At 41.5% G+C, this 129603-nt stretch overlaps 3 protein-coding genes across 13 annotated transcripts; 2 read left to right on the top strand and 1 right to left on the bottom strand.

Moving 5' to 3' along the window:
• Positions 1-8626: 8626 nt before the first annotated feature.
• Positions 8627-19394, top strand: LTV1 (LTV1 ribosome biogenesis factor). The gene is made up of 11 exons (XM_037034781.1): positions 8627-8779; positions 9730-9861; positions 10684-10857; positions 13237-13324; positions 15110-15251; positions 15611-15869; positions 16787-16914; positions 17854-17993; positions 18463-18515; positions 18707-18907; positions 19034-19394. The coding sequence occupies exons 1-11, from the start codon at positions 8777-8779 to the stop codon at positions 19142-19144; spliced, it is 1431 nt and encodes a 476-aa protein (XP_036890676.1). The 5' UTR covers positions 8627-8776; the 3' UTR covers positions 19145-19394.
• Positions 19395-20090: 696 nt separating this feature from the next.
• Positions 20091-54251, top strand: ZC2HC1B (zinc finger C2HC-type containing 1B). Its single transcript, XM_037034805.1, has 8 exons — positions 20091-20118; positions 29584-29645; positions 32050-32169; positions 32704-32842; positions 43533-43672; positions 46925-47033; positions 53360-53444; positions 53917-54251. Exons 1-7 carry the CDS (start codon positions 20091-20093, stop codon positions 53428-53430), a joined length of 669 nt encoding a protein of 222 aa, XP_036890700.1. The 3' UTR covers positions 53431-53444; positions 53917-54251.
• A 1659-nt stretch (positions 54252-55910) lies between these two features.
• PLAGL1 (PLAG1 like zinc finger 1) lies at positions 55911-111810 on the bottom strand. Of its 11 annotated transcripts, XM_037034733.1 has the most exons (9): positions 111485-111810; positions 107101-107175; positions 95682-95725; positions 83843-83914; positions 79794-79825; positions 78398-78516; positions 75435-75508; positions 62843-63318; positions 55911-58247 (listed from the first exon to the last, which is right to left on the bottom strand). In XM_037034733.1, exons 8-9 carry the CDS (start codon positions 62992-62994, stop codon positions 57008-57010), a joined length of 1392 nt encoding a protein of 463 aa, XP_036890628.1. In that variant the 5' UTR covers positions 62995-63318; positions 75435-75508; positions 78398-78516; positions 79794-79825; positions 83843-83914; positions 95682-95725; positions 107101-107175; positions 111485-111810; the 3' UTR covers positions 55911-57007. The 11 variants fall into 11 exon arrangements, with proteins under 11 accessions (XP_036890628.1, XP_036890629.1, XP_036890627.1 ...); XM_037034734.1 differs by lacking the exon at positions 95682-95725 and having other exon boundaries at positions 78394-78516; XM_037034732.1 differs by lacking the exon at positions 95682-95725 and having other exon boundaries at positions 75435-75522.
• Positions 111811-129603: the final 17793 nt, after the last annotated feature.

The following is a 129603-nucleotide window of genomic DNA, read 5'->3' as shown; positions in this document are numbered from 1 at the left end:
GAAGAACTATATCCTAAACAATTCTTCTGTCTGATACATAGAAGGAAGTCTGTGCTCCTGCCCTGCAGTTCACACTCTCCAACACTCTTACTGGCCTGCTTGAAATTTTGCATTTTCTAAAATATTCTCTCTCGCTCTGATTTGACACAACTCGTTTAAATGGCATCCAGTTACATTTGTGTCTGTTCTGTACCACCGTCTAGTCTTCTTAGTCCCTGAGGCCAGAACTCTCCAGTTACACTGAGGACGGTACAATTAAGTAGGAAAAATGAGCTGAAAGTGACAGCTAAAAAGAGAGAAAGCTAAAGAGTTGAACAAGGGTTAAGACTTGAAGGTCTGCGTGAAACTTAAAGGAGTTTAGAATTTATCCTTAAAAAAGAGGGGTCAGTTGAAGTCTTTTAAACTTAGATACCACCCCCAGATTTGCCCTCATTATTCTGGCCACAATGTAGAGACTGGATTGGAGAAGCACTATTGGAAGCATGGAGACCATTGCTATTCTCTTTCTTTTGTGTGTGTGTGTATTTTGTGTGTGTGTATTTCTTTTGTGTATATTTTTCATTAACAGTTGGCATTCAGTATTATATTTGTTTCAGGTATAGAACTTGTGAAGTGGTCCTTCCTGATAAGTCTAGTACCCGCCTGTCACCATAGGGTAGACCATTACTGTTGCTCTGATTTTGCTGGGAGGTGATGGTGGCCTCAAACAATACTACTGAAATGCAGAGACCGAATAACTCAAGGGACACTTGAAGTGATCGCTGCATATGGGAAATGAGTAAAGATTATACCCATGTGTCTGGGTTGGGCAACTAAGTGGAGAGTGGTAATGCCCTTGCTAAAAGAGAAAATAGCGAATTGTCAGATGGAAGTCGGGGGCAGGGAGAGGGGTGGGAGAGGGACGGGGGAGGGTGCGGAGAGGTGAAGTGGGCATATTCAGCTGTGGGCGTAACATCCAATGTGTTTGAATTGCCTGCCTGGTGGGACATCCACGAGCAAATAGTCCATTGACCATGAGTCTGAAGGTCAAAAGAAATCCTCTTGGCTACAGAGAGGAAGTTGAGAATCATCAGCAGTTCTAACGGAAACTGTGGAAATGGACAAAACGCCTTAATAATGTAGCTTAAGACTGTGAAGAAATTAGTACAATGAGAATTTAATGAGCTATATTTTTGTTACTTGAGTTTGTCTCTAAATCGTAAAACTCATTTACACATCATCTGAGAGCCTCAGATGATACAGATATTTTTAGCTTAACTGGGTTTCACCAATTAGCTTCATTTTAAATAAAATGGGGTAACACCTTATGGAGGGATTAAGTTGCAAAGGAAAACTTATATTTGAAAATACCTCACATTGCTCCAAATACAACATACAGACATACTATCTCNTAATGAGCTATATTTTTGTTACTTGAGTTTGTCTCTAAATCGTAAAACTCATTTACACATCATCTGAGAGCCTCAGATGATACAGATATTTTTAGCTTAACTGGGTTTCACCAATTAGCTTCATTTTAAATAAAATGGGGTAGCACCTTATGGAGGGATTAAGTTGTAAAGGAAAACTTATATTTGAAAATACCTCACATTGCTCCAAATACAACATACAGACATACTATCTCAGTAAGTCCAATATAGCCTTTTTTTTTTTTTTTACTTTATCATTGGAATGTTTGGCTGGTTCTTTAACTAAGCCACAGATTAAGAAGTTAGTTTACATTTAGGTGCTTTATTGTGCTTTCTTAAAAAAACAGAGCCTTACCTTAAGCATCAGAATTACACACCACACGCCCAGGAAGAGCGTGATGCAGGAAAAGGAGGTAACCGTCTCAGCTCACCCTCAGTCCGAGCACGTGCTCGTGGACAGGCAGAATCCCTCAATAGCAATGTAACCCTTCAATGGTAATGATGGTGCTCTCTCCTTTTCTGAAAGCACAGAGTTAAGTTTATAATTATGTGCATGCATGATCTAACTACCCCATATTTGTAAAAAGTTTCCATCTGTTTCTTTGTCACTCAAGAGAAAGGGGACCGATAATGATTTCTGAGCTTTTTATAGCCTAAAGCGAGAATGAGTGCAACCGCAACATACCCAAGAATACTTAAAATACATTTTATAATTTAAAACTCATGGGAAAGAAAATTAATTTGAATTAATATTTCCAAAGAGTATTCACCCACGCAACACATACATTTGACTCTGGGAACAGGCGTCAGTAAATAGGCAACCAATATCAACAGTTTGTGTAGTCAAAAGAACATACAATTACTAGGGCCTAGAAGCAAAGAAAAGAAAAAAATGTAAGCACGCAATATAATGGCCCCGGAAGACACCAGACATTGAGGAGAAACAAATGGATTGGGACCCAGGAAGCTGACGAGTGGGGTCAATATGCATGCAAACAGATGCCCACAATGAGAACCTGACTGGAGGCAAAGCATGTGTTTCCTGACAAGTCGCAGATGCTGGAGGAGGCCCAGGGCTCAGGAATGGGCCATCCTGGGGCAACAGTGAAGTCAGGTGAGTAACTACCCGTAGCTGGGAAGAGGATAATTGCTCACTTCCACTGAGCCCTGACCACCAACCAGAAACAGGGCCAAGCATTTAACACACAATTTCTCACTTCATTCCACAAAGCCCTGTGAGATGAGTATTGTCATCTCCATTTTACATTGGAGGTGTAACATTGTCATCTCCATTTTACATTGAGGTGATTGATGGGAGACCCCTTGCCCCAGGTTATACAGTGAGTGAAACAAGCACCAGCAACTAAAGTGAAACAAACACCAGAAACTAACTCTGCTTAGCATACCAAGCATAGTACTGTTCTTATTGAACATTATAGGGGAAAATCTATGTGAAAAATGAACTACTTTTTAGATAAACGCTCCGGATTCTAGCTTTACATGGGCTTGGCACCTTTCCTTGCCTTTGAGCTATCTTACAATTTTATAATTTGTAGAAAGCTAATAGTAATGAAAATAAATCTTGTCTCTAGACATGTATGTAAATTCTGTCTAGTAGAGGTTCAACTGTCTTCCATAGATCACTGTGGAAGAAGCCAGTTTTATGTCTGTTTGCACACTCTTTTCAATACTCCTGCTCTATAAATGTTCCTATTCTTTGGATTGTCTTCTGAAGTAATTGAAACATCTTACCAGTTCCCTCCTAATGATGTTTTAAAATCATATATATATATATATATATATATAATATACTATATATATCATGTACTCTATACACACACACATATATATATATATCATGATCTTACCATTTAAAAATATCCCTTAACAATATTTATTAAAGCAGATTATATAAGTATCTAACCTGTCCCTGTTTGGTTTTTGTATTTAAGTATTTTCACTTTTTTATATACAAATGTAATAATTCAAATTGTCACTGCAAACTTACAAACAATGAAGAAATATCTCAAACAGAAATTGAAAGTTTCCTGCAATTTCAGCTCCTTGTGGATAATTATTGTGGGCAGTTTTATAAATAGTCAGTCAATCAGATATTTTTCTATGCTCGCACTATGATTATTTCTACATAAAATGCTTTTCTATTTATAATTTTTTAATGAAAAAATGCCACCTACTATGATGTTCTGCAAACTGCTTTTTGCAGCTTAGTAAGTGGCTATTCACATTGATCTGCCTCTTCCTTAACAACTCAACAATATACCACAGTACAACTGTTTTTTGTTTTTTTCAATAATCCTTTACTGATAGAATTTCAGGTTTTTTCCTCTATTACAAAGAGCGCTACAGTGACCATCCTGGTATACCCATCTTTATGCATCTTGCCTTTTTGTAATTAATTACATCTATAAGCTCTATAAATATTGTCAAGCATGTAATTTATAATTCCTAAAGTCACTGCTTCCAGGTCTAGCAATTTTTTTCCTCTTTGGGGTTCATTGGTTTCCTGATGTTTTGGGATCCTTAAATGATGCTGGTGGAGACCCCCCACTGAATGTGATGTAATTGAGGCTAAGATGACAAGCATAATTTCAATAGGCAAGCTGATTTCATATGGAAAAGAATAAGAAAAGTTTCAAAGCCCAAACTAAGCTAGAAATTCTGTGTAATCATTTTGATATAGATGCCATTAATTAGAGCACACTAATGAGAGTAGAAGTATAGTTTAGATTTATTATTGTCATAACATTTCAGTTCTAGATGATGTTAATGGTAGAAAGTGACATTTTTTAATGGTAGAAAGTGACATTTGAATGGTAGGAGATAACCTTGTGTTATGACAAGCCAGAGTTTTGTATATAACCATTATTACAAATGCATTGCGCTAGATATTGCATTCAACAAACAGTAAATGAGCTAACACATATATAGCGACCTAGGACAGTCTCTGACACCCATAATCTCACTGTGAGTGTTGGCTTTTTGAAATGGGGTCTATTGTAACAGTAAAGGGTGGGATTCTCCAGGTACAGCTGAGAATCCACATTTGGCTTCATGGCCTGGGGCAAAAGTCACTTGATTGTCTGTTCTTCAATCTCTAATCTGTAAACTAAAAGGATAATAATAGTGTATCTCCTAAAGTCCTTCTCTAGGAATTTCATGAGTAAATGTATGTGAAGTGCTTTGAACAGTGTAATTGTTGTTGAGCCCTCTGTCCTGGGGAAGTAAAGTTGGCAAGATAAAAATCCTTGCCTTCAAGCAGATTACTACAGTCTAATTCTAAAACTTTTCAACTTAGTGTAATTGAGTAGAAGAGTGTAATCACATGATGCACTGAAAACATTTGAGATGAGCCCTAGTTTTGAAGACTACAGGCATACCTCACTTTATTGCACTTTGTTTTATTGTGCTTCACACATGTTGTGTTTTTCACAAAGCAAAGGCAAGACACTCTGCCAGCAAAAAGATTACAACTCCCTTTATGGTGATACTCACTTTACTAAAGTGGTCTGAAACGAACCCACAGTGTCTGCAATGTGTGCCTGTGTAAGTTTCCTAGTGGCAGAAATAGCTAAGCTAATTTTAAAAGAAAGAGCCTTTTATATGGACATGAGAAATCCAATCTCTTTTAGGTACATTTGAGAACTGCAAACAGGTTGATAGACTGGGTCACAGAGTGATAGTGTAACCAAGTAAGCAGGAGTCCATCCACATGTTGCCTTGATGCATGACCCAACGATTAGTGTTGAAGGAAACAACTTTTTGTTTACAGGACTCCAACATTGGGGGCACTGAGAGCACTCCTGCTCAGAGCCCTGTGCTCCCACGAGACCCAGCACTCCCCTTGCTCCCCACCAGGCTGTAAGCCAAAACCATGCCCCAAAGTTCCCCATATTCTAATCTGTGCTTAAGTCAGCTGTGCAAACAGTTCTTCCTCCCCTCTGGAAGGTACATTCGTGTCGGAATTGCCATCCTCTCCCAGCAGCTCTCTCCTTCAGGATCGGGGGTATGTTGTCCTCAGCCTCCACGTAGTCGTCCAGGAAACATGTGCTACGTTCCCCTGCATCATGGAGGAATCCAGAGAGGCGCATGTCCCAGGAGAGTGGCTTCTCTGTGCATCCTTCAGAGAAGCAGCACTCTGCATCCCTGGTCACAGTTCAGTTCCAAAGCACCGCCCGCAAATGGGGGCTTCCATAGGCAGGTTCCCGCACAGCTCCAGCAGCTCTCCCCTTACACCCTTTCCTCAGCCCCCATGGCTGCCGTCCTCACCACCCCAGGCCGAACGGGCAGAATTCTGACTCCCAGCCAGCATGGCTTCTACCCTACACACCAGCCCTCATGGCAGACCACTTCACTACAAACTGCACAGCTGCTTGTTGCTTCCTCGCTCAGACCTCACGGCTGAATGCCCCCTGCTTTATGGTTCCTTCCTCAGGGCTACCTCCCCTCTCAGCCAGCCTCCTTTTAGAATGCTTGGGTCTTCCTATGTGACTTCCTATCTGGCTCCGCCTACAATGAGCCATTTTTTGCCAGTTCCATATTTTTTATCTTCTTTTGGCTGCCGCCTTTAGTCAGGGTAACAGCTCCTGGTGACACAGAGACATCCAGAGAGGGCATTCACGCCCCCTGGCTGTGTCACAAGCCACTGTACACTCTCAGAGCCATGAACTCCTTTTGCCTCCGGCAGCAGTCCACTTTCCTTCAGGATGGACATGGCTGTCAACTCGTTGTTGTTATGAAAAGTATCTTGCCCTGGCTGGTATAGCTCAGTGGATTGAGCGTGGGCCTGCGAACCACACAATCGTGGTTCGATTCCCAGTCAGGGCACGTGCCTGGGTTGCAGGCCAGTTCCCAGCAGGGGACTCACGAGAGGCAACCATACATTGATATTTCTCTCCCTCTCTCCTTCCCTTCCCCTCTGAAGATAAATAAATAAAATCTTAAAAAAAAAAGAAAGAAAAGTATCTTATCCGCTGAATCATCCACTCCCCATCCTACCAACCATAGGCTGTGGGGAATTTCTCCTATATTCTGGGGACCACCGCTTGGCACCCTGTTACAGTGCATGGGGGCATAGGGGACAAGATGCCTAATTGATGGGTTGAGATCAGCTGATACAGTCTTGGCTGCTATGGAAAGAGTTTGGACTTGATCATTAGGCCAGAGGATGGACGTTGAAAATTTTATACAGAGAAATTGCACGACTGGATTCAGACTGTTGAAAGTGATAAATTTGATTTAAAAGGTAATAAAGTGATACATTCAGATACTTAGAAGGCAGAATGGACAGAAGCTGCTGGCTTACCGCCTTAGCAAGGCAGTGTAGCATATGGTGAAGGGTGTGGCCCTGCTGCAGCTGACTGATGGGCTGCACATCTAGGCTCTCCCACTTTCTTTGTGGCCTTAGGCAAGTCACCCAGATCTCTGAACCTCAGACTCTGCTTCTGTAAGACAAGTTCAGTGCTATCTAACTGTAGTTCACAGGTTTGTCGAAGGAATTGAATGGCATCATGAGTAGAAAGCACACAGCGCAATGTGCTCAGTATTAGACTTACACATATATGTATCAACATATATAAAGTAATAGAATATTATTTGAAAAAAGCAAGCAATGTGGTTAAGTGGTCAGTCTCTAGACTTGAGTTTAAATCCCTGCTCTGCCATATGACTGGCTGAGTGATCTTGAAAAAGTTACTTAACATTTTTATGCCTGAGTTTTAATATTAGGAAAATAATGAAGATAATGGCACCTCTCTCATACTGTTGTAGCAAGGAAGGCATAGAATTATTCAGATAAAGTACCAGAACGATAATTCATTTAAACAAATAGCACTTTTTGAGTATATGTGCCAAGCACAATTCTAGGCCTTCAGGATAGACAGAAGTAGTAAATAAAAACAAATAAAAGTAAAATTAAATCTGCCCTCATAAAACTTAATTATAATCAATGTCTCGTACATAAAAGTGTGTTATATATTATTTCTGTCACAAAGCACTTTCTCAAGACAAGTTCAGTGGTCCTAATCTAAATTGTTTCTATAATTTTATTGTAATACAAGAGTAGTAGTTCATAAATATTCATAATGGTAATAGGTATAAAGATGCAATCCAAGATAACTGAGATATTGGAAAGGCTTTAGATATTGGGAAGGGGAAACACAAATTTGAGACACAGTCTGCTGATAAAACTTTGACTGCCTAACACCCTCTTTTGCCCAGGGGAAGCACGGAGAGTGCTCCAGCGCCTGCCTGACATCCTGGGTGGGGGGGGGGAGGGCTTCTAGCCCAGGGGTGTCAAACTCATTTTCACGGGGGTCCACATCAGCCTCCCGGTTGCCTTCAAAGGGCTGAGTGTAATTTTGGGACTGTATAGATGTAACTACTCCTTAACAGTTAAGCGAGAAGTGGGCCCTGCCTCGGGGTAGAAACAAGCAGGAGGGCCAGAACTGGCCCGTGGGCCTTGTGTTTGCCACCTGTGCTCCAGCCTATTGCTCAAAACATTTGAGGAAAGACTTGGAAGAGAACAAACTTTTCATTTTATAAGATAGGGTGTACAAATACCCAAGAGATTCTGAACATATTTCATTAATTCAAATGCCTCTACTGTCAACAGTCTCGGGCCTTTGATTAACTGAACATTTAATGCAGTTCACTAACGGTGTAAAATACCCGAAGACCTGATTAAGCCTGGGGCAGCCTAGAATAGCAAGGCCCTGGGAATAATGAATATTCACTATTGTCTGGTTTTCCCCTGCAAACGCAACAGGCTCCGCGCCAGCACAAAAGAGGGGGAACCTGAAAACTCGGGTACCGGGGAAGGTGCCCACCTTCTGTGTACACGGTTTTTTTGTTTTGTTTTGTTTTGTTTTTTACGGTCATAAATGCCCAGGGAATACAACTGTCAAAGGAAGTGCTGGATGCGTGGCCTCTGTTCTCGATAGAGGGCGCTACAAAAGCCAAGTTCTCGCCAAAACAGAAACCCCCTTTCGCGCCCCAGCGCAAAGGGGGAACCTGCGATTCCATTCCCCCGAGGACTGACTTCTGGGCCGAAGAAGCCCCGCCTCCTGGGGGGTGGGAACAGCCTACCTCCCAGGAGCTTCTCGCGATCTCTGGGACGGAGGGAGCCATACGTAACTACCGGCCACGACCCTTTAGCTCTTCGGCGATTGGCTCATTTCCCCCCTGCTGCGTGACTTCCCGTCCGGTTGCCGGGTTTGCACGTGTGTTTGGGCCCGGGGACTCCCGTGCGAGCTGGCCTTTGACAGCGGGTCCGAGGTAGCCTGTCACCAGCCCCGGGACTCAGAGAGTGTAGCCACCGCTCTTTGGTGTGAGCGCCGTGCGGTTGCAACATGGTGAGCGTGCCCGGCTTCCAGGGGGGCGGAGCACTTTGGGTGCGGGGTGTTAATGGCCCAAAGGTGCGAGGAGGAGGTTCGCGGCTCAGGGCCCTGGTATGGGTCATCCTCACCAGCTCGGTCATACTTTGTCGTTTAGAGTGTGTCTTCCATGGTCAAGAGCCTCCCTGAGAACGGGCATAAGAGAATTGCCCCCCGCCCTTTACCCAGAAGGGCCAGAGAACCTGTGGGGTATAAAACACAAACGTACCACCCTGTGTTCACGGGGTCGAGAGAAGAGGGTGGCGTCTGCCTGTCAGTTTGCTCTGGGGAGGGGAACTTGCGGGAGACTCTGAGGTTCGGCCCAAAGGAAGGCATCTTACTCCACTGGGATGATGCTTTCTCCGTTTGGAAAAGCAAGGTTGGGTAGCGAAATGAAACTATACAAAGGAATGATGAATCTTATTAAACTTCAGCTGTTGTATCGCCGTCTCACATAAAAGTTGATACATGAAGTGTGTACCCTGCTTCCTACTAACTGCCTTTCCCAGATTTTCTCGTGGCAGGCTCATTGTCATTCTGCTCCAACCTGTCAGGGACCTTCTCAAAGCACCCAATTTAAATAACTCAAGTCATTTGCACATCATCATATTTTTGCTTTCTTTACATGAAATCATTTTTCTTGATGACTTGCTAGAGAAGAATAGGGGCTTGTCCAGCTTTCCAATTGCTGGGTCACCAGCACCCAGAACAAAGGCTTCTGACAGAGTAGATGTCAACAAATGTTTATTGGAGGAAGGTAAGTATAGATTTTAGAGAACATAGTTGCTGTTGCCTACCCTAGGAGTGGAAATTTCAAAAATATGTTGATTCTTCACATAATTTACTGAAGTTGCCTATGTGGACTATGATACTATTCACGGGTGTTTTGGTTCTGTTTTAACGGCTTGTTCTGATTCTGTCCTTTGAAGCCTCACAGGAAGAAAAAGCCTTTTATAGAAAAGAAGAAAGCTGTGTCTTTTCACCTGGTCCATCGGAGCCAGCGAGATCCTTTAGCAGCAGATGAGACTGCACCCCAGAGAGTTCTGTTGCCTGCACAGAAAGTAGGTGCTGATCTTTAGCCAGTAAGTTTGTAGTTGGGCTTTTGGCAATTTTTTAAGCTAGCTGCTATTCTCAGATAACTGATTTTCAGGGAAACAAAATTTGTGACTTAATTTTCAGCAAGTGTGCTGATGTTTACATTGTGCATATTAATTTTGATTGAAAGAATAAAGCATCTTTATTTGAGATGTTTCAATGAGCAAATCCTATAGAGTAATGGTAAATATTTCATAAGCCATCAGCTCTAGTACTGCATGATATTATTTAGGGCGCAACCAAAATATTCAGTCTCTGCTTTCCCTGAGGTTGTTTCATTTCATAACCACAAACTGCATTTTGCCTTCTGATCTCACGAAATGTAAAACATTGAAACTCGTAAGTTAGCTTTGGAAAATACCAGGAGCCTTCACAAGGTCGGTTGGGGAACATTGGGCCCAAAGTTTATGATGTACCTTGAGAAGTTTCTTGGCATATAAATATAAGAAATTGTACTTAATCTTGCGGGAACTCCTAGTCTTTTTTCTGATCTTCTAAGTACATGATAAAACAAATTGCTGCGTGTGTGTTTCTTGGCTTGAATTGTTGCACAGAAATGTCTAGTGAAAGGAGGAATGATTTGTTAACATTTCCAATTTTATGTGGCACAGTGGTTTACAAGCTCTGGGCTTCCTGAATTTGTCAAAATGTCACTCTCTCATTGCTGTCAGCCAGGATGTCCGTGTGCTGTGTGCCATCTGCCTCTTACTCTGAAAGCTTTACCCTTTGCAAGGTTCCTGTGCCTTAATCTGGAAGAGGTACTAGCTCCATTTTGCTAATTATCCTAGATAAATGATGACGAGAGGCGAGCAGAGCAGAGGAAGTACGGAGTGTTCTTTGACGACGACTATGACTACCTGCAGCACTTGAAGGAACCGTCTGGGCCCTCGGAGCTTATTCCCACTAGTACCGTCAGCATACTCAACAGGAGAAATGAAAACGAAGACCCTTCAGTGATTTTAGTAAGGTTTTTCAGCAGTTTATGTGCGAGAGAGAGTGAGGGGCTGGCAAGTGGAGGGATGGGGAAGCACCATTTTAAAATCACTAATTGTTCGGGGCAAGAAACAGCATCAATCCGAAGGATACAAAGACAGACCATGCCCTCACGGAAAGTGCTGGGTGTGTGTGCGTGCGGGTATAGTACAGGAGGCCCCCTCTTCTCTGGTGGCAGTTGTTACAAGTGACAGCTTTTGACAAGGTTGGAACTTTGGATGGATGCAGAGATATTTGGTAGCTCTTTAATAATTCATCTTTTAAGTGCAAGTGAGAGCACATACTTATATGAAATTAGTGCTACCAACATGAGTTCTTTTTTTCCTGTTTACATTAATGTAAACAGTTCTTCCTGTTTACATTAAGGACACCCACACTGTGAGGTTTTGTTAGCTTGTTTTTGTTCCATCTTAGCATACATTTCTCTGTGACACTTTTCTGTCACCTGGCACTTCCTTTATTGGGTTACTGACAAAAATGAGGAGATTGTCAAAGAGGGGGAGGGCACCAAATTTTCCTGCTTCTCATTCTTTAATCTGTTATGGTCTGGGCATTTTTTTCCTCAGGGAAGATATGGTCATATCTCCTTCAGTCTATAGCTTCTTGCGTAAAGGGAGTTCAAACGATTAGATTTCAGGGTATTGTCCCACAGAAAGAGGTGGTAACTGCAGCTGTTCATTCACTCACTGGGTCATAGCTATCTTGTGAGGCTGCACACCCCACTGCCACATCTGTGAGCCAGCTCACCTTCTCCTTCTTCCCCAGGGCTGTTGGAGACATAATAGGGTACTTATCTTAGTGACTTCCTTCTATAAACCATTGGGGGGGCGTCCAGTAGTGGCTCAAGTTCTTTATCTTATGGAGAAAAATTCTAACATTCTTCTGGCTGACTGTAGTGACCACTACAAGATTAGCTTTTATTTCCTAATTCATGTTGTTTGAAAGTAATCACTGTCTGGTTGGCTTTTTAATAGCTTTAGGCTCTTAAATGGACCCTTCAGTGATGTTTACCAGGAAAAGCGCATGTTTAAAGGCAAAATTGCCATCGGATTTCTGCAGCACAATCCAAGAACGTAAATGAGTCCCATGTGCTTTTTTTACCTTAAAGGAATTTGTAATAAGCCGTCAAAATTGAGTAAAGCAGAAATCTTGAATAAGCCCTAACAGCAGAAAGTAAGGCATTGCATAAAGCCAGTACAGAAATGAGTGCGAGCAGCCCCTGATTTCCACGTGAGGGAAGGCAGAGGCTGCTGCGCTAGAAAGCAGCTGGGCAGACTCCGTGTGCGGGGCTGGGCCAAGGTACGTTTACAGCTTTGCGTACGTGAAACAGTTTCTTCTTAAGTATCATTTATTCTTGTAGCATTGGCCTTACTATTCTGTGTCCTTGTGGTTTATCTTTTAGATGGTGACGGCTGGTAATTTAACCTAATCTTGCCCACCCCTGTAATAGGAACTGCTGCAGCCAGTAAGGAGGGTTCCACTCTTCTTTCTAGTCACTGTCTAAACTCTAATTGTGTAGGTGATTCTTTGACTGTTTCTCAAGGTTTGGGAACAATCTGCAAGGTGAATTCACAAAAATAAAGTGATCCTTTTTTCAACCTTTGAATTTCAAGGATTAGTAATCACAACGAATATATTTTTAAAAGACCACATCTATTTTACCACAGTTTTAAAAAAGTGATCATGTAACATACCAAAACCATTAAATTGTGCGCTCTAAATGGGTGAATTGTGTGTATGGGAATTATATCTGGTCAGTCTGTTTTTTACAAAAGTCCTCTGCAGTGGAAGACCAGGCCTGTGCCACAGAGAGACTCCCTTTGGGAGCCAGAGCAGCTCGCCGGGCGTGTGCCGCTGTGCGTAGCCTGCGCTCGGTGCTCTGCTGGGGCTGCCAGTGCAGGCTGCCGACCAGTGGCGGTGTGCTCCCCGCTCCGTGCCTGCTGCTCGGCTGAGGACCGAGTACATGGCGAGGTGCCTGGAGACAGATAATGTGACCCTCCCGTTACTAGCTTTTTGGTTGAAAAGATGAAGTGAAGGCATAAGGACTGGTCAGAAACTGCTGGCATCACGCTAGTCACCTCCATCTTCCCCTGGGATCCTGCCCTGTGTGTCTCTTTGTTCACGTGGCCTTCTTGTAAGAACAGGCCAGTGGTTGGGTTTGGGCCGCCACACTCCATTACCACCTCACCCCAGCTAATTACATCTGCAGGGATTCCATTTCTAAGTAAGGTCACATTCCGAGCTTCTGGGTGAGCATGGATTTGGGGGTAACACATTTTTTAACCCTGTATAGTGGTTCAGAAGTACTGCCAACGAAACCTAACCGTTTGTGTCATTTCTTTTTCAAGAGTGCTGGAATTAAGTTGCCTTCATCGGTGTTTGCATCAGAGTTTGAGGAAGATGTTGGATTGTTAAATAAAGCAGCTCCCGTGTCAGGTGTGTTTAATTTGTTTACCCTTTCCAGTGGACGGAGCTATGTTTTACACAGCTGAGCAAAAGTAGGTTTATAGTTGTGAGTACATGAAACAGTTATTCTTGTATTATTATTTACCAATTATTGGATTATTTATTTGTATTGCAACTGTAAACCTACTTTTGCTGACCCCTGATGAAGTGTTGAAACAATTGCGATGTGTTCAGATTCAGATCAGAGATTAGGAAGGGATGCATGTGATCAGCGTTCTTTTAATTTGTTAGCTTTTAGAAGTTCTCCCTAGAGTATAGAAGTCCCATTTCTCCATCTGTTCCAGACACACTGAAAAATTATGTTTCTTGGTTGGTTGGTTTGTAGTACCAATATTATATTTTAGAACATGCGTGGAAGTCCACAGACGTGTTTGGTATTTTACTCTAAATTGCCTTGGTTTTTTTTAAATGATTAATATTTTTATTGAGATATAATTGACAGATAGTATTATATTAGTTTCAGGTGTACAACATTACTCAGTATTTGTACATATTGTGAAATGATCACCACAGTGAGTCTACATCACCACCACACAGGACAGAGTTTTTTTTCTTGTGATGAGAACTTTTTTGACTTTACTTTTTTATTTTCCAGTTACACTTGACATACAATACTATATCAGTTCCGGGTGTTTAATCCAGTGATTGGGCATTATATAATTTACTAAGTGACCACACTGGCATTATATAATTTACTAAGTGACCACACTTTCTAGTTACCTGTCTGACACCATAAATAGTTATTACAATATTACTATATTCTCTGTGCTTCACTTGACGCACCCCTGACTATTCTGTAACTGCCAGTTTGTACTTCCCAATCCCTTCCCCCTTTTCACCCCCTGACCTCACCCCCATCTTTCAGTCCCCAAACTTGCCATGTCGCACTAACTATTATTCCACTCTACGGATTTCTGAGTTGCCACTCTTGGGCAGGGTCTTGGGTTAAACCAATATAAAGCGTAATCCCTGACCACGAGGAGTTGGCCATCAGTGGGAGAGATGAGGATAGATGGGAAATACGGTTACAGGACAAATGACTGAATGGTGAAACACCAAACAAGCCTTGGGGTGCTGAGCAAGGCACCCTAGAGGAAGTCATTCTAAGTCAGTTTCTTAGGTATAAGTTCAGCAGGTCGGTGAAGAAGGGTGGGGTGGTGAGGAGAGGGTATTCTGGACGGGGGAAACCGCGTGCAAAAGCAAAGCAACATGAGTATAGATAACGCATGCATTTAGCGTGCCTGACGTGAAGGGGAAGGATTACCGTGAAAGGAGACTGGCCAAGCAGTAGCCACATTGTGAAGGGGTTTTGGAAGCCAAGTTTACAAGTTTACAAGTTTGAACTTGAAACTTTCTCTTGAACTCTACTATTTATTTAAAAAAACATAGCTGAAGAAACAGGTTGTGTTTTACTGAAATCTCAGTCTCAAAAGACAAAGTTTAATAAGCTACAAATTATTGAGTGACTTTTAACCGGTGAATTTAAAGTCCAGTTTCTTGCTGCAGTCAAAGCTTTGAATCTTGCCTAATAGACTATTTAAATATGTACCTCTGTAGTGGAAGGGGTTTTCCCTTTTTTATTTTCTTGCAGTCATGCATCTCTATTTCCCTCTCTAGACTGAATTTCTTAAGAGTTCTTCATTGTTTTGTGCTTTGGCCTATTAAATGTAATAGGTACTCACATTGTGTTAAGTTAAAGGAATGATGAATGATGATTTCTTGGGAATCACTACTCAATTTTTGTTCTCTATGTAGGACCTCGGCTGGATTTTGATCCTGACATTGTTGCGGCTCTTGATGATGATTTTGATTTTGATAATCCAGATAATCTGCTTGAAGATGATTTTATTCTTCAGGCTAATAAGCCAAGAGAAGAGGAAGCGGGAATGGATATACAGTATGTGTGGTTTATTTCAAAGCAGGGATAACCCGATTGCTGCTTCTTTAATAGGATAGTAATCATAGAATGTTACCGCTGAAAAAGACTTTCCAAGACTTGGGTCTGAAAATTCTGTATTTCAGAGCAGACAGTGTGAGACTGGAATTCTTTACAAACCATCAGTAGGTGGGGCTAAAGGCCAGGACGCCTGATTGCTAGTTCATTACTTTCCAGTCGTGCCAGACTGGCCAACGGCACAGCTGTTCTGCCTAAACAAGAATCCTCCCTGAAACATCCTCGAATTTTATTTGTGTAAAGTCACTTGGTTCTGTTGTTTTTCGAGTTGTTTTGGCAGTTAATTGATGATCTGACTTTAGGAAATTGGAGGCTGAAGATGGCCGTGAGTGGGAAGATGCTGGTGATGGGAAGGAGCAAGGCAGCGATGACAATGACTTTGACTCTGCGGGCTCGTTATCGGACGAGGCTGTGTCAGCCCCAGGGACACCTCTTAGGGCCCTAGAAAGTCACTTGTTCTGGGAAGAGGAAACAAAAAGTCGCTTTACTGACTATTCTATGACATCCTCAGTCATGAGGAGAAATGAGCAACTGACCCTACATGATGAAAGATTTGAGAAGGTAAGGTCCCCAATTAGGGGCCCCTTAATGCTTTTAATACACAGTACTGGAGCTAGGACTTTCAACTTTAGAAACAGCCTATAACTTTTATTAAAGCAAACCACCTTTAATTCTGGGAAGAATGCATATAAGTCAAAAGAGGCCTATCAAAGCTCCTGACTTTCCTCTTAGAATGCTGACATTTTGATTCCAAACCTCTTCCGTTACAATCCCCAAGATTATGCTACTTCCTCAAGTATTAGCTGGAGCATAAACAAAATTCATTTCTTTCCATTTTGCGTATGTGTGTGTATTTTTGCTCACCAGTATATCCCGAGGCCTCAAGTATTATCTGGCATGTGTTAGGAGTTTAAACTTTGAGCTGTTCAGTAAATGATTGATGGCGGAATGTCTAGTGGCTTCCTAAGATAAAGATTCTAACTTTGCTGCATTTCGCTTAGTACCAGTTTCCACTCTTCCGCAGCAAAATCAGCAAACTGTTACTGCGATAACCCCCTTCAGGGGTTACATCACCCCTGCTTATTGCTCTTTCACAAAGCCTGACAGTGTGGACAGCATTTGAAATAAACATCATCTAAAGGAAAAAAAGTGAAATCTGTACATTAGTTTGCACACTTAATGTATTTGAAAGCGTCTGTGAAGTGTTCTTAGGTAAAGACTTCAGCCTGGTGTTTTGCTCTCCGGGCTAAATAGAAGGCTGCCTCTGTTGTCACGTCCCAAGGCAGCCTGTCTGCAGTCTTAAGTGCTGGTGGCGTGTCTCCCACACAGTACTGCTGTGGTGCCGAGTCCCTCGTAATGTTTTACTGGTAGTGGTGATCCCATGGGAGGAGTAAAATTAATGTAAAAAAATAACATTAAATGCTGTATTCTTACTGAACACATTCATTTTCTTGGTGTCTTTTCTCTTTGTATTCAAGTTTTATGAGCAGTATGATGATGATGAAATTGGAGCTCTGGATAATGCTGAACTGGAAGGTTCCATTCAAGTTGACAGCAGTCGCTTAGAGGACGTTTTGAATGACTACTATAAAGAGAAGGCAGAGAAGTACGGTGACTTGTCCTGGCTTACCTCTGTTTTTTTGTGTTCAGATAAAGTAATTGTACACATGAATCGAAAATCACCCAGTCAGAATCCATCTTAAGATGATGGAACGTTTTCCATAGCCTTGGGCTCACATTTTGATATTACGAGTTCTAAAAGTGAACATAACAATGGTCAGGAACATATAGAGAACCACTGTCTCTGAGAGTAAAGATGGAATAACTGAGGGTTAGAGTGGGAAGTTCAAGGTCACATTCCACTTGAGAATGAGATGCTGCTTCTAGCTTCTCTGGCAGAAGAATTCCTTGACTTCTAAGTCTAAGTGTATGTACTCTTAATCTTCCAGATATGCCAGGCGTTCTGAGAAGTACATATTTATGGCTTGTAGAAAGATAAGAGTTTATCTCTCCAGCTGGATTAGTAGAAATTTCTAGCCAAGTATTTGGTGAATCAGCATGCACATTAGGTGATTTCTCTGAGGAGCTAATGAGGTGTTTACATCTGCTAGGAAGGTCTGATGTCCTGTGACCACTGGCATATGCTGACCCTGCAGCAGGGTAAGAGCTGCATTCTTGGGGTGAATTATTTGAATACTTTGAAGAGACAGATGGGCCAGTGCTTTTCACAGCTTTAAAAAAGATTATGTTTTAGGGAAGCAGATATTTTGTTTAATGTGTTATATCCTTGCAAAGATGCAGATAGATTTTTCCTTCCTGTCAGCGGACTGACTGTCCAGGACCTGCTGGAAGGGAGAGGCAGGGCTAGAGAAAGCTGATTGTGACAGGAAATGACAAACAGGACACTGGAGATGGTGGGTTTTTAAAAACGCTTTTGTTTCCATAGTTTTTGGGAACTGTGCACATAGTGCAGGTTGGGTAACTACAGCATGATGCTTTGTGCTTTGGTCCCTCTTGTCTTCCTCTCTGAAAACGTCACCAAAAGCTGCGTGAGACTGAGCACCCTTGAACCCTTCGAGGATCAGGACCTACCCACGAATGAACTGGATGGGTCTGAGGAGGAAGAGATTGTCACCTTAGTTCTTGAAGAAGGCAAAGAGAAGTGGGACTGTGAATCCATTTGTAGTGAGTATCTTAGGGTCCGTTCTGCTGCTGAAAGTTGGACAGTGATTTTAAAGTATTAACAAGTACATCGACTTGTTGAAAGGATACATATTTTCTGAAAATTTGAAAAAATATTTCTAAGTTATAAACAATATAAAATCATTTATAACAGATACTTCAGTGTTAATTTGGACTGTGAAAACACTAAAACTGCCCTGGCTGGTGTGGCTTAGTGGATTGAGTGCCGACCTGTGAACCAAAGGGCCACTGGTTCGATTCCTAGTTAGGGCACATGCCTGGGTTGCCGGCCACGTTGGGAGGCACACAAGAGGCAACCACACATTGATGTTGCTCTCCCTCTTTCTCCCTCCTTTCCCCTCTCTCTGAAAATAAATAAAATCTTTAAAAAAATACTAAAGCTGGGAATATAGTAGGAACTTTTTTGCTGAACTAAAAGTGTTCTTACTTGATACATGATTTTTTTTTTTAGGTACATACTCAAATTTATATAACCATCCACAACTTATCAAGTATGAACCAAAGGTAAGCTGACATCCTGAGCTGTTCAGAATATGCAGTGCGAGCAGGGAAAGGCACAGATTATTTTCTCAGAAGTGGCTTTACCTCTAGTGACTACCAGCACCACTAGGAAAAGCAACAATAAAGTGTCACAGGTGAGCTGTTTTTTAATAGGAACGCAGAGTAAGCCTAATGCCATTTTATCTTTATTTCAGCCCAAGCAAATCCAAATATCTTCTAAAACAGGAATACCTCTCAACATCTTACCTAAGAAAGGATTCACAGCAAAGCAAGTTGAACGAATGCAGATGATTAATGACAGTGATCTGCCCAAGGTGTCGACGCAGCCGCGCTCTAGAAATGAAAGCAGAGAAGATAAAAGAGCAAGAAAGCACGCGATAAAAGAAGAGCGGAAGGTAAAGTGCCTCTCAGATGTGAGATTTGCAAAGAGCTGGTGGCAGGGAGGTCATGGGAATTTAATTTTATAAAAGTAGTCTGCGTCAGTTTGAAGATGTGCATAACATGAACATATTCTCGTACAGGAACGGAGGGTAGAGAAGAAAGCTAACAAATTAGCCTTCAAACTGGAGAAGAGAAGGCAGGAAAAGGAGCTGCTGAACCTGAAGAAGAATGTTGAGGGTCTGAAGCTCTGACAGGGGCACTTTCAGGGCAGGCGCATTGCCCTTCAGGCCCCTCGTCCTGTTCAGGGTGAATGGGGGTCTTCAGAGACGAGGCTGATCTGCCAGTTTTACTGGCACACACCGAAAAGAAACCAGTACAGGATTTGTATTTATTCCAGCAAGTTTGTAAATATTGTAATATTTTAAAATTTAATATGATAAGCTGATATTTGCCCTGAAATAAACGACTTTATGAATGTGAAATATGTGGGTAAATTAACTAAAAATGTCTTCATAATTTAAGTGGAATTGTGTTCTTCATTTATGTGTATGGTTGTCCCAGTTGCCTTTTGCAGATGTTCTCAACTATTTCTTTGAAATCACTCCTTTTCAGTAGTTAAGTGGTTTAATTTGCAATACATAGAAAAGTGGCCCATTTAAGCTAATTTTGAAATGCTGATTGAGAAGAGTTTTTCTGAGAAGTTTCCACTGGTAGGAAGCTGGTGCAAAGGTTATTTCAAAAGGATGGTAAAACTTAGTAGGTTGTTAGGGCCTAATTGCTGGGTGACTTGCTTTTGGAATTTAGGGACAGCAAAGTCAGGAAACAAAAGAAATAATCAAGAAAACTTCCTTGGCTGCAGAAGAAGTACCTGGCTCATAATCAGAAATATTTATTTCAGTTTAAACTAGAAAGTTTGTCCTTTAAACATTTAGTGCTTGGAACCATTTCTACTTGGTTAAAATACCTCATTGAAAACTCCCAACTTTTTTGATGAGTTGGGTTTTTTTTTTTTTCTTGACACATTTTCAAGGCTCAGGCATCGACACCATCACAATTGTTAATTATTTGGTAAACTGTGACTTCCTTGAAATAGACAAGTTGTTAGTGACCCTCATTCATGTGTCCATGACTAATATGTTATCTGGACTATTCTAGAAGAGAAACCTGTGGACACTGTTGGTCTGAGTTGGGAACAGAATGGCCAGGCCAGAACCATTTTTATCAGGTGAGCGGTCTTCATCTGATTCATTTGATGATGGCTTTTCCAAAGCTGGGGTTATCTTCTCTGTGTTACCAATTTTAAGTCTAAGTGATTACTGTAGGAGATTTAGAAGTTGTGAAAAGCAGTAGCAGTATATGCTCTACCAACACTGATACAAAAAACCTGGCTGAGGAGCTTGTCACTACAGATGCTGTAGGTACACACACCAGCGTAGCTGAGTGCCGAACCTGGGGAAGCAAAGGTTCAGATGATGGTCGATGATACCTGGGAATGCACTAAATCCTAAAAGAACAGACTGTTATTCTGGTAGTTAACTGAAAGTTCTCAAAACTAGCAAGAATCCTATAGATGTGGAATGTGACCTTGACTTGGGGCTATTTGAATTTCATCTCAGGAGCTTATAATTTCACTGTACCTTACCCAAAGGGTTCAGGTCAGCACATCACGTTTTTGCAGTTTAGAGAATGTGACTATAAGCCGCCAGTCTTGGTGAAACATAGTGTGGCTTAGGTTGATTATCCTCCAGATTTAAAGATCTTAACTTTATGCTGGGGAACAAATTCTTACACAATATTGTGATTTATTTCACAACATTCTGGAATATTTATGATTTGAGTCATCTATAAACAGTGATTGGGAACTTCACATAAGCTCTATGCTAAACGTTGGAAGTCCAAAGTGATAACGGGGGATTTGCCTTCAAGGACTGTGTCATCTGTGAGGAGGCAGGGCGTGTGCGGCGAAACGCAGCCACCAGTGCCAAGTGGCTGATACAGTAATCGCTGGGAAGGAGGATCTGGACGCCTGCTGCTCCCCCCAGAGTGCTCTTCCTGCCAATGAGCCCCTCGAGGCTGTGCTCAGTTTCCGCCTGCCCGTGAACTTCTCCCTGACCATGTGTTTAAAATGCAGTACACACACCCCTGCCTCTATTCTTCATGCTCCTTCCTGCTGTATGTTCTTCCCAGCACCTAGTGGCATCTGAGAGTTTCCGTCCTTCCTGAAACTGAGGGCAGGAAACTTGGGTTTAGCACTTCATCTCCGGGGCTAGAGCAGCGCCTGGCTTTGGGTAAATGGTCATTAAGCAGTATGTACATGAATGGGTAGTTGGGAGAGACTTAAAGTGACTTCAACTTAGAGGAAACAATGGGAAATAGTCCTGATATTAGCAAGGAGAATGAAGGCCTGTCATCCCAGGTAGGGGGCAAAGTGAATTTTCCTGTTTTAAGGACTGTCCGTGAGTGGTATGAAATCACTTTTTCATATATTTTAGAACTATTTTACAAATCAAGTGTCCAAAACAAATTACCATTTCTGTGTAAAATCTGGGATGTGTTGTTTCCACACCTCCATTGTGATGTCATCAAATCACCTCCGGTGAAGGACAGGACTCTTATCTAGCATCTTGTAACTTGACTGTTACAGTACCCATACTTAAGTACTTTCGTTGCTTCTTCCATGTGTTGACATGACCAGGTTTTGTCCAGCTTGTATGTTCCCATTAACACAGGAGAAGATGAAAACTCTAATGGCCTCCTGTTTTAGTTGTGAAACTTACCGGAGAATTTATAATGAACTCCTACTATTCAAGTAGGAAATACAACATGCAAGTCCCACATGGGCCCATCCTCAAATTCATTCCACTCTCCTTTTTTGTACTATATAGACTACATCACCTGTACCATATCCCTAAACACAGTCTTGTTTCGTTTTGAACAACTAAGTGTAAATCTAGCTCTATGAAGGCAGTATTTGCCACCTTTGAAGAAGGCATTCTTGAAAAAATGGGCTTAATAGCCTCTGAGACCAATTACAGCTTCAAGAGTTTACAACAGCCCCATGTGGAGGTGTCAGCAAGGTGACAAGTGCGTCCTAAGGAACGTAAGTCACCACATGTGGAGTGGAGAGCAGGCATTTCACTCGACTTTGCTCAAACAAGTCCAGCGTGGAACAATGGGACCCAGATAGACAGGGACCTGACTGTTCTCCGATTACAAAGGCAGCGAATATCTTGGTCGTGACAGTCGTCATCATGGGTGTCCTTAGTCCCACACCTCCATCCTGGGCTGGCAGCTCACTAGTTACGGTGTCTGGCTGTTACCCCGGGGAGTTCCCTTCTCCCTCCCGTCTTGAATTGCCTATTTGCTCACCTTGGGAAACACATCCTCTAGTAATTCATGAGGTAGGTTACACAGGATGTGCAACTTTTTGAAACCTTGGCATGTCTGGAAATTATTTTGCCTCCATACTTGATGACGGTGTGGCTAGGGGTAACATTCTGGGTTGTAGATTATTTTCCTTCAGGAGTTTAAGGGGTTTGTCGCATTTCCATGTTCACTATTTGGAGCCTGAAGCCGTTCTGATCCCTGATGCTTTCTTTGTACATTACTTTTCTTCCTCTAAGTTGGTAGAATGTCTAGTCTCCAGTGTTCTAAGATTTTATGACAATGTTTATTGTTGCACATCTATTTTCACTCTTTCAACCAGGGGGCTCATGTCCTTTCACTTCTAGAAATGGTTAAAAATTCTTTTATTTCCTTCCTTATGTTTTCTCACTGTCTCTCTTGAATCCCTATTATTTGGAGTAGAACCTTCTGGACAGGTGCTCTAACCTGCTTATCCTGTGCTCCCATCTCTGCTGTCATCTTACTTTGCTTTCTGGGAGAGGTCCCTAATTTTAGTTCCCAACCTTCTACTGAGGTTTCAACATCTCCTATAAGTCTTTAATTTCCAAGAGGTTTAATTTTCCTTTAAATTGCTGTTCGTTTGTTTGTTTGTTTGTGTGTTTGTTTGGGGGAGGCTTATGTGCTAGGTACTTTCCTCAGATCTTTGGAAATTCATTTCTGTCCATGATTAAGATTGGATGAAGAAAACACTGGGAACTCTAAATGGGTGAATAGCGTTTGATGATCTTGAGCTTTATTAGGGTGGTCTGGGTGAGCTGTTTGGGCATCTTCCCAGTGTCAGCATCTTTGCCCTGTCCTTGTGGGAGAGTTACATACTCCCAAAGACCTTATTCAGCCTCGGGAGTAAGGGACTAGCCGGCAGGGTCCTGTGAGTTGAGCAGAGGCAGAGAGAGGTGGGCCGTGTTCTCTGCTTTCAGCATCATTGTTCATGAGATTAATCACTAGATTGTATGCATACATGTATGTGGGTATGCACATACAACTATACATACAGTTAATTCTCCTTAATCATGGGGTCCCTATTTGCAAGTATGCTGATGGCAGTTCCTTGATCATTCACAGACATGCAGTTAAAAGTTGAGCGTCCTGACGTGCACATTCCCAGCTAAGGCAGAAAGAACAAGGTGATGCTGTGCTTTCTAGTTTCAGCTCATGCTGTAAACGAGTGTCCTTTTCACAGTCTCCTGGGAGGCAGGCACACTTTTCTTGTGTTTGCACTTTTCTCTTGGTGATTTCACTTCTTAAAATGGCCCCCAAACACACTGTTGAAATCACCTAGTGTTTCTCAGCCCAGGAAGCCCGTGACATGCTTTATGGAGAAAACAGGTCTGTTAGATTAGCTTCATTCAGGCACCAGTTACAGGGTTGGCCATGAGTTCAGTGTTAGTGAATCAACAATCGTACTTAAATACGGTGTATTTAAACAGCAATACGTACAATGAAGTATGCATGGGTAGATTGATAACAATTTGTGACCAGAGGCTGTGTGTTATCCTTTGGAGTCAATTTTAAGTCCAGTGTCTTCTCACTTAGTGAACCAGAGACTTTCCGGACTGTAACCACCAGAGATGCTAAGAATCACCCACAGTTGCCACAGTTGTAGGTATTCGTACAACTCCCTCCCCAGAGCTGGGCCTCGTGTTCACTCCTGCACAGACCTCCTCTTACCCCCTTCCGGGGAGCAGACTTACGCTGGAGTAGGGAAGGGCCATCCGCCAGCAGGCGTGCAGTGAGTGAGGCCATCTGGGAATCCTCTTTTGAGGAGATTGCACCCTGCTCCTCCATGAGTTAGTAGTGTCTTCTTCCCTGTCACTGACCCTGTCTCAGTCCCACAGGCGCGTGCTGCACCCGGGGCCTGTGCCTTTGCAGGGCTCTGCAGTTCAAACCCGGACGGTTCTCAGTTCTTCCTCCTGTCTGCCTGGGAAGTGGGTTTCCCTCCACATTGGTTACCATGTCCATCAGCTTTGCAGATTCCAATTTTTTTTTTAATTGTTGTCTTTCGTCCCTGTCCTTAGGTTTCTCTATGTCCTTCTGTCTGTTTACTTTGGTATTCTGGGGCTGTGGGAGCAAGCAAATATTGATGGGGTGTTCACCATGCTAACTCGTTCCTTTTCGTGTGTCATAACTCATGTTCCTGAGATAAGTTAATAAGTTGAGATCAGTACACCACCCTCTTTGCCATATGGCCTTGGAAGATGTCGAAATTGCTAATGTTTGCATGATCTGGATTGTAAAGGATTTAAGAGTTCTTTGACTTGCTAACAAGGGAATGAGAAAACATCTTCCTTTTTCCTTCTCTCCCATGCCTTTATAAGGAAATGTGAATTAGTAGGTGTTTTTACAAAGCATTCTTCCAGCTCAGAAAGAGAATGTCTTGTCAGAAGTAGAAAATTTTTCCAATTTCATTACAGCCATAATCCTCTCCAGGCTTCTTATAAAGTTTTTGAACTGAGATCCCAAATGCTTATTTTTCACTGTTAGCGTGCTAAACAAAACTGTTGATCACTTCCAGATCACTTTCTTTTCCTCATTTTAAAACTTTCCAAGATTATAAACCAATGTAGCAAAGTAATGGCTGCTTTAAAAATCTACCAAGACTCCAATTAAAGACGGTAAAGATACAAATGGCTAAACTGATACACTTTGTTTTAGAATCTCTTCTACCAACAGGGCTTTTTTTTTTTTCAGAGTTCAGCTTTTTATTGAACATGTTACAAAAGTCAAAAACACCGGAGCCCATGTGATCAGCAGACTCCTGACACTTCTCTCTTTGCTGGGGCAGCAGTCACGCAGGGGGCCCTACCTTGTGGATGAGGCCCCCGATGTTGACATTGGCCAGAGCCTTTGCAAACAAGCCTGGGCAGAAAGGTTCAACATTTACACCAGCTGCTTTAATGAGGGTATTGATCTTAGCCTCCGTCACAGTCACCTCATTGTCCTGCAGGACGGGGATGGAGTCTGTGCACATGAACTCCCGGCCAGAGGCCAGGCTGTGGGTGAGTGCTCGTCTCCTGATGAAGTGAGGGCCTCACCCCGGCGCAGCCCTGGCTTCCTTGGAAGGCCTGACCACCTAACAGGCAGCTGGGGAAAGGGGCTCAATTTGTTTTTTTAATCTTTTATTCTGATTTTTAAAAGAGTAATGTATCTTTGCAGAGAAGTTGAAAATGTAGGAAAAAGAAATACCACGTTTATTCTTACAACTCATAGGTGATTGCTGCATATATATCTATATATAGTATATATGTAGCTATATAGAGAGATCTGTGTAGTCTTTATTTTTAAACATAATGTATCATTAACATTTTCCATGCTCTTCTTCCAAGATCATTTTTAATTACTACATTCTAATTTACTGGTTGGTGACCTTTTTTCATAAAGGCCAAGAAGTATAATTTTGACTTTGGAAGCCATATGGTCTCTGTTACAACTCCTCAACTGTGCTATTGTAGTGTGAAAGCAGCAGTATATTCTATATAAACAAACAAATGGGCATGACTCTTTACCCATAAATATTTATTTACAAAAACATGCAGCCTCAGATATGGACCATGGGCCACAATTTTTCAACCCCTAGACATTTTTAAAAACCTTTAATTTTGACATAATTACAGTTTACAAAGTTTCAAGGTCATACAAGAGATCCTATGTACCCTTTACCCAGTTGCCCCCAAGTTACAGCTTCGATAACTACAGTACACCATCAAAACCAAGAAATACATGTGTGTTTATACACCCATAGCATTGTATAAGCATGTGACCATTCCATCACCTGAAGGCCTTTGTCATCCTACCATGTACAGTCACAGCCACCTCCCCCTGCCATCATCCCTCCTCTTGGCGATCACTCCATAATTTTGTCATTTTGAGAATGTTATACAGGCAGTACGTCACCTTTAGAGGCTGGCTTCTTCTACTCAGCATTGAGAATCATCTAGGCTGTCGCATGTATCAACAGTTTTTCTTTCTACGGACGAGTAATATTCCAGGGTATGCACACAACAGCTTATTTGTCCTTTGAAGGGTGTTTTGGTTATTTCAAAGAATTCTTTTAGGGTTCTGGTGGTCATCCATTCCTTGCGAGTTGGCGTTCTGTAACAAACATGGAGACCTCCTTAGTCCCCATGTTTGGTCCAACTGCCTTAGGCAGGTTTTCCCTTCTTATAATCAAGCTTCCAATGGAATGTCATTCAGCATGTGGTGGTCCCTGTATTTTAGTTGTTCAGTTGAATCCTGTGGTATCTGTCATTATTTTAAATTCACTGAACTCTTGAAAACTCGCTGATTTAAGGCAAAGGCTATTGTTTCTCCAGGGGCTGCCCATTTGCTTTGCTGGTTGGCAGTGGCATATACGGGGTCCAGCACTAATAATGCTCCTTTCATATTACAAAATCCTGAGCATGTCATTCTGTAACATAATATCACACTGGAGCACGCCACATGACATTTTAGGTGACATGGTCAAATTAAAACTATAAATTATCACACCCATGCTATCATCCTGCCAAACACACTCAAGCAGGTGTTACTTCTGCTAGACCCTGTATCTATGGTGACAGTTGAATAAATAGTCTTAATACTCGTATCATGTTCAAGGGTCAGTGTTACCACTTATTACCTGTGGTCTCGGACAAGTCACCTAACCTCGAACCTGTTTTCTTATCTAATAATAATTATTATTACTAAATACCAACCCTCTCTCCTAGGATTAGCAGTCATTAGCAAATGAGATTACACAGGAAAACCATTTGGGGAACAGGAAAACAGTACAAAATGTTAAAGTGATATTTATACAAGTAAACCTTCATTTATAGCTGGAATGAGTAGTTTTCATTAACAAGTATGTATGTGGAGGAGTGGGATACCTTTGCTCAAAAAAGGATAAAATAAGATAAGACCCTGTTTCACAGAGCTGGAAGGCCAGGTGAACAGAGAGGATGAGTGTGTTTCTGTGTGCTGTAATGGGTAACCTGTGTTGCAAACACAATACCATCTGGCAGATGTGAGAAGAAATCATTTAAATCAACAACGTGTGTAATGAGCTACCATCTGATTCCTGTTAATCAGGCCTTCCTTTTTCAAACGGTCTCCCCTCGGTTTCCATGACCCTGTTCCCTCCTGTTTCTCCTTCTGGCTTATCATCATCCTCTTCTTGGCCCTAACACACGGAGTCCCCTCGGGATCATCCCTCTACTTCTCTTTCCATGACCTCTTCTCTGGCAGCATCACGCCTTTACATCACTCTCCAAACAAAGCCCCCATCTGTGTCTCCAGCCCTGACCTCCCTCCTCTCCATCCTGCTGGCTGCCTGACTCTCTTTCAAACTCAGTATTTCCAAAGCTGAGGTCATGTTTCTAACTAAGATGGCCCTATTTTTCAAATGCTCCCTTTCTATCTATAGCCCTACCATCTTCTCGGTCTCAGGGTGTTCTCTCTCTGCCACCACCCAGCTCCCCCCAAATCTGCCGTGCCATCGATTCTTTGACCTCAGTAACTTCCGTTTCCTCTTTCTTTTCCGTTTCAGGCTGACATCTTTAGCTTTCTAACTAAAATCCTATGTCTCCTTTCCCAAGAACCATCCATTGCTTCTCCCTTCTGTCACATAAATCTTCTAGCGTTCACATTCTTCCCACTCAGTGGTTTTTTTTTCAGTCCTCACCTAAGCATAAGATTATTGATTTTAGAGAGAGAGAAATTGGTTAACCTCGCTTATAGGCCCCAGCTGGGGATTGAACCCACAACCTAAGCATGTGTCCTGACCAGGAATCAAGCCCGCAGCCTTTTGGTGTACGGGACAATACTCCAACCAACTGAGCCACTTTCTCCCCTTGTTTGCAGAAAAAAAAGCCCAGATTTTAATTCTAGTACAAAATCTTCTCCATGATCAAACTGCTTTTTAAATCCTTGTTTACTCAACTCCAGATGAGCAGAAAGGAAGTAATACGAAGCGAAACTCTTTTTTTCTTTCAGAATTCCATAATGTTTTCCTTTTCTCGTGACACTTTTCTAACTTCACTTAATTTATGTGCATACTTTCCTTTTCCGTGCCGGACCCACGTATGGTTTCTCTCACTATTCCCACAAAGCTGCATGTAGCATATACTTACTGGATGAACAATTGGTCCTGTGGTAGAAATGCAACTCTTCCTTGGCCCATGCGTTCGGCAAATATTTACTGAGCACTTTACTACGGGTCAGGTACTCTGAGGCCCTGGAGCATCGTGGGCATGGTCTCAGCCTTTTTTTCCTTTTGCATTGAGCTTGTTCCTCATTTAACTTTTAAAATTCTTCTATGGTTAAATATTAAAATAAAAACAGTAGCTAGAAGTAATCATCCATATTATTATTATAAGCCTTTGCTCATTGACCACTGCATATAAAATACCAGTAGTAAATATTATTCACTGCCCCCATCAGGAGGGCAGACCCCAAACCTGACCCCCGGGGTGATGTCCGTCATTCTCATATGCTTCTTCATGGTAACGGGCCCTCTTCCCTGACTCCAATGGAAATCTACTGGTCCTGCTCTGCAGCGGTGTGACTCAGTTGGTTGGGGTATTGACCTGCACACCAAAGATTGTGGGTTTGATTCCCAGTCAGTGCACATACCCAGACTGAGGGTTCAATCCCTGGTCAGGGTACGTATGTGAGGCAACCAATCAATGTTTCTCTCTCTCTCTCATCAATAAAAACATATCCTCAGGTGATGATTGAAAAAGAAAGTCCACCAGTTCTACTTGGTCCATTTCATCTGTCCTACTTCCTTTTTTACAAGTAGGAGTTTTTTTCCATCAAAGAGAGTTTATTGGGAGAGAGAAAGCCATTCCCAGGAAAGGTGACCTTGAATTTCACGAGTAGGCAACCTTTTCATGTGATCTCTGATAAATGGGCATGCCCTTCATTTAGCACACACACACAGCCTTCCGTTCTAGTAGCAACACCCAGGACACCACACCACCGGGTTATTCATGACTTCACACTAAGCTATTGACTTTGTACTTAGGTCTAAAGCAAAGCTACCAGGCACTTTGTTTGAGACTATATTACATGTTAAACAATTTTAACTATATACTGGTGGCCTGCAGGATATGGAATTTACCTGTTTAGTGAAGTGAGAGAAAAACACAGGTGAGTTTACAGAGGATCTTTCTGAGAGAAGGAAGGAGTTGGTGGGGAGGGGGGAAAAAAAGAGTGAGAATATCAAGCTATCGAGGTCTCCAGTTAGTTTTTTCTTCTCAGGCAGGCAATTCCATGAAACTAACATAATGTGCTCTTGGATCTTATACAGATGGCAATCAGGAATTATTTCCCTGTGAAGTCTGTGGAAGACGCTTTGCAGCAGATGTTCTGGTAAACATAAAGACATTTTGTAGATGTGTTTCATTGGAGTTAAATGAACTGTCAAGTCAGTGAGGAGGCCGCAGTGGCAAAGATGAGAGACAGATGTGGAAGGAAAGCCAGGGAAGAGCTGTGCATGACCTACGACTGGCAGGCCAGGAGGACACCAAGGCTGTTCCATGCCGCCCTGTGCGAAGAGGAGCTCCTTAACCTGGTCCTCAAACTGAAAGGATGCCAGATGAAAGCCTCTTGGCACGGCTGACTGTCTCTTGAGAGCTTTTGGCTCTTTCGCCTTTTCTATAAGCATCAGAAATCCAAATTTTGAGGCCAAAGCACCAGGGAAATTAGCTAGTCAAGAGGAATGAACATTGAACTTGGAGCATCTGGAAACTTGGCTTTTAGCCTCCAATTTGTCACTAATTCTGACAAGTCCTTTAACCTCCCTCTGTTTCCTGCTTTGCCACGTATGCAGACAAAACCCTCCAGTTTCAGGAGGTTTGTGTAATCAGAACAAAATGGATGTGAGGCCTTTTCCAAGATTTAATTGTTAAACTAATTTTAAGCTAACTGCATATCATGTTTCCTGATTGATGCCTATGAAATTTGATTTATCTCAAAGTCAGGGAATCAAACAGGTATTAGACCCTCTGCCCATGTACCAACTGAAAGAAAGAGGATTTAGAGTAGAAGGCAGAGATGCCAGTATAATCTCATGGGGTGTAGTAATGGACTTCGTAAACTTGGTACATGGGCAGAGGCTCCAATTGGTACCCCCAGATTATAAAAATATTCCCAAGAACAAATGGTTTTAACAGTTATGACAATGCAGTTGTTAGTTGGGACATTTTAGATCAAGGAGACTTGCATGGAACTATAAGGATTTGGGTACAGACATGACTACATTTGAGGCAAAAGACTACAAAAATGAGGTTGTAGGTTTAATTTCTCTGGGGCATTCCCCAAACAAAATGTCTGTTCTCTTTAGTTGACTGCAGCTAGAGCTTCTTGAATCTAGAAGGGAAGCTCTCAGGGCCTTGTGACCTGGCGTCCCCCAGGGTGCTTGCTGCCTTTGTCTGCACCAGCCCGGGCCTCGCCCCGGGGAGGGGAAAAGGTTGGAGGAGTGCTTGGTACCCTTTGAAGAGGGATCACTAAATGTCAAGTACATCTGGGGTCCTCTTGAGTTTTATTTTCTAGGCCTGTCTCTGGGCTACAGAGAACATCTGATCAATTGATCTGATATCTCTCTTTTCTTTAGTTTATAGACAGGGATGGTGATTGTCACAGAGATTGTATTGTATTGCATCTGGACAAAGCAACTGTGTAAGTGATAACTACTGTGAGAGACACATCCACCAGGAAAGAGGATTTAGAGTAGAAGGCAGAGATGCCAGTATAATCTCACGGGGTGCAGTAATGGGCTTCGTAAAGTTGGTGCATGGGCAGAGGCTCTGAGTGTCGGTTCCCTGGCTTTGCACCGGAAATGCTCAGGACTTCTATTTGGAACACAGAATGCTTTCTCTGCCGAACGTCTTGCAAGTACTGTCATATTTTTTAATTGAATATGATAAGCTTAGATTTGTTCTGAAATAAATGACTCCACTAATCATGTGGAGTGTTTGGGTAAATTCAAGGAAAACGTCTTTATACCTTAAGTGGGATCGGCGTGGCATGAATAAATCTTGCTTTATTTTATGGTGGTTCCAGTTGTCTCTTACAGATGTTCTCAACTATTTCTTTGAAACTGCCTCGCTCCTATTCATGAGTTGATCAGTTTAATTTGCTGTATGTAGAAAATTGGCCCATTTAAACTGATTTTGGAATGCCGAGTGGTAAGAAGTGTTTTTGTGAGAAGGTTGTATTGATAGGAAGCTGCGTTTCCCTTTGCTGTGTGCAAAGGGCTATTTCAAGAGAATGGCAAAAATTTGGGGGACTCAGATGTCCTGGTATATTACTGGATGACTTGCTTGTGAAAGTATTAGTGAAGGCAGGAAACAGAATAGAAGAAGTAGTCAACAAAACTGGGTTGGTTTCAGTGAGTAACTGGAAACAGCTCAATTATCAGAAATATTTATTTCAGTTTCAACTACAAAGTTTGTCTTTTCAACATTATTTAATGCTTAGGACCATCCATACAGCCCAAGTGGTAGAGTTAAATGTATAAAACCAAATTTGAAGTAAGTCTCTCTAGCTCTAGAGACCTTTTATTGACCTTGACCAAACATTGTATCTAGTTATGTGTAACATGGGTGAGGGGAGCCAGATGGATTTGCTCTGCTGTGATTTGAGAGTTGGAGAATGAACTTGGCTCTGGAGGTGCAACTCAGTCACTCCAGTGGGAGCTGCCTGAATACACTGCAGGATTACAAACTCTGTGATTGCACATTTTAAAAAAATTAATCACTGCTTTCTTTTCTAGGAAAGGCATGGACCAATATGTAAAAAACTCTTCAACAAAAAGCGTAAACCTTTCAATTCCTTGAAACAAAGATTGCAGGGTACTGACATTTTCACTGTGAGGACAACTCCTCAATCCAAGGTATTATCAGTATCTTCCTTATTGTTCTTGATTACGTCTGTAAGTACATTAAAGCCTTTTGCTGGCTCTCTGGTTTCATTTTTGCTTGATAGAGCAGTGTAATGTCATGTAAGTGTAATCCACCTTTACTGTTTTCTTTTTAATCATGCTCACTAAGATTTCCAAATGTATTTCAGATACTTTCCAGATGTGGCCAAAAAGCATCTTGTTTATACTTTCGTTAGCGTAGCATTAAATCTAGCAATTAACTTGGAAGAGAGTCACATTTAATCTTACATTTAAATCTTCCTTTAAATTTTGTAGTTTTTTTCTTTTCTGATTATTATTTTGCGTTTTCCTTCACTACTGTGATAGTGATTTTTATTACTGTGTGTTCCAAACCTCTTTTAGTACTTTTGAAAAACAAATTCTACTTTCCAAATTTTCACAGTCCTGTTTCCTGTACATTCAAATCCCAGCTGAAAAAAAAAATTACAATGGACAGATATAGAATATAGTTCAGTGTATGTTGGTTTTATTTTATGTTTTTAATAGCCTCACCCTGTGAGGAAAGCTAACTGGAGACAACAACATGAAGATTTCATTAATGCGATTCGATCGGCAAAGAAGTGCTCCCTAGCCATTAAAGAAGGCCGGCCCCTCCCGCCTCCTCCACCTCCATCCATCAACCCAGGTGTGTGGCCCGTTCCGTTTGCTTTGGACCTTCTCAACCAATTGAGGCTGTGCTTGAATTTTGGCCAAACTATCACTGCTCCTTTGCACTCTAAAATTAACAATAGCAATTAAATTACACAAAAGTAATTGTATCGTACAATTGATATGATCCTATTTACTTCAGTTCTGCCTAAAGATTCCATGGTTCCTTGTAACTCTGTCTCAATGTGAGAACAACACTGTACCCAGTGTCATGGACCCAGTGTCATGGACCCTGTGTCAGAGGAGCGCAGGGCATGCCACTCACTCCACCTTCTGTGGGACCGGAGCCGCGCAGCGCGACGGAAGCAGTTCTGTGACAGCTCCCCGGTGTCAGGCACCCACAGCTCCTTTTATGTTCATTTTTTCAGATAAAATTCCCACAATGTAAACTTTACCATTTTAACCACGTTCAGTTGTATAATTTAGTGGCCCACAGCTTTTTTACCCTAAACTTATTAGTTAATAGTAAGTTTCAAAGTTTATAACACATTAAGTATTTCAGAATGCATTTATGAAATTTAAGTACATTTTCCTGCATAACCACAATACTATTGATGCACTTAACATATAGATTCATATTTTCCCAATTATCTGAAGAATGTCTTTAAAAGCTCTCTCCTCTTCCCCAGCCACAATCCAAGATCAATCAAGGTTTATGCATTGTCTTTTGTTGTTTAGCCTCTTTTAATCCTGTACACCACCCCTACCAGGCCAATTATGTTTTAGAATTTCTCATATTTTAGATTTGTCTGTTTTTTGTCATATTAGTGTTTAACTTGTTCTATTTCCCATCTTTTTATAAATTGGAAATTTATAGAAATTTATTGAAATTTCCAATTTAGAGGAAATTAGAGGCCTGATTATGTTAATATTAATATTAATATGTAGAAAAAATGGATTAATATTAATATTAATTCCTTACCAGGTACAGAATTTTTCAATATTTTCTCCCTTTTGGTAAACTGTCTTTTCACTCTCTTGATGATATCTTTTGGTACCATCCTTTCCCCCATGTTGTCTTCTAACAGTTTTAAAATTTTAGCTCTTACACTTAGGTCTTTGATCAGGTTGAGTTAATTTTTGTATGTGGTGTAAAGTAAGAGCCAAACTTCCTTGAAAGTTGGATATCTAGTATTACATGTGATTATTTAGGGTTTTTTTTAACACTACTTGTTGAAAAGACTATTCTTTCCTCATTGAATGATCTTGGCACCTTTATCAAAAGTCAAGTGATCGTATATGAGAAAGCTCACTTCTGGGCTGTCTATGCTATTCCATTGGTCTGTACACCTGCCTCTCCTATGGTAGTACCACACTGCTTTCATTAGTATAGCTTCGTAGTAAATTTTAAAAGCAGGAAGTGTGAGTTCCCCAAGCTTGTTTTGGCTATTTGGGGAACTTTGAGATTTCATATGAATTTTTAGAATTTTTTTTTAATGTCTAAAAATGCCATCGGAGTTTCAATAAGGCTTACATTGTTTAGGTACTGTTGTCATCTTAACAGTAATGTCATCCAATCCGTGCACATGATGTGTCTTTCCATTTATTTATGTTTTCTTTAATTTTAGCGACTTCAGTGCATGAGTCTTTCACACCCTTGGTTAAATTTATTGCTAAGTGTTTTATTCTTTTTGATGTTATTGTAAGTGGAATTGTTAACTTTCTTTTCAGATTGTTCATTGCTAATGTATAGAAATGCAACTGTCTTTTTTAAACATATTCTTTTTAAAAAGACTTTATTTATTTATCTTTAGAGAGGAAGTGAAGGAGAGAAGGAGAGAAATATCAATGTATTGTTGTCTCTCGTGAGTCCCCTGCTGGGAACTGGCCTGCAACCCAGGCATGTGCCCTGACTGAGAATCGAACCGCGATCGTGTGGTTTGTAGGCCCGAGCTCAATCCACTGAGCTACACCAGCCAGGGCTGCAACTGACTTTTATGTTGATCTTGTATACTGCAACTTTGCTGAATTTTGCTTATTAGCTCCAACAGTTGTTTTTTTTTTTTTTTTTTTTTGCTGTGGGATCTTTAAGGTTTTCTACATATAAGAGTATGTCATATGTGAACAGAGATAATTTTACTTCTTTCTCTCCAGTTTGTATAGCTTTTATTTCTTGTGTCTAAGACTACTGACTACTGTAGTGAAGTCATCATTGTTCACACATGCACATTCCAGTTCACTCTCCTGGGCTGCCAGGTTACATCGATGTCACACAAACCATTCTCATTGTATTAAAAATGGCTGTACTTTTCCCAGACAGACCTTGTATATTGTTGAAAGGTTCACATTATACATGGCATTACTTGAAGGTAGAGCATTATATTGTAAAGATGCTTATTATAAACTCTAAATACCCCCAAATATTGAGCTAATAAGACAATATATGGAGTCAAGATAAAATGAAAAAATCATTCATAAAAGAAGAGAGGAAAATAGGGAAAAAGTGACAGAGAACAGGTGGGATAAAGTGAGATGGTAGACTTAAATCTAATTATATGGACAGTTACACAGAAATGACCTAAAACTTCAGATGAAAGGCCGAGATTGTCCAACTGAATAATGAAGCAAGGTCCAACTATATGCTTCTACAAGAAACACACTTTAAATGTAGACACAAACAAGTGGGCTGCACAAGTGACAGAATGAATTGGTGGCCCCGTGGGCCAGGAGAGGCACTGCCCTGGCTGTGGGACAGCTGGTCGGAAACTCAATATTCTAGCATCTTCAAGTTTGAATCTCAGGTTAGAAGTCGGATGGTGGTGTTCTTGAAGAAGTGGGGAGGACCAGAAAGGGACACATGGGGGAGTGTTAGGGACATTCTATCTTGATCAGTTAGGATGGGTGTGTGCAGTTTGTGAATATTTCACAGAGTCATACACTTGTTGACATGTGCCTCTCCTTTTAGATAAAAAGAAAAAAGAGAAATAAGCACCTACAATGGCAGAACAACTGTGGACTGGCATGTTTAAAGCATGAAAAAAGATATCCATCAAATAATAATCATAAAACTGCCATGGCTAATATTAATATCAGGTGAAGTAAACTTCAGGGCAATTATTATTAGCAGAGATAGTGACTAAAAGATATATTCCTCAAGAAGACCATCAGTCCTAAATGTTTATGTACCTGGGAATAGAGCTTCAAAGAACATGAAACAAAACCGGCAAAACCAGAAGGAGAAGCAGAAAAATGTACAATGATAGAGTTTATCATTGATCTCTTAGCAACTGATGAAATAAGGAGCAGGAAAATCTAGGGATGTAAAAAACTTGAACAACAGTATCAACCACTTTGATCTCATTGACATCTATAACTATAACGTGACACACAGCAAGAGCAGAATATAATTTTCCTCAAGTACGTAGGCAACATTCCCCTATAGACCACGTGCAGAACCACAAAGTGGGCCTACCAGGAGTAAAAGAAACTGACAGACACCAGGGGGGCAGGGACAGTGATAATGGGGGAAAGGAGGGCAAGGACCTAGCTAGAAAATATGTATAAAGTACCCATGGGCCTGGACTCCAGGGTAGGGGTTGACTGAGGGAGTGGGGGTAGGGGGTGGGACAGGGGAGATGAATGGGGGGAAATTAAGATAACTGTAACTGAACAATAAAAAATAGAAAATATAAATGAACTAAATCTAAAAGGCTAAAATCATACAGACTGTGTTATTTGACCACAACTGGTGGGCATGGGCGACAGTGTGGTGGCTGTGGGGGTGGTGAGGGTGTGAGTGGAAGAGGAAGAGGGCGGGAGAGGGATAAATCGTAGTGGAAAGAATACAATAAAAATAAAGAAAAGAAAAAAATTAATGAGGAAAATGTATCTAGAAAATTCCAGAATATCTGGAAATTAACAACTCATTTCTAAATAACCCACGGATCTAAGAAGAAATCACTGGAGTAATCAGAAAATATTTTGAACTGAATGGTAATAAAACCATATCAAAATCTGTGGAGTTTGGATAAAGCAGTGACTAGAAGGAATTTTATAACTTTAAGTGCTTACATTAGAAAAGTAAAAAGGTTTAAATCGATTACCTTAAATTTTTCTCTTTAAAGAGGTAAAAGGGAGAAAAAGGAGAACAATTTACACCTAAATTAACTAGAAGAAAGAATATAGTTTTAAGTAGAGGAAAAAAGTAGTTTCTATTGGCAAAGATGTCAGACAAGGGTGCATTTTATCTCCCTATATGTTTACTCTGTACACAGGGCATATATAAAAAATTGGGCTAGGCTCAGGAAGGAGTGGAAAGTGGTGGAAGATATAGATATCAATACCTTAAAATACACAGACGACATGCTCTTACTGGCAGAAAGTAGCCACGACTTGGAACAACCGCTGATGAAAGTAAAAGAAGTGCCAGAGCAGGATTGCATTTCAACATCAAGAAGACAAAAATTAGGACCCCAGAAAAAATACCCAGCTCTAACGAACACATCAAACAGATAATGAAATAAAGATCTTGCTTACCTTGATTCAGTCATCAGTTCAAGTGGAGACGGCAGCCAGGAAATTCAGAGAAGGCAGACTCAGAAGGGCAGTAATAGAAGAATTAGGAGAGATCAGCCAGAGCAAAGACGTTATTAGAGACCAAGGCTAAAATCATCCGCACCTTGGTATTCCCAATTACTACGTACAAATGCGAAAGTTGTATGGTGGAGAGGCGGACAGGATGGAAATGGATTCCTTTGAAACTGGGTGTTGGAGGAGAGCTGAAGGGATACCCTGGGCCATGGGAAAGATGAGCAATGGGTCCTAGAGCAAGTCAAGCCTGAGGTACCAGTGGAGGTAAAGGTAACAAAACTGAGGTTGTCCTACTTCAAGCACATTGTGAAAAGGCTCTTTGGGAAAGCCAATAAATAGTGCTGGCGAAAAAGAGAAGGCAGCAGGAAGAGAGAAAGACCAAACGTGAGATGGACTGACTCCATAAAAGAATTCACAGGCACGAGCCTGTCTGAGCTGAGCGGGGCTACCGGGGACAGGATGTTACGGACGTCACTCATCAGAGGTCCAAACAGACTCAACAGCACATGAGAAAATAGTAAATGTAATTCATGATATTAATTTTGTAAGAATTTGTTAAAATATTTTAAAATATTTTTACTTTTAAAAACACATGATCATCTCAATAGATAGAGGCAAAGCCTGTAGCAAAATGGAATACCCATACATGTTTTAGAAAATGCTTAGCTGGAAACAGGAGGACACTTCCTTGATAAAAGGCATCTCTGAAAATGTGTAGCTAACATCACATTTAATGGTGAAAGCTGAACAGTTTCTTACTGAGAAATAGAAAAAAAATAAGAATTTCGTTTTGAACACTTCTATTCAACACTGTACTGGAAGTAGTACCCAGTGTAATAAGAAAATAATTATATATGTAATTCATATATATGTGCTATAGATAAATGATATATACATAGATCATTTAAAGATTGAAGAGGAAGAAGAAAAATGATCTTTATTCACAGATCATATATTCATAAATAGGCAAATGTAGAAAACCTTTGGAAAACACAAAAGCTACTGGAAAACACATAAAAGCTACTGAAATTAAAGTGAATTAATAGGATTTCAGAATATAGGGTCAATGTACACAAGTGAATTGTATTTCCATGTACTGGCCACACACAATAAAAAAATAAAATTAAAAATGCCACTTATAATAATGTCAAAACACTGAATATTTAGGTATATATTTTTAAAAATAAGTTAGAATGTAAAATGAAAACCTTATAACATTACTTAGAAAACTTAAGGAGGAACAAAATATGTGGAGAAATTTCCCATTTTTGTGGTTTGGAAGACTCAGTATTGTGCTATGATGTCAATTCTCTCCAACTTGATCTGTGGCCTAGAGGTAATTCCAATACCGATTGCTGCAAGTTTTCTTTGCCAGGTAGGAATTGACCAGCTGATTCTAAAATTGTATGGAAATCCAAAGGATCTGAAGAGACAAGATAATTTTTGAAAAAGAACACAATTGCAGAACTTAGACTACCTTATATCAAGATACACTGTGATGTTACCGTGATCATTACAATTTGGCATTAGTGTATCAATTGAACAGAAAAGAGAACCTAGATACAAACTCCTCCTCTTCCACCTATAGGCAATAGACTTTCGACAAATGAAATTCAACGTGGTAAATGATAGTCTTAGTAACAAATGCTGCTGGGAAAGCTGGACATCAACACGGGAAAAATGAACCTTGATGCTTATACCATATACAAAAATTAACTCAAGATGGATCATTGACCTAACATAAAAGTCTAACAACTATAAACTTGCTAGAAAAAAATCTTTGACCTAAGGGTTGGTACAATTGTTCATTGCACTAACAATTTTTTAAAAGAAAATTCATAAATTGGGTTTCACCAAAGTTAAAAATTTTATTTTTGAGAGTTTCCATTAAGAGAATGCAAAGGAAGCCATAGTCTGGAAGCTAATATTTATAATACATCTATCTGGCAAAGGACTTACACTAAGAATATATAAAAAACTCTTACAACTCATTAATAAGACAAACCAAGAGGGAAAAGGCAAGAGATACATTTGAACCAATGCATCAAAAAATAATGAACAAAACCACATAAACAGATATCCTATATTACTTTTATCAGGGAAGTATAAGTTAAACCACAGTGAGCTACCACTACATACCCCCTCGAATGGCTAAAATGAAAGACCAACGATACCACGGACGGCTAGATGTGGAATAATGGGACGTCTCATAAACTGCTGGTAGGAATATAAAGCAGTGCAGCCCCTCTGCACTGATATTTTCTTAAATGTAGACTTCAGTATACAGCAACTCCAATCCTAGGTATTTATGCAAAAAACCAAAAACATGTCCTAATAACATTAATGTTCATCACAACGTTAAATAGTATAAACTGTAAACATCTGGAAGTGTTCGTTAACAAGTGAATGGATAAACACATTGTGAAATACTTACAAAGTGGAACACAATTCAACAGAGAGAAGAAACTGCTACTACACACGGAGCATCGTGGTTGTTACATGGAATTACAACGTCTTTAGTGACAGGAGAATACATCTTTGGCTGCTTGAGACTGGCTTTGGGGGAATATTGGCTGAGCGCATCATGAGGGAACTTCTTTGGGTGCTGGAATTACTCTGTTTAATCGGGGTGGCCACACAAAAGTATAAATTTGTCAGAAGTCATTGAATCAGACATTTAAAGTAGGTGCCTTTATTGCATATAAATTATTTCTCAGAGCTTATTTTTGAATATAAGAAAACAACAATAAAACAAAAAAAAAACCTACCGTGTAATTATGGAATAAAAATTGTCTGAAAAATAAGTCATCTGATCTTTTTTACCAGGTAATAATTTTAGGAAGCACTTCACTTCTGCTGGGTGTTAATGAAAATGTCGTTAAAATAATGCATCATCTCAAGATGCTTAATTGAAAGAGCTATGATTATGGTTTTGATAATACTTGGACAACAAGCTTCACATAACAAAAACATCTTTTATTAGAAATACTCTCTTTTAATAGCAGAAAACGCAGAATTGAACGGCCACCTGGTGATTCTTTAGCTGACTAAGTGAAACCATGTCAGATGAGTGAATTTCTATTATTTTCATGTTTCTATTACTTACAATGTGGGGATTGTTGTTTTTTTAAATAAATAATTCTCTTTGTAAGACCTCCTCAAACATGAAATTTGTTTCTCTGCTCTTGACAGCTTCATGCTAAAATATAGTTTCACAATTACATTCTTTTCTGGGCTCTCATTGTAATTTTATGCACCAAACAAAATGATTACATACAATAGCCCAGTTTAATTACTATAAAATTACTTTGATTGATGGGAAATTTATAGTAGCCCAGATCTTCTCAGGCTTAAATAGTAGAAACTACAGAGCTGTAACTAGAGTTACATAGAATATTGCCTCACATACGTGAGTTTGCAAGCGATTTTCTTTTTTTTTTTCAGCCTGGTTCCCTATTTCATAACTCAGTTTTTGTGACATGTATATATTTATTCTAATTCTTACTGAGTTAAGCAAGCCTGCCAATCATCCAACTTTCCAGGATGTTGTGGGACTTCACAGGGACAATGACATTGGATGTTTATCACCAGAACTTTCCAAGAGGCCCGACACATTTGTTCCCCATTTCACAGGGCTTCATGGGCGTGGGTACCCCACCAAACGTTTGCACTTCTGAATGATGCTTGCTTTTCTGCCTTTATTTTTTTAAGGAGATCTCACCACGCTCCCCAGAGTCCTCATAGGAATCCATTTTTTCCCTGGCGGGTGTGACTTGGTCAGAGATGGTCCTGAAACAAAGGCCGTGGGTTCGATCCTGGGCCCAGTCTGTGAGATTCCCGGTCTGGGCGCCTGCAGAAAGCAGCCAATCCGTGCTCCTCTCTCACATCGACGCTTCTCTCTCTAAAAGCTCTGAATAAAATGCCTTTCAGTGAGGATGTTTAAAAATCCATTTGTAGCCAGGCTTCTAAAACCATCATCTATTGAAATAAATCGTCTGCAGTGACTTTTGTGCCATTGGGATCAATAAAGAGGCTACTTGGATTGAGACGGGAGTGGAGCACGTGGCTCGGTCACCCTGTGTCCAGACAGTAGTACTGAGACACGCTTGTTCCACTCTCCGAGGATTTGAGGTTCCCTCCTCTGCCCCGAAGTCAGGGCTTCTTGTTCCGCCTCACGCTCCCTGAGGACACAACGCCGCCTCCTCCCGCAGGGAATGGTGACTGTCTGCTCCTTTGCCTAGTCCTCCAGTCCCCTCTGAGCTTTCCTTGGCAGGAAAATACACTTGAACTTGATTGTCTCCATGGTGGCGTCTAATGCCAAACATACAGAAGGGCAGCGATGAATGAATGAACGAGTGGGATTAAGCAAACGACGCAGTCGTTGCTGTAATCGTGGCCTGTGCCTGAGCCCGCTCAGTCCAAGGCGGCAGCCTTTCTGCCACGAGCCTTGACTTCACAGCTGGTAAAAATGAAGAGATGCACACCCAGACAAAGGCCAAGTTCTAGGTGGTTTTCTACACCCTTGTGAGTTCTGTGTGATAATGGCACTTCATACTTTACTTTTTCTAAGCAGTTTTGCTCTTGTTTGGTGGCTGGGAGACCAACCTTGCTGGGCCAGTTTCCTTACAGGAATAGCATGTGCAGCCCCGCCCACGGTGCCAAGCCCTGGTGGGGATCATTTTAGCAAACTTTCACAACGACCCGATGAAGTGGGTGATACCCAGTCGCTGCAGAAATCGAAGCCTAAGGAGGTTGAGTAACTTGCCCATGTTCACACACAGAGCGAGTGAGTTGCTGGGGCCCAAACCAGTCTGGCAGGCTGCGGAGCCCTGGGCATTTCCCAATACTGCCCTCTTTTATTTTTCTCAAGGAATTTATCTCTGTGGGAAAATTTTGCTTCTGTATTGGAATGCCTAGTCCTTGATTACAGAGACTTTGTATCACCAAGTATAAAACCACACCTGGCACGGAATAGGTGTTCAATATGTATTGAATTAATAATTAGGTACTGACTTCCAGAGTGCAAAATGAAGGGTTAGGAGAAGCGCTCATCTTTTATTCTCTTCGTCTTTCTTCCAATTGTTACATTTTAAGAGTGCTCACTTTAGGAAGTGATTTGCTAAAATAGAAAACTCCCCGGCATGCTTTAAAAGTCGCCTTCAAAAGACTATTGACTTTGAAGACATCATTGCCTTAAATACTCATCCATGCATGTGGGAATTTTGGCCAACCCAAACTTCTATGCAGGGGTTCAGTTGATGCTGTCTCAGATCCTTTCCGGGGCGGGGGCGGGGGGGGGGCAGGGGAGTTATTCTCCTATGTTGCTCACATGCACTTTGTCATCCCTCAAGGAGAGGTACCTAAAAACAAAACAAAACCCCACATCTCTCTCTCCCTCTGCTTGCTTTAGCGAGAGGTAGGCTCCGCCTGTCTTTGCTATGAGCATCTCCTCGTTCTAACACCCGGGGTCTTCCTCACCTCTCATGTCTCTCATTGTCTGGCACTTGCAAACCAGAGCCAAGTTGAGATGAGTGGGTGTTCCCCACAGACCCACGGACAACCTCCTGCCCACAGAGCTGCCCGGGACATTGGTCGCCTCGCCTCCGTGTTTGTTGAAAAGAATCTCGTGCTGCAGAAACAATGTCTTTCTGCCAGTGACAGTGGCTTCAAATGCCACCCCAAGACCCACATTCTGAAACATCTCATCTTCCTGAGCAGCCCCTAACTTCTGTGTGTCTCTCTGTCCCAGTCGGTGCCGGGACCTGGGCTCTTGAATCTTCAGTGCCCTGCCGAGTCATCAATACTAACACTCTGTGGTTTCAGGACTGCTTTTTACATGAAGTTCCACTCACTAATTCATTTAGTCGCGAAGTTCCTAAGTCGAATTTGTGTAAACACTTTAAGGGCACAGTCTTCATTGAAGTAAGTGCACAGTATAACAGTCTCCCCTCCCGTGTCCTCTATTTGAGTCTTTGCAGGCCTCCCCTCCAGAACAGGCTATCTCAAGCCAGCACTGGGCACCTTGTTCTTTCGTGTTAGAGCACCGTTTGTATCCTATTTATTTCATTTCCCATAGTCCTCTTCAGAGATTATTTTTCACAATGCTAATTGCCTTTTGTTGTTATCTTTACATTCAGATTATATTCAGTGTCCATATTGTATGAGGAGGTTTAATGAAAATGCAGCCAGTCGCCATATTAACTTCTGCAAGGATCAGTCTTCTCGCCGAGTCTTTGATCCAGCCCAGACAGCAGCCAAATTGGCATCCAGAGCACAGGTAATATCTCTCCCTAGGTGCTGCCTCTTGTGCCCTTGCATGCCTAGGGCAAGCAGGTCAACTCCGGTGGGGAACCTAAGTTACTCAGCCTGGGAAAGGTAAGGATCCGCATCACCGATCACTGTTCCTCATCCCTGTGGGAGGGAGCTCCTTTTGAGTTTCCAGCTTATACGGCCTTTGGGTGTTATAGAACAACTATTTCTGTAGTGTTTGCAGCTTCTCAGGATGAAGACTTGAATCTATAAGTAGTATTTCTGTAGTATTAGGTAAAACTCTGTCTCTCCAGTGGTGGTCATCAGCCTTGACTGTGCAGGAAAGGTTTGTGACCTGCAGTGACATGGGCCTGGATGAGGTAAGCAGTCGAAGGAGGCCCCCCCTGCAGGCCAGGTATTCTGCCCCAGAGAGGAAGGTATTCGGCTTTTTTTAAAAGCCACAGAACCAGTAAGTTGAAGGGAAGAAATGGAAGTGACTGTTATAGATAGATACAAATAAGTACAATGACAACTTGCCCAGAAAAATTATAGATTTATGAAAAACAGAACCGGAGCCAGTGAACAGCTTCTCACGGATTGCAGGTCCCAGGGACATAACTGACTGGACAGCATGAAAACTATTACTCTTATAAACATGGCTCAGACACCAAGAAAAGATTAAATTGGCACAAACACTTAAAAGCATGAAATAATGTTTAGAAAGATTTCCACGAAATCCATTACCTAATCGGGATGGGACCTTCTCCAATAAGAACATATCCCACGGCCATGGGCTCGAGCTCCGTCTCTGCCACGTCAGGCAGGTGGGGAGCTCCTCCTCTGTGCCTGGCACCGTGCTCGGTGCTGGCCGATCAGGGCTCATCACTCGGAGGAGGTGGGCACTTGGAAAGGGCGCGGTAGCAAGGTGTGGTGGTTGCCTTGTACCAGAGCACACGGGGAGGAAGGGGCCACCAGCATTCACGGATGGCTCCGAAGAGGAGCAGATGTTTCCCCCTCAACGATCAAATGGGTTCAGCAGTGTAGAGTTGGCGCTCGGGAGGCCCGTCTTCACAAACATCCAGCTTACAGCCCAGAGAGCCCAGCTCATGAGGTTAAAACACAGGTGCCTGTGGGAGGGTGAGTGGATGGGGCGGACTGGGCCTGTGTCCGACAGAGAAGGGCGTTAAGTCGAGCTGGTTCAGAAAGGAGGAAAAGGGGAACTAAGTGGATAGGTGCCCTGAGTCCGAGGCCAGCCAGTCCGAGGGGCTGGAAGCAGGAGTGACAAAGTTCCCAGGTTCCTGGGAAGTGCTCTCTTCCATCTCGTCGTCTCACCTGTTCCTACTGTGCTTCGGCCTCCTCTTCTCTCTGACTTTGGCTTTTCTCTCTGTCTATTATTAGCCATTTTATAGGCAATGTTGACTGGTTGACATATAGACTGGAGGGATGCGGAACTGGCTTTTTGGAAAGATCAGCCTTGCAATTCGCATTCAAGATGGATTGTCAGGAGACCAGCTAAAAGCCACACAACTGGAAAGAATCGTAGGCTGGAATAGGAAGACTAATGGGGGTGGGGGCATGGAGAGAGAGTGTAAGAACTAATTGATGAGACTGAGAAGGTCGTTGGAGATAGGGTAAAGGAGGATCAGGGTAAACAAGGAGGTTTTTAGCTCTGGAGCCTTGGCAGTTAATAATACTGTACGTCTAGATAAAGGAACACAGGAGGGAGGAGACAGGTGTGTTGGTGGAGCAGGCAAGGTGGTTATGATAAATGCAGTTGTAGAGATTCAATCTTTACCCCTGAAATAGTATGGGAGGCAGCGCAATGTGGAAAGAGCCTGGATTCTGCAATCCATAGTCAGGGTTTGACTTGCAATCCCATCATTCACTATCTGTAGGGACACTTGGACAAGTGACTTCAAATCTTGGAGACTCACTTCCGCCCTTACCTTGCTGAGTTGTTGGGAAGATCATAGATAATAGAAGTGAAGCACCTTCACATAGGGGGTCCCCCAGCCTTCCTCCTTCCCCCTCTCCCCACCCTCCTTCCCCTCTCTGGGAGTCCTTTCCTCTGGGTGGGAAAGACACCCTGATTTAGTGGGGATATGACTGCTTTGGGCTCGCATTCAACTTCGCCTTGGAAAGGTTTTTCTCAGTATAACCCTGCCTCCACTTTCTAAAGCAGTACAGGGTGCGGCGCATTTCTTCGAATGGTTCTTCTGGCCAGTTCACGAAGTGAGTCGGGGTTTAGTGGGGCCAAAGGGAGCACTGGGAAGCAGCTACGGAAGTGCTTTTCACTCCTGAAGGAGGCCAGCTGGCCGCCCTGACTGTAACCAGCAACTTGGCCCCGTTCCTCGCCTTGTTTTGCAGAGCTAAGTGGTGACTGGGAACACAGAAGAAAAATGGCTCGCTCTCTGAGGAAACTCACTGTCGAGTGTGTCTGAACAGCAGTGCTTGTTTTCCCCATGCCAGCCTCACCACGCCGGGGCTGGTCTCATAGTGAGGCTTATTCAGAAGTGGCACAGAAAGGGAGGGCCAGTTTCAGCTGGGGAGGACTGTTAACAGCACAGCTGAAGTGTGTTTCTATTTTAAAGAAAATCAACTTTAAAAAAGTGCTCTACTCTCTGAAAATAGCTCTGTTTGTTTGGCTGGGGATGAACTGCCTGCTATAATCTCACAGCTAGCCTTGCCCAAGTGAGAATTCTCACTTGGAGTAACAGGTTATCTTTATGTAGTTTCCATGGAGATGTCGGTGGGCTCAGCAGCGGGGTGAAAAGGAGCTAGCAAGGAACCTTTGGATACTCACGCTGCATTAATGTAACCATTCTGCTCCTGCTGCTCAGTGGGGGGGTGTGTGGCGCGGGGATGTTGGAATTCCATGTTTAAAACGGTTGCTGCCTGCCAATGTCTGTTTTTCTTCTCTGTTCATGTATTTAAAAACAAAGGCATCTTCAAGTGTAATAAAAAACCCAGAATGTGCCATAACTATCTTTTTTGACACGGAGTGATTTCTTATATTTGTATATATAGCTAATTTCTCAGGATTAACATACTGCAATTCCTCCAAAGGCCTGATTATAGAATGAAAGCTCCTAACCCTTAACATGGCCTCGAGCACCAGCAGGGAGGTTGGGAACCTGGCTAACCGAGGGGCAGGGTGTGCATGCCCCTTTCGCCCGAGCGTGGTAGGTCTCTGAAAATGGTTCTTGGTTAAGTGGGAGATGGGGAACGTTGTCTGTGTGTGCTGCCTGAGGCTAGAGGCCTGTTCTCCCTCTCTCTCTAGGGTCGGGCTCAGATGAGTTCCAAAAAAGAACCAACTGTTACCAGTGCCGTGGGCACTCTGCTACAGAACAGGGCCCTGGAGGCCACAAGATTGGCCCCAACCAGGCCAGGTAAGTCAGCGTACGCATGTCAACTCTCAATGGACAGGGTCCGAGGTGACCACTTTTGGCTTGGGGATTTGCGGGCAGCCTGAAAAAGCTGGGTTACCCAGTGTTGCTCTTGGATATGAAGATACGCGGGTCTGTTTAACGTTCAAGCTGATTTGCCGAGAGGGGAACATTTCCTAATGTATCTGGTTTAGAGAACTCTGACAAAATACAAAGTCGGGGTCTGGAACCGTCACGCTCTGACTAGTAAAACTGAAAACCGATAAAGAATGGGAGACAACAGCTGCTCAGAGGTGTTGAGAACAAGGGGAGACAATGACACCACTATCTCGGAGAGATATCTGTACTCCCGTGTTGATTCCAGCATTTTTCAAGTAGCCAAGATACAGAACCAACCCTAAGTGTCCACTGACCAATGAATGGGTAAGGGTAGGGTGTACATAACATATACCACGCAATCCTTGTCAGTCATGTAAAAGAAGGAAGTCCTGCCATCTCTGACAATGTGTCTGGGCATCAAGGGCATTATGCTAAGGCACATTCATGAGAACAGAATAGAATGGTGGTGGTCACAGCAGGGGTTGGGTGGGGAAAAGGGGGAGGCGTGGGTCAAGGGCACACTCCTAATTACGCGATGGATGAGTTCTGGGGTCTAGTGCACAGCATGGTGACTACAGTTAGCACTCTGCATCTCATACTTGAAAGTTTCCACCCTGGCTGGTGTGGCTCAGTGGTTTGAGTGCCGGCTTGAGAACCAAAGGGTTGCAGGTTCGATTCCCAGTCAGGACACATGCCTGGGTTGTGGGCCAGGTCCCCAGCGTGTGTGTGTCGGGGGGAGGGGGGGCAGCGAGGAGAAGCAACCACACATTGATGTTTCTCTCTCTCTCTTTCTCTTTCCCTTGCCCTCTCTTCAAAAATAAAACAAATAAAATCTTTTTTTTAAAAAAAGGAAAGTCCCTAAGAGAGCAAATCTCACATGTTCTCACAACCACAGGCACAAAAGTTACCTGTGTGAGCTGATGGGTGTTAACTAAGTTCATTGTTGGTAATCATTTCACAGTATATTCATGTAGCCAGTCATCACCCTGTACATCTTAAATTCATACAATATCATATTCAATTATATTTCAATAACGCTGGAAAAAAGAGAAAAAGGGAAGATTTTCTTTTCTGGAACCCAAGAATTTCTTCAAAGTAACAGAAAGACATAACCGCCATGATGGTGCTCAGCTGTGCACCCGGCCCGTTTCTGTAATCCTCACAGTCGTCCTCCAGATGTTTTCCTCTGCTGCAAGGGGAACTGAGGCTCAGAGGAGTGGTTGTTGGTTCCGAGCGCACAGTGGCGAACAGCGGAGCTGGATGAAGTTCCTGCTGTGCTCCCCTCGTCTTTGAGCCACACCAGCGAACGAGCCGTTCCTCTTCATGGCCGGCGTGCACCATGAAGGCAGCACAGAGTGATTTGTGACCATACGGCACCTCCGATCACGGGTCTTGTTTGGAAGGATTATCAGTACCAGAGTGAGAACTGCCAGTCCCGTGATTCATAAACAGCACAGGGAAGTTTATTATTAGTCTTTAAATTCCTCATGAGTTGCTTATCATGGGCTAAAAATTGAGTTAATATTTTTAAATTTCCCCATAGCCCAGTAAAACCAAGTCATTAGATTTTTCCTGATCTGCAAAAACTTAATGACGAGGTAGATTTTAGTTTTCACGCACACTTCAAATTTTATATGTATATATATACTTGTTTGGTAAAACTTCACTAACAAGCTTTTATTTAAAAAAGTATGATTAATGTCCTTCAGAAAAGATAGTTTCTTTATATTATGGTTGCTTCTCTTATTTTTTTTCAAAGAATATGTTATAATGCTTCCTTTCCAGTAAAAAGCACTCCCTTGAGTTTGAGGTCAAAACTTATTTGCCAAGAGGGAATATTTCTTAATTCATCAGGATTAGAGAACTCTGACAATGTGCAAAGTCAAGTCCAAGTACAGCAACAGAGCCTGGGACCTTCGTTCTCCAGTCCAGTAAACTTGGAAAGTGACTGGGATTGGAGAGGACAGCGTGCCAGGTGTGGTGTTGAAAATGAGAGAAGAGTTTCCTTCCCTGAACTAAGTCATTTTTTAAAATCAGGAGCAAGGCCCAAGTGAAGACTCAGATGTCCGGTGTCTCAGAACATTAAGCAGAACATTATTAAGATACCATTTGGATACATTAGAAAATAGATTAGTAGGCCATGAGATCTAGGCAAAGCTGCACTACACTTACTTTTGACTAGGTAACAGTGGCTTAGAACCACTGTCATGTTGCCAAGTGAAAGGCAACGTTTTCACCGTGGCGCACAGTGGGTTCTGCACCTTCGCCTGACCGCACCTCTGCCTGCTTCCTCTCGGTCCAGCCCCTGAGGCTTCTGTGCTGTCCGGGAGAAGCACCAGCCTGCCCACCCCTGGTCCAGGGCCTGAGCGTGGGCTGCTCCCTGCTGAGGACCACAGCACACCCCCACGAATCTGCGCTGCTCACCCCTCTCCCTCCAGTTCTCTGCTGAGTGTCATCTGCACAGTGAGGCCCCCACCTCTGTGTTTACAATTAATCAATCCCTCCACAATTCCCTCTGTTGAAAATAGTGTCTATCATCATCTAATATTCAATGTATATGTATTTGTCCCCCCACAAAAGAAGGAATGTCAGTTTTAAGAAGGCATGGATCTATTTTGTCTGTTTTTTTATTGCACTATTACGTCTCTACCTGTTAGAATTATCCATGGAACATGTGTGGTGCTCAGTAAATACTTTCTGAATGACACATATGGGGAAAAGCACTTATCCTGACTCTATAACTTCTCACTTCAGTTATTGGCCTATGCACAGAATTGTTATGTTAATTCACCTTAAGAGAGAGCATTTGGATTTATTATATTTATATACTACAGCAATTTAAGATGCATTTCCCCAAGATTTTGACAATTTTTTTCTGACACAAAAACCTGAGGAACATGCATGAGAATGGTGGGACCAGGGTGACTTCATCGGTGTGGGCGCGCTGACCAGAGATTGTGGGCACATCGTTTGGGCTCGAACGGCTGGCAATGGTTCGAACAGTTTACAATGATGGTTGATGGTCCCACCTGTGCAGGAGACGGGCAGGCCTAAGATGCATTTTCAGTTTAATTTCTTATTCTTTCCTGTGGCCTTACCTGCTTAATTTAACACAAAAATCACTGCAATTAGTATGCCTTTAAACTAGTCACGTGTCATTCAGACCCGTTCTGGGAAGGAAGCAGGAGTGTATTCAGGAGTTGGGGGATGGATTCTAGAAAATGTCTGAGGCTTGGAGACAAGCACTGAGTGCTTTTCACTCGTGTAAACAGGCGAGTGTGCGAATCGGATTCGAATCACTCTCCATTGTTTATTTCGGTCAGTGTTAATCTGTTTGTAATAGGATGGTCTCTTGAAAACTGTGGTTGAGCCTTGCCACATCTAGGTTGATAATCGGCGGTTTAGGCCACTCGGTGTCCCTTGTCCTCCCCAAAAATCCTATTATTGCCTTTTCCTCTGGCTGCTAGTGAACCCCCTACAACTCTGGCTTTCATTCTCCAACTTCCTCGAGGAAAATATGCATTTAGCATCTCCCACTTAGAACATTCTGTTCTAAATTCACGGTCAGGACAGATACTTGTGTGTAAGTCACACTCCTTATCCATCCCAGAGTCTTATGAGAAAAAAAATGCATGTGCAGGAGAATCTGATACAAGAGAACATGTGATGGTACATGAACTTGGTACCCAGCTGCCATGGATGTTTAAGAAAATTCATTCAACACATAATTATTGTGCATGGTTGTTTCTTATGCTTATGGATTCTTAAAAGTCTAGGGGGATAGCAGTCAATATTTAACAGTGGGATGCAAACTAATATTTAACTGTGGGATGTAAAGCTCCTAAGGGAATACAAGGAAGAGATCAGTTTGCCCAAGAGGCTTTACAGAGGAGGTGATGGTCTAAGAGAGGAAGCTCTGAGGAGGTGGAGGCATTTAAGATGAACTTTCGGGATGAACTTGGTTTTGACCAGTGGAGAAAAGCTGCAGAAAGAATGAACAAAGAAATGGGAATGAGAATGCAGAGGACAAGCCATGGAAACAAATGGCTCATTTGGCCAAAGCATAGAGAAGACGTGGGGTGTGAATAGAAATCGAAATTAGGGTGGGAGGCTGGCCCCCCGGCACAGAGGGGTCTGTGTCATGAAGGCTGACTCCATACACGTTAGGCCGTGGTGATGGCCTGGGGACTTGGCGTTTCTGGCCACCTTATATTACCCTAGCAGAATTTGTATTGAGAAAGAGCTTTTCAAAATTATCATGTCAGATATTAAGGGTTACTGTAAAAAATATGAGAAAATGGGGGAAAAATAAAGAAAATATCATAATTCCACACCTGGACACGACCACTGTTAACATTGCTATTTTTCAATGTTTTCCCTATTTATTATCCTCCTTTTTTCTGCTTTTTTAAAGATTTTATTCATTTATTTTTAGAGAGTGGGGAAGAAAGGGAGAAAGAGAGGGAGAGAAACATCAGTGTGTGGTTGCCTCTAGAACACCCCCAACTGGGGACCTGGCCCACAACCCAGGCATGTGCCCTGACTGGGAATTGAACTGGTGACCCTTTGCTTCGCAGTCCAGCGCTCAATCCATTGAGCCACACCAGCCAGGGCTGTTGTTATTGTTTTTTTTTAAATCAAAGTTAGGATCATAGTGCATGTATACATTCTGATTTTTTTTTACTAGCAATCTCAAACATTCCCCTATGGCAAAGGGTTTCCTTAAAAACATAGTATTATATGACAAGAATATATATAATTTATTTAGCTGTTTTCTTGGTGTGGAACAGGTAAATTGTGCCTACTTTTTTAAAGAATAGATTTTATTTATTTATTTTTAAAGAGAGAGGGGAAGGGAGGGAGAAAGAGAGGGAGAGAAACATCAATGTGTGGTTGCCTCTCCTGGGTCTGCCACTGGGGACCTGGCCTACAACCCAGGCATATGCCCCAACTGGGAATCCAACCTGCAACCCTTTGGTTCTCAGGCCGGCACTCAATCCACTGAGCACACCAGCCAGGGCAAATTATGCCTACTTTTTTACTATACTAAATAACTCCCTTCTTCATAGACAATAGTCCGTACTTAATTGTACACTCTTCTAAGCACTTCACATATTATTCTTCATTTCCTCACAAGGGAGTAAATGACTATTCATATCCCTCGTTGATAAATGAGAGAAGCACAGATAGGTAAAGCAACTTGCACAAGTAATTTAATGGGAAATGGTAGAACCAACCCAATCTTTGTCTGCTTGGGGAAAACTGGGTCAAAAAATGCAGGCAGTAAGGAGATCTATAGTTCAGATTGGAAGTGAGTTTACAGCCTCATCAGCAAATCTCTGCTGGTGGCTGTTTTCTCAAGGGTTTTGACATAAGAGTGATTGATTTGCTGGGAAGGTGCCTCTGAGAATCAGCTTCTCCACCTCCTTGACACGGAGAGACTAAGATCAGTGGGAAAACGTTGGGTTCTGGAGCTCAGCGGCTCCACGTATTTAGTGAATTGCATTTATAACTTTGTTGGGTGGGCTCAGCATTGGGAGCCAGACGTGCATGTTGAGTGCTTCCCTATGCCAGCATCCCCTCCTTACCTCGCTTCGTTGTTTAACAAATGTAATGAGTATCTGAGGGCCGGTTGCTGATCCTTCCAAAGAAATAAAACTTGTAGATCTTTGGATAAAAGGAACACTAAAGCTCTTTCTATCCCTATGCCCTGTGATACTTTGATCCCCAGTTTTCTTGGGTTATTTGGTTACTCCCCCTTCATAAAACACAGGAGGCCTCTAGGACAGAGGGGGCATATTCCTTTTTTAAAAAAATTATTTCTGAGAATTCTGCCCCATACTGGGTGGTCTAAAACAGACTATGGTGTGCCTGTGTCCATAAACTCCGACCTCTCCATACCTAAGAGAGCTTCTGGACACCAAGGAAAAGAGCCCTGTTAGTGAAGCGAGTCCATTGCTGTGTAACAGCTTGCAGTGAGGGTGTGTGTGGGGAGGCATCTCCTGCTAAGTGGAGGGCTAGGGGCCGGGAGAGAGAATCCTGAGATAGTCCCTGGCTTTCTTTACTATTTGGCCCAGGATAGAAACTGAGTATTTGTCTATAGCTACAGAACAAAACAAAATGGAACACAGACTTTGATCCAATGTGAGGATTTCACAATCCTTCCTTTTTTTTTCTTTCTTGCTAATGTTTGCTTTTACATAATAACAAATCTGTTTATGTCTGTAAAGGATTAGCAGTGGACCCTGCTTCTGGAGCAAAACTCAAACAAGGATTTACTAAATCTTCTAAAAAAGATTAACTCCTAGCGGCCAGGTAAGAAAAAAAGGTTTAAACTCTAATCCAGGTGTCTCTGATCATCTAATCTGCAAGATACAGTTAATGAGCCTTTAGGGGAACAAGTCCATGGCAGGCAACCCAATGAGAAATATAGGCAAGCCCTGAGTTAGGTTAATACAGTGTATGCTCCTGAAACTTACTCTTTTGTTAGACCTACAGTTCGAAAATGATGTTCGGTCTGATGCTTGACCTAACAGGGGAAAGGAACAAGTTCTTCATTTTGACCTGCAAGGCCAGGGCCTGGTCCCATATTTTTCCAAACACGTTGCCCGCCAAAGACAGTTCCTGAGGTTGACCCGGGATAGGATTGGCGTGAAGTCGGAGACCTTTTTCACATTGTGAATCGTTTGTTAAAAACCCTTAACAATGTAAGGAAGCTTACATTGTCTGGCATTCTCAGTGTGGAGACAACGGAGTTCTAGTAAATATCTTCTCTTTTTGCTTTCAGACCGGCTTCCTAAAACTCGAGTATAGCAGTGCCCAGAAATGCCACCCGAAGGAAGGCGCACTAGATGTGTTTCAATGCCTATGATTCCTCTCAAAACATCGTGTAGAAGAAGTAAAAAACTGTAGCTTTTCCAATTTTCTTATTTGCTCCCTTCAAAATAGTCCAAACAAACTCATTAAACACCACATTAACCTGTACAATGCTTGATTTAAAGATTCGCTTGAAGCATTTTTTAAACTGGACATTTAATGGGCTTTTTAAAGGATGTTGCTTTGATAGTAGGAAATTTTTAGTGCAACAGTTTTTGGAGTACTAGCGTTATTTACTGACTAGGAAGGTCTTTTTTGACCCAGCTTCCTTCTACAGCTGTGAATTCCCAGCTTTGCTATTTGCTTCTAACAAGCATTACACTGTGATTAGTAACAACTCCTATTTTAAATGTCCGTCTGTATACCATGCAGAATTGTCTCTCACACCCAAGCACACAGAGTTGTTTGGTGGGGAAACACTGCAGTGGGGGGGGACCCTGGGACAATGACCTCCCCACCAGGAGGGAAAGATGCTCTAAGCGGCCTGAAGCCGTTTATCTGGGCCACATCAGGGGGCAAGTCTCCATCTTGTCATTGGTTTATAGAGCTCTGTGGGAAGGCGTCGGTAGCTCAACTATTTTTTTGTTGTTACCTTAAGGGCTAATAAACTGTTTTTGTAGAGTCATTTATACTAAACTCCTGTTTTCTAATCCAATAATTTTAATTGTTTGCTTTTAATTGATTTTAATTCTCGCCCAAGGAAATGTCTATTGATGTGGGAGGCGTCGGGGATGGGAGAGAAAAATCGATCCGTTGTCTCCCATAGTTGCGGTGATTGAGATCCAACCTGCAACCTCTTGGTGTGCGAGATGATGCTCCACCCAACTGAGCCACCCAGCTGGGGCTACTAATCTTTATTTTTCCTAAACACCGGGAATTTTAATTAGGAATTAAAAGCCACTTTTCCTGCCTAAACTTAAGTAGGAAAACCCGATCTACTCCCACTTGTAGGGTGGCCAGCACACCACCTGCAGACCCTTCTGATCTGTATTGGGGGATCAAATACTTTGTTTTGTGCTGAGGAAAGTCAGGTGTAAGTCCTGGAACCCACTGAAGACTGCCAGGCCATGGGAAAGCATTTGTGGAAGCCTCTGTAAAAGGGCCTTGGGAGGATTTAGCCGAGGTGGGCCGCTCTCTCTCCCCTGTGGGAAACTGCCTTCCCTCTTGGAGGTAAGGGGCGAAGGGCGCCGACTCGGACACCCCAGAACAGTGGGTTCATACTGATGGGGTAACCGATGTCCCTCTGTCTTATTGCCTCCCTCCAGGTCACACTGTAGTTTAAGAATCTCCCGAGTTGGCTGCACAGTGCCAGCCCCACCCCAGGTCGCCTCTCCTGCAATCGGCACCGCTGGTAAGGGCTGTGAGCCAAGGTTTCTCACATTTGGGCGAATGAACGCAAGGCTTCCTTTTCTCTACCCACCCCCACCCTATGTAGAGGTAAAACAGCAAAAATAGACAGGCTCGACGGATTGGGGGGTGGGTAGGGAATAGTTTGTGAAGAAGCCCCAGGAAGGAGTAATTAATTTCTAATTCCCACTAGAAATGAATGGCGAACGCCACTGTAAAACTGGCCAAGGGCAGACTAAACCGCAGTAGCTAGTATTCTGCCCTAGACAACAGAAATGAATTCATAATATAGAAAGACCCAGAATTTCATACAGTAATGTTAAGAAATAAGCTCTTGGTTCTGTGAATTTGACGGAAGCACATAAGCTTCTGCCTTAAATCATAATGTTACTAAAAAAAAAAAAGTTTGTCTCTAGTTGATGCTGCATAGAGACTGGACAAGTAGTTTCTGCAGGGGAAGTAATGACCAGGAGGGGGCATGAGGGAGCTGGGGATGTTGTGTGTCCCGATTCGGGTGGTCCGGCGGTGGAGCTGTATAAAAAACGAAGCAAGCCACAGTCAGGATATGCAGAGTTTATTATATGTTCGATACATCTTCATATAGAAAGCCTCTAAACACAAAAGATAATGGAGCCTTAACAAAAAGGTTAGGTTTTATAGTTTTAAAACTCATTAGATACGAAGTTCAAGAGAGAGATTAACATTGCAAAATGTTATTATGTTTGAATAAAACTAACATTGACTTAAATGATAAATTTCAAAATGCATTTATATATTGATGATTAAAAATATACTTAAGCAGAGTAGTATTTTAAGCCAGAGCAAAGAAAATGCTTGTTTAATATATATATATTTAAATTCCAGTAATATTTCTTAAATTCCTGTTAAAAATATAATCAATATTAAAGTCAGCGAAATGCTTCTTTGACTGACACATGGGTTGTTTTACCACTGAGCCTGGTTACACAGTGATTTTCTCCGTCAGATACAACTGACACAACCAGTTTAGTCTTTAAGATAAATGAAGTGATAACTCACATTGTAGCATCTTGTGGTAAATATTCAAACTACCTTTAAAATGCTTGTTTAAAATGAAGACATCTATTATTCCACAAGAAACTGTTTCTGTAAAACTACAGGTTGGCTATGGCAATAGTAACTAAACTACACCCAACCCTGAAGGTAGAAAAGTCCCTGAAAAGAAATACAAAGCCTAGGTACAATAAGCAGTATAAAGGTTATTTCTGTATTCAGCAAATGCTCCCCTTTTGGAGAAACTCAAAGCTTCCCACAGTTCCCTTACTAGGCAGCACCACACACAGTTACTCAGTCGACATCACAACGATCATGGCTTCCGACTGAATGTGGTTTGACAGACACTTAGGGGCAGCAGCCCTCGTCCGGACATTGGCTAAGACAATAGTTGCGGTTCCATTACAGAATACTTGCGTATTACATTTGGTACAAAGCATGAACACTCAGGACAGATTGGCACGATACATGCAGTTCAAGAACTCTCTTATCTCAAGCCAGTCATGACTGAATAAGCCATACTCTCAGCCCCGCTTTCCAAATATTTCCATGTAGTATAACTGACGTTTACAATGCGGCTTAAAACATCTTCCAGAATGAGAAAAGTATGCTTTAAAAATCATTTATCTGAATGCATGATGGAAATGAGGCAGGATGGCAGAGCTGGTGCCTGCCGGGAAAACATGGGGAATGGGTGGGAGCGGGAGCTGGCCCAGGCTCATGGTGCTCATGGCAAGTGAGGGATCCTGCTGCTGCTGCCCCAGACAGCCTAGCCTGTGGGGCAGAGCATCCCCAGGCCCCAGGGCGAGGGGGCCATTCCCAAAGGCATTTTGGGTGGCAGGAGGGGGCAGCTGCCAGAAGCCCAAAAGGGGGGAAATCTCCAGAGAGGCAGGTATTGTTATGTTCACAGCATCTGCCGGCAGCTCCTTGGGCAGGTTTACTTTACCACCACTGCCCTTAGCCAGATCAAAACCTGGGTTGAGCCTGTGAGGTGACTGAGGCTCTTGCAGAGGCAGGTCCTCAAGCAAATTGATGTTGCAAAACCCTTTAGTATCTGCTTTGAGAGACAGGTTTGCAAGTTGGGAGTATGAGGTAGAACCAGTGTACTTGTGGTTCTGGAGGGGCGGAGGGGGAGAGCTGGGAGGCGCTATGGGATGCAGGGGAACAAGGCCCTCTGGCAGAGGCTGCATAGGAGGGCAGGCCTGCTCTGGGGGGCTGTGGGCATGGCCATGCATCTCATGGGGCAAGCCGCCGGCAAGCCCATTCTGAGTAGGAGCTCCTATCGGGTAAGGAGACAGTGGGGCAGCCTTCAGTTGAAACTGGGGAGAGATGGAGTGAAAGGTGTTCAGAAAGTCTCCAGCCTGAAGACTCTCTTTCATCAGCTCCTGTGAGTGTGTCTTCTTGGTGTGGCGTGTGAGGTGGTCTTTGCGCCCAAATCTCTGGGCACAAAACTGGCACAGGAAGTCCTTGCAGCCTGTGTGGACCACCAGGTGGCGCCGCACATCTTTCCGGGTGTAGAAGCATCTCTCGCAGTGGTCGCACTGGTGCTTCTTTTCCTTGGTTCCAGTCGCGGGCTTCTCTTCGGCGGCGTGGGCTTTGAGATGATCCAGCAGCACCTCTGTGCTCCCTAGCTCCAAGGCGCAGACCCCGCAGGTGAGGTCGCCGCTGCTGGCTGCGTGCAGGGCCAGGTGCCTCTTGTAGCCCAGCATGGTGTGGTACTTCTTCCCACACTCCTCACACCCAAAGGCCATTTTGTTGGGGTCGTGGGTTTGGAGGTGGTTCTTCAGGTGGTCTTTCCGGTTGAACGTCTTCTCACAGTGAGCGCACTGGTGAGACTTCTGGGGCGAGTGGGTAGCCATGTGTCTAGGGGCAGAAGGGAAAATTCCACAACTGACTCACTTTTTTAAGAGCCCATGAAAGGCAGAGAAACAGTAGTAAGGTGGAATAGTTTTCTCTAAGTGGAGGTGTAAGAAACTGTCTTCAGTTTTAATACACTTTTCTATATTTTCCGGATTCTACATTTACATAAAACTTTGTGGTAAAAAAACCAAACAGGTGCTACTAAAAACATAATGCAATTTTCACACCTGTGAGGAATGTAGTTTGAGTACATATTTTCCTAATGTGCACAAAGACAGCGAATTGTATACAAGTATTTACAAAGATGTGACCATAAAATTTTTTCAGGAAGGGGTTAAATGGGTATACTCTGAAAATTCCTGGATTCCTAAAAGGGACTCAATCTGCCTTGCATATGGTACCCCATAACCCTCCAGTTTGAGGCTACTGTTTCTAATACAACTCCTGCCTGGTTTGTGTTGGTTGAGACAAAAAGTTCAGGCCATGGACAAAACAATAAGAAGTCACCCTTAACCTCAGAGAGAGTGTCTACTTGGACCCCCAAGTGCCAACCTTACCACCTGTGCTCTGAACCTGTGCCTCCCATGAGATCTTTGCACTTACCTCCGGGCTTCCTCCGTTTAACACTTTCCTATCAGCTGACACCCCAGAAGCCTGCAGTCCCTATCTCCATTTCCTCAAAATCCCTGGTAGGGCCCTCAGCCCACTTCCTGAAGGTCCCTCGTAATTTCCTTGGCAGAACTCAAAAGGACTTTTCCTAGGACCATGCTGCTGCTAGCAGAAGTTATGTCTTTCTCTAACTGAGCTTTAGGGACAAGCCATAGTCACGCTAGTCCACCTGGAATTTCAAAGTAGCTATTTCATAGTTGTATCTGTAGAGCACAAATTAGTTATGGAGAACCACCACAATTCCATTCTATCATAGTTCCACTGAATTCCTAAAATCTGAACTCGTGGTTTTTAAAAACTCCATGATACAAAGGAATCCTGAGTTTGTCTTTACAACTTTAAAAAGGGTCATTTTAGTAACTGTGTCATATAAAACACCAAGTCCTGTATGTTAGTGTTTCTTACATAACAGCACCCTTAAACAACTTGTGGCTTGCAAATGCAGCATAGGTTGCTTCACGTCCCTTTTGACAGTTAACTCTCTTAGGTATTCTGTCTTTAGGAGTTAAAGCTTGTCCTACTGACAATTTCAAGGCAATTGAGCTTATTGACTTTGTACAAAAGAATCTCTAACAACGTATTCTATGCAAAAAGACAGACTTTCTTTAAAATACAGTATGCTTAAGCCACAAATGCACCCAACCTTCTACCCTGTACTGTCCATTCGTGATCCTGTTCTAGATGTAGAATTAGCAAGAGGTCTGCAGCCACAGCTGTTTAGAAAACAGTGGTGGTCCCTACCAGGAGGAAGACTGGAAGCCAGTCCAAAAAAGCTAATCTGGGTCTAATTGTCATTTTCTTGAATATAAAAAAGCAAAAACCTCACATCATCTTCCTTTCTCCCTTAAAAAAAAGTAGCCTGCTCTGTGCAGGGGATTGACAGAAAAGTAAGTTCCCCCTTCCCTCCAGGACACCAGAGCTCAGCCAGCAAAGGGATGCAGATGAGAAAGACAGGCGTAAACAATGCTCAGGAACAGGAGTCAGTGCGAGAGGTGTTTGAGACTGCGGTGACACTGCTGTCTACGAGGCCCAGGGGTGCTCAAACATGCTCGCGGTCCCAGAGGGTTGAGTCTCTTACTTCTCAACAAATAACCGCGTTCTTATTTAAGGTATCCGTAGATGCACGAATTGTCAGGAACAGATGACAGGGGACCCGTTTACAAACTTGGCATTTCAACCACTTTGTATTTGGTCCAATACTAGGCACTAGGACCTTGAAGCTCTAACTGGGTCTTCTAGGCTTGCCTCTGGCAGCTTTTTCCTTTGTAGAGGACTTTTTGTCTGATTAGATTTCCTTTACCACCAGGGGCATATCAGTGCCCCAGTAACTATGGGTCTTTCCTGCCTAGGGCTGCACCACCTATGAGAAAGGAACAACTACTAGCCCCTGAGCAGTAATACTACTTTTCACAGTCACCAGCTCCCATCCTCTGAATTTTTTTTTGCTTTTTCTCCACCTGGCATCCTGTCATCCCCTTTCAATTCATCCCTTCCTTACACATGCGACAGTCCCAACCTACGACATAGTCATCTTAGACCCAAAGTTACTTCAACAACTTGTTTCCTTCCTTCAGCCTCTCTTCTCACCTCCCAACCCATGGAACCACACCGTGTCTGCCCTGTAGTCAGAATCAAATACCACCATTGGGGCCGTCACCTGGACCACGTCAACAATCTTAGACTTCTTCCAAATTAGAATCATACTGGATTTTGAACTGGGGGTTCTAACCAGGGGCTTCCATCTGCCCAGTCTCTGGTCTTTGCCATCACCATCGAACTGCCACACGGGGATGTGTGTTCTCTAGTTAAGCAAGTCAGTTATTTTCTCCCTCAACCTCTGCTTATAAAATGGAGTGTATGTTGCAACCGAGGGAAATGGGATGGAATGCTGCCCTAAAAGAGAGAGAGAAAGCAAACCCGACAGCGTCCTGCCATCTCACCACTCTCCCAGCCCTTTCTTAGATCACCGCGTCAGGCCGGAGAGGCAAGACGTGTGGGTGGCTGTGGCTGGTCAGGCGGTTCTTGCACAAAGGACACTGCTTCCCTTTTTTGACCTCGCTTCACACTCTTAACCGAACAAGTCGTTTCCCTCGTTCAGAACGACCACCTCCTAAACATTGCTTAAGACATCTTCAGTGCGGTTCACCACAGCAATGCCACCTAATTCCTGTCATTCCAATAATCTGTTAGCAACTCTGTCCTTTCCAAAGGTTCGTCTTTGCTCCTCGTTTTGGTCTTCACCTATAGTTACAATACCCATGCCGCAGCCTAACCAAGCAAGCACTGCTCTCTGTGACCAAGCGAGGGTCACTGCTGCGTTACACATGAGAAGCCTGTTGCAAAAGAGGAAGCCTTTGCAACAAAATCGGTGCACACAGTAGGCACTCAATACTTACATGTATGGCAACTAGAGTGGCCCATGTAGACAACACATTTGAATTTTTAAAAACCTGTGCATTTATAATCTCATTTTGAAAATCAGCTTATTATATTACTTGTAACAGTAGTATTCTTAAGGTCCAGGAATATAATTTATATATTTTTTTAACTGTTCCAAGTGCCTCGCTCCAGATGCAATCCAACATTTAATAATAACGTGGCTCATGTTTATATCACTCAGATGTCAATCCTTTCTTGCTGAATTTTCCAATCACCTATGTACTGACACATGAGTAATCTGAAAGTTAAAGCTTTAAAGTTCATTTTGTGAAGATTAAAGGCAAATGATGCAAGTCCCTTAACCAGGTGTCAGAAGTGTACACCTGTGGGAGGCCTGCATGTGTCGTTCTGAGGAGCCACGTGCAGAGCACTGCATCAGCAGTCACTGTTACCTGATAACGTGCAACTTAGACCAATTTCGTGTCTATTCTGTCTCTTCTACAATATAGGAGTCCTTTGGAGGCAGAAGTTACATCTCACATATCCACTTCCCCTATGGAAGTCCCTAATAGGCAGCCAAGAAATGATTTAGATTAAACATAACTATATTGTTTTGAAAAACAGTTGCTAAAACAGAGGTTTTTATCCTCTGCTGTAGCATGGATGCCTCTGAAAATCCAACTAAGTGTGCACATTCAGCATCTGTGTACCCCCAGATTTCTACTTGAGAGGTGGCTCTCAGACCCAAGTTGAGAAACCGCTCCAAAGCTTTATACTTGGAGGTGTCCCTCCTCTCCAACCTCGCTGTCAGGACCTGGACATCTCTCCCTAGATTTCATACCAGGACTGTGACGGCAGATTTCCAACCAGCCTACTTGCCTCTTCTCTGCTTTCCAAATGACCACCACAGCCATCATTCGAATGTCCTAATCAAATCATACTCTTCACTACTTAAACTCATCAGAGTAAAACAAATCCTCTACAACAGTGGAGAGGGCCTGATGGGAGCTGCTCACTTCTTTCCTACATTGCAGCCTCACCCTGCCCCTCCTCCAACACTACCCTCTGCCCATGTGTACTCAAGGCCAAGGCTTAGAACTTTCCCAGAACCTCCTTGCTGTCCACTTCCTAGTCATTCTTCACGCCACAGCTTAAGACTGTACCTTGCTGGGAAACCTTTCTGAGAAGCCTTCCCGGAGCTCACCAAGCAGGGGACCACGTGCTGCCCCTCCGCAGCTCCGTCCAAGCACTCAGACTGAATTTGAATTTCAAGGAGTCTGTGCTGACACGACAATCTCCCCTGCCCTGGGCCTTTCCCCTCTTTCCACTCTGAGACCTGGCAAACTGTAGGGGCACGTTATTGTGGAAAGTATGAACAGACAGAACACAGCAAAACTGTCACATGAAACTCCAGTCACCACTGGAGATACAGCTTTAAAGGCTAAAGTGCACCACACTCTGTGTCCCCTTTCCTTGCAACGTTTTGTCTGAGGGCGAGCAAAGCCATTTAGAGGCATATGTTTTTACATACCTTTTCTAAAGCCTCTCACCTCATTAATTTATATCTGGAAATGAAAGCTTTGCCACATTCTGGCTGCAAGCACTTGTAAGGTCGCTCCCTGGAGTGAGAATAATTGTGGATAGTGAACTTCTCCAGGGTGAGGAACATCTTGCCACATAACTGGCAGGGGTAGGTGGCCATGGGCTTTGCTTCTCACACCTTCCTTTTCAGAGGCGCTGACCAAACGCTGTGCCATTTAAGCACAGATAGAAGGATGGTGCTGAGCACATGCGCCGAACCCCCACGGCTGAACTCCAGCCCAGGGGAAAGGCAGCGTCCTGGGCCTGGTTCTACCCAGACATGGGCCTCTCGGGGACCACTAGCTCTGCTTCCTGCTGGCCCACATCCTAGTGTATGTGCAGTCTCAAGCTGGGAGGAGAAAGGCTGAGGCACAGATGAGATTCCAGGAGTAGAAAGGTAATCTGCATCACTAGAGCCAGGGCTAGTCCTGGAACACCAGACTGTCTGTGGAGAGAAGAGAAACCGTTTTCTTGCATTAGCTATTTGAAAACAATGCTTTTCCTCCCCCACCAGTTCAGAATCAGCTACCCAGAATCAACGTGTTCCTTTCAGTGGCTCTAATGCAGCACAGTCCTCCATCCTCCCCGTGTGCTTTAAGAGGTCCTTCTGCACAGACATCCACCTGTCTGCTTTCCCTGAGTGGCGAGGAGTCAAGCACACAGCGTTTTGATGGTGGGTGAAACACACTTTCCTTTGTGATAGAGATGCCTATCTCCACAGACTCAGTCTAATCTACTTCAAACCACAATCTCAGGTCAGTGTGAGGCTCAGCTGACCAATTTTAAAAATCGGTGTGCAAGTGTTTTCCTGGTACAGAAACAAAACTCATCCCTGGCTATTCAAACCACAGGCTGTTCCTCTCTACTCACTGTCGGCACAACACGTGATGCCTACCACACCTGTTTAAACTACTAGGGGGGAGATGAAATAATTTGTATACATCTAAATTCATTTGCTTATAAGGTTACCATGAAGAAGAACTCAATGAGGTAAACAAAATGATGTGAATAAAGCTAGTTGAATTCACTGATGTGCCTCCGGAGGGCACGCAGAGTATTCCTAGGGGAACAAAACTGATGGTGTAAGGGAAGGCTCAGGCTGCACTGAAAACGTGGAGGCACCATCCTGCAGTAAACTGTTTTTACAGATCTCTTCCCCTTGTGCTTATGGGGGCTTTTCCTCGTTCCCCAGTCCCGCCCGGAGGGCCAAGACACTTGTTGGTAGGCCACTTCTAGGAGGTGGGTGGGCCTGCTGACTCTCCAATCTCAATGGCCTCAGATCCAAATTAACACCACCCTCCAACCCAGCAAAGTCGCCCAAAACAAGGCTCTTCTTTTTCTACTAGCGGACCAGCATTTGAGGAGCTTTAAGAGCCCAAGGCAGTGTCAAGAACAACACAGTACGACTCTGGCTACCAAGAGTCCTGTGCCATTCCAGACCTAGTGATTCTCAGGTGGGCTGATGCTAACTCTTCAAGTGCCAGTTAGAGTCCTATCCACTTACACTGCACAATGTGGAGTCGCTCTGTAAAGAGGCCAGGCCTTCCTGTGCTTTGTCAGGCAAGCGCACACTCAGGGCCAACTGACCAATCATAGCGGGTCTTCAAGGAGTCTGTTCCCTGCATTCATTTACTGCCAAATCTTCAGCATTGCTCAGTATGAAAAGCTCATCTTTACTTAACTTTCAGATTGGAAAGCTACTTTCTGATCAGTATAGCTACTTTCAGATCGGAAAGCTGGAGTCTAGCTAGAGGAAATTTTATTATAATAGGTCAAGCATCTTTCACTATACCAGCCCACAGCACAAGCATACATGCAAACATAGGTTCCTCTTCTAGTGGGCAAAGCCTGCAGCAAACTTCCGTGCTCCTCACCAACTCAGCCATTCAGTGTCTGAGGAGCCAGCATCAGGCACACACCCCTCCCCGTCCTGCCCCACCTGCTCGGAACCTTCAGGGCTGACGTGTACACTCTGGCCCGAAGCTTCGGCGCTGATCCAAAGCCAGAGACGCGCCTTCTCAGCCAGCATCTTGGCACCGAACTTTCATTCTGAGGGCTGCTCTCACATACCTTGCTCCACTGAGACTAAGTGTGATCACTTGAACTGAACCCCTGTCCCGACTCTGTCCAAATGCCTCTCCCCACCTCCTTGTTCCCTCAGAGTAACCCAGTTCCTGCCTGAGGCTCTGCTCTGAGGCGTCCCCAACAACCTTGGCCACAGAATAATTCCTTCCAGGAATCTCTCCTGTGTGGCCGAGTTTCTGCTGCCAGGTCTCATGACGTGACCTACTCCTCTGGCCCAAGTCTGGCTAAGACCGGCCCAGCTATAAAAGGCGTGGAGCTGGTCATCACCTTTAAATACACTCATCTCATTCACTCAAACTACTCTCTGTTCTTCCCAGGTTGGTCAGACAAGATTAAACTGTATATACAACATGAAGTGCAACATTCATCTTTTCCTCGTTGTCTTCATAGCTGAACTCTAAGTGGCACTAATCACTAAGAGTGACTTTCTGTGATGATGAAAATGTCATACATATGAAGACTACGGAACTCAAAATGTGACACTGAGAAACTGAAACTTTGAGTTAATGTAGGTTGCCACATGTGGCTAATGGCTGACAGACAGCACAGGCAGGCTCCTAGTCTCACTGTCAGAAAAGACAAGCTACGCTTGCCTCTAGAGACACTGTGTGCTGAGTCACCCTCAGGGGTTTCCCTGAAGCTGGGGGGAATCTATGTGGATCCAGTCACTGGTTCTAGAGTACAGTGGAAAGACTCCCCAGTTCAAACTCCAGCTTACCCACGGTCAGCCATATGAATGGGCTGTTGGGGACAGCCGAGTCAGCCAAGATGGATCTGCAAGCACGCCGTAATCTAGAAATACACTGTACTAGTGCACGAGATTTATGAAACACTGGCATGAAAAGTAGAAACCATCAGCTGACACATGGTCCTAACTGCTCAGCTATGAATACAAAGGAAAAAAGACATATCCCCTCCCTACGTAAAACTCATCACTTACTGCCCAGCCAGCAGTCTGGGCAACACTCATGCTCACACACGCAGGAGGGGCACTTGGAGGTGCGAGGAAAAACTAGCCTTAATTCTTTCTCAAAAGATATCAACTTTGACTGACTGCTTACCAATACATCAAGAGTGTAAAAGAAAAATGAGATTTGATTTTTTAGAAAGTGCCTTCTCTTCAGCATTAATAGAGTTTCCCCAGATCCTATCTCCAGCCACTTCCCTAGATTCAGAAGTCCGACAATTGCAGACATCATTACCTACGTTTCTTGTGGGCCTTCAAAGATGGGAGGTTCAGACACGGCCATGTTTTATTTAAATGTGAGGCACATTTCCTCCAATTCTTTATCCCAAAAAAGCAACAAAAAGTTAAGTCATTTAAATATTTTAATACTTATTTAACTTATTTTATAAATGTCTTTTACCAAGACTTTATCTTTCCGAGTTTCGGATCTCTGTGTTAAATACACCTACCCCACTGCTAAGTCCAAAGTTGGTCCTCAGATGTTGAACTGAATTAATTTTAAGATAGTAAACATTCTTTGAATTCTTCAGGAAGTCTTTTATAATGAGGAATTCAAATTCACAAATAGTTATTCCCTTCACCATAATTCTGTATTTCATTAATATGGATGTTCAAATATAAATATTTGCATGGCTTTCATGATAGAATCACAAACTTCTATTAAAATAATCTTTCCCAACAGACTATAAATTCACTGTGGCCAAGGATCAAAGCTCAGCCACTTTTTAAAAATAAACCGTGAGGATAATACAACATCTCCCATCCCCACGTACTTGACCGGTGCTGGCTGGCTGTTGCTGATTCCAATCTTTGGTTGAAACCTGATGCGCTTTGTGGCCACATCCTTCAAACAGACTTGTGATTAACTTTCTATTATCTGGCAAACCACCAACAATCCCAACAGAGAACTGACAAAGCAATGGTCCTGATGATAATCAGTCTATTCTGTGACTTGACACACGGATTGCATTCAAGTCTTAAATACGGTAATATTTCAACACCTGTCACCCTAGGAAGGTAGTCAGTCTTCCCCCAAAACATCTCGGGACATAATTTTCAATCCCCTTGATTCTAAAAATACTGAGTGAGTGATACAGATCTGCCAGTATGCCAAAGAAGGCTGTGCCATCTGCTTCGTTCTGTTCATGCTGATTATTTTAGGGATGAGAGAGGATCAGAATGGAATAAGAACATATATATATGGCAACAGCCAGGAAGGACTGCATTCCCCGAGGGCTGAGGGTATACGATGGCGGAGGGAGAGGTCAGAGCACAACTGTAGTTCCAGGGCCTCCCCAGTGCTGCGTAACCCAATCGTCTGAGGGGGACAAATGTTTTACAATAATCTCAAAATAAACTATGACTTCTGGCTTCTGTTTCCATTGTCCCCAGTGACACAATACAGACCCATTTCCGAGAGGACATGGAATTGCCATTTTCAGTCTTTCAACTTGGATACTCTGAGTTTTTTTTTTCTTTTCTTTTCTTTTTTGACTCCATTCAGCACCAATCCTTGCAGATAAGAAAGTTCTACTCCATATGTTTTTCTTTCATACTCCCCAAACCTGGAATTGTTTTTATGTAAATGTGTTAAGGCCAATTTAACAAGGGGCTCTAATAAGCTCCTGTTTCTCCTTACACTCACAAAAATAAGAAACTCTGACTCAGATGAAAAAAGAGACCATTCCTCTGGACACTATCAATTCAGTCTGACTCTTCACAAAGTCACTGATACTATTTCCTAATTCACGGGCCACATATTTTGTGCCTGAATCACTGCATTTTATCAGTTTTTTTAAAGTTTCTATACTAATGCTCCTCTGACATTCAGGCAGTGAGCCACCTGTACAACGCCATCTCAAATGTGGGCAGAGACCATCTAACAGATCCCACCGTGTAACACGGGCCTACCTTTTGATTAGCTAGCGGGCAGGCTCCCCTCAAAATCATAGGGGTTCGTCTGTCAGCATCTTTCGATAGAGAACCAAGCGCAATCACTAACATCCACTGACACCTGGGCTGACACATCATTTGGCAGAAGGTGCCCAGCTGGCTGCAGACCTCTCCCCCACAGTGGCCCAAAGGCCGCAGATGAATCCACCTGCCATTTCCCTAATGTTCCCTATTCTCTCACACTTCAGTGTCCACGCTCTGCCCTATCCTGGCATGCTCTGCTCCTCCTGTCTCCTCGGCGAACTCCTACTTTTCCCAGTCACTCCCAGGCAGAGCAATGAGCTCCTTTCCCATGTGGTGAGGGGGTACAACGGGGAGACCCTTAAGGAAGCCATGGTAACAGTCCAGGTGAGACCCCAGCAGTTGTGGTGGAGATGAGAGGGGATGACTGGAAACCATGGCTGAGGTGGAAGGAGAAAAATGTGCTTGCTGCCTCCCCAAAAGGTTCTCTGTGTTCCCTCCTGAAATATTCATTCAACAGCCTGGTAGACATCGCCCACTCATGAGGTCGAAACAACTGGCTGACATTTGTGCTCGTTGGTGGCAAACACTGACTGAGTCTGCCCCTCTATTTTGCTCTGGGGAACCTGCCCCACGCTTCGAGACCTGTGTCCCCCCCACAGACTGCTGAACAGGCAGGTGTGCTGCCCACTGACTCTTTCAACTGTGACCGTGAACGATCTCATTTGTTAACCGATGCAATGACTGTACTCTTATTTTCTCAGAAAGTAAGGCTTGAAATAAGCAAGAAAGCCAAAGGGAATTATTTATCTAATATTCAGAGAGAAAATTAATAAGGATGTCATCTCACTGATTACGGTTTTGAAACATCAAATGTAGGCACTAAACTCAGAAAACCGAAGAAGCACAGAGTGCTTTCTGTTTACCAATAGTGTGAGTAATATCTGCGAGTTAAAGATGGCAAATTGAATACAAGTCTGTAACTCCAGCCTTTCCTGAAGCTCTTAAAACAGTATCAATGAGATTTTAAAAAAAACAGCCTAAGGTAGCAGGAAAGGAGGTACCTGCAACAAAATTCTGGGTGCTGGAGAGCAGGTAATGGAGCAGTACTTTGATTTAGCAGTGCCAAGAAGGCTGGATTCTAAGCAGGAAACGAAAAGCTATGCAGCAACTGGATTTACCCTAGAGAACCCATCAAAAGTCTCAGAAGTTGGGGCACTGGGTGCCTCTGGAGGTGGGGGCAGGGGAAAGCATGAAAGCAGAGGGGCGAGAGTCTGGGGGTGAAGCAGTCGGCTCTCAGACCCCTCCCAGGGGAGGCCCAAGGTGGGGCACGATGCTCACACAGGAGGTTCGCATGCTTCCCCCATTTGTCTGCCAAAACTGTGCCTTCCAAGGCAGGAGACTAAAGGGTCTTTTCTGGGGAAGCTGATTAGCCCAAGAGAAAAGAGCTAATGCTCAGGACCAGTGGCAGTCCCCAGGGTCTACCTGCATGACCCTATGACACAGCCCTTGTTGACAGGCCCTGTCTGAGTACACAAAGCTTAAATCGGCTTTTTCACGGCTCCACTCTCATAAATCAGTAGGCAGCCAGGGATCACCAGAAATCAGAAGAAAAACTGACACAGAACAAATACAAAAAAGCAACTAGGATAAAGGAGAAAATAAAAAAGACTCTATGGAGAACAAAACTTCAAAAACAACTATCATTAACATCCCAGAGAGAGACAGATTTCTTGGTCCATCATTAAAATCACAGCCCTTGTACTTTCTAGTCTGTGGCCTTCCCCCTTCATTGTACTTGGCTGGCAGAACTCCAATCCTCATTAGCCTCTTCAATCCCAGACCAACCCCACTCCCACCCTTGGCACTCCTCACACCCTCTTTCCCTGTTTTTTTTTTTTTCTTTTTGTCATGCACTTACTACACTGACATTTTGTGTTTTATTTCTCAATAGCCACCCCCCCACACCTCCCAAACAAACACACTACAATAAAATTCAATTTTTAAACCAGATAGGCAAAAATAGAAACTTAGGCAAAACCAACTAAGGGAAAGAGGCCATTCCTAAGACTGGAGTCATGGACAGAATGTACGCCTTCAAAGATGCTCTTCCTTAGGAATTTGCAGGCAGGGTTCAATTAAATTGCTCCGTAAAGATATATGCATGAAAAAGGGTAAAAATAATGATTAACTCTTAGGATGGGTAAGGAATACAGTTAGTTGTGTAAGAGGTGACCACCTCTTGCTTGAGACACAGAGGTTTCAAGGAGAAACCAAAGTTAAAGCTGAGCCCACAAGTTCACCCGGCATCTAAGGGATAAGCGGTTCATTTCAGGCCAAGGGAGGAAATCAGCACAGGGCACTTGACAATCTGTAGTTCGGTAGGACTGGAACAGGATTCAAATACGGGGGCATCGTGGGCAAGCAGGCTGGAGAGAGGGGCAAAAACCAATCATGAAGGGTCAGGGCAGGTGGTTCCATCCCACTGGGAGAAGGTGGGCTTTTCTGTTGTAATCATTCAGTAGGTGACTAACCTACTTAATCAAGGCCAGCCACTAATTTGGGGTTTATGTGGAGGTGGAATGAGGCAGGTGAGGAGAGAAGATGTAGGACCGGGTGGAGAATGCCAACAAAAGCCTGTGTCAAGGGAATGAGAAGCAGTGGGAAAGGTGAAAGCTCCGAAATACAAGCCTCAGAGAACCACAGAAGACTGAGAGGAGCCAAATCACAAGGGGCAAGGACAACCCCAGTCAGAGGACCAGGGAGCCAGGCAGCAGGAACCCATTACAAGCAACAGACTTGTCCAATTATACTTCTGACCGATAATTACAGCAGGGATGTGGAAGATGCACTGGAGAGGGGAGTGAGACCATTTCGGCTTCTGCCCTTTTTCAGAAGAGAGTAACAGTTGCCTGAAAAGGAAGAGAGGGCAGGCTGAAATGACAGTTAACAGAGTAGTTAGATTAGAACTTAGGCTAGGTTAGAGAAAAGAGGTGACGGGATAGCGGACAGGGAAAGGAAGGATGAGCACCCAAAGACAAACGGAGCGAAGGACTGGAGTTCCGAGCTCTGTCTTGGATGTGCTGAGTTTACCGATCCCTAAGGGTGTTCAGCAAGGGGACTGACAGCATGAGAGAGGGGCTGAGGCACCCCTCGAGCCAAACAGAGCAAACCATACTTAGGCTGTTTGGCTTCAGGGAAGTAGATGCCATTACGAATCTTGCTTCTACAAGTGACTTTATAAATTACTGAGCTCTACATGGGTGGCCTCCAAGCCTGTTGGGAAGCTCACACCATCAACCCAGAGTGGCATGGTAAAGGGGCTTGTCCTGGGGGGGAGGAGGAATTTGTTTTTTTTCATGGCAGGCGGCAGGCTGCAGCTAGTAGGAGCTTCTCTTAGGATTTCTATTCTGCCCTGTGGAACAGGGCGGAACCACAGGGCGGAAGCAGGCTCACGGGGACATGCCGTTCTCACGGGTGCCAAGGACAGAAGAAGCCTTCTGTCCCTGAATTCTCCTAGTTCCTCTTAGGTAAGACAGTGTCATGAGAAGTCAAAGGTGATTTTAAAAAATAAGCAAAATGAGAATTAAGTTTGCACTAAAAAAAGTGGTAAGATGTTACAAAATAATTTCTGAGTGGTGATTGTATAAATGAGACCCTAGCAGCTCAAAGTCCCTGCTTGGTTGCCCACTCTGTTAAAAGAAGGTAGGCTCTTTGCAGGTGGGAGCCTTTCCTTGCTACAGTATGTTCAGTGAATTGAAGGTAGTACCTAACCTTTTTAATAGCTGAGGCTAGCCACTCCAGTCTACACGGAGCAGAGGTGAGGAAGGTGTGGGGAGACGACGTAGAAGCAGGTAGAGAATGCCCATAGCACTACTTCAGTCGGGAGGGGTGGGGCTGGGGGGGGAAGCATGAAGAAGCAATGGAACAGGCAGAGGCCCAGGAATGTGAGCCTCACAGAGTCACAGAAGGCTAGGAAAAGCTACACTCCCAAAGGGAAAGGACGACTGAGCCAGGATCTGTCCCCACGAGGGTGCTTTCCCTTAAAGATGTCTGTAAGCACCCAGGTCCCTGCCCTGGCCTGCATTTAGTGGGAGTGGGGGCTGTGCACCACTGGGCAGTCTCCTGGCAGGGCCGAAGCACTGCGGGATGGGTCGGTCCATGTGAACAGCCATCCAGCAGAAAGGAGGGCGGAAACACCCTCACAGAGTCTTAAATCTTCTGCAGGCCTCCTCTCCCCATCACATACACCGTATTTTTCAATATAAACATTTAGGAAGAAATATCAAATGTCTACAAACAAGCAAAATAGGTATGTGCACCCAGTGAGGCATGTGTGAGGTCCAGGATGGGTTCTGCTGAGGAAATGGAGCGGACCTTGCTATAAGGAGACTATTAATGAACTCTAGGTAGCACAGTGGGGGTGAGGGGCAGAGAGCCGTCCTGAAATCCAGACAAGAGCCTTTGGTATTAAGAGAAGATTTTCTAGTCATTAAAGTCAGTGATGGGGACTATTCCTTTGTGACGGCTGAAAATAGATCCCCCTCCTCCCTCCCAACAAACCCTTTAGGTTCTTTTTAGGGTGGGCTTCTATAGCTGACAGCCCTGATCTCTTTTCCTGGGACTTCAAGAGTCGGGCACGGAGGAACCAAAACTACCTAATTAGCGGCAGGGCCTATTGTCCTAATACGGTTACCATTCCAGGGAAAAGAAAGGCCTGGGTCCTTCCCAGGAAGTGTGTGAGGGTAAAGGCTCAACTGAGAAAAGAACCAAGAAAAGCGGGCTAGTCACACTGGTGACAGGAAGCCAGATTCATGAGTCAAACATCTCTTGACGGAAACTTAAAAATTATATGAGATCTGGAAAGGATGCTCAAGACTTGGGTAAACTGTGTAATTCTAAAACAACAGTATCTCTAAATAAACAGAAAAAGACAACGTGCAGATAACAATGCTGTCAACAAAGTATCTCTGGGGGGGATGTGTGAAATTAGAAATAACTTTTCTTTGTTTTTTCTTTTTGAATATCTGTACTTTCTAAATTTTGTAACGAGTCCCTAGGCTGAATCTAGGAGTGTACCAGGTGGACCAAAGGAAGGCAGTGTATTTTCTGTAGACAGAAGAACATAAAAAAGCTCAGAGGCAGGAAGCAGCAGAGGGCAGCAGGGACAGGGGTTCCATCTGGTCGAAATGCAGGTGTGAGTACAGGGGACCTGGAGAGGGGGCAGTGCCCTGAGCACAAAGGGTCCCACACACCAGGAGAGGATCTGGGGTTATCCTATATGGACCTAGGAGGCAGTGAAAGTGAGGATATTTCATCAACAGATTGCTTTACACAAGAAAGCAGTTCCAAGTAATCACTTATCCATCCCCCACGGATAGCTTCATTACCCCAGGGCACAGCCGACTTAAAAGTACTGTTCTGAAACACTAAATGGTCTTTTTGACACAAGATGAGCCTGAGACCAAATCTGATTACCCAAATGGACACAAATGTAATTGGCAGTTTTAAATGACAACTTAGCACTATTGTTTTTCAAGCTTTTGCAATGGATGAACATCCAGAACTCACTTTACTAGAAACTGTGCACAGTTAAGAAAGAAAAGTGGAATTGCCGCCCAGGTCCCAGGCTCAGTCCCCTCCTGCAGAAGCCCAGCTCAGAGGCCATGTGCCTTGTTTAGTAGACACCGTACTACAGGACGCTTCAGTGCAAACTTTCTCTCTGCCTTCCCCCGTCACACCGTAAGTTTAATTGATGCAAAGCAAATCGTTCATCCAGAAATACTTAATTTGAAGTATACAAAGAGTTATACCCAAGATATAAATATAAATATTTATCACTTAGGATGACCCCAGGATTTCTTTTTTTTTCTTTTGAAGATGATAAACATTTCATCAGGTTTCCATCTCAAAAGGAAATGACACGAGAGAGACAAGGCACCTTTTTCAAGCCCCTGCACTGGCTTCTCTGAAAGGGAGAAAGGAATGTCAAGGAAATGGGGGAGAAGGCTTAAAAGGAGTGGAACATTAGCAAGCAGGGCCGCCTCTCCTTTTCACCTTAAGTCTTTTCTCTCCCCCATTCACAGCTTTGGGTCCTTTGTTTGTTTAACAAACCATTGCAATTATACCCCGTTCAATGGGGAGGAATGCGCACTCTCTAAGTAGCTGTCCTCGCAATCCACATGTGTGGTCCATACCACAGCCCATCCGCAGGCGGCTTCAATGTGCTGGTCTGTGCTCCAGTCACCCCAGAGGCCGGCACCTTTGCTTACAATAAGCCCCAATTTCCCGCTGCCGCATGCTTGCTGCTCCTTCCCAGTAGCCTATAGCGATGTCTCAAGCTGAGCTTCCTTTCCTGCTCACCTAGCGACTGGACTGGCCCTCCTGCCTCGGCTTGTCCACTCTGCTCCTGTGTCTACTGCCTAGTGTGTCAGCCAGCCCCTACCTGCCTTCAGCCCAGGGACTCACCACCCACTACTGGGCAGACGCAGTTCAGGATCCTGCTTCTAACGTCACTCACGCGGTAAACGGAAGATACAAGGAGTGGCGAGATCACCCTGCTTCACCTAAGTAAGCGCTGCGAGTGCCTTTCTCGGGTGCAGTAGATACGCTAGCAGATTGGATGGATTTCAATCTCTTAGCCAATAAGTCAAGATATCATTTAGTAAGAACACTATATTTGAAAGGGATTCAAAATAATATCTAGTAAAACAATAATATGTTTCCTTTGAACTCATAAAAGCCCTTTCATGCTATTTTGTCTACTAATTTCCATCTGCCAGCCCTCTAAACGCAGAAAAGCATTTTCATTTCCCTCTAACAGATGAGGAAACTGAGGTTCGGACTTAAGTGCGCTACTCACAGGCGCTGATGAATACGATACTGAGAATAATGAACTGTACTAAGCGAAGCATCTGGTACACAGTGAGTGCCCCTAAGTGTTCACTTCCATTATCATTACTGATGACCACGATAGTGACCAGAGGCCAAACCCAGGTGTTCTGAGCTAACCTTCCCTCTTTCCACTTGCATGTGGCCACCCTCAACTAAGATGTCTGAACGGACAGCAGACTTCAGTAATAGCTTTCACTCTAGTGTTTCCAAATAAAGCCTCAGTAGCTGGATTCTCTAGTGCCACTGGTACGTGACCAGCATCTTCTTCAGGCTTATCAGTCAACATCTTTCACAAAGGGGGGAGGGTAACCTTTCCATGTCCTCTTACATACACAGTTAGGAGTGGAGTCAAGGCAACATGAAAGCTTCTGAACTGACAGGACTGTGACAGAAAATTCCATAGATTGGCAGATACTATGAGGACTGTGGAGGGGGAAGAGCAGAGGATGTGAAAAGTTGCTAATCGCATGCCCTGAGTCCCTGAGAAATGCAGAGTGTAGGAATGCTTTTTTAAAGAGGAAAAGATTAAAAATTCTATTGTAAGCTATTTTTGCAGTGTGAGGGGGAAATGCACTTTTATTCTCTACTAGAACCTTTTTGAAGTACTTTGAACCTCCTGCACATCCTTGACTTATTTTACTGTGTGTCCAAGCAGTTATCGTGCCAGAAATAATTTCAAACAGCGACCACCACTTGCATACCTACTGGGTGACGGGAAACGTCAGTGTTCAGACAGTCACGGGGTCCTCGCAGGCGGCTGGCTGAGGATTCAGACCTGTAAGGAGAGATCTCGCACGTCTTCAGTGAATGAAGCGGCAAAACATCCCCCCTCTGCCGAAACTGGAGCTGCACTTCCAGAGCCTCCACCCAACTGACATCGTGCAGAGAGACTTTCTACTGCTCTTCGGTTCATTTTACTGAGCGGAAGATCAGTTTTAAACTTCAAAACCTCAATAGGCCTACCACCCTTAATTTTAAAATATCTCAGAAATACCAAACGGCAGAAGTCCTGAAACATGTGGATCCTCTGCTATATTTAAAAGGTGTCACAAAGGTCACAATGTTGTAACTTAGAAGATTTTCAGTATTTCATATAATCTTGCCCAAGACAACCGTTAAGTATTTCTATTATATCCTTTGTCCTACTTGCAACTAGATTTAAAAAACCCTGAAAATTTTCCCCATTTTCTGCAAGTAGAAAGAAAAAAAAACCCATGCAATTGCTTACATAAACTATTCAAAATAGCAGTCAGAGGAAACGGTATTTTTAAAAAATCAACAGTATTAGAATACCATAAAACAGGTATGCAAATCCAGGCAATAACAAACCTGAAACAAATTATGAATTGAAAACGTCAGTAAAACTGGTAGGCATTCATATTCAACAACAGCTTTGTATAAATGTACAGATTTAGCAAATGTGCAGGGTGGAAAGGCTGAAGGCTCCAAGTTGAATAGACAATCCAGTGGTTTACCAAACCTAGCCATGCATTAGAATGCCAGGGAAATCTTTGGCACAGGCTGACATGGCATCACTAGGGCCCTGAGATTTATGTTTTTACCAAGGCTTCAGGGCCAAGTCTGCAGCTGGCTTTGCACTACAGATCCCTGGTGAGCATTCGGAAACCAGTGTCTCTGTTCACCAATTAATTATAAAGCTTGGCTTCTTCCAACTAAGACTATTCCAACCAGTTGATCCTCTTAGGTGAAAAGCTTTTCAAGGTTTTCTTAGCCAGTACAAAGATAAATATATTAAGAAATAAAGCCAATTATAGCTCACCTAAGTAATTTTTTCACTTGGTTGCCTCTTTTCTTAATTTGATCAAAAAAGACTATATCTGTTTAGTTTGGATAAGAACATCACTTTAAGCTAAAAATTTAAAAAATGAAAGCCATTTTAGACAACTAAATCTTTAAAAATAACCTGCCACAAATTCAGGAAAAGACTGGAGTGGGTTCTTTGTCTGAATCATCCAGAGAATTTGTTTTAAATGTATTCCTCACTTTGCATGTATAAACACTTCACAAATCATCTTCATGGTCCATCTCTCTTCTCAAAATACTCAACATTTATCATGGTCTCCAAAGGCCTGGATTAATTTCTTTTTAAAGGCTTTAAAAAACATTAAAGCAAGGGAGTGAAACTCTTCTGGATGATTCTTCCTTCGCTCCCACCCATCTCACCAACAGACAATACCACCTCGGGAATTCCGAGACGGAGGCTCTCTCCCGCCCCACTAGAAAGCACGCACATGACATGCAGTACGCAAACCAGGCAGTGGAGTAGCTTAGCTCCATTGTCAAAATATTCAAATTATCACTAAAAGAAAGAGATTCCTTTCTGAATTCAACAATGCTCCTTGGCCTCCGAGGGCTCACACAGGAGCTTATTCTTAAGCTGTTCAATGTAAGCAGCACTAGTGAAAGAGGAGAACCCTGGCCGGGAGGAGATCAAGTCCCTGGCCTTTCCCACCTGCCATCTCTGCACCAGCCGAATGCTTAAATAGTTAACAATGCAACAGAGAACCTGAAAGCACGCATGGCCCTGGGGGATAATCCTGTGCAGTATAGGACAATTTAATACAGCAAAGAAGAGACAGTTCAGAAAAATAACACATCTAAGGTTGACAGGATGCTACTTGCAGACTGCATTTCAGGTCTGAACTTAGATTTCAAAACCACAGGGAAAGATTTTAATATGTCAATTACATAAAAAAGTACATGGCCAAAAAATGGCCCTATAACATCCAACATTCCTAAATACAGATGTTTCTGAGCTCCAGAGTAGCAAGAAAAATGCCTTTTTTCTAGGAATGGGGACTGGCACATGGCAGACAGATTAATTCCAGTTATTTGTTACAAATACATGGGAGAATTTGGGGGGTAAATGATAGGTGCCTCCGTAGGTGACAAAGACTAAAGTTTCGTGAATCTAGAGCCTGTCATTTCTAGAACGCACTTTCTGGTAGTCACAACATACTCTTCTAGGCACTTGCTTCTCAGAGCAGCATTTACGAACATGTCTTCTTTTCTGCTGATGAGCTGGTTTAGCTGCCTGCTGAGCGTTCACTGACACCGAACTGAACAAGGGGATTTCCCTCCAGTTTCAGCTCACTCACTTCTAGCTGCCCTTGGTTTTGCTCAGTAAATTCTTCAGACTGACTTTTTTATTTCTAATGGTTTGAGTGGGAAGGAACTGGGCAGTCCCAAACACTGGGAATTCTGCCTTGGTTTTCAGTGAAAGACTCCTCTAGGCTGAAGGTGTACAAGGTTTGTTTTTGAAAAGCCTCTCAACTAAGGTTTTTAATTTTATTTCCTCAAGTCTGTAATTCCAAATGGGAAGGAGCCCATCCGATACGGTAGATCACGGACAACGAAACCTTATTTCATGGAGGTGGACCACAGTGAACGATTAGATTTCACCTCTGCAGTGAAGACCCTAAGTGGGATCCTCCTACTCACACAACACAGAGGAGCACACTGCAAAGGGTCACTGGAAATTTGAATGATTTGTGACCCTGGCACCTGGCCCTCTACCTTTTCTCACAATCCCTGGGGGACTTTGTTCATAACCCAATGTCAACTACTCCCTGAGATCACAGGCCTCCCAAATATTTACCTTTAATCCTAAACTTTAAAATTCCAGACAAATCCACCTACCTACCTCTTGCCTTGGTGTCTCGCAGCACTCCCTGAAGGGCCTGTTCTAAAGCAGGCCATCCACACAGCTCAGTCCGAACTCCGGGCTCCTCTTATGAATTAGAGTTTAGCCACTGACACCGACTACATAATAACAGCTGACACTTACTGGATGCTCACAGAGTGATGGCCATCGCTTTAATCACTTTACTCAATGCCCTCAACACCATCTGAGTAGGAGGTGTTAAGCTCATTTTACTTGGGGGGAAACTGAGGCTTAGAAGTTACACTAATCTGCCCATGCTCATACCAGCTGCACCGGATTTTACATCCAGGGTGTGTGACTTGTGAGTCCATGTTAGTAACAGATCAGTCTCTTCACCTCTTCCTAACCTCCCCAAAGCCAGAACGTCTGGGGTCATGCTAGATTCTTCTCTCTGACTAAGCTAAGCTGTAAGATCTGCAAGCTTATAGTCTCTCAAATCTCTTTCCTTCTCCTAATGTCTACAGTTAGCATTGTTTGGGTGATGTTTTGTCTTTATGTCAGCCTCCAGAACAGTATAGAAGGACAACTCTGGAACTTTACTTTGTCCTTCCAACGGTTTTCTTCCCTAGCTCATTTAAAACAGGCTGCAGGATGATGGGAGAAGCAGTCTGTCTTGAACATCTAAACCCAATGAGGAGACTCTGCCCAACTTCTAGGGTGGGAGAAGGAGAGCGTGGGGTAGCGGGTGAGAAAAAGACACTTTCCCCTCCGTCCCGCCCCTGGTGCGGAAAGGAAAAAGAGACCTGTCGGCCCCCAGAAAGGGGCCCTTGCACAGCTCTGGTTCCCGAGGCAGCACAGAGGCCTCAGGAGGGCCTGCATGGAGTGCCTTCCGGGAGGCCAGGCCTGGGCAAGGGATTCCCAGCCTCCACTGGTGGCCCTGAGGCTTCGAGAAACCACAACCGGGAAAATGCCAAGGGCCAAGACAAGTCCCTCATATACCAGGTACTGTGGAAATCTCCAGGTTTCAGGACATAACCCAGGAGGGAGGGGAAGACACCTAAAAATGACTGCAATGAAATTCCCCTCAAGGTTGGCCAAATGGGGCTAGGGTGTGAATCAAGGTAGTTATGGGGAATAAAAAAGAGGATACTTCCTGCATACTTGAAGTTGTGGAGTGAGATGCAGACTCGCTGGTGCCTTGAACAGATGCTAAGACTCTTAGACTAGTACACACCTGTGCTATAGACTAGGTGCAGCCACCATAACTGGAGCCAGACTGCGTTTCAAAGAAGCACCCCCACCCCAGTCCACCACCAGCCCTGCAGCAGAGACGCTGGTGCTGGGCCCCTGCTTCAGAGCCCTGGAGGGTGTGGGGTAGGGGGAGTGGCGCAGATAGAGAAGGAAGGGAAAGAGCAGATGTTAAGTGTTTACTCACAAGATTAACTCCTCTGACTCCTATGCAAATACCTAGAAAGGGAGAGGCAAAGAAAGTTATCTTAAACTCTGAATTGCTCAAAAACCAAAGGGGAAAAGGGGGGGGGGGCGTCGGACAGAGGAAGTCAACCAGGAAGAGGAAAGAGAGGCTGGTGCTGCTAGTGTGGAGTCACAGGGCAGGCCCCTGCTTCCCGAGCTTAGATGTGCCTGCCAGAGTGACATGCTGGGATGGGCAGTGGGGCTGTGGATTTTTCCACAAGGTGGAAATGCTAGCAAGGAGGTCTGGGGAAAGGTTATAAACCCTTAATGTGATGGATGTGGTGATTCGCAGACGTTACAGTAATGGCAGGTACTTGTGCACCTAACGAAACGTTTGAGGGACCCAGACTTCGAGGCCTGTCATGTCCTCTGAGCAAACCCCACTCCAGCTCTGCCACAGAACATCTGAGGCTTTGGGATGAGGACTAGCAAGGCCCTCCTGAAAACTGGAGAGCACGCAAGATCTGGCAGCTATTATTCAGAAATCAGAACTTTGGAATAGAGAGCTGGGGCAGGAAGGACTTCAGATGCCCAAGAATCAGCAACCAGGGAGCCCCAGTTTCCTGTGGCACCTGCTAAGTCTGCCCTGGCACGTGGGTACACGTCCAGAGGGAATACAGACCTGGGCGAAGAGGGCCTGCCTGGGACCAAGGGCCTGTGGCCACATGTGCCAGGACGTGCCCTCTCAGTTTTGGTATTAGGAAGCTGAGTAGCTGGTATTAAATTGTACCCAAGAAGGGCACTCTCAAGCCAGGAACACGGACGTGAGTATGTGTTCAGCAGGCAAGCAGAGGTTTGGAAAACCAGAGCCACCACAGCAACCCCAGACCCTGGGGCCCTCTGGTCTCCCTGGGGTCTGGCCTCTGTTGATGCTCGCTCCCCTTCTCACACCAGACAGTGGAGCTCAGAGGGGAAGATGGAGAAGGAGGCCGTTAATGAACACGCACACGGCCCGTCTTCAACTCCTACCACCTAACACGTGCAACCACGGACGGGACATTACTTTCTAATCTGTGGTACCTCAAAGCTTGGTGGGGTGGGGGATGGTAAGGAGGTAAGCTGGAGAGTGGAGGACCAACCCACTCTCTTGGCCAAAACTCAATTTTCACGAGCTTCCTTTAAACCTACTACCTACCAGCCTAGTGAGTAAAGAGCTGGGAGTCCAGTTAGAGCAATGAAAAGGGACATTTCTACACACTGAAGACTAAGATCCAGACTAGCTCCTCAGTCTGTTTGGACTGGCGCCCGTCCATCTTACACAACCTACTGTCAGAGTGATTTTTCTAACAGGCAAATATGCTCCTGTTGGCGCGTTAGAAGGTTCCAAATACGGCTGTTTGAAATTCTTCAGTGGTCCCATTAGTGTCTGTCAAATGTGACCAAGAGTCCCGCACACTCAGAACGGCTGAGAGGTTTTAAGTGGGAGAGCAGTATGCGCAGGCTTGTGATAGAAAGAGCCCTTAGACAGGACATGCACAGATTGTGTGCCTAGATTTATCCATTTTGTACCTTAAAATCAGGAAATGGTCATTTCCTTGTGGGGCGGACACAAAAAGCAAAAGAAGAAAAAAGTGAACAAAAATGCAATAACTGAACACTGGAGTTTATAAAATTAACTGTCCGTAGAGAGTTTTAAAGCTTCCCTCATTCAGAAAGAACAATACTCTTACACCCTTTGAGTTGAATATACAGGGCAAATGAGAAATATTTCAGGGAAAGAACATAAAACGATGATGATCACCTTAATGTGGTTCTAGTTCACATGTTGTTGTATGTGTCTGCTTTATGGGTCACTTCTAATTCCTACGCTCAAAGAGGCAAACTTTATCTTGGGAAATGACACATCACAGATCGATTAAATTATTCCCCCATTAAAGTACGTTCGCTCCAGTGTAAACATGCACACATACCTCCTACCATTGTTCTAAACACACTGAGACATGTGCTTCATTACTACCTTTTATGATAACATTGAACACTCTCTTATATTACGGCCCCTAACTCTCCTGCCCCTGCAGCTGCCTTCATTTCAACTTGTTTGTTCAGAGAGTCGGGAAGTAAATAAATGTTCATGATATTTCTTAGTAACTTTCCTTACCTAAAAGTGGTAAGATACCACATTTTATTTTCCATTATGTGAGAAGCACGCTCTCCTGTAGAGTAGGCTGCGTTCCTACCACTGGTTCTAAACTGTTAACCAAATGATAGCCTTCTATGAGGCTGACCTGGGAGACCCTGAGGGTTAGGCTCTAGACCACAACAGGGCAGGTATCACAATAAAGTGAGTTGTAATCTTTGTGCTGGTGGAGGGTCTGGCTTTCAATTTGCAAAAAAAAAAACCCGCAACGCCCGTGAAGCACCACAAAACAAGGAGCACCTGCCTGTGCCATCTAAGAGGACGGGGGGCACAGAAGGGGGCCTGCTGGCTTTAGGATTGGGTGGCTCTAGGTGGCAATGCTGGCTCTGCTGTGCAACCCTGGGAAGTGTCCTAACTCCTCTTCCTGGTGACATCTCTCTGCCTCGCAGAGCTGTTAAACGATTATACATTACATATGTACAAACAGAAGCACAGTGACTGGTACAGAGTCTAAAGTATATGTACAAAGTAGATGTGGTCTGTTAATAAGTATCAAGAATGATTTTACAAACTGGGTTAAGTTCACAAGTAGAAAACACTAAATAAGCTATTTCAGAAGATAATATAACAGAAAGAGGATACATTTTTGATTTACGTCAATAATCTTTCATTTGGATCATCATAATACAATTCCACTTCCTAACATGTCCTTGTAAAATAAATTTCTAATTTCTAGCATGCTTCAAGTTTTATATGTGATATATCTGAAAGATTTGTAAATTAGTATTAGCTGTGCTTTTAATGACAACATCATACTTAACTAAAGAAAACAATTAAAAATGGGCCTGGGATGAATGGGTCTTACTGTTATTATAAAGTTACCTGAACGACTGATACACAGAAGTGATTCTGGCATTTCTGAATAGTGCTAGAATCTCCCTTTTGAATGTGTTGTTGGTGGGAAAGTGGACTAGCTTCCATTAGAATTATTTGGAGAACAGGAATTTGAACACACACACACATTTAATATCCTCTTCACTTTGGCCTTCCAACTAGAGCAACTGTAGATAACTTTTCTAGAAGTCAACCCCAAGAGAAAAATAAGTTTGGAAGCAGTTTATCTAGTGAGAGGCTTAGGGGAAAAAAATCAAGTGTAAGATGAAATATAAGAAATCTTACAAAGAACACTGAAACTAAAAAAAAAATATGGCATATTACAGTCAAGGACATTTTGTAAAAAAAAAAAATGTTTGGCGAGAAGCCAAGAGTTATGGTTAAGCAACACTGTTAGCACTGAAGCTGCAAAACAGGGGAGGGTTGCACAGAGAACACACTGCTCATTGCGGGGGGAGAGCAACCAAAATGCTGAGTATGGAATTTAAGGCAGTAATTACTGTTTTGAAATAGGTGTTTCATACAAATCATAATCTCCAGATGTATGGAGAATGATAAGAGATAAAAACTGCAACTCCTGCCAACCACGAGTTCCCTCAAATAAACACTGGATTTGGGGCACTTATTCCCTAACACGTATTTCACAATGTTAGGGAGTTTGGACAGAACACATGCAACTGAGAATCACCTCATATTGCGATTTTTAGGCGCATGATTTAGAGACTTTGAATTGCAATACATGCAACATACTAAATGTGACTCTAGGAATACCCCTAATTTTTTCCTGGTATGTATTTGTTTGCTTTTGTAAGATAAAACAATATTAAAATGTCTTTTTAAAATGTCAGGGAGGGAACATCGCCAAGTTTCTAGTAAGCAAGTCATGATAAACAAAAACCAACTGTACAAAAACCCCTTCCAGGGGAAAGGCAGGCGGCTCTGGACTGTGCTCTAACTCAGAGCAAACGAGAACAGACTCACCACTGACCACGGTGAGCCGACTGGGCAGGAGTCGGCCGGTCTCGCAGAGACACACTTACCTTTCTAAGTCTGAGGTACAGAGGAGTTTTAGATGTGATGTGAAACAGGCCACACCAGACGTGAGAGCAATCCTACAGGGGGAAAACATTCAAAGGTTAAAAATAAAGGCATTGAGAAAAACCACACTGGTACTGTGTAAGTAGACATTTATATACGGAGTATGAGTTCAGGAATGCTGGGATCAAAAATTTCTCTCTGTCAACATGCCATAGTGGCATTTTCCAGCATTCCAGGGGCACGCCTTTAAGTTCTTCAAGGACTTTGAGTTTCAGAGAGGGAATACAGTGATGCGGCCAAGAGCGGGGGCCATGGCGCCAGCATGCGGCCACTCCTGCGGGGGTGCCACCTGGGGCCACTAAGCAACCTCGCCCAATCTCTTTAGTGCCCCCCGTCTCAGCCTCCTCACCTGCAGAGCAGAAACAAGAATCCTACCTACGGCACATTTAGTCCCCCTTTTGGGGGACTAAATGAGTTAATCTGAGTAAAGAGCTTAACCCAGTGGTAAGCAAGGAGCACCCATGTACTTGCAGCCATTTTCCAGAGACTTCAATTCCAGTGAAAATACCTCATAGCCTTGGGCAGAAAAATCAGGTAATTGTCAAGCCTTTAACAATAAGTGTCAAGTGAGAACAGGATCCTTTGGGAAGAGGAAATAAGTACCTGGGCAGGGCTGAGGGTGAAGTGAAAATGAAGGGAGGATTCTAAGGAGCAAGGGAGGACTACTTAAGAAGCAAAACAAAAACAAAACACAACAAGCAAAACCAAACAGACAACCCAAAACTCCAAAGCAGAAAACAGTTCTGCTTAATTCCATTTTTTTTTTTCAAAAACAAGGCTACTACTAAAAGGAGAAGCCTACAGGGCAGAACTTGTTGACAGTAAGCATACCCAATATAGTTAATTTTTAATAATTCGGTATTTCAGAATAGTCTTTCTTGCAATTCAATCTAATCAGTAAGGAGATGTCTCCCTTCCAATGACTAGATAAGAGTTTATTGGGGCTGTTTTATTGGGTCTGTCTGGATGGACGGGAAGCCACCTAAGAGGGAAGCAGGTAGTGGTGTCTTTCTACTAAGAAGTTTGTTTATGGAAATGCGCACACACACAAACACAGAGGCCTAATATATGTTGATCCCCAAACCCATTCTGAGGGCTTGATTCTTATTATTTCTTGGATATTACAACAGTCTTCAGGCCGAAGAAGAAAGTCTCTCTGATGGAGGACCATGTAGTTGAAGTTCTCTGACTCTAAAAACACAGTTTTTAGTCGCAGCCACTTCCTTGGCCTGTGTGTAATCCTTTGTAGTCCTTTCTGTCAATGCAGACAAGGATATGCCTCACCTCTAAAAACCGAAACATCAAATGGTAAAGTGTGGCTGGATTTCCTACTTCTCCTTCCACCCTCTGCTCCTCCCAACTTCGGCCTGATGTCACATAAGATTGCTTCCAGAAACCGGGAGGCCCAAAGAGCCAAGTTATAAACCCTAAGTGCTATGCTTACTGCTTTCTCGTCTACAAGTTAATGCTTATGAGGGCAAGAGTCGATCAACGACCAAGGCCATCGTAATTTTCCCATTTCGTGAGAAATCCAAAATCTCCACGAAACTGCAGCTGAATCTACCACCAGTGCAAGAGCCGTGCAACTGTCCATGCCTCCCTTAAGGTTGCTACCACAACCTACAGATTTGTAAACCTGTGTTTTAAATGTCATCCCTATCTTTAATCAAAACAGAAAACCAAGTAGATGTCTTTAAAAATAATCATGGTGGTAAAACAAAACAAAAATAACATGGAGAGTAAAATATTAGCAAGTTCCTGTACTTGTGTGCTTACTTACCTACACCCCACCAACATTTTCTAAAAATTTCCATGATTTTATGATGTTATTTTTCCCAAAGAATGTTGACAACTAGTTCCCACTTAAAGCTCTGGTTTAAAAGGAACCAGGTTTTGATTCCCAGGCTAAAACCTGTTTCTCTGGGCTTATTCTGGGGTCCTGTGAAATCATTTTCTATAACCCTTCAGAACCAAAATTTCCCTCACACTCGTCACTGAGAGTTCAAGTGCTTGCCTCCCCTGACAGGGGGCCCATCACACATGGCGGTGGTAAATCTGGCCAAAGATACTGTCAAAGGATGCCTTATTTTGAATTATTTTACATTATATCACAGAACTAAATCATGCAAAATGAAAGTTTTATCCATCTTGATCACTAAATCTGGTTAAGTGAAAGTCTATAAAACTCTGAATTATAAGCTTCTTCATCTTCTTACTGAAAACGTCTAAACGCTGTGTTGAGGTTTGTTTTTAGGAAAGAATGTTAGAGAAGAGACCTTGGCTTTGAAAAGGACAATTCCATGCACTTTTTATGCCTCCTGCTCAGAAGCTGATGGACTTCCCAGCAAACTTGCCAAATACTTAAAAAAAAAAAAAAACCTGTTTAATAATCCTCTACAGAGGAAAGATTTTAAAAGGCTATAGCGCCAATCAGGTAACAATAGATCAATCAGGTTTTCTTAAAATGTAGTATTTGCAGTTGAAGCCTGGATAAGTAATTACATTCAAAGTAACGTACAGGGAGCTATCAATCCCCATTCATCCCACAGGCATTCACTGAACCAAGAGCTTTGCGAGGCTTGGAGATATAAAAATGAATACGACACAGCTGCTTTACTTCCAACGAAAAGAATACACCTAAACAAAGATCTACAGGGCAATGTGTTAAGTGCTATAATAGAGGTGTGCACAAAGGGCCGGAGGCCAAAGGAAGGAGCCATAAATTCTTCCTTGGGAAACCGAGCAAGTGAGGGGAGATGTAACAGAAGGTATGTTGATGTTTCCTTGTGAGAAATTCAAGACTTTTTCCTTACTCTGTTCGCAAAAGTAAGGCACTAATGTGCCTAAGGATTTATGGGCTATTCTAACTGCAAGTGTTATACTGGTCCATTGGCCAGTTTCATTTATGTTTGATACAGACTCTCAGTTAAAATATCACAAGAATCTAAGTTTTTAAAAAAATAAATGTATTATTGTAATATTACCACTCAATACATATAACCCAGAATGAAATGAAGAGCTAGCATTCGTGAAAGTTACATACAAAGTTCAAAGATGTTTTCAAACATAAACAAATGGAAGACACTGTCTAGAGACTTTGTATTATTATATTACTAATGCTTATTTTAAATATCACTTTTTTTATTCAGGTAAAAATAAGAGAATCTCCTGATTATATTATGGTTAATATTTGTCTCACTCTACTTTGGTGTTTAAAAAAAGAAGGAGGGTGTTGGATCAACTTCTACTTAACATCATTTATTATGCATACCATATTCCTACTTATAACATAGTTGTGACAGACCCTCCATTGTTCAGGACACACTAGCCCCAAACTTGAGTAATTCTAATGTAAGCATGAGAAACCACCGTCTCCTTTGGGGTGAATTTCCAAATTCTTCTGTGTTAAATTGAGGTCTAATTTTCCTTGTGCCTGGTTTTCACAAGAAGGTCCATCCCACCCCATGTGCTCCTTTTCAGCTGTCAATAAACAGAGGCAGTGAATTCCCCCACGGCTTCACAAAGCTAGTTAGGCAAAGCCATTCATTCCTTCAGGAAAACAGGGCATTGATTTCAGCGAGTTCCCAGGGAGCAGCTGCAACAAAGAGATCAAAGGCCCACCTCTCTTTCCCTCCGTTGCTTTCATTAGGCCAGGCCCAGACAAACAGCGACAGGTCTCCTTGAGACAAGGAGAAGGCCCAGAGACCACCTCATGGTTCAATTCAAATTCATCCGTTTCCTACATTCCAGTGACAGTCCAGAATGCTAACCATGACAAACCAGCACAATTGCCCGGCATAATATACTGCGCGCTAGTTCATCCAAGGTCAGAGGGAGAGAACAGGCACCCAGGGAAGTCCTCTGCTTCTAGGGCCTGCTGAGCCTCAATGGCCCCCTGACATTCCATAAATAAACTTCGCCTGCTCACTCTCCCTTTCTTCCTCCATCCTGTGATCCCACAAGTGATGGTCTCACTTAATCTGCAGTTTCTTTCGTGTCAGCGTTCCCAAACTACTGGGACAATTTATTCTCAATCGAATAGTTCCACTGATGACTGGAGTGCGCTATAGTTGCATCCCTTACTATTGGCTGGGACCCAATAAGCTATGGCAGATGATGAATTTAGAACTGTAATTCCTAGGGCTTCCCGCATGGCCACTAGACCTAAAGAAAGAGTCAGTTTGTACAAATTCTGTTTGCAAAACATAACCGTGAACAGTGACAGAACAGTTGGCTTTTTTATTTGAGCTGGGTGATCACCCAGACTGGTAATCCAAGCTCCTGAATGGCAGTCTGTGTGTGAATGAGCTGTGTGTGTATTTGTGGCAGTGAGGAGGGACGAGGAAGGAACATGAATTATCCTGATTGGTTACCTACACTGAACAGTTATAATTAAAGGTCTCCAAGATCTCCACTGCATTCTGAACTGCTTCTTGGACACAACCTTCTTGAAAACCTGTAACAAAATGTGTTCATTTCATTGTGCTCCATTCCATTTCTGTCACTATTCCTGAGTGAACATAGGAATATAGATGAACTGCATTTCAAAACTACTAACCTAAAAAGAAAATACACAATATTGGACTGAAAGGAATAGGGAACTCATTCCTTGACACAGAACATAATCTCTCTGTGTGCCCATCTTTTGAGTTTCAGTACTGATCTCAGGTATCCAGTCACCAATCACTCATTTGACTGCCAATGGCACCACTGTACAGGGGGCTGACCAGCCCTCCAGAAGGAGACTTGCACAGACTCAAGTCAGGACAAAAACGAACTTAGAAAATACAGGACTCCACAATGCACAGAAAATGTATCTTCTCAGTAAGCGCAGTGGGACAATCGTATCAGGAACCTAATTCTGGCCCTGGTTCACTCTGGGCCTCTCTGTCTTCCTACTCTTCTGAAGTGGAGGCAAGAGCACCAAGAATTCCTTTACAAGGTACTGTGCAATAACCACTCCTCCAAACACTGTGAAATGTGTTGGTGCTAGGCAGAAAGTCACAGACTGTTGCCACGTGAAGAGAAAAACACATATTGGGAATATTGGTTGCACATAGTTAGTACTTTAAAGTTTTCATATCTTAATGACCCTCTCCCTACCGACTAGGAGAAAATAGGTTAACTTTCCGGTTACAAGAAACTGCCAGTGGTACACATAAAACCTTTTTCATATCTGTCTCATTCATAATTCCTCATCAATAGATGGTGATATGTAGGTGCTACTGTACAATAATCAGGAGACTGTGGAAACCGAGGAAGGCTGGCCTAAACAGGCCAGCAGGTTTAGATCAATCTTGATCGTCTGAACTTGGTGACATTTTTTATCTGAATCTGAATAAGTCATTCAGTGATTTACTTCTTCAATGCTTTTGTTGATTGTCAAACTTGGGGAATAAATCCCTCTTAAAAAAATTTTTATCCAAGTCTTTAATATTAAAAAGGCAAGGAGTTCATCCCACTTTTGTTGGACCAAACATCACTTAAGGGTGCACAGAATTCTATAGTTCTGTGACTCTAAAAAACTGCTCATTCTTATATTATCTACTATTAATACATCATTTTAAGTGTGTGTCTAAATCTACAGCCTCTTAACATTACAAAATATATTTTTCCTTCATTACCATTTATCTCAGAAATTAATAGTTGGAAAGAAATCATAAGGATATCTGGGGGAACATGTCTTGCTCAAGAAACTCAGCCTGTAGCTGAGGAAATCTGATGGTTCTTTCTTTCCTATTAAGAGCTAAAAGTTGCCCTCTGATAAACAACCCTAACTGTCTTCTCTAATAACATGAAACAAGCATATTTTTAAATAAAAGACATTCTGATATTTGAGACAATTTTAACAATCCCTTATATTGAGTTATTATTTTGAGACTGTTTCTCTTTCATAATATAGACCATAGGGCTATGAATTTTCCCCTAAGAACTGCAATAGTTTCATTCTAGTAATCTGGAAATACATTTTCATTTCACTCAGTTCAAAATACTTTCTAATTTCCCTTTTTATTTCTTGTTTGTCACATGGGTTATTTGGTAAAATTCACTAGTGCCACCATTTGGGCCTGGTGTTTTGTTTTCTAGAAGTCTTTGTTGTTGTTTTGTTATGTTAATTTGATTTCTTTACTAGATATAAGAATATTCAGGTAATCTATGTTTCAAGTGGATTTCAGTATTTTAGATATATCTTTCCAGGAACTGGTTCATCTAAATTATCAAAGTTGTGGGCACATTGTTAGTAGTAGTCCCTTATTAATCACTGTAATATACAGGAGTTCGGCATCGTGGCCCCTCTCTCATTCCTGATATGCTCATTTGTCTTCTCTTTTTCTTGGTTAACCTGGCTAGAGGTTCATGGTTTTACTAATCTTTTCAAAGAACAACCTTTTCATTTTGTTGGTTTTTCTCTATTATTTTCCTCTTTTCAATTTTGCTGACTTCTTAAGTTTTCTTAACTCTCTGTTTGCTTTAGGTTTACTTTACTCTTTTTTTCCTCCAGTTTCATAAGCTGAAAACTTAGGTTATTGATGTTAGATTTTCTTTTCTAATGTATTTATTTAATGCTATAAATTTCCTCCTAAGCACTGTTTTCATTATATACCACACATTTTCCTAAGTTTTATTTTCTTTTCACTTAAAATATTTTATATTTTTTAATGAAACAACTTCTCTGACCCATAGGTTGTTTCATTTCCAAATATTTGAGAGTTGTTCGACTATCTTTGTTACTGATTTCCAGTTTAATTCTGCTGTAGTCTAAGAATGTATTTTGTATCATTTTTACTTGTTTAAACTTACGGTGTTTTCATGGCCTAGAATATAAACCTGGGTTAGTTGGAAGTGTGATGTTCAGTTAGAACATATTTTTTCAGACACATTTCTGTTCTTATTTAATTACATTATGGCCACAGAACATTCTTTGTATGATTTAAATCCTTTTAAATTAACTTGTTTTCTTACTTAGAATATTGTCTATCTTGATTAATATTCTGGGCATACTTGAAAAGAATGTATATTCTGCTGTTATTGAATAGAGTATACTATAAACATCAATTAGGTCCAGTTGGTTGCTAGAGCTATTCAATCTTCTATATCCTTACTGATTTTCTATTTAGTTGATCTATCATATACTGAGAGAAGGGTGTTGAAATCTGACTGTAACTGTGGATTTGTCTACTTCTCCTTGTATCATTAGATGCATAAACATTTATGTCCTACTGATAATTTTACTTTATCATTATTTAAAAAATCTTCTTTATTCCTGGCAATATTCTTCCTTTAATTTCTACTTTCTATCTTGTGATATTAATACAGCTACTTTTTAAAAATTAGTGCTAAAATATATGTTATTTTCCATCCTTTAGCCTATAACCTATTTGTGTCTTTATATATGTGAAGTGCATTTTTCTGTAGGCAGTGTATAGTTAGTTCTTGTTTTTGTTTTGTTTTAAACCTACTCTGGCACTCTTTGTCTTTTAACTGGAATATTTAACTATTTATACTTAATGTGATTGTTGATAGTGTTGGGCTGAAAGGTAGCATCTTGCTATTTGTTTTGTATTCATCCCATCTGTTTTCTGTTCCCTTTTTCCTTTTTTCTCTGCCTTCTTTTGGACTGATTATTTTTTTCTGATTTAATTTTATCTTTTGGTTTAAAACTCTGTTTTGATGTTTTAGTAACCAATTTAGTGTTTATAACCATATCTTTAACATATTATAATGTACCTTCCAGAAATATTACTCCTCTTCGCCTACAGTATAAAAACTTTGATTTTATGTTTCAATTTTTCGCCTCCTGACCCTTGTGCAATTTTATGATATATTTCATGTTATTAACACAACTCTCGTTACTACTTTCATTTCATCAATTATCTTTTTTTAAAGATTAAAATTTTAAAAACCTTATCTATTTACTCAGGTGGCTACCATTTTTGATGCTCTTTATTTCCATCTGATATTATTTCCCTTTTCCCTAGGGGCTTCCTTTAACACTTCCTATACTGTAAGTGTAATAATAATGTGTTCTTTCAGAGTCTGTATGTTTGAAAAAGTCTCTATTTCATTATCTTTTTTAAAAGATATTTTTTATTAGCTATAGATGTCTAGTTTGACAATATTTTCTTTCATTGCTTTAAAGATGTTGCTCCACTGTCTCTTGGCTTGCATTGTTTTTAATGCAAAGTCTGATGTCATTCTTTGTCCTTCTAAATTTATAGTGCCTGTTCTCTGTTGTAGAATCTTTTCCTTATAACTGGTTTTAAACTACCTGACTATGGTATCCTTGGTCTAATTTTCTTCATATTTTTTTCTTTTTGCTAGGTATTCACTGAGCTTCTGAGATATGTGAGGTTATTGTTTTCATCAAATTTAGCAAACATTCAGCCATTATTTCTTTAATTGTTTTTTTCTTTTCCTTTCTTCTTTTGAAGAGCCCAATTACACATATATTTGGCTGACTGAAGTTGTCCCACAGCTCACTGATGAGCTATTTCTTAAATTCAGTTCTTTGTGTGTTTTGTGTAACTTCTTTTGCTGAGTTTTCTTCAGGTTCACGAAATCTTTCTTTGTGCAATATCTAGTCTACTGTTAATCCTACCCAGTGTATTTTTCACCAATTTGATCTCTGGAAGATCAATATGGGTCTTACGATAGCTTTCATGTCTCTCCTTAACAAACTCTATGCTCTCCTCTACTATCTTGAACATACGGTACATAGTTGTAACTCCTTTAGTATCTTTGTTCAGTGAATATGTTTTCTTATTAATATTAAGTAAAATATCTTTATTAAATGTTCATTAAACCTATGACATTTCTGAGTCTATTTCTGTTGATTGATTTTTCTCTTTACTTTTGACCCTTTTGGTTTCCTTGTCTATTTAGTAAATTTTGACTGAACACTAGACATTGCTTACTTTACCTAGTTAGGTGCTGGATATTTGGTATTTCTTTAAATAGTCTTGAGCTCTGTTCCGGGATGAAGTTAAGCTACTAGAAACCATTTGATTCTTTAAACCAGGAGTCTGCAAACTACGGCCCACAGGACAAATCTGGCCCACACCCTATTTCTGTAAATATGGTTTTATTTGAATACAGACATCCCCACTCATTTACATATTGCTTATGGCTGCTTTAACATTAAAATGGCAGAGCTTAGTTGCAACAGAGATCATATAGCCTGCAAAGCCTAAAATATTTTCCTTTCGGCCCTTTACAAAAAGTTTTATCATCCTCCTTTAACAGCTTACTGTTAAGATGTTTTAGGAAGGATCAGAACAACCGCTATTCCAGGGCTACTTCTGCCTCACTACTGAGGCAAAACCCTTCTGAGTACTCCATCTAATACCACCTGTATTACAAAGTTTTTCTATTCTCAATGGTGGGGACACACACTTCTCAGTCCTATGTGAGCTACCTTTTCCAGTGGCCCTTTTTTTAGCCCTGGGTACCTCTCCTACACACATGCATGAATCAGCACTTAGCTAAAGATCTCCAGAGTGTTCTCCCCACGCAACCCTCTCTTCTCTGGTATTCGGTCCTACAAATTCGAGCTGCGTCAGCCTCCCTGAGCCCCAGCTCTATCACCTCAATTCAGGGTGACCACTGGGATCTGTCTGGTTCCTCTTCGTAGGCTGTGGCCTTGTGCTCAGCATTTGTTTCCCTTCTCTCAGGATTTACTTATGTTGCTTGTTTTCCAACGTCTGAAAATTTTTGTGTCATATATTTTATGGGGTTCTTTTTTCTTGGCTGCTCAGCAGGAGAATACAGTTCCTATTACTACATCATGGATGGAAGTCATGGTGGAAGTCCCCACATTATTAAGTTCCACTTTCCTACATTTGCATTGGTGCTTTATATTTACAAAAATACTGACAAATCTTTATCATTTCACTTCATTATGTCCACTTTTCTAAGATGTAGAGGTTACCTACATGCTCAAAAAATGCAAAAAAGTGACTTGTAGGGTCCATTACAGATCAGCCCATGTCTCCTTGGTCATTTTGTCTTTTATAAGAACATATAATTTTTCAAAATTTACTGTATATAATGTCTAAATAATAAAAGATTGTCTCCTCTATACAGCATATTATAAAATTGTTACTAGTATCTCAAGCTTACAGTACTGAGAAATACAGAATTAGTTAAAAGATTAATAGTCACTAAATATTGTTAATAGCCAGGTCTATCACCTTAATTAATCCTCATAAACCTCATGCTGTTATTAGTTTAATTTTATAAATGACAAATTCTGGCTAGGAAAGGTGCATTAACTTCTTCATACTCATGTACTCACTGGCATCGCAGCCAGAACCCGAGCCAGGCTGTGCTTGGTCTGAAACCTGTGCTCTTCACAAGGCTGTCTGCTCCCTAATTTATAGCTCCTAAAAAGAGAGCTTGTAGAACTAAATTTTGATAGAACATTCCAGGTTCTCAATTAAAAAACTAATATTAGGAATCATTTACTAAGAGTATCAAGGTCTATTCATTTTTTTCTTTTAAAAGAACTTCTAATCAAACAATGAAACAGAAAATGAAGTACACAGAAATATGTAGGTGACTGAGATTTCAATTGCTTTTTAATCATATGGAATCTAATTAAAGTTCTCAAATCAGGTATTTTAGCTTCCATATTGAGTTATCTGGGGAAGCATACAATTGCTAAAATTTGGCTGAACTTGACCTCCAACAGTGTTTTCTTAAATCTAAGTACTGAAAACATATTTTGCGTCCTTCAGATCTTATTGTTTATTTTCTGGTAACAATGCTATATAACAATGATATATACACTTACTGTGAAAAATTCTACAGTATACATTACTTCTTTGTACTATTCTTAATACATTAGTTTCTTTCTAGCCATAAGAAATGAACCTATTATCATAATTTTCCAATAACTGGTAACATGATGAAAAACAAAGAGATCTTTAGATAATATTTGTAATAGGCCTTTAAAATTAGTTTAGCATATTTTAAATCTTCTCCATCAAAATTATGACATGTAAATCAAAAAGATTGGCTGTTCATAACCTTATTTTTCCATACTGGCAATGCAGTCTCCATCCTAAGAGATAGCCAAATAAAACTGACTTAATCACATAAATGTTTTCAGTGATATACGGAATAATTCATTTTCTTAGGTTAAAAATGTTTATTCAGTCCTCTCTATTTCAAAAGTGTGGACTTTACGGAATTAAAAAAAACACAATAATTACTAAAACAGGAGTTTTCCTCCCCCCCCCAATATAATACAAAGAAAAAGTTATGGAACAGAAACATAGCTACTTCAAACAACAAAACAGGGATAACACTAAATTTTCCCAATCTGGAATCCTCCCCTAACTTCATCTAATTGCCAGATTTTCACAGGTAAATAAAACAATTCATTTTACCTTCCCAGTCAAAGTGCTCACACCTAAGACTAGGCTTTCCCCCAAGGTGCTGTGTACCTACCATCCTTCACACGGATGCTTGAGTGAAGACTCTGACGTCCAATAGGAGGTACAGATACCACACACACAATTTCAGCTCCGCAGACAGCACCTGGCTTCTGCTAGTCATAACCTTGAGAGGAAATCACTCCTAAGAAACAACTGGTCCTAGCTCAAGGAGTGTAATTCAAACTTCCTCAAAATAACTATTTTTTACCTAATGGCATCATAAAAAGTAAAACACACCTTAAAGTATTATAAGAATCAGATGATAAAAAAGCTGTGCTCCAATTTTTGCTCCAGACACTGCAAATATCAAGGTGAAGGATAAAAAATTAAAATACAAACGTACAAAAAAGCCAATGATGACTATGCTATCGATCCGGCAGGAACAATCTAAAAATAAAATACATTTAAAAATAAAAATTATTTATTGGTTCTACAGAATAATTTCACACCCATTTTTAAACTGACTTTCACTAAAATAATTGCAGATTCACACGGTGTCTGTAAAGAGATCTGGAGTGCCCGTTACGTGTTTCCCCCACTGGTACCGTTCACAAAACTGAAGTGCAATATCACAATCAGTACATCGATATTAATACAAACTGCTGGTCTTTTGAGATTATATTAGTCTCATTACAGCTGTGCATGTGTGTATATTCTATAGAATTGTATCACCTTTAGGCTCACATATCTACCACCACAGTCAAGATTTGAACAGAAAGTCAGCTCGGTGTGACCAGACAGTGTCACGGGGGATATTAAAAATGCACAGAAAAACTAGAATGGAAAGGCTACTTCAGTAGAAATGGGAGAGAGGGTCCAGCAATGGGGTTTCACAGCCAAGGAGGGTAACTTCACTCTAACTTTGTCAACCAGGCTCGACTGGGTTCTAGAACCTGCCTCACAACTCCAGAACATTTTCCCATTCTTACCATTTCCCAATTTCTCTATCTGCCAACTGGCCTCCTCACTCCCAACACTTATACATATATTTCTCTGATAACACCCCCATTTCATGCTTCTTTGGGGGAAAAAGAAGCCATTGGATATATTGGACAGAGCATCTCTCATTTTTCCAATGCTAAACCTACTTCCCTTCCTAGAGGTCAACCACACCTCTCCATTCAAAGTTTCCTCTGTGTTATCTTCCTCTCCCTTCCTACTGGAGATACTTTTCCCCAGCACATAACTGTGCTCCTGGCACTTCCCAACCTTTAATTAACAAAGCCTTAATTGATGTCCCATGACCCTCAGCTTCTCCCATTTTATTCCCAGACTTTCTCAGACTAACCTCTGAAAAAAAATGAAAACTGAGAGAATCCCCATTTCCTCACCCATCCACTTTCTAACCCCTTCCCCTGGTTCTTAACCCTACCACTCAGAGGGTCCTTACCAAGGTCCTCAAAGCAATTCCTATTATCATCAATTAAAAAAGAGAGATTACTAGATTGAGATAGTAAAGACACACCTTCTCTTGGAGATAAGCAAGTGTCCAAGAGCTGCCCCAAAGTAGTCTTTTCAGGATATTATACTTCAGAGACTTCACCTCCTTCTCCCTAAGATTTGATCCTTTCTGCACCAAATCTCAGATTTCCTGGAATATCTCATTGTTTTCCACCATTTTGAACTGAGAAAAAGTACTTGCTTCACTTATGAGTATATTATCTGTATACAATTTTATTTAATTGTCACAACAACCTGAGAATAGGAGGTTTTATCCCCTTTGTACAAATACAAAACTTTTGGCTGAGAAAGAAGAAAAGCTGTCCCTACAGCAGACAGTAAGAAGCAGGAGAGCCAGCATTTGACCTAAAGTACATGACCTTGGTTTAGTGGTCAGAAGCAGCGAGGAAGCTGACCTTAAGCCCAGAAAGAACTTTTTTTTCCCAAAAAATTAAATTTCCTGAAGGGCAAGGATATATAATACATCCATTATACTATTTTGTTTGGATAAAATGACTGGGAAAAAAGATAAAATTAAGATAAGCTTTCAACAGAGGACAGAGTCCCAAAATAACTTTCTTTAGGTTCAGAAAGAGACTTATAGGGGTGAGAAACCAAATCATTGTAGCAGATCTGAGAACCAGGTTTCAAAACAAAAGAAAAACTAGGGGTGTGTTTACTAGTGCACAGAACTGAATGGAAATGAATAGATAAGAAACCTAGATTTTGAACAGAATTGTGCTGCCAGAGAGAACCAGCTTATCAGCTGAAGTCTGAAAATGACCCTTTGGCTCCCAACCTTGTACATGGAGGAAGTGGCAGAAAGACTTGCCTTGTTCCCAGGCAGATTTTCTACTCTCCAATCCTTTGTGGCTAAGGAAGGTAAAACGTCCCCTTATGAATGGGGACCAGGAAGGGACAGTTCAGGAGGAACTGTTTACACCAACAGTTACACATCAGTCTGTGCTGTAAATAGGGAGGTCAGATGCTGCCATCTTTGCTGCAATTAGCTCTACATTAGCTGTTCCTGAGATCCCTTCAAAGATTTTTTCTAGTCTTGGATCCTACTTGGCCAGTGAAGTTTGACATTTCCCATTTTTAAAACAACAAGTATAAGAAATTCTGGACAAAACAGCCAGACAAGAGATGGAAAAGACTATACCGCTACCTCCACCTACTAAAACAATTACAGAAATAGAGATGCTGGCTTCTAAATCCCTGAAAGCTTCTGAGAAGATTGATGAAATAAACATGGCCTTAATATATACAACCTCTGATCAATCCTCTTCAAAATATCCCAGCTTTATGGACCAACCAAGTTTCTTCTTTCTCTTTCTTCCTATTTTAATCCAAGCCAGCATAAGAGCAAATAGGGCAATTCAATGACTTCAGGTAATTACAAAATATGTTGAGGTGTCAGCCTAACAGAAAAAAAATTAAATGGCCTTTCTTGTTTTAGACATACATACAGATATTGGCTACTCTAATTTTTAGAAACATGAATAATACGTCTATGCTTTAAAATTAGAATGTTTTCCATCATCTATTCCTCCAACATTGTGAGAAAAAAACTAGAATTAATACAAACAGGTAAATCACACACACACTAAAACTAAAACTCAAAACGCTAAAGTGTACTGGAAAAATTTATAATTTACAATTTCCAAAGACTGCCTGGATCTGCATTATATTAATATTCCCAGAAAGGTGTGAGAGAAATCAACAATTTTCCTATAATGCAGATTCTAAAACCTCCCAGCGAATAATTTGCTAAATCACATCCTCCGAGAATATGAACATCTCTCCCCAACTGTTTAAAAGCAATTTTCAAGATTGCAGTTTTAAGCATCTCTTTGAATTGAATGCGACAAGGTTTTACCCTTAAAACATATGACACTGACTTCATGCTTCACAGAAGTGCAGACTGAATTAACATAATAGCTCCACTTCACACAAGCTCTCAAAATCTCCAGCAGGAGCTCAACCAAACGAGTTGCATTATAAATGCTAATATTATTCTTAAAAAAAATGTGGCAGAGAATGACAGTAGTGTGAACATTAAAGTAGCTTATATTCAGTCCCAATACTTTACTGCTCCATGCATCTCTACAAGATCCATTGTTATGGACTGAACTGGGCCTCTCCAAATTCATGTGTTGAGACCCTAACCTTCAACGTGGCTACTTGAAGATAGGTCCTTTGGGGAAGTAATGAAGGCTAAATGAGGTTAAGGGTGGATCCCTACTCCCATAGGACTGGTATCTTTATAAGAAGATAAAAGAGATGTCAGAGGGCCAGTCTCTCTGGGCATGCACAAAGGAAAAGGCCAGGCGAAATCACAACAAGAAAACAGATATCTGCAAGCCAGGAAGAGAGGTGCCATCAGCAACTGAATTTGCTGGCACCCTGATCTTGGACCTCTAAGGTCCAGAATTGCGAGAAAATAAATTTCTGTTGTTTAAGCCACCCAATCGGTAGTATTGGTAGTATTCACCCCACCCAATTCGGTTAATGACAGCCTAAGCATACTAATTCACATTGGGTACCTCGAAGTGAGGTGCTTCTCTTACTATGCCTGCAAATGTAGAAGTGGCTTTGGAACTCGGTAATTAATGGGTGGAGGCTGCAAACAGTTTCTGAGGTGCTTGTTAGAAAAAGTCTACATTCCCTTGAAGAAACTTGGTAGAAATATGAATGTTGAAGGTGATTCTGGTGAGAACTCAGGTGGAAATGAAGAACATGCTATTGTTGGAAACTGGAAGAAAGGCTATCCTCGTTACAAACTGGCAAAGAATTTGGCTGAATTGTGTTCTAGGGTTTAATGGAAAGAATTTGCAAGTGATGAAATTAAATATTTAGTTGAAGAGATTTCTAATCAAAATGTTGAAGATGTGGCCTGGCATCTCCTGACTACTTACAGTAAAATGTGAGAAGAAACAGATAAATTGAAGAAATCCTTAAGTAAAAAGGAATGAAAACTTGAAGATTTGGAAAAATCCTCAATCTACCCATACTGTAAAAAATGAGAAAGCATGTCCTGGAGAGAGCACCAGGGGTGTGGTTGGATAATCACTCCAGAATGAGATTACCCAGGGAATTAATCAGCCCGATCAGCAAAAGCCAGGAATAGAGTTGGGACTGTACCAACAGAAACCCTGCCAATTTGGACCAAAGGAAGCCTAGATGGAATAAAATAAAGCTTTTGCACTTCTGAGATTGAACAGGACTAGACTAGAAGATAAGCTATTTGGCTGCAAACATGTTTTATTCTTTAAGAAAAGGGAAGAACAATTCCACAAGGCAATTCAGAGATCATGGGTATTCCACCCCCACTATAAACTCAAGCATTAAGGGTATTTCCCTCTTAGTTCCAGAGGTGGTCGGGGTGGGGAAGACATAGGTGACTTTGGTGAGCCGGAAAAGATTATTTTTGATTCTTAAGATCTAGTGGAATTGCCTTGCTGGGTTTTGGCCTTGTCTGAGACCCATCAGCCCTTCTTCTTCTTTCCCAGCTTCCCCCTTGTGGAATGGAAATGTATAGCCTATGCCTGTTGCACTATTGTATTTTGGAGTGACCTACTTGTCTGGGTCAGAGGTTCACCATCAGAGAGGAATTCTGCCTCAAGATTAATTATACCTCAAATCTCATCCGCGTCTGACATAGATGATATTTAGTTGGGACTTTGGACTCTAGCCTTCAGAATTGACACTGGATGGCTTATGACTCTTAGGGCTGTTGGGATGGAATGAATGTATTTTGTATGCAAGAAGAACGTGAAATTTGGGGGGTGGGCAGAGGGCAGGATGTTATAGGGAATGTTACTCCCTCCAAAATTTGTGCTGAAGCCTTAACCTCCAATATGATTATATTTGGTGAACGGGACTTTATAAAGAGGTAACTAAGGTTAAATACGATCATAATGGTGGGGACTGTGTCCTTTTAAGAAGAAAAAGAAATATCAGAGACCACTCTTTCCACACATACACAGAGAGGCCATTTGACGACATGGCAAAGAAAAAAAAAACAGCTATATACAAGCCAGAGAAGGCTCACTAGAGAACACAACTGCTGGCTCTTTTGATCTTGGACTTCTGGATTCCTGAACCATGACTAAACATCTGCTGTTTAAGCCTCCCCTTCTGTGGGTCTTTTTTATGGCAGTGCAAGTAGCCTACTATATCTACCCTCCCTAGATATTTCAGAGTATCTTTCCCAGGGATCAAAGAAGGAAGGACGTTTATCACTGGGTGGGCCTAAACTGTAATCATCAAACAGAGACCTTGCCTTTCAAGTTCTGGTAATACTAAATATTTCCTCTGAAAAAATTTCCTACAGATCAACAAGATGACAAACCCAATAAAAATGTGCAAAAAAAAAATGAACAAGTACTGCCTTCTCAAAAACCCCAAATTACCTAAGCTACATATAAAAAGGTGCTCAACATTATTAATAATGAAGAAAATGAAAATGAAGACCATGAGATAGCACATCACCAGAAGGCTTAAAAATTAAAAAGAATAACAACATCAAGTGCTGGTGAAAATGTGGAAGTGCAACTATTTCTCTCCCTGATAACAGGAATACATATTTATTCATTCACTGTTGCTAAGCCTTTAGGCAGGATTTATTAAAACTACACATGTGGCCCAAACAAAATACTGTAAATGTCCACCGAAAGATCTGTGTATGTCTACTTATAGTAGCTTTATTTGTAAGAGCCAAAATTAGAACACAATCCATACATCAAAAATGGATAAACAAAATTATGGTATATTGATACAATGCAATGCTATTCAGAAAAATATATGTATAAGGAATAATGAAGTATTTAAATATGCATCAACATGGATCAATTTCAAAAAAGTATGCTGAAGGGAAAAAGTCAGACACAGGCCCAAAGGAATACATACTATTTCGTTACTGTTAAAGTCCACAAACACATAAAACGAATCTGCAGTGATGGAAATCAGAAGAGTGTTATCTCTTGGGGAGGTACTGGCTGGGAGTATATATGTAAAAACTCATCAAGCTGTATATTTAGGATTGGCTCACTTTATATGATTCCCTCCGACCATGTACTCTAAAGTAGGAGAAAAAGTACTTCATAAAAGATAAATTATTTTTACCTTATCAGTTGCCTTAATTAAACATCAGGCAAATGCAAATTTCTCTACTTAAAATAAAACAGAGACCAAAGTGTGCCTAAGTTTCTAACCATTTCACTAGCTAAGATAAGCCAAAGTTAGACTTTCCAAACCTTACCCATTGGTAACAATAAACAGGTAGAAGAAAAATCCAAAGAAAGTAGGAGTATATCAGTCCACAGCAAGTGGCTTGGTCACTGAAACCAAGACTCTGAGGAACATATTGACAAAGTAAAGAAATATCAGTAGTGGGTTTTACCATAAATATGTCTACTAAATTATTCTGTTCAGCCATTTATTTTTAGTACCAAGGTAGTATGGCATAGAAGAAATAGCAAGAGCTTTTGAATCAGACAAACCAGTTTTGCCACTTGTTGGGCAAGTTTCTTAATCTCTTTGATACTGAATTTCTTCACAATTTAAAAGAGACAATAATACTTACTTTGCAGAACTGTAGTACAATTATAGTAGGTACTTAAGAATGATAGCTATTTAGCAATAGCTTTTTGTATGTAAATTATCTTGGTAGGTACTGGAACCCTATCTCTGAGAACCTGACCAACTAGAAATGACATTTAGATATAAAGATTGGTAATGAAAGGTAAGAATTTAACAAGGGCTACAGATTACAAATTATAGGGTTCCTGGCTAGTAGAATTTTGGAGTGAGTACCCTCTGAACACAGCCTGGAAAATTTTTGGAAAATCCACTTAAGGCACAGGAAATGCATAAATAAAAGCCGAGCCTCAAATGCAGTACAGTGACTCCAGATTCTGATGAGCAGTTAAGACCAACTGTGTCAATGGACCAATTCTAAGAAGTAAGACTAAGAGGCTAGTATAGCAAGTTGGAACTAGACAGAAAAAGACCATTGTCAGGCTAAGAAATCAAGGTCCTGTTTTCTCAAGTCCTGGGATCTCAATGAAGGATTTTTTCCCCCCAGGGAACTGAACCCAGTGGTCACTATCCATGCAAGGAAGGAAAAGAAAACTCAATACAGGGAGAAAGAGCAGAGGATGACAGGGCCTAATCTAAGATGCTCAGAGGAGTGAAAGAAACAGAAAAAAATATTAGAATTCAATTGTAACCACTTTTAGAAAAGGAGCAGGTATTGTGTTTCCTTGAATGATTTAAGTAGGCCTGCCTTCGACCTCTGAAACGACTCTGACGTGGCCCATGTGCTCAAAAGCAAGGAAGAATTCCAAATCAGCAAAACATATTGTAGCCTGGCACATCAAAAGTGCTCAATACGTATTGTTGACGAATGAATCTTTTAAAAGATTCCAAATATTAAAACCTCTACAATAATATACTGTTCAAGGTGAAACATGTAGAAAAGCTAAGATCATTTTTCTTTCCTGTTGAGGGGCCATTTTTCATAATATATGCCAAGTTCTGAATTTGCTCAATTCAATATTGAAAAATATTCATTTGCAAGAACTATCTTGATCTCTATCTCCACCCAAAGGCTCAGATATAAATCGCTCTAGAAAGTTGGGAATGTTGCCACCTCCGTTGCTAAGCTCTTGCGTAATCTTTTTTTTCAACTTAAAAAAAAATGTTTAGGAAATCTATCATTTACTATATCATTTGCAATGGCAAAAGAAGAGCTACTGTATGACTCATGAATATTACATGAGAAAAATTAAATAGTAAGCTAAATCCAGATCATATATATTAAGTTTACCCAGGAGTACAAGATAATTTAGTGATTAATTTATATATTTAAATAATTAAAATTAAAATAACCTATCACATTAAAAAATACAAAAAAAAAAAGGATATCCCTAGGGACTAAGTACAATTCTTAGCCCTTTCTAAATAAGAGCTCATTTAATCATCTCAACAACCTTATTGGTAGATATTTTTATCTACATTATATAGATGAGAAAATCGCAATGTAGAAAAGCAGTTGCCCAAGATTACACTGTAGAGTAGGAAGAGGCAGAACTAGGAAATGAACCCAAGCAATCTGGCTCCAGAGTCAGAATTCCAATCAATGAATGTAGAAAGAATGAAGGAGATGGAAAATCACTATGAGAATACCACAATAATAACTGCTGCAGGCAAGAGCAGTTGAATGCTAAAATTAGTGGCAAACTTAAAGGAAAAACAAGACAAAACCCTCAAAATATCTTTCTCAAAATATATATTAGTTACCATTGTAGTTTTAACATATATCCACAAATTATTTGATGCTTTCCCCTCTCCTCCCCATGAGTGTGGATGTGATTCTAACAAAACAGATAGAAAGTGGAAAGTAGCAATGCTACAATGGAAAAATCTGGCAGCCATCATCGAAGCTATGGGATTGGTAACATGTTGATATGGACATCATGTTCCCCCAGACGGGCACAATATCTCTGTGGGGTTCTTCCCTCAAAGTCCATAACCTCAGCTGAACAGGAAGAAAACATCAGTGGAAGGACACCGTACAAAATACATGACCAGTGCTCTTCAAAAGAGGCAAGTCGTGAAAAACAAGTAAAAGCTAAAAAACTGTCACAGATTGAAGTAGAGCAGGGAGACATGACAAATAAATGCAATGTGGTATATGGATTAGATCTTGGAACAGAAAAAGAACATTGGTGGAAAAATTGGGGAAAACGAAATAAAGTCTGTCATTTAGTTAATAGTATTTATTGTGCCAATGTTTATTTTGGTAAATGTACCATGTAAGATGTTAACATTCGAGAGAGCTGAGTGAAGGGTATATAGGAACACTCTATACTATCTTTGCAACTCTTCCATAAATCTAAAATTATTCAGTAATTAAAAGGTTGCTTTAAAGGTAATACCCATTAGTGAAAACAACTCTCCATACACTGCCAATAGAAGAAAATTTCTCAATCTGGTAAAAGGCATCTACAAAAAAATTAAGTGAACATTATCCTTAATTGTGAAATATTGAATTATCTTCCTTTAAGTTTAGGAAAAAGCAAGGATGCCTACTTTAACAACCTTTGTTTAATATTCTTCCAGTGTTACCAGCCAGTGCAATAAGGCAGGAAAAAGAAAAAAAGAAATACAGATTAGAAAGTCAAATTAAATTTTATTTTTTGCAGATTATGTCATTGTACATTTAGAAAATCCCCAACAACCTACAAGCTACCAGAACAAAAAAGTAAATTTAGCAAGGTCACAAAATACAAGCTCATTATACAAAAATCAATTCTATTTCTAGATACTAGCAATGTGGTTGGAACATAAAATTAAGAAAAAGATATAATTTATAATAATGTTAGAAATCACATGCCTGGAAATAAATTCAATAATGTGTTGAGTTCTCTACACTAAAAAACACAAAAAATACTAGAAAAAATTGCAAAACTGATTCAGTGGAGAGATATACCACATTCATAAACTAGAAGGTTCTATTAAGATGTCCATTCTCCAAAATTTGTTCTGTAGAATCAGTGCAATTGTAATCAAAAGTCTAGTAGACATTTTTAAAATAGATACAAGCTCATTCTAAAATTTATATAGAAGTGTGAAGCACTAAAACAGTTAAAGAAGAACAAAACTGGAGGGTTTACACTACTTTTTTTTTTTTTTTTTTTTTGCCAGGACTTCCTATTAGTAGTACTGACGGAAGAATTGATAAGTACTTCAAGTAGAATAGAATAGAGTCTAGAAGAGGATCCAAAATATAACCATTCATTTTTAACAAAGACCCCACTGCAACTTGATGGAAAAGAAAGGTCTTTTCAATAAATGGGTAGAGCCGTTGGATGTCCATATGGAAAATAAATCTTGATCCCCACCACATTCCATACACAAAAATCAACTGGAGATAAATCAAAGACTCAACTGTGAAAACTAAAACAATAAAGGTCCTAGAGGAAACTGTAGGCAAATATCTTTAGGAGCCTGAGAGAGGGCAAATATGAGGGTGGGAGAAAATGTTGTGAGCACTGTGGAAAATAGTACTAACACCTCACCCCCCCCCAAAAAAATACTGATAAATTGGGCTTATTTATTCATAAAAATAAATCTGCTCACCCAAAGGCACCATTACTGGGCAAATTTCACACAGGTAGAAATTATTTACAAACAGGATAATGGTTCCATATCCAGAATACATAAGGAACTAAAAATCACTAACAAAAAGATAACCTAATTTAAAAAGTAGACAAAAGATTTAAAAAGGCACTTCACAAAAGAAATCTAAATGGCAAATAAAAATATAAACCGGTGTTTAACATTACTAATATTCATGGAAATGCAACCAACTTACCTGAAGATCACTTACCTCCTTGGTATATATATTCAGCTCCTTGGTACATATCCAGGAAATGAGTATATACCCACCAATGGCAGTGTCATAAACATCTGCAGTAATTTTATTTATAATGCCCCAAAACCGAAAACAATTCATATGTTCATCAATAAGAAAAGGATAAATAAACTGTGGTGTAGCCATACAAACCAAACTTTTTCTGTAAAGGATCCAATAAAAAGTAGTTTCAGCTTCACGGCTCATATTATCTCTGTTACAACTATTCAAGTCTGATGAATGGACATGGCAATGTCCAATAATATTTTAATAAAATATGTTCTGGGCCCACAGGCCATAGTTTGCTACCCCTTGCTGTAAAGCAAAAATTAACCCCCCCACAAAACCTACTTATACATGTAACATGGATGAATCTCATAAATATCCTATGAACAAAAGAAAACAACACACAAAAAGAATAATCTGTATGATTTCATTTATAGAAGTTCAAGAATACCGGAAAATAATCTGTGGTGGCAGAAGTCAAGAGAGTCCTTGATTGGGGGAGAGGAGCGGCTCTACTGATTGGAAGGAATAAGCGAGAACTTTTGCAGGATGAAAATATTTTACATTTTTATCTGGGTGGTGATCACACACTCATATACACATATAAATTTCATCAAGTCACACACTTTATTTTTGTTTTTATTGGATGTAAATCATGGCTCAATTGGAGAAGAAAATAAAAATGAGACAAAGATCAGAATGCAGATCTAAAATTATCTGGGTTCAACATGAACAAAAATGTATAAAAGCTAGATTAAAATTAGAAGACATGAATGACAGAATGAGGAAGCCTAACAAGTCGAACCAGAGTTCTTGAAGGAATGAAAAGAATATAGGAAAAACAACACTGAAAGAGATAAAGGAAAAAACTTTTGAGAACTGATGAGAGACTAACCTTAGATACAGGAAACACAATCAATCCAGGATAAACGAAATGTCCACACCTGGACACACTCTGTCGGTCGTAAAGCTGTAGAACACAAGCATAAAGAAGTCTTAAAATCAGGCATAAAAAAAAACCACAAAAAACCCAAAACAGATTACCAACAAATATCAGTTATTTGAACTGTAACATTGAAGTCAAAGTCAATTAGATGGTCCAAAGAGCTAAGAAAGAAACTGTTAACCTGGAATTGTACACCAAACAAAAACATTATTCAAGAATGAAAGCAAAATAAAGACATTTTCATATAAAGTTTGCCATCAACAGCCTCTTAATAAATAAGCCTACCTGAGATTTGAGAAGCAAGAAGGAATGACAAGCAAAGGATCCATTAAAAAATGTCAAATTTATAGGAGAAAAAAATTAAGACAGAACTAAAACTCTCAATGACAATAACACATGAGCCAGGAAATTAACTGGAGTCAGGCAACCTTGTTTTTTTTTAATTATTTGGAAGAAGAGAATTAATAAACTTTACAATAAATTAAGTTTACTTGTCAAAAATTTATAGGAAACTGGTAAAAGAACAAAATCAAACATACAATTTTCATACTAGCTGAGAGAGAAGAAAATGGAATAAGAAAAAAATCCAAAAAGTGGCAAAAGGAGGGAAAAAATAGGATAAAAATATTCATCAAATAGAATGCTAACTTTAATTCTATGTATTATCAGTAATTATATTAAACTGAATTGGGATGAGAGTTCTAGATAAAAGACAAAAATTGTGCATTAGAAAAACAATCTGGTTTTACCTATTTGAAAGAGACACTCTACCCCAATGCTAACTCAGAGAAAGGTGTGACTGTAGTGTTTTAAAACAAAAGAGACAGTAAGGAGACATTTGGCAGCAGCGGCACAGTCACTGCAGAACAACAAAAGGTCCAATTCACAGAGAAGACAGAGCAATTCCAAACTTGCACATGCTCTCAACATTTATGAAGCAAAGTTGACAGAACCACAAGTAGAAATTGAGAAAATGCATTATTGTATTGTGGTGTTTTTATTACACTTATCTCAGTAATTGATAGAACAAACCAAAATACTACTAAGGTTAAAGATTTGAGCAGCACAATTCTTATGCTTGATCTAAGACATAGATATATGTGTAAATATGATTGTACATATAGATATGTGTATATATATGTATATATGTGTATATACACACACACCTACTTTGCCCCAAAAGTCTGAGAGTACATATTCTTCTCAATCATTCAAGGAGCAGTTGAAAAAGTAACCATGAAGACCATGGAGCAATTCTCAAATTTCAAAGAATCGGTAGCATAGAGCCCTCAACTGCGGACTACAATGCAAGTTAGAAATCAGTAACAAAAGGATAACTTGCAAACCCTTCCATGCTTGGAAGAAGGAAATACTTCTAAAAATCTCATTAACAATACAATGAAAAAAGTTTTAACTCTTAGAACTGAAAAATATACTAAATATAAAACAGCAGTAAATAAAAATCTGTAGAATTTACAGGGACAAATCAATGGCCAGTGTAAAGAGCAGAAATGAGACTAGGCATATCTGGGAATATGTTTGTCACAGAGGTGGCACTGCAGACCACTGGGACAGGGACCGCTCCGCACGGGGAAAACAAATTAATCTCAGAGCATTAATAAAAACTATACATTGACATATACATACATATATAAACGTGTGAGGTAAATTAAAGATTCAAATATGGAGAAAATACAAGTTTCAAAACTTATAGAAAATTTTTCAAACTATATTTTCTTTACTCTTAAGAGTAGAGAAGACTATCTTAAGGCACAAAAGTGCAAAGAAAAGACTGTGTGCTGTTTATATAATCAACAAAGGGTTTGTATCTTGAGCAATGTTTTCCGACAGAAATTTCTGCAGTGTTGGAAATGCTCCGTTACCCAGTGTAGTATAATATAAAGTAATAAAATCGCTACTAGTCACACTTGGCTACTGAGCACTTGAAATGTGGCCCAGAGCGACTGAGGAACTGAAATTTTTTAAGTAAATATGACAGCATGTTAGCATTTTAAAGTCCCTGATGAAGGTTTGTTATGTTTTTATGTGCTTTTCAGTATTTAATTTTTCATAAACAATTTTATTTTTAAATTACTCCATAAAATATAATTTCAATTTTGTGAAAAATCCATAAATATTGCATTTTAGAAAACACACCCACCAAAATGTTCACACACGTATCTGTGAATAATTTTAATTTTATTCTAAATATCTTTTAAAATATTATAAATTATTTGGGATATAAAAACTTCAAAATTTAATAAACACTGATGCATCTACCATAAAATTTATGAGATAAAATATTACTAATATTATTTAAATTCCCCAGGTACCGCTCCCTGATCACAACTTACTTTTTTTTTTAAGAGCAGCTGAAAAATATGAATAATGGACTATAGCCCTGGCTTCAGGTTTCTTCATTTTGAGATGCCCATATTTTAATATATTTGGGGGGAAATTTAATATATAGACATATGCATCATTTAACAAAGAGTTATAAAGCAAAACACCCACGTAACCACTGCCCAGGTCCCAGGATAAAGCGTGTCCAGCATTCTAAAAGCCCCTCAGTGTGTCCCTTCACATCCACAGTCCCCCTCACTCCCCCAGGAGATGACCACTAACTCGACTTTTATGGTTTTAATTTCTTTACTACTTTTAATGCCTGTGCATGCATCCTGAACTGCAACTTTACTTCGCCAGGTTCTGAATTTCACATAGATGATATCACACAGTATTCTTCAGCAACTTTTTTTTTTTTTTGCTCAGCATTGAGGCACATTTGTGTTAAAACACAAAACCACTTCATTCACCACTGTCCTGGGTGGGTTTCATTTTATGACTTGGGTATACCTTACCTTTCTCCTATCAGATGGACGTGGGGGTGGCTTCCAGCTTTGGGGGCATTACAAACGACACTGCAGTAACCCTTGTACACGTCTGTTGTTGTATATGCACAAAAACTTATCTAGGGCAGTGGCTTTCAAACTTTTTTGACCATGACTCATACTAAGGAATGACGTTTTACATCATGACACACATCTCTGTTGTGTATAAAACTGAGAGGAAAGAAAGTTTCATGAAATAAATACCCTATAATGTGAGATACACTCTGGTATTTTCTATTCTCTGCTAATTCGTGTTGTACAAATCCTGATCATTATCCACTTTACTGATTTCACGACCCACTAACATGGGCTTCAAACTTCGAAAAACATTGCTCTAGAGGATAAATACCTAAATACCTAAATTCCTAAATACCTAAAAGTGGGACTGCTAAGACGTGGAACAGGGACATCTGACATGGTCAACTTTTCTAGATCCTTAACTTTCTAACAAATACACTTATCTAAGTTTACCACTTGGTAAGTTTAGAGCTGAAAGTGTGAAACATAAAGCCGTTTTATCGTTTCCTTCGGTCGTTAAACAGTATTAATGACTTACCATGTGCTGAGGATCCTCGGGCTCCGAGCGAGACTGATGGGTTAATGCACAGGGTGGGGCGGGGAAGGGGGGGCGCACATTAGGGACCAGGACCTCAGCGAGGCCCCAGAAAGCGCACAGGAGGGGCCTAGGATCCTGCCTAGGGAGGGAGGGGTTAGGGAAGGATTCCTGGAAGAAGGAGGACCTAAGCAGAGTGTTTCTATTTTTAATTTTTATTGGTTTCCTAAAACATAAAAGTAACACATTTGTTGGGAGAAAAAAAGTGAAAATTACAGGAGTATATTTATTACGAAGTAAAAATCCCACCAGCGTCCAAGTCCGATGCTGTGACTAAATAACCAAAGTTGCATTATCAGTTATCCGAGTCTAGAAAAATTTTAGGAGCCCACATTTTAAAATAGTTTTAAGAGTCTATCAGATACGGTCTATACATTAAAGCTTAAGACAAACCATATTTTCCACAATGCATTTACAAACATGCAAACATTTCAACTTTAGTCGCGTTATTACTTTTAACAGACTTTTTTTTTTTTTTTTTTTTTTGCCTTTCGGTAAGCTTAGAGTACCAGTTTTCAAAAACCGAGTCTATTTACTGCATGCCCAAGATACGCGAAAGCTCCCCAAGGTAGCGTTAAACACGAGCGGGAGAAAGCGGTTTTTGTTCGCAAGACCGCGCTGGCCGGTGCCAATCTGTCGGAGTTTCCCACTCGGTCCGGGGCAGCCCGGACCCCGTCACGTACGCGGCGCGTCCGCACCGGCACACCCTCCCCAGCGCGGCACGGAGCCGCGGCCGCGCTCCGCGGCAATGCCGCCGCCACGCCGCCGCCCGCCGCCCTGGCCGCCGCCCGCCGCGGCCACGGAGCCCGGCCACAGGCGTCCGACCACCTACCCTTCGGGGTCGAGAGCCCCCAGGAACTCAGGCGAGGCAGCTCGGGCGTGCCGCCTCCGCGGCCATGACGGCAACCGGGGAAAGCGCCCCGCGCGCCAAGGCCCGCTGTCTGCAGGACGAGGGGGGAGCTGCCCCGTCCGTTCGTCTGTCCGTCCACCAAGAGAGTGAGGCGAGAATCCGCCCCAGTCGTGTCTAAATGAAGGCTTGGGGCGGTACCAACGGGCTGAGTGACAAATGGCAGATGCCGTGGGCTTTACCGCCCTCGCAGCCGCGGGGATGGCTGTGCTGAGGAGGCCGCGCACAGGCGGGGCCCGGGAGCCGGAACGGCGCGTCCGCGAGGAGGGCGCTGGGGCCCCCGGCGGGGGCGTCACGTGGCAGGAGGAGGCCCCGCTGGGGAGCCAGGGGGTCGGCGGCCTGGGCGGAGGAAGAGGACAGGCGCCCAGACGCCTGGGCGATTGAGTCATCCGTGTGGGCAAAGCCAAGGTCGCCCAGGTGCAGATCTGGCGCAGGTAGACCCGAGGCAGTGCCGAAGCCCCGTCCGGTATCGAAGACTGTTCGCTTAAGTCACCACCAGGATGAACCGCCCCGAGCCAAATCATAAACGAGCAACACGACAGATGTTAGGGGAGCCCTGCAACAGGCCGAGCTGAGCTTACCTCCGATTCGTGCAGTGTGGAAATCATGGCAGCTTAGATGGGACCCCTAACTGTGAGCCAGGCACTGTGCTAAGCACTTCCCAGGTAAATAAATTACTGCTCACGTCGACCCTGTGAGAAATACGGTTTTTCCCGTCTTACAGAGGACGATACTAAGGCACAAAAAGATTCCATGGAAGTAATTTTAGAAGTATGGTATCATACACGGTTTAAGTAGTTTAAAATTTTTTCAACATTTTTGAACTTAAGAGAAAAAAACAAGCAAATCTCCAGCGGTTTCTTTCTCCTTTACTATATATATATATATATATATATAGTAGGCCTATGAACGCAAAAGAAAAATATTTAGCAAGATAAGGAATTCAGTGCGTTTTTCAGAGTTTCATAGCTTTGAAATATGAAGTTAATAGTACGTTACATTTCCACCCATCTTCACTGCGTTCTCCCGATTTCCATTGCCTATGTTACTTTTTCTTACTGGCATTTCAAACACTTATCACTACTCTACCACCTTATTCTCCCAGACATTCAGTCTCAATTCTATATTTTAAAGAATTCAAGGTTCATTATAACATATCCATTCATAAATTCTTTATTTTTATTTCTTTTTGGTGGACTGCTCTTTTTTTCAAATAGTTTTCTTATGGAGGGCTATAGAGTACCTTAAAGTTTTAACTGTGTGTGTGTTTTTACTCTCTGTGTAAATGAAAGTTTTTATTCTATGTGTAAATGAAAACTTTGCAGGGTAAACATTCTGGATTGACACCTTCCTTCAAAACATAACAAACAAAAAGACAGTTGGTTCACTGATTTTTGATACAGATTAATGTGGAGAGAGCTGAACCCTATATGGTTTTTCCCTACTAGGTGGTTTGATATTTCTGCTTGGATGCCTTAAGAATTTTTTTTTTACCATTAAAGTACACTTTAGCCCTGTTGAGGTGGCTCAGTTTGTTCTAGCATTATCCAGTACCCCAGAAGGCTTCGGGTTCAGTTCCCAGTCAGAGCACATACCTAAGGTTACAGGTTCGACCCCTCAGTTAGAGTAGGCACAGGAAGCAACCGATCAATGTTTCTCTCAAGTGGGTGTTTCTCTTTCTCCCACTCTCTCCCTCTCTCTCTCCCCCTGCCCCCTCAAAATCCATAAACATATCCTTGAGTGAGGATTTTTTTAAAAATTAAAGTATGTTTTATGTCCTAACCTGGGCTATGTCTCAGTGTCAATTATGCCAATCATCCCCCCCCGTTTTTTCCTTTCAATTTATGGATTTCACTCTTCTTAGTGCAGTATCCCGTTTATATTATATATCTGAATAAGGCTATCTTTCGTTGGTTGGGTTTTCTACAACACTCACCATTTATCCTTATACTTGATCTTTTTCTTTGACATCCAGTTTTTAGATGTCGAAACATCATCTTTTTTTCCATTCACTCTGATACTCTCACAGTATTGTTTATTGGTTTTTCTAGTTTACTGGATTTTAAAGTCATGTTGTTTAGAATTCTTAGCTCTGTAGTTTCTCTTTTTATCACATTTTTATCTTATGTTGTCATTGAGCTTATTCTGAGGATTCCATTCCTAATTTTGTTTTTCCTGTAGAGCAAAACACATACAAGGAATGTATCTTTCTGTCCCTTGCTTATGTCTTCTTCCAGACTTGGCCCCTCATCTGTTTTCTGCATGCTATTTTTCTTGCTTTACACATGTATCTCTCACATTATAGGGTGCTTACATAACAGCTATATCATATCTTGTATCTTGCTTACCCTTAAAAGTTAACCGATTTTGTATTTACACTAATATCCTGCAAGTGAATTTGTGAGATGTGTCTGTCTTCCCTATCCTGAACTTCAGTTTTGGAGCTAAGTGTTGTTTCCATTTATTCTGTGATCTGAGGGTTTGTGGACAAGGGCAGAGGCAATGGGGGATCACAAACTCAGACTGACAGTGAGTATGGAGCTGGCTGGGGGAAGTGGCCATCACTTCTGAGATTCCTTTAAGTACTCACCAGCCCTCCTTCTAGCCAGCCAGGGGATTATCCCACACCCATGAGCTTCAGTTCACTTGCCCAATGCAGCACAGTACCCTAAAAGGCGGCAAACTTTCCTGCTCTGGCAAGACCCCACAGTGGTGTTTGTAAAAGTTCCTTCACATTTCCCAGAGATGCCACTGACTTCTTTCCAAGCTGGAGGACATTTGTGAAAGTTTTCAGAATTTGATCCGATCATCTTTTTGCTCAGCATGTCTTGCAACAGGGGTGGAGGAGACCTGTGGGGAGGAATGTTGTAGACACACCTCACATCAGAGTCTTTGGTGTCTTTGCTTTACCCTCACTTCTCACATTTTCCATGATAAGGTTGAACTTTTTTTCCCTTTGATTGCAGCATGTGAGGGTTATTTTTTTCTGGTTTCTCTGAGTGGCTTAGGGTTTTAGTTTTGATATTTTACTGCTTCTTTGTGCCATCTTTATCCATAAGTCAGTTGTTCAGACTCTCTGCCTGGATGATATGAATTATATGGAAATCCTTTGTTGTCTTTAGGTTATTTCCACAAAGTTCTCCTCAACCATGAATAAGTTGATTTGGTAAATGTGACACCCTCCTTCCTGAATCTTCCCTCAGTATCATGTTATGCTTCAACAAAAGCTCTAGAGCAGAAGTTGCAAACTCAAATCTCCATGAAGGTTTAAAATAATGAGAAATTAAATGAGGGTGAAGTGAAAAGAACATTCCTTGTGAAAGGAGCAGATGCTGTGCAGCTCAGGCCAGCACTGCTGTCCTGGAATTCAGGGCAGTGTTGCCAAGTCAGTATAATTTTCAGGGCAGGCATGCTATCTAGTATTTCAATATAAAATTTCCTAATTTTGGACACACTGCAGAAGCCAGATGAAGTATCTCTCGAGGCCAAAACTGGACTCAAGGGTTACTGGTGTGGTCCCTGTCACAGAAAACCACTCAGGATAAATTCCGTGATTGCTGTTTTTCTCTTCTAAGTATTTTGAGATACAGTTTTGTTCTACAGCCTCCTCAATGACTCTTAAAATGACTTTCGCAAATGTAAAGCAAGAAGATTCATGCTAACATATTTACAATTTGATACAATATGTCACCCCAATGCTTTCACAAACAGGTGTTCCAAAGGGTGGCGGCTATGATCCAACTAAAATTAATACCATGTGAGCAGACAGTCTATATGGATTATGACCACATTCACAAAATATGTGGAGAAAATATTTTTCAATTGATGCAGAAAAGGCATCTGACAAAATCCAACACCCTTTCTTGGAAAAAAAACTGGGCAAAGAATGAAAATTCCTCGGCCTGATAATGGATGCGTTTGTTCCCTATGGCTGCTCCAATAAATTACCCCAAATGTCTGGCTGAAACAAGAAATCGATTCTCTCACAGCCTGGAGGCCAGGAGTCGGAAAATAAGGTATCAGTGAGGCTTCACTCCCTCTAGTGGTGCTTCGAGAGAATCCTCCCTGGCCTCTTCCAGCTTCTGGTGGCTGGTGGCATTCTTTGGCCTTGCTGGCTTCTGGTGACCTCCCTCGAAACTCTGCCTCCATTTTTACATCATCTTCCCCTCTGTAAGTGTCGTGCATTTTCTCCTCTGTGAGTTTATTTGGCAAGGATACTTGTCATTGGATTTAGGACGCACCTGAATAACTCGAGGTGGTCTCCCCATCTCCAGATCCTTAACCTAGTTACAGCTGCAAAGACCCTTTATTCCAAATAAGGCAACACGCGCAGTTTCAGGGATTAGGGCTGTGGATACATGAGGTCTGTCCAGAAAGTACCTGGCCATGTGCTATGAAAAAGAGACATTTATTGAAGAAGATACAGGATACGAGTAATATTGTACATGGGACAATGATGCCTCAGTCCCCTTTAAAGTAGGCACCTTGGGACCCCACACAGTTCTCCCGATGGTCATCCACTGTGCCCTCATATTTTCCTGAATCTCCTCGATGGTCTGAAATCTCTTCTCTTTCAAAGGTGATTTTAGTTTTGGAAAAGCCAGAAGTCACAGGGTGTCAAATCTGGACTGTAGTGGGGTGGGCTGAGTCACCTGGGTGATTTGATGTTTTGCCAAAAAACTCTGTACAAGATGTGATTTATGAGCAGGTACGTTGTCATAATGAAGCTGCCAGTCACCAGTTGCCCATAACTGTGGCCTTCTGAATCATCTGAATAGTTTCCATGGAGGAATGTTCAAGCTTAATGCAAAATAAGATGCAGACTCATTGCTGTATTTTCTCAGTCATTTTGAATGCAATGGCCACACAGTACACATGCTCAATGGCATCTACCGATCCCACTGACTAGTATAGTCAAGTCATCATTGTTCATGCATGTGCATTCCAGTCCACTCTCCTTGGCTTCCAGGTTACATCGATGTCACACAAATCAATCTCATTATATTAACAATGGCTGGACTGTTTCCAGACAGACGTTGTATATTTGGGTGGGCCATTTTTCAAACCTTTATAATGGGGAAAATCCCAGTCAGCTTTGTTGTGGAAACTGACAAACAGATTCTGAATTTTATATAGAAATAAAAAGAACCTAGAAGAACAAAAATGATAAAAAGGAACAAAGTTGGAGGATTTACATTACCTGATTTTAAGGCCTACTGTAAAACCACCATGATCAAGTCAGGACAGTACTGGCATAAGAATAAATGGAACAATATATTGAGTCCAGAAATAGGCCCACGTATATAGTCTATTGATTCTGGAAAGAGGCACAACATAATCCCATTGGAGAAAAATAAATGATGGAGAAGCTTGTCATCTGTATGGAGAAAAAAATAAACTTATACTTCATACCATACACAAAAATTAAATCAAATTAGACAGATCTAAATAGAAAGCAGGAACTATAAAATTGCTAGAACTGCCCTGTCCAATATGGCAGCCATTAAAAGAATAAACAAAACCTTCTGTTCTTCAAAAGACTCCATTAAGGAATTAAAAAGTCAAGCCACAGACTGGGAGAAAAATATTCATAATACATATATCTGACATAGGACTTGCATCAAAATATTTAAAGAACTCATACAACTCAGTGACATTAAAATAATGCAATAAACATGGACAAGGACTTCAAAAGACACCTCACTAAAGTCGATATGAATGGCCATTAAGTGCATGTGTGACAGTGTTTCTCAATGACTAATGCCAATTAAAGTCATAATGAAATACCACTACATGCCCCCTGGAATGGATACAATTTAAAAGATAGATAATGCCAAGTGTTGCCAACAATGTGGGAAAATTAGAACTCTCATACATTGCTGATGGAAATATAAAACAATACAGGCACTCTGGAAAACAAAGCTTCTTACTATGTGAAACACATGCTCTGTGACCCATCGATCCCACACCTAGGTACTGATCCAAGAGAAAAAACGCATATACACAAAGACTTACACACAAATATTCGTATTAGTTCCAAACTGGAAACAACTCAGTGCCTGTAATAAAGTGAACACACTTTTGATCATCTCATAGATAAATATAAAAATCATTATGCTGAGTAAAAGAAGCCATACTAAAAGAAAACATACTATATGATTCCACTTATTTTAGGGGAAAAATCTACAGTGACAAAGAGCAGATCAGTGGTTTCCTGGAGTGGATGGGAGAGGAGCATGAGGGAGTTTTGTAAGGTAATGGAAACATTCCGTACCCTGGTCACTGAAACAATTTCATGGGTTCGTATTTATCATATTGTACCAAATGGCATACTTTTTAAAAAAGTATATTTTATTGATTATGCTGTTACAGTTGTCCCATTTCCCCCCTTCACTGCCCCCTGCACTGGGTACTCCCTCCCACCCACATTCCCCCCCTTTAGTTCATGTCCATGGGTCATACATATAAGTTCTTTGGCTTCTACGTTTCCCATACTATTCTTACCCTCCCCCTGTCTATTTTCTACCTACCATGTATGCCACTTATTCTCTGTACCTTTTCCCCTTCTCTCCCCCTCCCACTCCTTGTTAATAACTCTCCATGTGATCTCCATTTCTGTGTTTCTGTTCCTGTTCTAGTTGTTTGCTTAGTTTGCTTTTGTTTTTGTTTTAGGTGTGGTTGTTAATAATTGTGAGTTTGCTGTCATTTTACTGTTCACATCTTTTGTCATCTTTTTCTCAGATAAATCCTTTTAACTTAAAATAAGTATATTTTGTTACATGTGAACAAAACCTCGGTGAAGTTCATTAAAAAGTTTCTACTCTTATTTGCATGTAATGAGGGGAAATAAATTATATGATTTATCCACAGTTTAAATTAGAATTTACCTTTTGCTTTTTTATTGCTGACCTCCCCTCCCCTCCCCTTTCCTCCTCTCCCCTCCCTTGGAGGGTCTGAAAGCAAATCACAGTACCCAACTGCTTACCCTGGAGTACAACTCTGTCAGCTGTCCCCCTGACCAAACGATCCTCGGCAAACATGGCCCAAACCTGGCCCTCTGACTTCTACTGCCCACACAGTGGCCTGCTTCTCTGAAACCGCACCCGACTTAGCTCCCCACTAAGCCAAGCTTTAACTCACCCTTAACCTTTTCGCTAGCATTCTCCTGTACATTGTCAATTCATTTTTCACCTGTGATTGTTCAGGTGGCTGAATGAAACTCAAACCCAAGTCTTTCCTCTGACTCCTCATCTGGTGTCTTTTCACAACAGCAGGCTGCCAGGCATAGGCAGCAATCACATTGCACAGCTTACATTCCGTTTAACAGATCGCAACCCTAACAACCTGAAAAAACTCTTTTAGTGACTTCAACTCCACAAATATTCAGTAAGTGCCTAGGTTTAAGCAAAATATAAGTAACACTTTAAATCGTATGTAAACATATATTTCTTTTGAGGCCCATGGTTTCTAGCCAAACGACCTCTCTCAGGCCTCATGCTGGCCTCTCTCTCCAAGTTCCTTCTCCCTTTTTAGAGACTGTAGGTCTTAGCTTCCAGTGTTCATCCCCTTTCCTACTCTTATCACTATTTCCAATGACTTCTCCATCCACGTATCACTTCCTCAAAAAGACCTCCCATTAGAACTTCTTTTTAATTTTTCCTAAAGGAAGACTAACTGATGTCCATTTCTATCTTCAACTGACGTTTGGTGAACACGGTAAGCTCACAGGTGAGGTCTGGTGTATCGTTCTCTGCGGACACTTCTTACATTATGTGGTAAAGTTTTTCTGTCACATGCATGTCAGAAAGTATATCAGTGATATAGAATCATATTTCATACACACACACATATACAAAACGATCCTATTGCTTGGCCCTATACCAAGGTCAGGATGATATGTGAGAAGAACACAGCTGCTCATAGCTCCCAAAGAAGTTAGTGAGGATGGCCCATTGGTTTAAACAGCTACATGCTTTATGAATTTTTGTTTGTTTGCTTTGTTTATTTTGTTTTGCTTTGTTTTTAGTAAAATGTACTAAGGTAATTAAAATTATACAATGTGTAGGTATGAATTTTAAATTTTTAAGTAGAAAACTTTAGTGTTTAGCTTGCAATGAAAATAGCACATCAAATGTGGGAGGGGGCCACACTTTTACCTTTTATTAATAGGCAACCAGTCAGAAGTAATTTAAAATAGAATCAATGGCAGCAATTTTTGTTCCTGTTTCACGTGGCATGATAAAAACCAACTTGACAGCAATTGACCAAAAGCGGACCTTTGGAGTGAAGAAATAAAAGCAGTAAACAAATGTAAAACAGTGATATCATTCTATCTGTCATTCACTATAATTAAATTTTATCACAAATTCAACAGCAATAGGCTAGAAGATACAAGAAAAAGGAAGGTGGTAGAAGCTTTCCATGACATAAGAGTACCAGCTACTCATTTTAAAGTAAAAGAATGTGGCAGGCTGACGGTACCTATTCATCTTTATTCCTTTCCAGGCCTTCACCAAAACAAGGACATTAGAGGAGAGATACAAGCAGTGGTTGAGAGAATTCAATGGATTTTGAAGACAAAGAGCAATGGCAGGAGTGTTAACTGACTTAAGAGTGGAGAAGTACCCTCCTAGGAGCTAGACACTCAGCCGTCCCAGAAAGCAAGAAGACCAAGTGGAGGGCTTTCAGGAAAATGTCAGTAGAAAGGCGTTATTTTCCATACAGAGCAATTGAGCGACAGGTCCCTTCTGGTACCTGGGTAGTCAGGCAACCATGCCTTCTCCACCTCTGAGGACACCAGAGAGTTACTATTTGATAAACTGAACCAAAAAAGATGCAGACACAGACCCATAAGTAAGAGGATTAAAACAGGAAATTACTGGACATCTAAAAACTGAACTAGGCTAACATATATATGGGCAACTAATTATTGACAAAGGAGCCAAAAACATACAATGAAGAAAGGAAAGCCTCTTCAATAAGTGGTGCTGGGAAAATTGGAAAGCCACATGTGAAAGAATGAAATTAGACTGTAAGCTGACACCATACACAAAGACTAACTCAGTATGGATTAAAGACTTGAATATAAGACCAGAAACAATAAAATACATAGAAGAAAACATAGACACTAAACTTACGGACCTTGGTCTCAGAAGGTTTTTTTGGTGAACTTGACCTCAAAGGCAAGTGAAGTAAAAGCAAAAATAAACAAATGAGACTACATCAAACTAAAAAGCTTCTGCAGAGCAAAAGTAGCCATCAATGAAACAAAAAGGCAACCAACCAAAGGGGAGAAGATATTTGCAAACGATGCCTCTGATAAAGGGCTACTACTCAAAATGTATAAAAAACTCGTATAACTCAACAACAAAAAAACAATCCAATTTTAAAGATGGGCAAAGGACCTGAACAGACATATTTTCCAATAAGACATACAGAAGACCAACAAATGCATAAAGAGATGCTCAACCTTAAATAGCTAGAAGAGAAATGTGAATCAAAACCACAATGAGCTACCACCTCACACCTGTTAGAATTTATTGATGATGACTATCAGCAATAAAACACGAAATAACAAGTGTTGGAGAGGCTGTGGAGAAAATACTCTTATACATTGCTGGTAGGAATAGAAAGAGTATACATTTCTGCAGCCTCTGTGAAAAACAATACGGAGATTCTCCCGAAAAGTAAGAATAGAGTTACCGTATGACCAGCAATCCCTCTGCTGAGTCCATACCTGAAAAATTTGAAACCACTTAGTTGTAAAGATGCGCCCCTATGTTCACTGCATCACTATTCACAGTAGCCAAGACGTGAAACAACCTAAGTATCCTTTGACAGATGAGTAGATAAAGATGTGGTACATATATATGATGGAATACTACTCAGGCATAAAAATGATGAAATATTGCCATTTGCAACAACATGGATGAATCTCGAGAGCATCATGCTAAGTGAAGTCAGATGGAAAAGGACAAGAGCCATATGATTTCACTTATAAGTGAGATATAAAACAGAAAGCAACAAGTGAACAAAACAAAACAAAACAAAACAAAACAAACTCACAGGTACAAATGACAGCATGGTGGTTACCAGAGCAGGGATGATGAAGAGGTCATGGGGGTCAAATATATGGGGACAGGAGTTTGAACTTTGGATGATGGGCACAAAATGCAATATGCAGATGATGCCTTATAAACCCATACAACTGAAACACAATGTGATTAACCAAAGTTACCCCAATACATTTAATGTAAAAACAACAACCCTGAATTGAGGTACCATATATATTATTTTGGTTTTCAATCTATCATATATGTTTATTAAAAATTTTAAAAACATTTTCAAAGGCTAATTAACAATGAACAGATATTTGCATGTTCATTTACTTGCCACTAATTGCATGTCTGCTTCATCATATTCTTCATTGTTCATCTTCAATTTTTCCTTTCCTTTTGGAGTTGGCAGTCTGATACCCTGCACTCTTAGTCCAAGGCTTTACTAGCAGTTACAAGTGATTATCAGAAGATACATTTTACTTCACCTCCCAAAATGTCCCCAGTGACCCTTAAGCCTCCTCTACTTTAACACATAAAATCCTACTCCTTTACCCTAGAGCAAGGGTTAGCAAACTCTGGCCTATGGGCCAAACCTGGCCTAATATCTTTTTGTACATCCTGTGGGCTAAGAATGAGTTTCCATTGTTCAGATGGTTGAGGGAGGGTGAATTAAAACAAGAATATTTGGTGACATGTGAAAATTATATGAAACTAAATGTCAGTGGCCACAAATAAATTTGTAGTGAAACACAGCCTCTCTTTCACTTATGGATCGATCATCCATGGCTGCTTTCGCACCACAGTGACAGGAGTCTGTATGGCCACGGAGCTGAAAATACTTAGCAGCCAATCCTTTACAGCCAATCCTTTGCCTGAGAGGTCCAAGCACAATCCTGTCATCATCTCAAACCTCCCCATCTCTAGTTTCTTTTCATCCTTTGCTGTCCAATCCTCAATTATCCTTGAGGGTACCCTGATCCCAAGATGACCCTGAGCTTCCCCCGCTCCCTTTCCTCTCTGTTCCCATGGCTGCCAGTCCTATTGCCTTTTCCCTGTGCCCTCTGATCCTCTCCAAGAAGCACGGCCATGCTTCTCCCTCCTGGCTCGCCTCAAACATACCCCACTTCTGAGGGCCTCTTGGTTGGAGGAGGTGCAACTGCATGTGCCCACTCAACACTGGGAGAGATTGGAAAGATGCACTATTCTTAACCCCATCCCCACTTCTAAGTCCTTGCTCCTTCACTTGCATATTAAAACATTTCCTTTTGAGCCCATGGTATCAGACTCCTCTACTTTCTTCCCAAAGCCTGTCATTGTCATCCATGGGCTCACTAGGGATCCTGGACAAAAATGGAGGGCTTTGGTACTTGGCTAGTCAAATGTCCTCTCTTGTTGTTCCATCATCCCGAGCCAGTTCTATGTGGGTGATGTATTCAGTACCCTAGTCTTAGAATTCCTTCACTTCCTCTTAATTGAAAAGCCTTCTCTTTGAACAAACAATCCTTTGAATCCATGGCAACCCCAAGACTTCAACAGATTGGAACAGCTCCACCCTAGAAATCTTAAACCCCAGAATCCCCACCTTGGACCATAACTTCCTGCCCATTCAGGTCTCTCAGTGTCTTTCTCCCAGGATATTTACTGTGCAGGGATACTCCTGGTTTCCTCTCGTTTGGCAATATTTCCTAGCCAGTCTACATGGCATAGCTCTTTATCCCAACACTGTTTTCATCTTCACACCCTGTCTTTTCATTGAACCAAACCCCAAAGCTCCAGCTCAGCCAACTAATAGGCAAAGAAGGAATAATTTAGCAAAGATTCATTTTGTAGCCTTCATAATAACTGACACATGCAAGAATTATCAATGAATGCAAAAAACACTGGGTGGAAATTAAAGAATAAGGTATTTACATAATCTACATTGTTTCCAAGCATATGTCTTCTCACAAATCACTTATCAATTAACAAAGTAAAAATAGTTACTTTACATTGAAGAAACTAATAGATAACACCTCATCCAATGGATTAAAGTTAATACCACCAATAATGGAACAAACTGACATGTGTCTCTTGACATAATTCATTGACAGGGACATAACATTACTTATGAAGTATTTCTGCTCAAAATACAGAACCCAATGAGGGAACAACTACATAAGCTAAAATTAATGAACATTCAAAACAATTACTAGACTGTATGCTTCAAAAACATTAGTGTTACTAAAGACAAGGTTGAAAAACTTCCAGATTCAGTAAGATTAGAAACACTGCATTGAATGCAATGTTTGCTTCTAAAATTGGTGGATTTTTTTAGTTATAGAGATATTGAGACAATTGAAGAAACCTGAATGTGAACTACACATTCAATTACAGTACTGTGTTGATGTCAAGTTTATTGAAGATAAATGCTGGAGTACATAGGAATAAACAGTCAAAGCCTAAGTTAACTCTCAAATGGTTCAACAACATAAATAAATATTATTTATGTGAAAGTGATAAAGAAAATGTGGCAAACTGTTAACAGACAGTACATCTGCACAAAGGGTATAGGAGAATTTATTCTTTCAGCTTTTTAATTTGAAAAGCCTAAAACCACCTAAAAATTATAAAATAAACTCCAAGTCAGATTGAACTACCTGATTGTGATGCTCCCATATTCAGGCTGTTAAAACCATCAAATGAAAACATGTATGAAGACCAAACTCTTTCAGTTACTGCCTAGTCAGCTCACATTCCATTTGCTGGGTAGATTTTCTAAACCTTCATTCCTCTCCTCAGACTATCTCAAACCCTTCACCACCTTCCTACTTCCTGGAAAGCTTGAGATTATCAACAACAAACTCTCAGCCTTCTCTCTTTCCCCCACCTATGAGCTTGTCTGTATTGCCCATCCTGCCCCTTTTATCCAAAAGCTAATTCCTCCAGGTGCTCTGTGAATTCTCATTCCCTTCCAACTCTTTGAAAAACATGATCCATCACTCAACACTCCTGCATTGCCTCAAACTACCCACCTAAATTCTCCACTGACTCTTCCTTCTATAAACAAACATTACTAAAGTTTCTCCCAACTTAAAACAAACTGAAAACCCAAGCCTGAGATCTCCTTTAGCTGCAGTTTGTAATTCCACTTCCCCTCTAAGCTCTTGAGAGTAATGTCCACTTGGGCTCTCTGCTTCTTCAGCATCATTCACACCTCAGCCTGGGGCACCCAGATGGCAGGTCTCCACTGTCCTCCTTATTGCTCTCCTGATGCCCTTCTGTAATTGGAAAGCAGAAGGATAGCTGGTAATCTCAGATCTCCCTGCAGCATCTGTTGCTAATCCTCACTCTTTCCTGCTGAGGACTCTTGCCCGTAGTGTCAATGGTACCCTTCTCTTTGGGCTTTTCTCTCACTACTCCGACCATCTTTGATGAGTCTCCTGGGCGGGGTGAGAGTCTCTACCAAGACTGTTTTGCCACAGAGTTTTTAATCCCATTCTCTCTTACAGGCTTCTGGAATGTCCTTGGCCCTCTGGTCTTCTCACTCAAAACATCTAAACCTGTAGCAGTAGTAGCAGCAACAGATACAGGCGAGGCACTGCACTAAGCACTCTTTAAGCTGTATTAATTTCTTTGACACAGCAATCCAGGTAGGTACTATTATTATTATTATCTACACAGTACATGAGGAAACAAAGTTTGGGGAGGTAAGAAACTTTTCAAAAATCTCTGTTAGTAAGAAATAGAGTGTAAAACTCTCTCTTTTTGATTCCAGAGTCTGTGCTATGGAACCCCTAGGAAACCATTAAGACCACGTGAGCCTAATGGCAGAGGACAGAAACAGAAAGTCAGGGGGGTAATGGGACATTATGACTGTGAGGTGTGAGTGAGTCCGCAGTGGCTTATACTAACACTGAAGTTGAAAAGAACTTCATGTTCTGCATTCATTTGATAACACCGTGGGATCGGGTAAGAGCTTCCACAAGTTCTATTTCACTAGAAAATTTTAGCAATTGTTACCATTCTTCTTGTGTTACTGTTTTAAGGTTAGTAATATCTTCTCTAAAGTTATTCCATCTGTAGATAGTCTTAAAAGCACTATATCCTCACTCTTTGTGAATCCTTCTAATATCTTGTAGTTGCTTTCCTGTTCTGCCCTTCATTCCAGGGACATTTTTGCAGAGGAAAAAACAACATATTTTATAGAAAATGTGGCCAGATTTTTAAGGATGTAGTAACTGCATAGAGGAAGGAAATAGAGAAATTCTGAATGGCCAAATTGTTTTCTCACCTGCCTACAAAGGTACAAAGTTTGTAATATATGGTAAACACGGAGGTCACTTCTGCGAGCAGTCCCTCCGAGAAATGATCCAGTCGGTTTTTCTCCTATCGTCATTTTAAAGTCACTGACAGATTTATTTCACCCTGGCAGGCCATCATAACAGTTGAGCTTTTAGGCAGTGGGAGTAATAAAATTCCACAAAGAAATTAGGACTCTCAATGTCTGGACCATGCAGTTCCGTTCCTTTGTGAAAGCAATTAGGAAGGTAAGGGGATCTAACTGTATACTGGTAGCATTCCAGGGGGGTTTCAAAAGGTCAGATGCTCATGGAATCATAGAACTGAAAATTGAAAGATACCTGCTCCCTGGAAGGTAACTTAATATTGCTCATTTTACAGATGAGGCCATCAAGAGCCAGAGAGGCTGACGAGTAAGAAATGGAAAGGGAGAGGAGAGAGTAGAGGTGATCCAGTTCTCCTATCTCAGTCAGATCTGGGACTTTGAAACAGAGGTTTAGAATCACCCAAAGACATTTTAAAACTCTCATGTCCACAACAAGCCACAGACTGGGAGAAAATATTTACAAATCACATATCTGATAAGGGACTTGTACTCAGTTGGACAAAGAGTACTTAAAATACAACAAATTTAAAAAAAACCCAAAGAACCCAATTTTAAAAGTGGGGAAAAGATCCAAACAGACCACTTATTAAATGAGATACATACGGGTGGCACAAAAGCATGTGCAAAGATGCTCAACAGTATATGCCATCAGGGAAATGCAAACTAAGCCAACATGAAACCACCATAAATGTATTAGAATGGCAAAGATCCAAAATTCTTACAGTACTGCATTCAGCCAGGATGCAGAAAACAACCCATCATTGCTAGTGGGAAGGCAAAATGCAACAGCCACTTTGAAAGACAGTTCAGCAGTTTATTACAAAGTTAAACACAGACACACCATACCATCCAGCCATTGGCCTCTTTGGTATCTACCCAACTGCCTGGAAAACTTCTATCTACACAGAAACCTGCACACAAATATTTATGACTGTCATATTCCTCATCACCAAGAACTGAGAGCAACCAAGGTAGCCTTCAATAGATTGACAGATGAACAAACTTGGATACATCCATACTACGGAATATTATTCCACAATAAAAAAATGAATTACTAATTCATACAACAACATGGGATACTCTTAAGTGCATATTAATAGTTTCAAAAGATTACAAACTCTATGATTCAATTCAGATAGTACTTTGGAAAAGTGACCACTCTAGAGGAAAAAAAGCAGGTTAAACTCACCAGTTTGGGGAGAGAAGAACACTGATTAAATGAAACATAGAAGATTTTTTTTAGAACAGTGAAGCTATTCTGTATAGAAATGTAATGAATACATAATACTATGCATTTGACAAAACCCACAGAATTATACAACATAAAAAGTAAATCTTAATGCATGCAAACTTAAAAAAAAATGAACCAGGAATCATGTAGTGCAGATTGTGACAAAAGAATCTAACTACTACTGATGTCTGATATACAGATGGGAGGGGAGGGGGAGAAAAAGTAACTTTTCCAAGTTACTTAGGTTGACACCTTTTTTCTCCCCACGAAGGGAGGGGAGAAACTTGGAAAACGACTAAAGAAAAAAGCATCTGTATGGAACCACCGCACTCCAGTTGATAAAGCTGATTCCCACAGGAGTACAAGGGAGCAGTTCAGAAACCACTGCACGTGTACAGTGGAGCTATAAACAGTAAAATAAATGGGGGTAGCCAGGTTACTCACACTTTTGGAGACCGAAGTTACCGGTAAGAAAGGAGGAAAGGCTAAAACAAGCCCTGTATTCCTGGGTTAGAGTAGAAGACATGGCTATGAACTCATGTTTAGCTAAAGAACAACACAGATGGATATAGAAATCGTTACAGATACATGTGATGCGCAGGTTCCGACTCCTGGCCCTGCGTGGTGAGGAGACCCAGATGCAAGGACATCCCCTAGCCTCTGGCACGCCCAACGCTCTTTGTTTCTGACGCTCTTTGTCTCCAATAAAAGGAACTCGGAGAGATTCCAAGTTCCAGCCTCCTTGGAGAAACTGCTCATTCTAGGGCTGGGGTGGAGAACACACGAGATGAACCTAGAGCATCTTATCATGCCAGACAGGAAGTGCTCAGAAACGAAACAATAATGGCACATGTCAAAGGAACACAGGAGCTAACCTGAAAGAGTTCCCAGTGACCAAGCCAAGGTAGAAAATAAATATCAGTATTTATATCAGTATGGACTAAGGTACATTATTAAATAAATAAGTAAGTACATAAATAAGAGACAGATTCTGTGTAGGAGAATGTCAAATTATTTGTGTAGGTGCATTCAACATCAGCCAAAACTGACTCCCCACCCCCTAGGAAGATAGAGACTTTCTTCCAAAGTGTACACTATGACAAGGCATGGAAGGATACCACTGCAGCAGAGACACCTGAGGATCATGACCTCGGACAGGTGATCAAGGTAAACATCAGCCGCGATAAGCCATAGTCATGGCATGCATGCTTTTCCTTGACCTCTATGGTCCTCTTCCCCAAAATTCCACTTAACCATGAGAGATGCATCAGAGAAAACCCAACTGAAGGACTCTCCCCAAACTACCTAACCTATATTTTTGAAAACTGTCAAGGTGATCCAAAAAAGGACCCTGTGAGAAACTGTCACTCCCAAGAGGGTCCTATAAAGACATGAAAACTAAATACAATGTGCTATCCTGGGTGGGGTCCTGGAGCAGATAGAGGACATTAGGGGGAAAATAACAAAACCTGAATAAAGCATGTATTTAAAACAACATGTTATTTTTCCCCCAGTGATATGAAAAGATAAAAATATCTAAATGCAATTTACATACTAAGGTTTTGCGTTGGGATGTCACTTTGAGTATGTGTGTGCGCCTCTTGGATTATGACATAAAATCGGTTTCGTTATGTAGGTCAAAGTACTTCGTCTACTCCACTAAGTTATGTTCCTGGCCTCGTGGAGCTTTTGTAGAAGAAAAGAGACAAGTAAATCTTGCAGAAAAGATTATTTTTTAACTGTGGCATATTGAAACTGCTTTTTCTGTGATTCACACAAAAGAAAAGTACAATCCTAAGCATATTTACAATGATTGACTAAACCTTCATTCTACCTGCTATTGACTAAAATTTGCCTCCCTCCAAATGTATATATTGAAGTCTTAACCCCCAAAGTGACTGTATTTGCAAATAGGGCTCTTCAGAAAGTATTCATGATTGAATGAGGTCACCAAGCTAGCTTTTTAATTTTATAGAACTGTTGTCCTTCTAGAAAGAGGAAGAGACTGGTGCTTGTGGACTCTCTCCACACCCACAGAGGAAAGGCCGAGGGAGGGTGCGGTGAGGAGGCAGCCATTCACGGGCAAACAAGAAGGGTCTGCCTGGACATTGACCCTGACAGTACCTTGCTCTTAGACTTGTAGCTTCCAGACTGTGAGGAAATAAATTTCTGTTGTTTAAGCTGCCCGGTCTGTGGTATTTTGTTAGGGCCCTTGTAGACAGATATACTGCTTGCTATACCTCCAGATGGAACTTCAGGCAGCTAACTAGCTAAGGTGGTTACCCAGGCTATGAAATCTAGAAACCTAACACTCAATTGCTTTGCAGATTCTCTCTGCAAGTGGACTAAAAAAATTACTGATAGTATATTT

Source organism: Sturnira hondurensis, unplaced genomic scaffold (genome assembly GCF_014824575.4).
Source record: "Sturnira hondurensis isolate 20B ecotype Veracruz unplaced genomic scaffold, ASM1482457v3 Scaffold0022201, whole genome shotgun sequence".
NCBI classification, from domain to species: domain Eukaryota; kingdom Metazoa; phylum Chordata; class Mammalia; order Chiroptera; family Phyllostomidae; genus Sturnira; species Sturnira hondurensis.
The sequence above is the reverse complement of the archived record's forward strand: the minus strand, read 5'-3'. Positions and strand labels throughout refer to the sequence as shown.

Coding starts and splice junctions, on each gene's coding strand:
- LTV1 (XM_037034781.1), top strand. Junction 10,858..13,236: donor AAGACCCTTCAGTGATTTTA/GTAAGGTTTTTC, acceptor TTCTTTTTCAAG/AGTGCTGGAATTAAGTTGCC. Junction 16,915..17,853: donor TATAAAGAGAAGGCAGAGAA/GTACGGTGACTT, acceptor CGTCACCAAAAG/CTGCGTGAGACTGAGCACCC.
- ZC2HC1B (XM_037034805.1), top strand. CDS start 20,091: ATGGCCAGGCCAGAACCATTTTTATCAG. Junction 20,119..29,583: donor GCCAGAACCATTTTTATCAG/GTGAGCGGTCTT, acceptor GATCTTATACAG/ATGGCAATCAGGAATTATTT. Junction 43,673..46,924: donor AATTGGCATCCAGAGCACAG/GTAATATCTCTC, acceptor CTCTCTCTCTAG/GGTCGGGCTCAGATGAGTTC.
- PLAGL1 (XM_037034733.1), bottom strand. CDS start 62,994: ATGGCCACCTACCCCTGCCAGTTATGTGGCAAGATGTTCCTCACCCTG. Junction 58,248..62,842: donor TCCAGATATAAATTAATGAG/GTGAGAGGCTTT, acceptor TTCTGCCCCTAG/ACACATGGCTACCCACTCGC.